The 144,179-nt window shown below is 36.4% G+C and overlaps 4 protein-coding genes across 6 annotated transcripts in view; 3 read left to right on the top strand and 1 right to left on the bottom strand.

The window, feature by feature from the left end:
• Positions 1-38,081, top strand: part of LOC106649152 (protein scarlet) — a 56,521-nt gene extending 18,440 nt beyond the window's left edge. Inside the window, exons 5-10 of the mRNA XM_023462597.1 lie at positions 5,129-5,234; positions 17,996-18,223; positions 18,283-18,418; positions 25,110-25,215; positions 29,673-29,773; positions 37,703-38,081. Of these exons, the coding sequence (XP_023318365.1) occupies positions 5,129-5,234; positions 17,996-18,223; positions 18,283-18,418; positions 25,110-25,215; positions 29,673-29,773; positions 37,703-37,872 (847 nt within the window). The 3' untranslated portion in view covers positions 37,873-38,081. The remainder of the gene's footprint in view (positions 1-5,128; positions 5,235-17,995; positions 18,224-18,282; positions 18,419-25,109; positions 25,216-29,672; positions 29,774-37,702) is intronic.
• A 6,979-nt stretch (positions 38,082-45,060) lies between these two features.
• Positions 45,061-60,317, top strand: LOC106649153 (segmentation protein paired). The gene is made up of 6 exons (XM_023462571.1): positions 45,061-45,129; positions 51,615-51,753; positions 54,865-55,151; positions 57,760-58,089; positions 58,171-58,257; positions 59,701-60,317. The coding sequence occupies exons 1-6, from the start codon at positions 45,069-45,071 to the stop codon at positions 60,315-60,317; spliced, it is 1,521 nt and encodes a 506-aa protein (XP_023318339.1). The 5' UTR covers positions 45,061-45,068.
• Positions 60,318-64,782: 4,465 nt separating this feature from the next.
• On the bottom strand, positions 64,783-83,800 carry LOC106649154. Its single transcript, XM_014366430.2, has 3 exons — positions 83,712-83,800; positions 77,362-77,638; positions 64,783-65,236 (listed from the first exon to the last, which is right to left on the bottom strand). Exons 1-3 carry the CDS (start codon positions 83,758-83,760, stop codon positions 64,783-64,785), a joined length of 780 nt encoding a protein of 259 aa, XP_014221916.2. The 5' UTR covers positions 83,761-83,800.
• Positions 83,801-84,141: 341 nt separating this feature from the next.
• LOC106649824 lies at positions 84,142-121,151 on the top strand. 3 transcript variants are annotated; one of them, XM_023462579.1, is made up of 5 exons: positions 84,142-84,188; positions 94,897-95,060; positions 107,407-107,596; positions 112,819-112,942; positions 120,817-121,151. In XM_023462579.1, exons 2-5 carry the CDS (start codon positions 95,003-95,005, stop codon positions 120,940-120,942), a joined length of 498 nt encoding a protein of 165 aa, XP_023318347.1. In that variant the 5' UTR covers positions 84,142-84,188; positions 94,897-95,002; the 3' UTR covers positions 120,943-121,151. The 3 variants fall into 3 exon arrangements, with proteins under 3 accessions (XP_023318347.1, XP_023318348.1, XP_023318343.1); XM_023462580.1 differs by lacking the exon at positions 84,142-84,188 and adding an exon at positions 84,452-84,706 and having other exon boundaries at positions 94,897-95,057; XM_023462575.1 differs by lacking the exon at positions 84,142-84,188 and adding an exon at positions 84,452-84,706.
• Positions 121,152-144,179: the final 23,028 nt, after the last annotated feature.

Raw genomic sequence — 144,179 nt, 5'->3', positions numbered from 1 at the left:
TTAATTACTCAAGCAAGGAGTAAGTTTAATTGGTACAATGGATGTAGGTATGAGATATTTTAAATTTAAGGAAAATTATTTACTCGATTACTTCGATGCTGATTTTACCAGCTACTTGGAGACAAGACGCTCCACTACAGGCTATATATTTTGTGTGAGTGGTGCTCCGTCACATGGACTTCAAGAAGGCAAACATTGGTAATATTGAGTACGACTGAGTCAGAGTATGTTGCAGTGGCGTCTGCTGCTGAGGAACTTGCGTAAATTGCTTAATTATATTGGATGTACAATGCATATGTGAGTCAGGTCATCCACTGTATATTAATAATCAGAGTGCTATTAGACTGGCGAAAAATCCAGAGTGCCTCAAACGAACAAAGCATATAGACATACGATATCATTTTCTTAGAGAAAAATGTAATCAGGGTGTAATTAAGGTTTACTATGTTCCTTCAGAGAAATAACTAGCCGATATATTAACCAAAGCTCTGCTGAGAGACAGATTTCATTGGCTGTGCGAAAGCTTAGGAATGATGAGCGCGTCACACTTTGAATAATAAGTTACTTTATGTCAAGCACATGCAAGCGGTGGAAGTGTTGAAGCTGTAGCTTTATATGTGCTTTCATATTATGTACGTTATAATATCTATCTCCCTCTTTCGGAGCAACCTGTATTTTACTTATTATGTAAGCGACTGAACAACTATAGTCAGTCGTGTTTCGTACGCAAGCCGAACGTGTAATCTACGTTTTCAAATATATTATTATTTCTATTACACATTACGTTCTTTGTAGTGATTATTACCAAAATTCCAACAAATATAAATCAGGATGGTGTTTGCCCACTTAAAGAGAGAAGAATGGTTGTGCCATCCTTCACTCATATTATTCGTCTTATGAGAGCTGGAGCAAACCGCTTTAAAATGGTTCCATGCATCCATGGGGTAACGAGGTTATACTCTTTTTCTTTTACATCTTGCCGTTATACGTACAATGTAGTATACGAAAAAATAATCTATTATTGGATTAAGTCTGCCCTGAACCTCATCTCAAAGCAAGTGAAAGGAGTGTTAAACGTTTTCAAGAGAAACGAAGGCAAGAGTCAATAGCATATTCATGTGGATTCTGAATTCACGACTATTAAGATCGTTATACAAATCTTGAAGTTTTGAGTCTTGAATTTTTCGATATACAGACTGGCCTAGATGGAAGATGCAGCTTTTCACATTCGAGTTGGGAAAAAGTCGTTTTACAATATTCAGTAATGTCCAATTCGAAATCTGTCATCAAAGTATTTAGTTGTAAAAATGTTGTAATAATTGATTGGATATTTGTTTCTTGGAGTACAATATTTCAAAAAGAAAAAAATATTTCCATAAAAATGTTTGTTTATAACGAATTTTTAGAAAATAAGGAATAAAGGTAGATATCAAATCTAAAAGTTCAAATTTTTCAAATCAAGTACCATAAACCGACCCCCCCCCCCCCCCCCCNCCCCCCCCCTCAAAATCACATTTACGTGCAAACTTGTTTTATACTACCCTTGTGGGCACGCGCGCTCTTAGATGCATACACAAGCACACCATTTTCCCAAAAAGTGAGATGAAATAGTCTTGTTCTATTATGCACGCTCTCAGCTACATTTAGTTGAACCTAAAAATGTAGGACCCAAATATTACATAAATAATTGTTCATGTAGCCCAGACGATTTCACATAGGCAAACTATAATTATCAATAATTATTGATATATTGAAAACACTGGATCTTCAAGCTTAATTTCATTTTTCCAGTTTGGGGTACATATGTCCACATTCTTACAATCCAGCTGATTTTTTTATCTCGACTCTTTTTTCTGATCATTTTAAAATAAGTCCTACAAATAAAACTCAAAGAATATGTGATGCATTTTTATCAAGTCATTTTCATAAGAAATTGGATTTTAAATTGGAACTGAGCATTCATGAAATACAGTCAAAAATGGTATGTAGTTTTTATATTAAGACTTTACTTATCATTAGGGAGTTATTACTAATCATTTCGGCATTATGAATACATAACATATATTTTTTAACGATTCACGAGTTTTCATTCAATCGAGAACCATTGCACAAGTTGAATCTGAAATATAAAAAATAGCACTCGAAAATGCGACCAACTGGAATTTTGAGTATGAAAGATTTTTTCATAAAAACTCTGCTATGTGGTTGTACTATAGGTAACCTTCTTTTGACTAGCACCTAGAACCCATGATCAAAATTTTTATTGTATTAATTAGATTTTTTCACCCTCACAACAGTAATCGTGTATGATAATTTATTACTTGCAAAAATTATGTAGAATAGAGTATCCCTTAGTTCCCAAATTTGAGAATTTTCGTTTCTCTCAACATTTATCGTTGGTTGCCCATGAAAAAATAAATTTTCAATTGTTTCAGCCTTTAGAAAGTGCCTGTAACCCAGTTTCAAAGCCAGTTTGGATTTAATGTGATTTAAATACTGACAATATAAAAAATTTCATACATTGGTTTGAAAGTTGACATTTAGACTTTCAATTTAATAACAGAAAAATTTTTCATCGACCTGAGACCCAAGTATAAATTTTAAACTGGTTGTTATTGCCCAGGTTGTTCCGATCTTTGCTTCAGACGTTGATTCTAGTTTCTAGAGGGTAAAAACTCAGAAAAACACGGATACGAGTCCAGAAGGTTATTGTTAAGGCCGCTACTCAAAAAGCCGAAAATTTTCGAAAACTTTTTTTTGAAAAAGTTTTCAAATAATTCTGTAAATATTTTTTCGTGTTCTTTGCCACTTTTCGATTAAATGCTTCTATCTCGATATAGAAAATCGCAAAGTTTAAAATGTGATGTGAAATTTTTGTTTTTCATGAACCACGTTTTTAAACTTTGCAAATTTCTATATCAAAATAGAAGCATTTAAACGAAAAGTGGCAAAGAACAAGAACGTCTAAAAATTAGTCAAAGAACACGAAAAAAATATTTTTTAACACAATCAAAGTCTGGAGCAAAGATCAGAACAACTTGGAAAATAACAACCAATTCTAAAGTACATGCGCATCACGAATCATTACATTATACATATTTTTATAAAAAAGTATTTTATAAAAGTTTATAATATACAATATGTTTTTTATAAAATTTTATACAATAAAAAAATGATTTAAAAAAATGTATATTATAAAAAAAAATTTTATAAAAAAACTTTATAAACAAAATTTTATAAAAAATGTCCCTCTACCTAATTGTCAGGAGAGAGCATAACGAATATCGTTACAGTATCTTTTACCCGTTAATCGTTCCTAGGTATAACACTGGCACACAAAGCAAAGATAATTTTCATTTCAAGAGACTGGACCTAGTGGACTTTATGTTTTTCCGAAATCCGAATTCGATGCCGGTTTTTATAGATTGGCTTATTATCTAGGTCATTTAAAGGTCAAAATTAGAAAAAATTGTAAAGAATCTGGAAAAATGTATGTTTATGCTCCTCGGAATATGGCTTAGTGAATGACGGTATAAAAAAATGAAAATACCATATTCGACGTATTTTTTCACGAGGAATACACTATAGTGAACTTAGATTGTACTTTCGACACAACCACAGGGCTATATTGAACCAATAATAGATTTTTCAATGAAAACCGAGATTTTTTATTGAAAATTTTAGAAGAGCAAAAAATTTTACGTTTGAATGTACCTTTTTTTTTTTAAGGTCATATCAAAGGTGAATTGTATACGTGATTTTTATAGATTTTTTAATTGAATTCTCTAACAAGAAGACCACTCCACTCCAGGTCATGGATCTGCTCCAAACTTTACTTCTGTAAAATGCTTATGAGATCGAACTAAACCTATTGGGCATGCTTTTTGGGTGTACAAAGTACCCTTAAAAAGGTAACCTGGAGTTAAGACCACTCCTTGTAAATTTGACCTTCAAATGACCTTGAAGAGATCATCTGACTCTGGATTTGGATTCAGCATCCTCAAAAACCCCAGATGAATTTTTTAAGATGTTTTTACCACTTTTCCTTAATCTAACAACCAAATGACCTTATGTCTGTGTTAATTTCCATCACTGAGGAACACCTGTGTGGGTGTAGTGAATAAATTAAAAAACAAATTGTTACAAGTAACGTTTTATTAGCAATAACTTAATGAGAAAAACTGTTTTATAATTTATATTTTACTATTAAAAGTTATTCGATAACTCAATGAAAAATATTTGATTGGATTTCAGATTTCGAATCCATGGAACAAGAAAAAATTAAGGTAAGGATAAAAATAATTATTTACATATCAAGTAGATATGTTTGAGGAGCTTGTTTGATGGCGTGCGTCGCGGCTTCGGTGCTTACTATTTCCATCTGCAAATAAACCGAGACCATATGTGTGAAAAATAATTTTTTTCCATTAGAGTACGTTTTGAGGAACATAGGATACAATTTTTTTATACGAAACATTATAATTTTTTTTAAATGTTACACTGTATACATTTTGATTTTAGTTCGATAACATAAATCTTAATTTCTCAACTCTATTTGGAACTCGTTATTTAAAATTTATTATTAACGTAAGTTTTTTATTGTAAAATTTGGCAAATTAACATTTAGTATTTTATTCTTCCCTAAATAACACATTTTTTAAATTATTCATAGTAAAATTGTAAATTTGTGAAAATACAAACTTCTTTCATGTTCCTTTTTTTCCTAAATAAATGGAGTAGTTTAACTCATCTTGAGTTAAAGGCTCATAACTACCTAAAAAATCGAAAAAATTTTATAATATTTTTGAAAAGTATTTTTTTCCCATTTACACGGCAACTCGTACCGAATGAATTTCCAAACTTCTGTAAGATTAATAGAATCAAACATATTCTATCCACTCAGAATATACAGATGAAAATGCAGCTGAAAATGCGCAAAGATATTTAAATTTGGTTTTACGAAAGCTTCATTAGATTTTGAAAATGATGTAGAACGAATAGAAATTTCGATTTTAATTTTTTACATACAGGGTTACATCTTGATGTGTTTTTTTGCAATTCATAAAATACTTTTATCTCTTTTTTTACATGTAATCAATGAAAAATCTAAGATTTTGATTTAATGCAGGTGTCATACTTTTTCGTGCCATAGGACTCTGTTACTGATTCAACGTGGGTTTTTGCAAATTTACAGGAGTTCTTCTATAAGATGGCTTCAAATATTACAAAAAATTGTAAGTATGTTTCTACTGTTTATATTAGAACAGCTTTTTTACTTGTTGGTGTGTTTTGGAGGAGGGTTTACGGATCTGACCCAAGCCTTCAATTAACATTTCAGCTCTCTAGGACGGTGGGGGACATTTTTTATAAAATTTTGTTTATAATTCTTTTTTTTATAAATTCAAATTTTTATAATCCATTTTTTATAATACCTATTTTTATAATAACATTTATTTATAATAAATTATAAATTTATAAATATAAATTTACACGTATACAACGTATGTATACACCGAGCTCATCGACTTATTTGTCAACATATGTATATACAGCAGAGCTGATCTGATCAGATTTGTGAACAGAATTTAATAACTATACATCATAGCTTCTTCTACTGGCCACAAAGTAACGGTTTTAATAAATAACATGGCCAAGTTGGTAAAGTCCCGAGGTTCCAGTTATCATCTATCCTTAGAAGGTTTTCTGTATTATAAAAACGGCGGAACTATAGGAAAACGAGCGTACTGGCTTTGTAAAAAGACCTCTCAGTGTTGTGCCCGAGCTGTGACTATCGGTGGTACATAGATGATTTACAATTGGTGAAAGGTGCTGCGAGTGACCACATATGTATTCCTGATGTTGACGCAGTTGAAGCAATCAAGGTTGTGTCATTATGATTTTCTAATTCTACGGTTATCATTTAGGTGCCCTACAACACATACTTGAAAGAATCAATTTGCGCAAAGGTATATCACGACTTAGACTGAAGACCATGCCAAGTAATCCTCAGTCGATTGACGAATTACAAGAAATTGTTGAAAAATTTAGACAGACTCTATCTGGTGAGCAATTTGGTATGTATGATTCATTTGAAGACGAAGACGAGGACTATGAAGGAGGTCGAATTGTAACACTGTGCACACTAGAAAACTTACTTCTGACGGAGATCAAAAAAGAGCAAGCAGACATAGAAATTCTTCTAAGACATTTGCAATTAGGACAGAAAGTACGGAAAGAACAAGACCCACACCGCAAAAAGAAAGAAGAAAAATTATTTTCATTAGTTTCACAATATTATGAGTACGTTGAAAATGATGATGTTATGTCATACTTGAAAAATATTAGTACCATTATAAGATTATAAAATTTGGTTTCATAAAAAATCGATTATAAAAAAAAAGATTATAAAAAACGTACGTTATAAAAATGTCATTATAAAAAAAAATTTATAAAAAAAATTTTATGAAAAATGTACTCCAACCCTCTAGGACTCTAGGGCCTAAATCCAGACGGTCGAATTTCTAGGTAAGAAATGTACTTTTCATAAAAAATTACGTGTAGCTCCATAACCACACTCCAACCTTCCTTCCCCTTTATAGGGTGACATTAAAAGGGGATGGAAAGTCGTAAAATTGTGGTTTTTATCATTTTTTACTGTATTATCTGTTTTTTGATTTTGGTTTTCATCATGTACGTAAAAGACAATTGCGATAAGCTATTGACCTTTGTAATATCTTTTTTGAAAGGTATTTTTATTAACTTCAAATTGTTTGGCTCAGATTTCAGATCGGTTAAAAATCGATGAACTATTGATAGATATGCTAATTGCGAAAAGGACAAGTTCGTAAGTAAGTTTTTACAAGATTTTGATAGGCTGTAACTCTGGTCTGGTATAATGAATCTTCACCAAATTTTATGTAAAAGTACTTATTTATTCATACAATAAATTTTGCGACGAACAACTAACGGGCCTCTTATTTGGCCTTGCAGCGAGTTGGAACCCGCCTGAACTTATTTATCTCGCGAGAAAGTGCAGATCTCACACAAAGTTGGACCCGCTGCTGGTGAGTCCTTCACACCCTCCTGGATCTTGCTGAAATTCGGCTTTAGGGATTGGCAAAGAAGCTAAGGAAAAATTCTCAATTAAAAATTGCTTTTTTGCTTAGAACTAATCGTTAATTTACACCTTAGGGTCCATGAAGGCTTACTACACGCGTCGCGTTACGTCTTTGGGTGATCCGCACTCAACTGTGGGCCTATTTCTACCCACGTTTTTCGCGCTGCTTGCAAGCCAACTGACACACTCACTCATATCAACTCAAATCATACACTTGCCCCCGGGTGCACTATCGAATAAACGCCAACCGAATATCTTAGAATTAATCTTAAATCTTCAGCGCTGGATACTAATTCTCGTTGCTGGCCATCCTTATAAGGAGTTCCTCCTTATAAGATCCTGGAAGTCGATCCCGAGTATACTCGGGACATCACAACAACAGGGAAATCACAAGCCCAGTCCAGGCTTCTCGGTCGAAAGCTGCCAGCCCTAGCTCTGGTCAACTTGGTCCTCTCTCGGGCAAATTCCCAAGCTCACATAGGACTGCAGAAACTGCACTTATTTGAATTACTTGGGCGATCACCAGCCCAATCACATCTTGAGTTTTTTGGTCAAGCACACGCCCAGTGAGCCAAGCATCCGGGCACAATGGATAACCGTCGAGTCAAAAGTAATTTTTAATTTTCAGTAATAATATTACCACGAGCTATCCTCCCTAAAATTTCCGCGAAAACTACGTCACCGTCCTGTCAATGTGTTATCGTTAATTCCACAAATATTTCGAACGAATTAAAAGCAATTGCCCCATTTGCAGCCTGGTCGTCTTTTAAATTTATTATTGTATAACGGTAAATTTACAGACGGTAATTGCTTGAAATCGCCAAAAAAGTACACAAATAACCCTGCAAATGGTTCATTGCTTGACGGGAACAAATCATAACTCCTGCTTTCGATTTTATGTAGTAGTCTACTTCCAACCATGGACATCTCGTCAATCATTACGACTTTAACATTCTTATTATTTTGCTGATATTTACGCAGATTTTCACCTTTAATGAGTTCAAATTTGCTGGAAAATAAAGATAATTTAAAAAACGAATGGATAGTTGTACTATTAATATTTAACGCTGTGGCTCTTATAAGGACTAACAGGGCATTATAAATTTCGTTGAAAAATTTAACTATGCCTCTAAAAATCATATTTATTATTGACCTCTTTCCCTAGTCTGCTTTGCCTTGAACAATAATTCTCTTGTAAATATGATCATTCATATTGTTATTATTTTTAGTATTGATTTGGGCCGTGCATAAGTCAATCACTTTTTGTTGATTAGGCGATAATATTATATTTACTACGTTTTAACAATCAAGAAAAGATATGGACTTATGTTTAAATTTACTCAAAAGCTCCATTATCACTAACTTCGATGGATATTTACAATCATCCGACGACCAACACAATAAATAATTGTGTGTCACATCAATTAATCGCTGTCCTAAGGATTGGTCTGGCTTTTTACTAATTGTCAACGATATTAGTTCAAAAGTGTTACATCGTTTTTCATTATCACTCTTTTCAATATCACTATAACAATCTTTTACATTATCAGTAATATCTTATGAATTTGTTGATGTCAACTCGTACTCATAACCACTCATTAAATATACAGCGATTACGACTTCAACCCTCCTTCACCATTAATATGATTATCTAAAGCGTCAACATTACTCCTGTAATAGCTAGACGGGAGCATGCCCGCGAATAAGATAATAATAACCGAACGGCCCACGCATACAAGCATGCAGGCAGCAAGTGCGAGCGCATCCGCTGCCGTATACACGGGCACGGATGCACCAGCACTCATACGAGCGGGGAGCAAGTGCGCGCACACACACATACGCCACCGCAGAGTGAGCTGCGAGGCCGTAAACACTCGCACCAGCACTGATGGAGTTGCGTATGACAACTCGACAACAACGAGGGCCTGAACGAGCAAGCTGTATGTATATATTCCAGCATAGATCGATATGACGCATGGGCAGAAAGGAACGAATGAACGCGCAATCAAAGCTGATACACATGTGACAAAAACCATCACGGAGATGACTACAGGCCGAATCGCGAGGAAGAGCGGAGGTAATAATCGTTAGGTAGCATGTTTACGATCTTAAGTGTAAGACGGCCCAAGCGAAGCTCTTTGCATCCCGTCGATCTATCGATGACGGGCGCGCGCCGAGCAACACGACGAAGATATTTGTGAACACGCGCGTTAAGTGCAAGTGCCGAACATTCGAACGCGTAGTTTTCCACGACTAGCGATAGTCGCCAGTGGTCGCCAAGCAGTCTGAAGCCCACTGCACCGAGTCTGCGAGCCCGCAGCCCAGCAGCTGAACAGCTTAGCAGCCGAACAACCTAGCAGCCACGATCAACTGCGCCATTACCACTTCTGCCACCACCCCCAGTTACGAGTCTCATTATAATTGTAAGTGATTAATTTAATTAGTTGATAAGTCTCGTCGAACTTCTTGTAATAATATTTATAACAGTGATACAATAGAACAGTCTTGTGTGAACCCACACCCCTGTGTTTTCATTTCTTCTACCTCACCCCACCAGAGAGAGACAAACACGAATAGAATCGAGTCATTAGCTTTCAGTCAGCTAACGTATTTTATTAATAAGTAGTAGATGGGCTAAAAACCCGTCATTACAACTTGCTTATCAATATATTTTTACTATTACTTAAAGCTGGATTTATCCTTATTATTTGGGGGAGCATCCCGTTCCTATTTATCTTAAGTCGTATTGGTTTTTTTATTTTTTTTTGTCTTTTTTATTCACTATTTCCTTTACTAATCGTACAAGTTATCCTATACGCTATTTTCTTAGTTTTGTTTTTTTTTTGCATGTCTAGACGGCGGTTTCGCGCATTTCGACGTAATCATATATCGGCTCTTCGGCTTCTGCTCTGCTGTCTACTTGATGATCTGTCTACTTGCGATTGCGACTCGCTAGCATCATTACATAAAACGAAAACCGACAAATGCAGTTACTGCCACAGCCCCGATCACTACTTAGCAAATTTCATGAAATTTACAGTCGACACAAAAGGAAAAGACAAAGAAAGTTGCAGTCATTGTGAAAGCACTGAACACCACGTGAATAATTGCATGAAATTCGCGCAAAGGTATAAAGAATCAGTAATGAAGGAAAAGGAACCGGAAGTTATTACAATCAACTACATAAGTGCGCCAACATGCACAGTATGCTCAAATAAGGGACACACTGTAAGTGCCTGTAACGAATTTTTGAGCATCATGAGGAACCTCATGAATAATAATAATAGTAATAACAATGATAATTGCAATAACGAATTCGAGTTAAACGGGATTTATCTCGCAGGTACCATTACATGTGGGTACTGCTCAAGGAAAGGGCACCCAGCAAGCATTTGCAACGATCTGCTTAATATGATGCAAAGTTTCGCTAACAAAAATAACCAGACCAACAATTATAATAACAGAGGTAATAATAATAACAACTGTAGGGGAGGAAATAACAACAGCGTCTATAATAACAATGGAAATGGGAATAACAACTACAATCAGAACAGCAATCGAGGCAATGGTCCACAAAATGAAGGTAATGACGGACTAAGCAATGAGCCAATTTATCACATAAGCGCCAAAAACCCTTCGCCCACCATAGTAATAACAGCAAATGAACTAAACAATCCAATCGAATTGATGCTAGAAACCGGCGCCGCGTTGAGCGTCATTAAAAATTCGGAAATCTCAAGAGAAGCAATAGTAAACTTCAATAAAACAATCCTTTTACGCGGAATGACGAACAAAACAATAAGAACTATTTGAGAAACAGTCATCTGTCTAAATAACGAAATACCAATAACTTTTCAAGTAGTTGACAGCGACTTTCCCATTCAACAAGGTGGCATACTAGGGACGAAATTTTTTGCCAAAATAAAAGGAATCATTAGCTACGAAACAAATACCCTAAGGTTCGGCGATTATAGCATCCCATTTCATATGCAATACCTTGCCGAAGACGACGAGATAAATACCTTTGAAGCCCACACTCAAATCGAAAAAAAAAGCAAACGACAACGATATACACCAAGTGACGACTAGAAAGCAGTAGCCCGATGAGAAACAACATACAACCCTTGGAGACAGTAGGAGAGCGAAACAACACGAAGGACAGATTGAAACCCCTCATAATGATGAACGATTTCGCACTCAGGATAACGTGCGCCGAGAAACCGCTTATAACGATGAACGATTTCGCTCTCAGGATAACGTGCGCCGAGAAACCGCTTATAACTATGAACGATTTCGCACTCTGGATAACGTGCGCCCAGAAACCGCTGACAACGATGAACAATATCGCACTCATAATAACGTGCGCCGAGAAACTAAGTATAACCTCAGTGAACAGATCGCAACATACGAAGAGCAGAAGTTCACAAGAGACGAGGAGTATTGCGTGAGCACAGAATTAAACGATGGACGGGCAGAGCCGTCACAACAGATCGATGAACGAGAGGAAAATTCTCGCCCGAGTGCAGGAGCGAGCCGTAGAGGCTCGAACATTATGTGAACAAATTAAAGAATGTAATGCATACTTTCGAGCAAACAGGGAAGTGCACTATGATAAGATGGGACGTGATAATAAGAGAATGCCAGAGAGCGCCGAGGAAATAGTCAAAAGCGATAACAGTAAATTTGTCGTCAAAGAAGACGAAGCAACCGATAAAGGTGAGAAAAGAATGTCAAAACGAAGATAATAGCAGCCAAACGGACGGAGTGATTCTCTGCATAGTAGGAAATATACTCGATAACGGTGTAAAACGCGACGAGACCTCCCGAGCAGAAAAGGACGCAACCTACAAACATAACCATGGCGAGCCTCGGCTGCCATCCGACGAAGCATGGGATAAGTATTATGAAATTTTTGGTCAATCCTTGAATAGTTACGAGGCCGATTACGATGATATGAACTATGTATGTGAGTATACGGACAATTATGAGAAAATAAACGGGGAACAAAGCGGGTGCGAATTTATAGGACACTTGGACGAATATGGAGATGAGCTCTTGGAGGATTTCTACGGAAAAGCCAATATCGTTTACGACAGCGAAAGGTTGGATCAACTTTTTAAAATATTGAAGATATATGAAACAAGCGATCAAAGAATAGTTGAGTTAGTAAAGGAGTTCCAAGATGTTTTTCATATAAAGGGGCGAAAATTTAACAGCGATGCACAACGTCGAGCACGCCATCTACACTAAAGATGAGGTGCCAGTAAATGCCAAACCCTATAGGTTTCCACAGTCATTGAAGGAAGAGCTGGAAAGACAGCTAAACGAAATGATTAAATCAGGGATAATAGATCCATCGTGCTCATCGTACAGATCAAATATCTTCCTTGTGCCCAAAGCCCCCGATAGCAAAGGGAATAAAAAGTACCGGCTTGTCGTTGACTTCAGGTAATTAAACGAAAAAACAGAGCCAGATCGATACCCATTACCAAATATATTGGACATAATTGACCATGTCGGGAACGCAAAATACTTCAGCACGCTTGACGTCTCTAGCGGATTTTACCAGTGTATGCTAAAGGAGGAGCACAGGCATAAATAGTATATTTTGCACCTAGGGAGTGAAAAACTGGAAAGTCTCAGAGCACGTGTAATTTATCATCCGAGGCGAAGCCGACATACATAGGTGCAAATACAATTTTTTGTGAGTCCCCCAGCCTGAAGTAACATTTTGGTTTTGCGCAGCGGGAGTAAAATGTTACTTTAGGTTGGGGTGGCACAAAAACGGCATTTTCAACTGCATTTGGGCTCTTTCAGTTTGTAAAAATGCCGATGGGATCATCTTACTCACCAGCAACCTTTCAGAGGGGAATGGACATAGCATTTAAAGGATAACAACAAAAGGACATCTTCTTATACCTCGACGACGCCGCAATTTTTTCAAACACAAAAGAAGAACACTACGTCAAATTACACAATTTTTTAGCCAGGGCAAGGGAAGTAAACCTCAAATTACAACCAGAAAAATGTAATTTTTTAAAAACAGAGGTGGTATATCTAGGACATGTACTGAGTGAGGAAGGAGTAAGATGCGACCCGAGGAAATTAGACGTGGTGAGAAAGTTCCCAACGCCAAAAAATGTCAAACAGGTACGACAATTCCTGGGCCTTGCAGGATACTACAGACGCTTCATTAGAAATTTTGCAAATATTGCCAAACCGCTCACTGAGCTACAAAAGAACAGGGGAGCACTAGACAAACTAAAAGACTTGCTATGCAAAGGTCCGATACTGCAAGTAGTAAATCCAAACCTAGATTATATCGTGACATCGGACGCGTCAAAACTGGAAATCGGAGGTTACCTAGCCCAATTGAAGGACAAGATAGAAATGCCGATAGGTTATGTATCACGCGCACTCTCAGACGTCGAGCAAAAGTACGATACGGACCACAAACCCCTGCTATACTTTAGACAATCTACGGATCCCAATCCTCACGTAAGCCGTTGGCAATTTAAATTAAGTCAATATGAATATGAAATACGTTACAAACCCGGAAAAACGAACGTTGTAGCGGACTGCTTGTCACGAAACCCCACGACGGAAAACATAAATGTGGTCACGAGAGCGCGCACGACTAAAACCGCACCCCCTAACTACAGGGTAACAAAAAAATATGTAAAAAAACGAAAGAAACCCGAAATAGAAACCATCACGCAAGAGCAAGAACAAAAAGACGATACAGAGGAAACGATCGTCCAGTCACCAGCGGAGGCATCCGAACAACCCAAGGAATACGCGATAGACGAGCACCGAATTAACTACGATGAGGACTTCGAAAAATGCGATAACGAAATCGTAATCGAAAAGATACTAATTGAATGTAGAGAAAAACTGTTCATGAGAAAAGATAATTATGCATTTTTTATAGATTGCACGGCAGAGCAACCGATGAAGGAGCAGCACAGCTCCTGAGCCAGAATAGATAAAAAACAGTTAAATCCGATCCCGGAAAAGTCACAATTATAAAAAGAAAGAAGTCGATAGAATTCGCTATCTGCATCGAGAAAAACAACGATAGCACTCCGTGTGTAATCAACAACATAGAGAAGGGGTTACTTGTACTAAAAGCGTTAATAGGAAAACTCGGAATTAATACAATAAGTATCGCGAAAAATCAGGAAATAAGCCATGTACCATGGGTTCGCGTTGCAAACACGCTGAAAACATTATTCGTCGACATTGAAGCCAAAATAATAATATGTAAAGGGGAAATAAAATTGTGACGCTACAAGAAAGACAGCGGGTGTTGAGAGACATGCATGCGAGCGCAATCGGAGGCCATAAGGGAATTTCAAAAACAATGAGACGCATGAAACCCCTCTATTATTGGAAAAACATGAAAAGCGACATAATAAAATTTATACAGCGATGTGACACGTGCCAACTAAAGAAACTAGTGCGCAAAAAGGTGAGACAACCAATGGTGATCAGCGATACCCCTTACGAGTCCATGGAAAAGGTGGCAATAGATATCGTCGGACCACTCCCGAGAACCAAAAAGGGCAATAACAACATACTGACTATACAATGCAACCTCACCAAATTCTGCAGAGCAATAGCATTGCAAGATGCCACCGCAGAGACAGTAAAGGATGCATTCTTGAAGGAATTTATCTGTATATTTAGCTACTCACAAATCATCCTGTCGAACCAAGGTACCAATTTCACATCAAAAGTTTTCGTCAACCTAGCCAAAGCATTTAAAATCAAAACGGTAACGACCACGGCCTACCGACCAAGCTCAAATGGCTCCCTCGAACGTTCACATCACTCGCTCGCGGAGTACCTTAAGAACGTAGCAGGGAAAAATAAAGAATGGGACGACATACTGGAATTGGCAATGTTCAGTTACAATACGTCGGTGCACGAGGCACATCAGTTTCAGCCTTTCCAACTAGTATTTGGCGAACTGCCAACCCTCCCAACAGCAGAGACAATCGAAAAATCTGGGCAGATAGTAACATAAACCGACTATGTCCCATCTCCTGGTCCCGTGCACGACTTGCACATGTTTGTCGGAGGACATTTCAATCTCCGCTAGATCGAGGAGCACTGCAATTTTTCATTCGTTTGGCTCACGCAAGTTTGTTTTATCGGTGAATTGCCTCGCGCGAAATCTACAAATTGCTTTCCCTCCTGGAATTTAGCCGATCCAGGCTTGTCATCGATAGATCGGCGGGATGTAGAAGCTCGCTACGGCCGTCTTATGCTTATGATCGTAAAGATGACATTTAATGGCTATTGCCTCCGCTCTTGCTCGCTACCCAGCCTGTTATCGCTGCTCTTGTTTTTGGGATGTCACGAATAGTTTTTGACTTTGCGAGACTTGGAGTACGCGAGCAAACAACTACGAGTCGCTTCGTCTCCTGGAATTCAGCCGGCGCGGCCTTGTCATCGATAGATCGACGGGATGCAAAGAGCTTCGCTTGGGCCGTCTTACGCTTAAGATCGTAAACATGCTACCTAACGATTATTACCTTCGCTCTTCCTCGCGATTCGGCCTGTAGTCAACTCCGTGATGGTTTTTGTCACATGTGTATCAGCTTTGATTGCGCGTTCATCCGTTCCTTTCTGCCCATGCGTCATATCGATCTATGCTGGAGTATATACATACAGCTTGCTCGTGCGGGCCCTCGTTGTTGTCGAGTTGTCATACGCAACTCCGACCGTGCCGGTGCGAGTGGTTACGGCCTCGCGGCTCTGTATCCGCTAGTGTACTTTTCTGCGTATGATAGTTGCGCCGGCATAGGCGTGTCTGTGTTTGCGGCCCTGCTGTGCCTGCTCGCGGCATTGCTGTGTCTGTGCGCGCGGCCTTGTTGTGTCTGTGTGCGCGGCACTGCTATATCTGTGTACGCGGCCGCTCGTACCATTATGCTCGTTCTGCGTTGACATTCGTGCATGTGCGCACTTACTCTTCGATGTCGGTGCGCCCGTTGTCATTGCGGCGCGTGTGTGTGAGGCCTCTTACGCCTCCGCACACACTCTGCGGTGGCGTATGTGTGTGCGCGCACTTGCTGCCCGCTCGTATGAGTGCTGGTGCACCCGTGCCCGCGTATACGGCAGCGGGTGCGCTCGCACTTGCTGCTTGCATGCTTGTATGCGTGGTCCGTTCGGTTATTATTATCTTATTCGCGGGCATGCTCCCGTCCAGCTATTACACTCCAGAACGGTATTTGTAACATATATTGTTGTAATACAATTCAGTAATCTCAGGATCGCTTCATACTCATTTCGTATAAACAATAACAATTTTTTCTTTATTATTGTTTCTGTGTTGCAATGTTACGGCTGTAATAGTTTTGACAAATTCTAAAACACTTAAATTTTCGTACTTATTAGGCATTGTTATATACTTATCTAGAACTTATAAATTTTTACACATTTGGTCACTATTACACTGCAAAATGTATATATTCATTTCAACGGTATCTGATGGGATAAAAAAAGGAATCAAATTTAAATATATTTCATTTTGAAGTGATATTATTTTATTTCCAATTCAAGTAGTTTTATCCTTCATATCCGATATGAAATGTTATGGGTCAAATCAAAAATTCAATTCATAATGTATCGTTTTATTAATTTATTATGATGATTAAATACATGAATATATATGAGCAGTTTTTTCATATATGTACAACTATTGTGCGGGGGGTTCTCGGATCTGCCCCAAAATTTATTATGTTATTTGGGTATGTGAAAATAGGCTGCAGGTAACAAACTACATGTAATCAACTACTTTCACATAAAATTTCAAAGAGGTTCATGTTACTAGAAAAAAGTTACAGCTCATCGAAATCTCGAAAAAACGCCTTTTTTCATAATGTTCGCACCTTTAAACAGCTCTATCTCTGTCATGTTTTAACCAATCTTAAATCTGGGCACAGCACTTTAAAGGTAATGAAAATACCTTTAAAATCAGACCTTACAAAAGTCAATATGTCAATCCTATCATCTTCTACATTAATTCAAAAAAAGGTAAAAAACGACAATTTTGCGATTTTTCATCCCCCTTCATTGCCCTTCCATAACCGGGGGTGGGGTTATCGAGCTCTACATAATTTTTTTATGAAAAGTACATACCTTGACCTAAAAAATGCGACCGTGAGAGTTAAAAAATATGCTCCAGTGCCTTAGTTACAAATATTTGAATAATACGCAAAAATTGGTAAAAACGGCTATTTTTGGACCTTCGAGGGACCCAAAATTGGGTCCTAAGACCCCTAGAGGGCTAAAAATTTACCTGCAGCCTATTTTTACATACCCAAATAACATACTAAATTTTGGGGCAGATCCGAGAACCCCCCGCACAAAAATTGTACATATATGAAAAAACTGCTCATATATATATATTGGGGGGCGGGGTAAAGGGGGGGGGGTTTAATTTTTTGTTATCACTTTTTTACCTTCCATTTCACCCGAACCATTTTTACCTATTCTTTTCCTGTATTTTTCCTATCCTTTTCTGATCCTTCCATCCATCTATTTTCGCATTTGCCCGGGGTTGTGCCCATGATATGGGGAACAACTCAGTGAGAAAAACCCATACCGGAGTTGGTTGGTGCCTTTATGGCACCTCCCGCTAGCACACAATGACGCTGGCAAACACTGCTGAGCGATGCGTAAGGGCGCTATGGGCTTGACGGAATGGGTTTCCAGACGGTCACCCAGCCACGTACTTAACGCGACTTATAATGCTTTATTTCACACAACGCGATCGAGCCGCGAGTACCTCGCCCCACTAACTGTTTCGGTTTATGATTATCATCTAATAATGATGATTAAATATATAATTATATGCATATTATTTTTTAGATGATTGCTATCATTTCTGGTTTATGTTTCTTCGGCTCTATTAACTTGGATCAGCTGGGTATACAAGCTACACAAGGGGTTATATTTATTTTAGTATCTGAAAATACATTTTTTCCGATGTACAGTACACTGTCTCTAATCCCGCAAGAACTTCCTCTCTTTTTAAGAGAATACAAGACTGGTATGTTTTCTGTAAAAGAATATTACATATCCAAAGTGTTGACATTGGTAAGATATAATATAATTAATTATTTCTTTCCAAAACAAATTCTTCATATTTCCATTAGTTTCCAGGGCTAGTGATTGAATCCGTCATATTTACTTTTATAGTTTGTATACTATCTGGACTTGTTCCTCAGATTATATCATTGCTGGAAACGATCATGATAGTTATTTTGACCATAAATGTTTCAAGTGCATGCGGTATGTAACAAAATTTTGATTAATTATAATCTAATAACCGAACATTTTTTTCAAAGCGCAAAAAGAAACTAGGATATTTCAAGCTGAGATGAAAATAAAACTCGGTTATGATAAAAATTTCACAAAAATTAATTTTGATTCAATATTAGTTCAAAAATGCTTCGGTAATAGTCTATAAACCTCGTATTAATAGCGTCATATCTAGAAGACCATCGAGTAGCGCATAATTTTTTAACTACCGGATTTTTTAATGCATTAGATGACATTATTTCGAATAATATATCCCAACGTTTAAAACTGGCACTAAAAAATGTATATAGCTTTTGAACAGTTTCATAAAAGTTTTGCATAACTGCTAAAGACTTAACAGAATCTTCTAAAAATAAATTTAGGTTGTGAGCTGCGCAATGAACGTACGGTGCTTAAGTTGCATATCGGATATACGTTTTTGCAACCCGGAATCGAAACAACTCATTACACTAGCTCCGTCGTATCCTTGACCACGGCAATTTTCAATTTTTATATTATATTCTTTTAATATATTAAGGGGAGGCTCTCATGAGACTCGATCAAAAAATCGTTCTTTTTTTGCTTACTTAGTTAGCAAATGTCCCGTAGAATACACCCCCGAAACGCTTTTTACCAAAATCGATTTGGTTAAAAAGTTATAGGCAAAAAACCGGAGCTGTCTTTTTACTAGCGAACGATGTATGTATGTAAGTTAGGGTGGTCCACTTTTTCAAAAATTTTTTGTATCTCGGGGGATCCATCGGAATCAGAAAGTTTGAGGTTTAAAATGAATTTTCCCGTAAACTAGAGCTCAAAAAAATGATTTTAGATGGTGTCGATGGATTTTTGAAGTTTAAAAACGTGCTCAAAAAAAGAAGCAAAATCGGGCTTTCATTCGATTTATTTCAAAATCTGTTTAGAGTGTAAAAATAATCTTGACAATACATTTTCTTATGTGTTTTTGTCTGCAGAATCGAATGCCGTAGTCAGTTTTGACCTAGAAGCTGAATTTCATTCAAAAAAATACACTTTTTCGATCGTTCTTTTTCGCAAATTCCGCAAAGTTCATTTTCAAGCGAGTGGCAAATGAACAGAAAAAATCTAGAAAATTTTTTGACACCACCAAAATTTAGGATTTTTTATGACAAATCCAATGGTATAAATTAGTATACACTTTGAAATTATTTTAATGCAGAAAAATACAACTTTATCCCAAAAAACGACATTACGAAAAATTGAAAAATCGAAAAGTGTATTAGTTTCTTCCAGGAAATGGCTAAGTAGAATCAACTATGGAAAAAATTGCATGAAACTATCTGATAGGTTTTTTTCTCACCTTTCCAACGCCGGTTTCAGAAGTTAAAAATTCGCAAGATTCGCTGAGATACAGCTATTTTTGTACGATGCATTTTTTAGGCTTAAAATTCAATAATTCTGAGCTAGCTCTATTCATTAAAAAACCTGCGAAGCAGAATTTAAGCTAAAAAATGCATCGTACAAAAATAGCTGTATCTCAGCGAATCTTGCGAATTTTTAACTTCTGAAACCGGCGTTGGAAAGGTGAGAAAAAAACCTATCAGATAGTTTCATGCAATTTTTTCCATAGTTGATTCTACTTAGCCATTTCCTGGAAGAAACTAATACACTTTTCGATTTTTCAATTTTTCGTAATGTCGTTTTTTGGGATAAAGTTGTATTTTTCTGCATTAAAATAATTTCAAAGTGTATACTAATTTATACCATTGGATTCGTCATAAAAAATCCTAAATTTTGGTGGTGTCAAAAAATTTTCTAGATTTTTTCTGTTCATTTGCCACTCGCTTGAAAATGAACTTTGCGGAATTTGCGAAAAAGAACGATCGAAAAAGTGTATTTTTTTGAATGAAATTCAGCTTCTAGGTCAAAACTGACTACGGCATTCGATTCTGCAGACAAAAACACATAAGAAAATGTATTGTCAAGATTATTTTTACACTCTAAACAGATTTTGAAATAAATCGAATGAAAGCCCGATTTTGCTTCTTTTTTTGAGCACGTTTTTAAACTTCAAAAATCCATCGACACCATCTAAAATCATTTTTTTGAGCTCTAGTTTACGGGAAAATTCATTTTAAACCTCAAACTTTCTGATTCCGATGGATCCCCCGAGATACAAAAAATTTTTGAAAAAGTGGACCACCCTAATGTAAGTACATTCGCTTTCTAAAACTTTAAAGAGTTTTTCTCGAAACCATGTTTTCAGAATCAAGAGCCATGATATCTCAAAAATTACTGCACTTACAGATACTCTTATTTTTTTATTTTAAAGCTAATTAAATTGTCTGGAGCTTGAACCTATAAAATTTTAAATTTTTTCATTATTATTATTTTTTAGAGCCTTTCAAAGAGCCAAAAAAGGGGAAAAAAAATTTCCGAAGTCCGCCATTTTTTCAATTTTTAATTTTTTTGCAATTATTTAGGTTCAAGCTCCAGCAAATGTCATCTAGTTTAAGAGGAACTTCAGATTTTTAGATTCGGACAAAAACTCAAGACGCTAGCATGGCTTCCGTTGAGGTATCTTTTTTTAACACGACCTCCTTCAAACGCTGCTAGGGGATACATAATTCGATGTATTGGTCTGAAAAAATTTGTAAATATAGTTAAATACATACTTCATAAGTACCAAAAAACTTGACTGCATTATTCACTTCCTTCCGTGAAAAAAAATTACGAAAAACAAGTCATTTTAGAGGCACTAGATGAGAGCCTCCCCTTAAGAATTTCTGTTTCTAAACCTTCAGCACTTTGATTTAAAACTTGGAAAAATCCTAAAAAACACTCTTGTACTATGAAAGTACGAAAATTGTTATTACTATCATAATCAATGTTCACAAATCGGATAATAATGCCCAATTGATCTTTTTTAGATATATCTTGAGTCGTATCTAAAATTATCGTAAAGTATTTTCTCTCCTGGATATCTTTGATGATGGTCTTCTTAATATGAAATGAAAGTAATGAAATTAGTTCATTTTGAATTTCAGGACTTGAATAAGTGATTCTCTTGTTTTCTGAAATTCAAACACTGTACAACACGCTATCATATTTTGCTAAAAGTTCAATTACACTTAAAAAATTGCCTCTGTTGTGCACATCAGATTCGCTCATTTTTCTTTCATCATGACCTCGTAGAACCAAATTACAACTAGATAACATTAGTATCACATCAACTACACGTTTGAGTACTTGATCAACCCAGAAATTAATTTGTTGCTTAACATTTACGTCGACTAAATTGTCTATTGTTTTTTTATTTTTCCACATGTCGTATTGAAGAGATGCATCACAATGGTATGCTGCGGCCGCGTGTTTTTTAATTTTTTTCAAAAGTCCTTGCCAATCATTTATACCTTCTACAAGGTGATCTCACAATAAGTTTTTTCGAGTACTTTTGAATAGCACAACCACAATCTTGGTAATTTGAGAAAAGAATCATTTGTTTTTAAATAACCCACTTGTAAAGATTCTCCGATGATTTTTCTTCACCTCTTGCTTTTTTTGCTTTCCGTCTTTGAGCACCACTTGGATGAGAGCGTTTCATTTTTCACTCAAAAATATTCACTTAGTTAATGATATTACAGTTTATAATATTTACTTATTGAACGACTGATTTCTACTGACTATGATTTGACTTAGCGCTGTTTCTATAGTGTGTATCAGTACTGGTTAAGACTTGTATACGTATACGTATTCGCAGCACCAAAACAATACACGCGGTACAACGTCTCGATACTTAACGTAATTATTTTCAATCTTCACGAGCTAGGTCGATCGGGTTACTTGGGATTACTTGGGGTTACTTGGGCTTGCATTTTAATTGTAAAAAAATGACAAGAGTTGGGCTCATTGTAACACTCATATTTTTTTCGCGGTCGCTCCGTGGCCCCCTTTAGGGCTTGGGACCCACCGCACTGCGGGCCCTGCTGACGCTAAGCTACGCCACAGGTAATAGATCCGGTAAGATACCTTTATTTACGTCCAACGACAATTTATTCAATTTTTTAGGGCACTTGAGGCCTTATCTCATGAAAACGGGGTTTTGGACTGATGTTAACTGAGACACGAAAGCTAACTCTCACTACCAAATTCCTGTGTACTTGCTGAAAAAAACGAGTGCTTGGTTCGAATCTTAAGTTTGAAACACAAATTAATCCAAGACGTTCCAATTAAATTGAATAAAAAGCTTTTATTTATTTAAGAACTCAATCAGAGCGTTAGTCCTAAGCAGGGCCGATTTGTAACCCTGGGTTCGAGTCAAGCTCAATCTTTATAGATGTTACGTGTGCATGGCTTATATCACAATGATCTTGATTACCTGAAGCACGTGTGTATGCCAATATATGTACACGATACATACGAAGTGACGTAACTCGTACATGCCAGGCTCTAAACGACCTGTGCACCCACTTTAAACTCACACATAATCTATGACCAAACAACCAATTCAAGAATTCACTAATAAATCCTTCTATTTGATGTCTTCGCACTTCAAGTTCTTGGTATAGCTGATCATAGATAAAGAGGTTAGTGTCAGCCCTTAAACGAGGGAGTTCAGTCTTGCCTCAAATGTGCATGGTTGGGTGGCTAAACCTTTGGATGAATAATTTTTTGTTGCGAGAGGTAGAACGTAACTCATGGACGAGTATGATACACTTCATGATCATTTACGAATCCACCGCTTGCTGCATCAGCCAACTTTTTCATTGAAGCTGTCTTGAGGATATTCAAATAATAATACAGCTCAAGTAAACACATCTTGATTGTTTTAACTCTTATAACAACTCCTGGGACTGTCTGTATCTGTGTGTATAGCATGATGGTGCCTATCTGATGTAACGCGGAATTATAATTCGCACGTTAAGTCGTGAGCGCGGATTTGAATCTACAGAAAGGTAGCTTGCGTGGCTCGTCGTACAGTAAGTACGACGAGCAGACGATAATAAATAATCGAGGGACCTACGATCGATTGTTGTAGCGCGTGAACCCTCACTTCGTGTCCGAGCGTCAAACTGTGTTTGTGAACTTTGTGTGCGAGCGAACCAACGCGGATCCACCTCGAGCGACAACCCTGTGCGAGTGGATCCTGCAGACGACTTTGTCAGCGACGAGTAAGCGACCGAATGTCTATTGTATTCATTGCGAGCGTGCGTGCGGCCCTAATTTAATCGAATTATTACTGATTCATTTGCATGCGAATAAATCGCTTTATTTCATTTTATTAATTCGCGACTGATTATTTATTCATCAAAGTCTCCCATTCAAACTCTAAAACATCTGGAGTTTCAGCAACTTGTACAAATTTTATACATGTTGAACGTACGGAAAAGCAGTTTGGCTGTCGATAAGCAACCTTAATATATGTTTCTTTGTTTAATTTATCAAAAATTGAATATAAAATAGATTACTCTACCCAGAGCATGTAAACTTCCTCTCGATCCCATTGCAGTGTACAGCCATGTATCGTTACTAGTAGGTAAATTTGATTAAGGGCTAACAGGGGGTTTAATTATTTTTCATTTTTCAATTACAGTACTAGGCTGTAAAAGTGAAAAAAAATGTTTTTTTTAAGAACACGCATGATAACCCTTTTCAAAACCCTATTTGAAAGTATTTTGTCCAGTTAGATACTTAGAAACAGTTAAGTACAATAATAATGATGTTATTGACCCTCAACGCAAGTTATACGCATATCTAAGCTACTTGTCGTAGAAATCCAGGAGCAAGTATTAATCGATGGTACCCCAATTGGTTTCATTTTGTTCGATAGCAAATTGGCCATGGTCGCAACCAAAAGCTAGCCATAAGATGAATTGTAGCTACTTGTACATATAGCAAAGTGAAATTAATTTATGGAAAATGATAAAAAATGAATACTAAATTCTAAAAATTTGTACACACAAGTAGATACAGTTCATCTTATGGCTAGCTTTTGATTGCGATCATGGTCAATTGGCTATCGAACAAAATGAAACCAATTGGGGTACCATCGATTTATGCTAGCTCTTGGATTTCTACGACAATTTAGCTTGAGGTTGCGTTGATGGATAATGATCCATCGAAGAAAATGAAATGACCTAGAACTTAGTCGTGTTAAGCCATCACTTAGAATCTTACGACAAACAGCTTAGATATACTCAGTGCTCTTCGCTGAAGGGTCATAGACTGATACAAGTTAATTTATGTGTTTGTAAGTACTTAACTGGACAAAGTACTTTCAAATGGGGTATTGAAAAAGGCTCTTATGCCTGTTTTCTGAAAAAAAATTTTTTTTCACTTTTTCAGCTTAATACAATAAATAGAAATATATAATTATTAAAGCCCCCTTTGAGCCCTTAAGTAGAAACTGCGCAGTGCAACGAGAACATTTAACTACTTTAGGGCCTAATAATTTCGAAAATTTCCGCAAAATTTCTACTTTTTGTCATTTTGACAAATAGTATACTATTTTTTAATGTGCTTATACGATAACAAAAGTTATATACAATATTAAGATACTGTTTTTTGTTGAATTAATATTAAAAAGTAGGCAGATTTACCCATATGAGCCTTTAAAGATAATTGAATAAGAAGCAATACTAATCTAATCGACCACACTACTTTCAGCATTGGTATTTGTATCAATTAATTATTATAATTTTTTTAGGATTTTTTTTTTCAGTCGCATTCAAAAATATTTCATTGGCCATGGCTTATTTAGTTCCATTTGATTACATTTTAATGATAACTATGGGGTCATTCATAAAATTAAGGTAAGATATTTTTACAGTATTATTTTGAATTTTAGATCGAAAGTATTTTTTTTAATTAAAAAAAAAATCAATTTTAACTTAAATTATTATAAAAAACTCATTTTTCGTGTAACTTTTCGATGTCTATTGACAAGAAATGCAGTTTATTTTCAGATGACATAAAGTTCCTATCTTATTCTTGATGTAATACTCTAAATTTATAATACACCCACACACTTTTTTTTATTTTAAATGTTGATAAAATACACGAATACGTCTGGCCAAGAGTATGAAAATTCGCCGAGCTTAATCATTTTGTTGAAATTTAATGTCCAATAGCTGGAGTTTGTATTTTATCTGTATCTTTTTGAAAATTCCAAATTTAACACCGTCCATTCCAGGTGAGGCACTGTCCTTTTTATCCTCTAAAGCCACGTTAAATTCTTCGAAGTCAATTTGCATGTCCAAGAAGCCGTTGGGCTCGCAGGCCGGTTCCTCATCTGACAAAATTTAATTATTAATTCAGATTTTTTTCTAAACTGAACTCTGTGAGTAAAATTATTTGTCTATAATAACATATTAATAAATTTTAAAAATGTTGAACTTAGCAATACAATCAACACACATTATGTCTCTACATGTGTGTGTGTTTTTTTTGTCAGATGTGGACAGAGTAAACTCTGCAGACAGTGGCCCCTGTGAAATCAGGCATCCCACCGGAACCGTCGTTAGACATTATTTCGTAGGCACCCCTATAACAGCGTCACTCTTGCATCTTAATCTGCCTAGTTCATACATCCCCCATTCACCAAGCGGTGATTCGGGGTTCAGGGGCAGTTTTCATTCTTGGATCTTGATTGTTCCATAATTGTCACCCGCCAGTTGATTACCCAGTCCCATGTTTGCAGCATGTCAAACAGGGGCCGGGGGAAGGGCGGGAGTCAACCTCAGAGCCTACGTTCCTCAGCATCAGCCCAAGCTCAATAATCTCTCAGCGCTACATCATCTCGATGTCAGCGATGAGGAACATATATCTTAATTTCACATACCATGTGTTCGTTAATCTTCCTTAGGTTCAGAGCATCCCCCTAACCATCGATATGTCAGAAAACCGCAATAATATCCTCTCTCTGCCTCAGCCGGTGACCGAGACAGAACTGAGAAACAAAACCTTCTTTTAGTTTCATGTAATACTCTCCGCTCTTCTTCGGTTTCAGGGCGCCCCCTTAAGCCATACACTAAGCACATCAAGTGCCACTTAGCACACTTCAAACAGCATGCCTGGCTCTTTCTTGAAGCCTCAGTTGCTTCATTACAGTGGAGACGAATGAACTTACCGCTTCCCAGCCTAAGTTCGAGCTGAGCATGTACGCTACAACCGTTTCCGAGGTTATCGGCTACCCAGCTGCATTCCATAAAGATTCGCGCTCATGCGCAAATCTCGGGCAGCAGAACAGTTCATGCTCTGCATCTTCGTCTTCTGTAGGACAAGAAGAGCAAGTCACCAGGTCGTCATGCCCAAAACGGCACAAGTATCCCCTGAAGCATCCGTGCCCCGACAGCAGCTGAGTGAGATAGTAGTTCATCTCCCCATGCTCCTGCTGAACCCATGGTCTTAGGTCCGGGATTAGCTTTGCTGCCCATCTTCCTTTCTTTGACCCAGCCCATCATCTCTGCCAATCATCTGAAAAGTGCGTTCGCTCAAGTGTTCTATCTCTATCTAAGAGAATGCCTTCTCTATTGCCAATTCTATGAAGCCTTGTTTCTTTCGTCCGCTTCAAGGTCCAAGGGTAGCACACCCGGGAAGACGCATGCCGAATCATTTGAAATCGTGCGAAAGCCAGCAATAACTCGTAAGCAAATTCGTCGCCTTACCGAGCTGATCTGTCTAGAATAGGCCTTGACGTTCAGTGCCCCATGCCAGATGGGAGCCGCGTATAAGATTACAGATCCAACAACTGAAGCGAAGAGCCTTCTTCGGGACTGCCTAGGTCCTCCGACGTTCAGCATGACGCGCAAGAGCGCAGTTATAGGCCAATTGTTTGTAGCCAACCTTGGACAATTCTAATTACTCTGTTTGCTTTCAGTGTGACATCTTCCAAGTGCATCACCGTTACCACAATTGCTATATCGTCAGCATAACCGACAATTTTAGTACCTTGGGGAAACTGGACTCTCAATACACCATCGTACATGATATTCCAAAGAGTTGGTCCCAATACGGATCCTTGAGGGACACCTGCAGTCACTTTATACCTCCTCATGCCTTCATCTGTATCATACAATAGTATTCTTTCACTGAAGTAACTTCTGATAAGCTTCAACACATAGTCTCGGACCCCCAGGTTCATGAACGCTTGCAGTACTCTCGACCATCTAGCCGAGTTGAAAGCATTCTTCACATCCAGCATTATTATCGCACAATAGTTCTTAGTGCCTCGTCTCCAACGTTTGCCGGCAATTGCACTTCTCGCTGTCTCTACCACGATCCGAATGGCGTTGAAATAGCGTCCGCACTGTTTGTGTTGCCAGGGGCAAGTCTGTGAGCGACAGCATGATCTGGTTTTGCAGCTTCTTCATAACGATTTTGTATGGTCGTCCCCATGGGCAGTCGTCAACTGACTGGAGTAGGTCCTTCCAATATTGATGCTTACTATACTTTATCGCTTTTCGCAACTCCGATCTTGCCTCTTTATAACGAGAATGGTAGTGTGCTCTGTCAACTCACACTCGCTGAGCAGTTCTGCGCGCACTGATACAGCGCAGATGAGCGATGTCATCATTCCACCAGTACACTGGGGGCCGGGCTTTCCTAGGTGTAGATCTAGCCATTGATGCATCGTATGCGTATGACACGAAGCCCATTAGCTTTTGAGTCTTCTCGGCTGCTGAACCGGCAATGCTCCTCGTCGAAAGACTTTATGTTCCATTTCCGCAGCCGAGCCAGTGCTTTTTTCCTTTTTTCATCCATGAGCGTAAAAAGTATAGCTGTGTGGTCACTCTCAGTGTGGTCGCCAAGCACTTTCTACTGGTTTACTCTTGCCACAATTTGCGTACGACACTAACAGCGCAAAAATAAAAAATGCGTTTTGTTTGTCATGGCGAGGGCCACATCTTCCCTTAGTTTCATGACCTTGGCTTAATTTATTGCAAAGTTATAAACAATTGAAAAAATTGCCATATTTGGAGGTTTTTTCAACTTAACGGATAAACAAATGAACCGATTTCAACTTTGAATACCTTAAACTGTACGTCTTAAAAGGACCTAAATTTTGCATCTGGATTTTTTTTCCGTACAGTTTATGATGAAAAAACTACAGCTGAAAAACGAATTTTGGTAATTTCAAGGGGCCCAATTGTTTACATTCCCATCAGTTGCATTGTTGCTTTTACACTACTTCAGTTCTAACATCTAACACTAACTTTTCCCGGTGTGAATTTGTAGTTGCGAATTTTTTCACTTTTAAAACTAATTTGACTGGACTATGCCACCCACGTGATTTTATGTCTCTCTCTCTCTCTTTGTTGCGATCAGCTCGTGGTCACGCCGCTGAACCTGTAACAGATCTCATAATAAGTACAAATTATCGTTGTATTGGCTTTATGAGAGACAGAGACAAGGTCTTGTCCAGACTCTCGTCGCACTATATGCTATATCTATATTCCTCTAGGTCCAAACCTCTTGGATCTATGTAGGGCCTTAAAGTTGAATTTTCTTTTTCTGATGTTGTTTTGCTTGGAATACTGATTTTCTGGGGTTAATATGAAAAAATCGTGGTTTTTTATGTAAAATTTGATGTAGATTACTAATTTGTACTTAAAATTCATATTTACAAAATAACTGAAAATAGCATTAATGTCCAAAAATAAATATGTTCATCTTCTTCGATTAGGCCAATTTTGTAATATGTTAATCGACTGATCTATAGCTCACTTTCTATAAATTTTGTTCATCAGCAGACTAACAGACTTCATTATTTATTAAGGAAAATTATAGAAAAACAATGTTTCTTGACTCATATATCTAGCTCCATAATAACTGCCGAACTAAATACAACACGCGAGCATGCATGTGGGCAACCCCGGCGACCATACATGATCATAAATTTCTTGAACAAGGTATCTGCGTTTGTTTTAGAAACACGATTATAAAATTTCTATGAGAACTTTTTTTTGGTAAAAAAAGAACATTTTTCAGTACTGAAGATGAACGAAAATGTTTATTTTCGGACTTGAAGTCATTTTTTCCATTTGTAGAAGGTTCGGAGCATACAAATGGAGTTTTCCAATTCAAATTTGAATTTCTTATCACATTTTACACAAAAAACCAACAGTACCCCACTAGTCAAAGATTGGTACATTTTCAGTAAGCATGAACATAGTTTAAGAATTTATAGAAATAGCTCAATAATTTTTTATGTTATTTATACATTGGGATTGTTTTGTTACTAAGCAGACTCTTTATTAATTTTTTACAGTTCCTTGCCTTTATATATTCAATGGGTGAAGTATTTTTCATGGCTCCTATACTCTACAGAAACAATCTCAATAATACATTGGAAAGATATCAATAATATTTGTAAGTAAATTGAGATTTGTTACATTGACAGTTTTTATATTACAAGGTTCCAATCAATAGTGTCTCAAGTGGGCTATGATATATAAAAAATTGCAAATGATAGTAAACAATAATTGAGTTTATATAAAGAAATAGGGCGAATAATAGTAAAAAGTGCCTTATATAAATGAAAATAGTATCTCACGTCACTATTTTTGAATAAATAAAATAAATAATTCATTCACAGACAAATGACTATCTGGTGAATTTTTTACTCTCTACAATGTGAGTGTTCTAATTATAAAAGGAGAGATAGAACTAGAGAGTATTTACTTTATTTTAATGACGTACGTGTCATCTTAAGGGGGGAAAGGTACCAAAAATCTCAAAAAAAAATTTTTTTTTTATTGACTTTTTTGATAACATTTTTCCTCAGCTTCCCAGTGACATGATCGGAATTTTAAAATTTTAACTGTATCGTGATGTACAGCCTATTAACTACCGTTACTTTCACGATTATTATTTAGAAAAAATGAATGAAACAACTCAAAGGTATATCGTTGCCATTCTCTCATGAATCTCGAGACTTTCATAAGTCGCTAGCGCCATCTATTGATACTCGTTTTATTCTTTGGTTAGAGTACATCTAGCAGAAATTTCTTTGTTTACATGGCTATAGGTGTACAGTAAAGCCACCACTCGCAGCTCGTGGGTTTCGACATATCTGCTGTCTCTCTCTGTTTCGTGCGCGAGCCTGGATCAAATGTCAATAACAGTCTGCTGACTGCATCTTGATTTTCCAATGGCTAAAAATTACATTCTTTTGAAAGTGAAAAAAGTACATGTACAGTGAAGTTGTATCTTTGCAATTGACATAGTGTTTCATAATAAATCTATGAAGATGTTTCAATAGCTTTTTATGAAAATGTGACATATTTAGCAGATCAAATTCAAGAAATACAGCAGTACATATGTAAATTGACATATATACTGGGATGCACTTTTATCGCGTCGCGAGCTTTCTAAGCGTGCGTGAGCATACGCGTATCAAAGTGTTGACGCGAATAAATTAATGTTTTCGCGTCTCCTTTTACTCCGACCCAATAAATTAATACCAAAGTGAGGATGATTTTTAGTATAATGAATTCGTCACGGGGTAGGTGATTGCATGCGAATTAACAGTAAATATCAGTGTAAGTTTAAGAATCAAATAACGATTTATGGCATCATCTATTGACTGAACAGATTTAAATGTGATAAACATTACTCATTTAATAGATCATGACTTTATAGATGGGTAAGGCTCAGAATTTTTTAAATAAACCTGCGCTCGTATGTCACCGATCTTGACGCGCTTATGGTATGTTATATTACATGGTAAAAAGGTCCCAAAACCAAAATTTTAGACCCCCTCCCCCCTCCTACCCCCCTCCATCCCTATAAACGTCCATTTTCTATCTATATTTTTTCTGAAGGCCTGAAGCAATTAAAAAATCTGAAAAATTCACAAAAATACTTTTAATAAACTGAACAACCTCGAATTTTTTCAGATTTTTTGAGTGCTTCAGGCCTTCAGAAAAAATCATTGAACATTTTGAAAATTCATGTACGGCGCTACGATGCAATACAAAGCCTGATCTTTTTTTCACTCATTTTTGACATCAAAATACATAACCTCAAATTTTTTCAGATTTTTTCAGAGAGAACGCTGACGTCTAGAGCCGAAAAACCCTATTTTTTAACGAAAATAATTTTTAGGGACGATACGAAGCCTTGAAAAATCTGGAAAAAATTTTTTCTCGTTTTCTTCATTGAAATACATTACCTTGAATTTTTTCAAATTTTTTAATTGAAGGCGATAGCATCTATGGCTGAAAAACGCTTTTTTTATGAAAAACGGTTCCTGGAACCCAAAGGTTCCGGTAAAAAAATTTGAAAAAATTTTTTTCGAATTCCTTGTCGAATTTTGAAAAACTTTGACCGTCGCAAAATTTCGATTGGAGTTTCCTAGCTCATTATAGAGCATAACAAAGATTCGAGCGAAATTCTGAAGACATTCATCACAGTTACATTATTTTTCAAATTTCTTCAGAATTTCGCTCGAATCTTTGTTATGCTCTATAATGAGCTAGGAAGCTCCAATCGAAATTTTGCAACGGTCAAAGTTTATTAAAATTTGACAAGAAATTCGAAAAAAATTTTTTCAAATTTTTTTTACCGGAACCTGTGGGTTCCAGGAACCGTTTTTTATAAAAAAAGCGTTTTTCAGCCATAGATGCTATCGCCTTCAATTAAAAAATTTGAAAAGATTCAAGGTAATGTATTTCAATGAAGAAAACGAGAAAAAATTTTTTCCAGATTTTTCAAGGCTTCGTATCGTCCTAAAAAAATTATTTTCGTTAAAAAATGGGGTTTTTCGGCTCTAGACGTCAGCGTTCTCTCTGAATAAATCTGAAAAAATTTGTGGTTATGTATTTTGATGCCAAATATGAGTGAAAAAAAAATCGGGCTTTGTATTGCATCGTAGCGCCGTACATGAATTTTCAAAATGTTCAATGATTTTTTCTGAAGGCCTGAAGCACTTAAAAAATCTGAAAAAATTCGAGGTTGTTCAGTTTATTAAAAGTATTTTTGTGAATTTTTTCAGATTTTTAATTGCTTCAGGCCTTCAGAAAAAATATAGATAGAAAATGGACGTTTATAGGGGTGGAGGGGGGTAGGAGGGGGGGAGGGGGTCTAAAATTTTGGTTTTGAGACCTTTTTACCATGTACTATAGCATGCCAAAAGCGCGTCAAGATCGGTGACATACGAGCGCAGGTTTATTTAAAAAATTCTGAGCCTTACGCATAGATATATCTTGAAATATGTGTAGCTAGCTCACTGACTACTTCGGATTACGAAGCTTGGTCAGCCTTGCTTTTCTACAACTAACAGGACTTTACCTTCAGAGTCGGGGTCGACTGATTTACAGCTGCTCCTGGGGCCCCGCTTGCGCTTGGTTTTTGGTCCCTGCACAGGAATTTTGATAGAGAACTCGCGAGTATGGGTTATCCGAAAATGAATGATGTGCGTTCTCTTTGACTCTCCCTTGCATTGAGCAAGGATGAAGTCAAACATAGTTTGAGACAGAGTGAATGGGCGAGAGCTTCTAACGGCGCTTAAATAATTTCTAAGACCTGATAAGGAAGCTCTTGCGATTGATGAGGTGTAGTCTAGTGGAAACGGGCTCCAAGCTAGGCAGGGGGTAGTGGCGTCGCTACTCACATTGGCTTCGGATTCGCGGTACTTTGAATCTGGTCACACGAATTCACGAAAAATGCTTACGTTCTGCTCTTTCACTCGCGCTGCGATATGCACTCACGATTGTTTTGCAGACACAATTTCACGATTGGCCGCGCGATCTCATACACGAAACGGAAACTCTCGTGCCGCGTACTTGATCCCGATCTCGATTCTATGGCAATTCACGCGTCGCGAGAGATTGGTTCACGTGAATCGATAAGTAAGTAAAATAGAATGAACAATCTAAGTTGAGATAACAACAACTAAAAATTGCTAATGCGAATTTGACTATTCGTAATTGAAAAGTTACAATAAACTAAACGTGCTGGGCTTCGAACTCACATTTCTACCTTAAGCGTCAGCCCATGTGAGTGGGGCGCTCTCCTTTTCCCTTTCTTCTCCTTAGGGAGTGATGAGTGAGAGTTGTGACTGCTTGGTCACGTGAGCTACGTCGCGAGAGTGGTGACATCGAGAGCTCATACTATTGCGCGGCTTTCTCTCCTCTGTGTCTCTTTCTCGCTCGCTGCGTCCACGGACTAATCTTGCGAACGAAAATCGTTTGTGTGGTCGCAATACATCAGTGTATATGTATGTCACTATACTTTATATATGTGTACATGACTGTATCATGCATATTATTCATGTATATTGTTACATGTGATAAACAAGATTAGTGATAATTGATCAATTTTGAGTGATTTTTTTTCCAACTATAGATCCAATGTTTTATGAATGTGAGTGAGTAGGTAGAGGACTGAGTTCAAGTTCTAATGTGAGATTGTGTATATTTGTGTGAAAAGTTGATTTGGACATAATCGACTGAGTTACCAGTTTCCCCATAAAACCCATATTAGCGTATACTAACATTGCTTTGTTGCCGTAACTTTCCATGTGAACCGTTTGAGCAAATGAGCTGAAATTTTCAGGGATTGTTATACACGAGAATGGCTACAAACGCAAGCACTTTCAAAGGTATTGGGACAAATGAGCACTTTTTTCAGGCTATATGGTAGCATAATCTGTCATTTTATCATATATATTAATGAATAAATATGTATATGTGGCTGGCAAATTGTGTATAACTAATTAAAAAATCTGAAAGTGCTTGCGTTTGTAACCACACATCTAATGATCAAAATGAGACCCCAATGACCATTATTGAACCATCGGTTCTAGCTGGAACCTACGGCACAGGGGTACCTGGCAGGACTGTGGGCTTGCTTCATCGAGGAGGGTTCTATGGTGACTGGGATTTCAATTTACATTTACCAGAGTAAAAAACTTTTGAAAAAGAGTGAAAAAAACAGAGTTTTCTCTGTTTATTCCAAAAAAATTTTTTTCTTCATTTTTAATAAATTTTTTACAAATGTAGGTTTAAGGTACCTTTCCCCCCTTAAAAGGGATTATCTTAAAGGAAAGGAAAGAATAAAAATCTTTTAGAATAAGTAAAAAAAGTTGTGTGAATTTATCAGATTGTTTGCTAGATTTTTCAAAAGTGTGTTGACATTTTTATTACTGAAACTCCGTAAATCTGTTTTAAATGTTTGTAATTGATTTCATGATGTACTCCGGATGCTGAAGAGGTCTAGAGTCCAATTGAGTTCTTCACGAACGAATAATATTTTTCAATATAATTTCCAAATTTAAAAAATTAGACAAACAATTATACAAGTTCTTAAAAAGATCCTATCGTACATTATTTTCTAGCACTGTGCTAAGTTCACATTTACGCCCCCTTTTCCGAGTCATGAGTCGCACTTATGATTTTGAGTCCTGAAAAAAACTTAGATTCAATTTTTTTTATGAAAGAGACTTAAGGGGGGAAAGGTACCTTAAACCTGGATTTAAAAAAAATTGATTAAAAATTAAGAAAAAATTTTTGTTTTTCACTCTGGAATATGTGAATTGAGGTCACCTGTCACCATAGAACCCTCCTTGAAGAAGCAAGCCCATAGTCCTGACAGGTACACCCTGAGTCGTAGAACCCAGTTAGAACAGATGGTTCAATCATGACCATAGGGGTGATTTTGTTCATTAGATGTGTGGTTTCAAACGTCTTCATTAATCATAAACAATTTGACAGTCATATATGTACATTTATTCATTAATAGAAAACATGATATAATGAAGATACTGCTATAATACAGCCTCAAAAAAGTGCTCATTTGTCCTAATAACTTTGAAAGTGCCTTGCGTTTGTAGTCATTCTCATGTAGAACACTTCCTGAAAATTACAGCCCATTTACTCAAAAGGTTCACATGGAATGTTGATACAGAGCAATTTTAAGATGTAACTTAACTGCCCAAGTGTTGAAAAATACAAAAATACTCCAATATATGTAATAAAATTAGTCTTAAATCAGTGAGGCCGTTTAAAACTTTTTGAGCAATGGAAAAACAGCAATAAAATATACATTTATGCAATAGTATGACGAAAAATGTCTTTTTTTGCACATTTTTTAGTGCGCAAAAAGCGTTTTTGGACACTTGTGTGCGGTAAAATGCCCCATTTTGGACACGGGTGTGCGGTAAAACGCCTCATTTAAGTGAACGTATTTTTCGCCTACTATTGCATAATAGTTATTTATGTAACAAGTGCCCAAAAGGCGTTTTTGGGCACGAGTGGCTGTGGAAAAAGACGCGAGTGCCGGAAAAAGACATGAGTGCCGGCTGTGCCGGCACTAGTGTGTGTTTTTTCCGCACACTGTGCGCAAAAAGCTGGGCACGTGTTGCATACAAAATTTTATGCAATAGTAGGCGAAAAATACGTTCATTTAAATGAGGCGTTTTACCGCACACTCGTGTCCAAAATGAGGCATTTTACCGCACACAAGTGTCCAAAAACGCTTTTTTCGCACAAAAAAATGTGCGAAAAAAAACATTTTTCGTCATACTATTGCATAAAATTTTGTATGCAACACGTGCCCAACTTTTTGCGCACAGTGTGCGGAAAAAACACCCACTCGTGCCGGCATAGCCGGCACTCGTGCCTTTTCCGCACACTCGTGCCCAAAAACGCCTTTTGGGCACTTATTACATAAATAACTATTTCGCACATTTTTTAGTGCGCAAAAAGTATTTTTGGACACTTGTATGCGGTAAAATGCCTCATTTCGACCCTGGTGTGTGGTAAAATGCCTCATTTTGGACACGGCTGTGCGGTAAAATGACTCATTTAAATGAAAGTATTTTTCGCTTACTATTGCATAAAATTTTGTATGCAACACGTGCCCAGCTTTTTGGGCACTTGTTACATTAATAACTATTTTAACATATCAGACCCATGAGGACAATTTTTATTTATTTTAGACAGCCACACATAGTCAAATACGCCAAGTTCATCATAACATTTTTTAAGTTTCACTTAAATGTTAGTACACACTAGTCTTGGTTTCTTGTGGTGACTGGTGACTAAGTTAATTATGTTTAAATCAGTTTTTTATATGAATGTATAAAATTTCACATTAAAACTCCACCTATATTTTATTCGATTCATCTAAGCTGTTTATTTTATATATATCGTTACCACAAAAAGTTTCATTTAAAATTGATCGGTTTATAGATTTTATTTGATTCGGAATTTTGAGAGCCATCAGTGAAAAAACATCTTTTCTCGTTTATCATATCACAAACGCCAAAACAGATATCCCAAATCTTTACAAAAAATCTCAAATAGGGCTTAAAATTGAAATTTTTTTTATTTTCAAGTAGGACTTTTTGACCCCTTTCCAATGCATATTTCGAATCTTCAAAATTTTGATAAATCACTGAGATACAGCTTTTCCGTGAGCTTTTTTTGCCGCGTACATTTCTTTAGAACATCAATGGTCCCAAACAAAACCCCTGGCGAGGTTTTTTCATTTTACTACTTCTTTTTTTTCTTACTTACTTTTTTTCTCTTTTTGTATGAATCTACTGATTGAAAGTGACCTATGAGTTCGATCACCTCGCTCGGGGTTGTGTTTGTGATCATTGATGTTCTACAGAAGTGTTTGCGACCCTGGTACTATAAATTCAACGGTTCGCTCTGAATGTTACGACAATGCGGTGCACTTTTCAAATGCCAGAAAACGAAAAAGGAGAAAAAACTTAACACGCAAAGTATACAAAAAATTCACAGAAATGGCTATATCTCAATAAATGATTAAAATCTTGGTGTTTTGAAAAATGCATTGGAAAGGAGATAAAAATCCCACTGGAAAATAAAATTTTTCCGATTTTAAGCCCCCTTTGAGCCCTTAAGAGATCACTTAAGGGCTTTATGTTTTTTAAGAGCAAATGTACATAGAAAAAAATTTGCTTCAACCCGTGAGGACTCAAAACGAGATCTCTCGCCTTTAGCCATCAAGTATGGGAATAACTTCACTATGTTCAGCGAAACTAAGATGATCATCAGCTTCAGATGATTTCTTATATTATCTTATATTATAACATTGAATCATGCAGTGAAAACACTTAATGAAATAATATTTATAGGTTAAAATATAAATTAATTTCACGAAAGAAAAGTCAAGAGAACTTAAATAATGAAATTTGATTTTCGGTTAGAACTATATTATTAATAATACATATTTATTTTATGGTACTCATCTATTCTATATACAATTAATGTTTTTGTATTTTCAAAAATTGATCTCTAATACATTATAAAATATTTTTTTTTGCAGCTTGTTATCCCAACGACGAAGATTTACCTTGTATCGAAGACGGAAATCAAGTTTTGCAATATTTCGATTTCCAAGAGGATAATTTTACTCAAGATATAATATTCATGATATCTCTTTATTTTATGTTCCATTTCTTAGGTTATATTATTTTGCTGAAAAAAAGTAGTTGATTAAACCATTCCAATTATTGATGATCTGATACTAAATGGAAGACATATAATGCACGATTCTAACCCGCATTAAGTTTATAGTACTTTTTTATTCGATTGTAAAAACTTTCAATTTTAACGAATGAATAAGTATGTAAAATTCAATATAACTTATAATTAATTCATCAGTTTGGTTTTTTTATTGACTAAACAGTAATGAGAATATTAGTTACTATAACCCAGACTTCTTACTAGAAAAAAACTGAAAGCAAATAAAATTTTTTATTCTACCGTAAAAATAAATCGATTATTTAGTAATTATGTTTGGAACAATGATTTTTCCGAAATAAACTGAAAAGTTTTCATAAAATTTCAGTAAGAATATCCGGAAAAAACTATACAACAAAAAAATGTTATTGAAGCTACTATATTATAGCAACTTATTAACTTCAACAAAATAGAAGTCTTAAAGCTTCTCAAGAACTAGTGAACGAAAAAAAAAACAGTCTGTAAACGCTTGTAAAATAAACGAGAGTTGGTTTTGTAAAAACTTTTCTTATGTACACAATATTAATTATTTATTGTGCCACCCCAACCTAAAGCAATATTTTACTCCCGCTGAGCGAAATAAAAATGTTAATTTAAGCCGGGGGATTCACAAAAAATTGTATTTGCATCTATGTAGCGAAAAAAAAGTCTCAGAACACGTGATTATCAGTCTCGGTTTCGCCTTGGATGATAAATTACACGTGCTCTGAGACTTTCTAGTTTTTCACCCCCTAGGCGTGCAAAATAGACTATTTCAGAATATTTCAAATTACCCTTGTTGAAAATAAAGACGTTTTTGATTGTATCTAAAATTGAAACAAACAATTACATCATTTTCAACGATAATGATATTTTGGAAAGTTTATTGGAAATTTCGTGAAATCAATATCTGACATTTTTATCTCGAATAAGATCATATATTTTTTTGGCATGCAATAATAAAAAAAAAGTAGTTTTTACGAAAAATAATGTCAATCATTCCAAAAGACAAATAATGAAAAAAAAACAATTTTAAGTGGAATGAATGTTTGATTTATTAATATCTTAATAATTAAAAATACTTTCAAAAACAAAAATAAAGGTAGGTGAAAAAGTTGAAATATTTATCCTGAGACCTGGACTTGAACCGGTGATCAGACGATTACAAGTCCAGCTCCCTATTAGTTGAGCTGTGCTATATACTGTTTCGGAGTAACGATGATGGCTTAATGAAAAATGTGTATGTGTTTCTTTTTCATGTTCATTTATCTCATTACACTTATACTAATACGAATATAATAACTAATTGAAAAACTTACTTTTGTTAGTCAACGTGAAATGATTTCTTGAAACTCGAGTAGTTTTCACTAAGGCTTGTATAACTTGCCTATGCTATTTTAATTTAGAGTCGACTAAGATTATTTAGATTCGAATTTTAAGTATGTTCTATGAACTCTTGGTCAATTGTCATAAAACATATACATGAAAGCTTTGCTTTTTTCAATTGCATAATCGTTATAAATAGCGAATTAAAGTATGCAAGATATATATACTTTTAAATATTTATTTAAAAGAGGTAAATAATGTAACTTTTTGTTTATATACATGATAGTTATTTGTAATCTATAAAGAGATTTGTGAAAAAATTAATTAAAGTAATTGAAAAATTCAATTATGGAAAATAGATTCATTTAAAAAGTAAAAATAAAATTAGGAATTTTAAAAATCAAATCTACGCATAAGATTATATTAATAAAAACATCTGTTATTTAGAAATAATTCTCTGTTCATTCAAATGTCCAATAATTAGTAAAAAAAAAACCATGAGAAACATTGATGTTTTATTATTTTCAGCGATTTCTTTTAACGGTTTCATGTATCTTTTTCGTTACTCAAGGAATTTTTGTATCTCTTAGTATAGATTCGGTATCTTATTATAAAAATAATTTAGAAAGTATTAGATGACAAAGAAGGATACTTGCCAGGAATATTTTATGACAGAAGTCTGAATCGAAATTTATTAAACTTTGAATCTTATGTTCATCTCTATAATAGTTAATTCTCAATGTGTTCCAACCCTTTGGCAGTTTCTTTCCAGACATTTTAGACAATTTCTGTAATGAAATCAATGTATTAACAAGTTTTTTTAAATTCACTCAGGGGGGGGAGATACAATTTTTTCTAACATTAAAAAAAGGTATAAATTAGGAAAAACGCCAATTTCAGGTCCTAGTGATAAGGAGACTTGAGGTCTTAAAGGGGGTTTAAAATAAGAAGAAAAATTTAATTCAATTTTTGGAAAGGATTTTTCTTTCTTTCAGTAGAATTTTTTTAAATTAGAAAACATTTATTTTTTATTGAGATGCAGACATTTCTGTGAGATTTTATGCATACTTTGTATGTTAAATTTTTTCTTCTTTTTCGTTTTTAAAAATGCACCTCGCTTCTCGTAACTTTCAGAGCGAATTGTTAAAGCTACAGCACCAGGGTCACGTACACTTCTTCAGAACATGAATGGGATTATGGACAAGACCTCAGGCGAGGTGATTGAACCTATAGGTTATTCTTAATCAGTAGATTTATGATGGAGATAACGTGAAAAATATAAAATTAAAAACAATTTGCTTAAGTGTTTGTGCAGTGTAAACTACGGGTCCGATCAACTCGCCTGAGGTCTTGCCCATAAATATTCATGTTCTGAAGAAGCGTATGAAACCCTCGAGCTGTAATTTAAACGCTTGGCTCTGAAAGTTACGAGAACTAAAGTGCATTTTCGGAAATACGTAAAACGCCAAAAAAAGGAATGGAAGAAAAAATTTAAAACGCAAAGTATTTGAAAAAGGCTCACAGAAATAGTTGTATCCCAGTAAAAATTAAACATTAGAAAGTTTCAAGCAATGCTGTAGAAAGGCGAGAAAGTAACTTACTAAAAGATAAAATAAAATTTTTTTCGATTCCAGGTCTCGTTTGAATCCTTAAAAGTTTCCAATAAAAATTAAGAGCAAAATTACATGAGAAATAACTACCTAATTTTTCTACCTAATGTGAGATACATATTTTTAGGATATACTTACTTATATATTTTTGTCCAATTTTTTTTGCTGTTAGTTCAATTAAAAGATTCTTTTATTATTTTTCCGATGCAATGAAAGAAGCTTTTCGTTGTATTTGTTTGTACTGAAGTATAAAACAACTCAGATTTTTGTGGCCTTATCATTTCACTTTATTGATTGATTAAGAAAAGTTATGGTTTTTCATAATAAGTATTAAATATTTTACAATTATTGAAAATAACGATAGTGAACCATTAGCTTCTTAAAAGAATTATACGTTACTGATCAAAATTGAATAAAAATTGGAAAAGTTTATTAAACTTTAGTAAATTTTTCAAACTCTACTACATTTTTGTAAATTTTTTAGCTTTCAATACACACAATATTTTTTCTTATTCTTGTACAAATATATTATCGATACATATTAATGTTGTAATCATCGCGTAATGAAAATTGTTACTCTAGCGTAAAGATAAAACTAGCCTCAAGCTCATTCATTTATTGTAATACTTTTTATAAAGAATTCTCAAATCTCACGTGTAGATAACTGTAGCAAACAGTTACGAGTTTCTCTTAATTTACGCTTTATTCTCATTCGTATATACACTGCCCTACAATCCATGCCTAAATAAAAAGTGAGTAAACTTCAAAGTGTCATATCTCAATCAATGAATGTCGGATCAGGATTTTAAAAATACCATTCGGAAGGTCTTTACAAGCACTTCATAACTACATAAAGTATGATAAGATTCAATTATTTATTTACAAATTGTTTTCAACAAACAAAGAATCTAAAAAATCAGTTTTTCTCGTCGTTGCTATTTCACTCGCAATTTGAGTAGAAGGTCTTGTATAAACATTCGAAGCCCATCAATTCGGAGGTTTTGATAAGACCTTCAAATTTGTTTAATTTAAATTGTCCTACGTGCATTTTTCACAAAAATACGGTGGTTTAACTGTAGAGAAATAATTCATATCATTTTTCAATTTTTTTTTCATTCATACGAGCACGGCTTTGTAAATAAGATGGGAAAAAATCTTATGTGCAAAAAATGTTTGTTTTTGTACATAGAATATGAAGTAATATTTATGGATTCGATTTTTAGAATAATCATGGTTTTGACTCATCAAAATCTTAGAATTTCAAAAAATATCAGGGTCCAGTAAACGCCCGTATTTTCGTGAAAAATGCACGTAGGACAATTTAAGTTAAACAGATTTGAAGGACTTATCAAAACCTACAAATTGATGGGCTTCGAATGTTTCTACAAGATTTTCTACTCATATTGCGAGTGAAATAGCAATGACGAGAAAAACTGATTTTTTCGATTCTTTATTTGTTGAAAACAATTGGTGAATAGATAATTGAACCTTATCATACTTCATATAGTTGTGAATAGCTTGTAAAGACCTTCCGAATGGTATTTTTAAAATCCTGATCTGATCTTTAATGACTGAGATATGACACTTTGAAGTTAACTCACTTTTTACTTAGGTATGGCAAAAGTGATTTTAGGGCAGTGTAATATGATCGACAATATACGCTTCTCGAATTTACTATCTATGATGCAGCTGTCTTTATCATTATTGTATAATCCAAATTTAACCGAAATTATACTTTTCAGTGATATTCAATCGATGAAAATGCTTGATAAATTAGTTTTTTTAATAAGGTTTTTTAAGTTCTTGGTAAATTTTCATAAATTTTTGAATTTCTCATAATATCAAAGTATATAGTATCGAGTTAAATGAATGAATGTCTATGAGGGGTTTTAACTGGTTTTTCAAATAAAATTGTATGTTTTATAATTCATATTCTTTATTATTGGGAAAAAGATTTATTAATGAATATATACATTATTGTTATCATTATTATTATTAAATAAGTCAGTGATATGGATCTTACAGACTTCGTTTTCAAAATGAACATATTTTTATTTGTGCAATTCAATAGTTTTATACATCTGTTCATTAATAACGATATTATAAATATTGAAAGAGTATTTTGAGATTTAAATAACATAAACGTAAATATCGTAAGAAAAGGTTACTAAAATATACTTCAAATTCTTTCTATACCAAATTTGATATACTAAATCCTACCGAAAAATCACTGCTCGTGAGTTTTGATTCAGATAACAGGCTTGAATTTTGCAAAACAAATCAAATAATTCAACAATTATTTCTTCAGTGTAAGTTTATGAAGAGACTCAAATTTTCACTTAAGTAATTTTGTAATTGAATATTTTTACACTCTTATATTGTTAAAAGAATGAGTATCGATCAAACGAAAGTAAATATAATTTATAATTTAAAATCGATTAGATTGGACCAATGTACGTTGTATTTTAAATTAAATAAATCATTTTTCGAGGCATTCACTGTCATTCACTAGCTCCTGACCTGATAAAAAGCAACAACACATAAAAAAATTGGGGCATTATTATGTAGCCACTAAATTATCAATACATGATGATTTTTAAATCAAAATATGACTGCAGCCTTCAAAAAGCTCTATGTATAGAAAAACAAAATCTTTCATTCAAATTTAATCATTGAATTTTTTACATGAACATAATCTTTATGTATCTATCCTATTTGTATTTAACATACAATCGATATAAAATAATTAGTTTTTAAAATAAATAGAGAACACTACGTGGATGCATTTGAAATCCATTTACTTTAGAGTCTTCTTTCTTCATTGTTCGGTATATATTATTCGAAAATCAAAGTTACCAGTATGATTAATGCATGTGCGAGGATTTGAATACTATAAATCGTTACTTATTCAAACAGTTATAAAATATTCAATAAAATTGGTTTTACACAAATTTAACCATTACCATAAAAAATGTACTTCAATTTGATTATACATTTAGTTGTAACTTTTTTGTCAAAATAATTCATAATTTTACGGAACTAAATGTTAAAATTTTTACGTGTTTTCACTTATTCTTTATCATTTGCGTCAAGGATTAGTAAAGTTTTTTCTAATTTTTAAATCTATCTAGATTGCAAAAAAGATTTGAATGAAAATATGAAAAATTTTGCTTTGATGGCATATTATTATTTTTTAAATGAACATTGTACATCTTTTATTAATACTAATGATTACAGAAGATTATGAGTGGTTTAAAAATAAATCTATCTATGTGGTAATGAAAATTCAATAAAAATATATATTTTTAATCTATTGAAAACTAAAGTTGTATAATATTTTAAATTCATTTTAACTTAGAATTCGTATTGAAAGTAATTTAAGAAAATTTAAAATTTAGTACATTAGCATGTTGATGTGTTAAAAGAGTAACTAAGAAAGAAAGAGATGGAGACAAAACGACCGATATGGGAGCAACATCATGAAGCAATGGGTAGGGGAATGAAAAAGCGAGATTTGTAGGCGTGCCCATACCACCAGCGTGGAGCTTGTTGCTATTAGGCCCCTATTGGTTAAATGTTATATTCTTTGACGGGTCTCGTACCTGAGACCGCCACGAGGATCAAAAGTACCGCCAGTTTGAGACGCACGATTTCCAAAGGGCATGAAAAGTGGGGATGACAATTGCCTTCGTTCAGCCCTCATGAACTGCTACTCATAATAGCCTTGCTACCAGGCTACATAAAGTAAAAAGTAGGGATACATCTATTCTTTTCAGAACTAATTCTTTTTTCCCTATTTTTCTCAAGACGCTTTTAGGTACATTCATCTCTTTTTCTTTAACTGGCAGGTAAATAGTGAATTTTGGTCTCTCATCTTCACATTAGCTCATAGAGTGCTAGAAGAACTATCAGCGGCTCTTTTTGAGGTATACAAGTAGGCGCGGTCAAATTTTTGAACTGTCTAAAAGTTAAGCGTGGAAAGACTTTTCGTTCAGTAAAGATCAGGAAGTCAGTGCCGGGGGAGTAAAAAAGCGTGTCAAATTCGAAGGACAAACTAAGTCACAAATGATAAAGTTTTAAACTCAACGAAACCTTGATAATTTCAGTGAGTGATATCGATGAAGAACTAGTTTATTTATTATTAAAAAACGCAAATTATGACTTCGTTTGAAAAAAATGTTCACTCTACTAATGAATATTTATACTAAGTGGTGATGAAAATATTCAAATTATCTCAACTGTATATACTTGGCTATGACAATTACTTCAGATTTTTCAATGATGCGTTCTTGCATATCTACTTACACTCTCCAAGGTAATAATTTTTCATACTCATTTCTATAATAACAAGTCATAATTTTAGATAAAAAATATATGTAACGTTTACATTTTTGTGTTACCATTTTAATTCGACAAAATTTTACGAGGATCTCTCTTATTAATTAAGATGATATGTGATGAAAATCAGATTTAAATGGTTTTTTTAACCGAAGTTTCTTAAATTGTGTAAATTTACGTAAATTTTTGTAAATGTGTGTAAATGAAAAATAATGCTTCTTTTCATGATCACAACAAGGAAAAATGTAACAATAATTATAGATCTAATGAATATCATCAACAGGATTTTACGACTAATTTTTACATTTTTAAGAACTGTATCTTATAAATGGTTATTTCATATTAAAAACGCTTAATTTCTATATGTACGCGTGCATTGAAGATATCTTTGTTTTACTGATAAAAGTTTGATAACTACACTTAATGTGGATTACGTATCTAATACAATTGATTCCTTGAAAATGAATAGTGACCTGTTTGAATGTTGAGATTATGTTCATGGATAATTCTGAATTTAGATGAATATTATTTGTCACTTCATATTCTATATTTAATAAATACATTATTGAAATAAAATTAAAATCGAAGTATTTTAAAGGAATGAAAAATTTTGCATTCAAGCAATATATATCAATACAAGAAATATCTCTTCAATTTTATACAATTTTTTACATTTTTATACTTCACAAAAAATCAAAAAAATTGAAAAAAGTTTTAGATAACTGAACCTTTTTTAGATAAATTTTAAATATATATAATAAAAAACATTTCAAGCGGAGATAAAACAGTAGAATGGAGTAGCTTTTATTTTGGGCCTAGGTTTACAAGACTCTATGACCAAGCGCAATACTTTTAATATTGTACAATAATACGGATGTCAGAGAAAAAAACGGTTTAGATTTTATGGAAAGTTTTTGCAAAAGTAGATTAAAAAGGAATATCGGTTTTAAAAGCACTATGAAAAGGACCAATATTATAAGATACATATTTATAAATATATTTATGGATCTCGTTATTCTCTTATAACATATTTCTTTTCTTGATTTTTGACTCCTTTTGAATGTTTCATTTTATATTCATAAATATGTAGACTTCTATTAGACTTTTTTTAATCCTTGTAATCCTTCATCGTGTAATAATCATTAATTGAAAAACATTTATTGACATTATTATTTGATATCCTTTAAGATTGCTCTTTGAACTTTTGAAGGTGAAGTTATGTTCAAATATCCTTCTTCCAAATGATTATTTCTATTATTTTTATAAAAAAATTCAATGAAAATTCACTTTTCTGTGTTCGGAAAAAAATATATTCCACAAACAACATCAACCCAAGTTACTTGGGTGGCGTAAAGGAGCTCGCGGTCAGCTGCACTTCGTTTTTAGCTGAAAGTCCGACAAACTAAGAGAGGACACACATTTTCACACGCAAATCTAGATATTTATTGATAATTTAATCTTGTTTACAAACATTTAAACCATGTTTATCTACGAGACCTGCTTTAAAAATTCATTTTTGAGCCCATTACAGAGCTTTCTCGTGGATTAAACAATTGATTTCTTTCGATTTTTTAAAATTCAATAAAGCTATAATCGAATTTTTGAAGGTTTATTGCTATGTCAACAATTGAATGATTTTACAATGCTACTGAACTGTATAATATAATTTACTTACTTCAGAAATACCCTCTAGCACATGGAAAAAATTTCGATAATAAGCTCTATTTATTAGGGCTTTTTACGTTTTTCTGTGCGAATTTTGATTAAAAAAAACTTTAACGCGTTCATCTTAAAACAACATGTTTCAAAATCGGTAGTGAAAAATCTCGGAAAATATTGAGGATATTAAGTTATAAATTTTACAAGAGCTTCAAACTAATATTTCTACATAAAGACGTTGCAGTTTTTGATCTGATTATCATTATAATTTTAATAAACGATCTCCCATGAGGGACTTTTGTTACTTTATTACTTTTGGAGTCGACAAAGATTACTGATATTCAAAAAATCAATTCTTTGCATATTTAAGATGTCCAAACTTTACGATTTTGTAAAATAAAATTTATTAAAAATTTTTTTGGAGTACTTCAAGGCATGTACTATATGTGCGAAAAGTTCTGAAATTCGCAAATTATTAGATTTGTCATTACTTGCTCAAATTTTCAAACTTTTAGCATTTTCCAAAACCCTTTAAATTACCTTAAATCAAGGATAAAAATTTATAATTTTACTTTTCATTTTCATGAAACTAACCCTTATGTTTAAATGTCATTATTTTAATTAATATTTTTGTTGGATTTAATAAACTTTTCATAATTTTCATGATTTATAATTCAATTCATCGATTCAAATTTTTTTTTATTGTAATCAATGAACAGAAATGATTTAAAAAGTTATTGTTTAGGTAAATTATATATTCGAGCACTTTTGTTTATATTCTCAAGAAAAATACGTGAACACAAAATGAAGAATTATTAAATTTTTAAATTATGAAAAACATTTTCATTTTGCGGTCAATTATTACATACATTTTCCTTATTTCATACAAATGAAAGTGCATAATGAGTACTATATGTATCTATTTGATTCTTTGCTAAAAACTAAAATGCTTTTTAACAATAAATAATTTACCCTGTACAAAAAATCACTAGATTTTCATGTGAAAATTCCATTTTGACTTGACTCGGAAATCTAGTTCGATGAAAATCAAGCATCTTATATAAAGAATATTTATTTGTCATGAAATTCTGAAAGCACTGATTTATTTTTTAAAATGTAGATCACTATTATTCAATCTTTCCTGACATTAATTTTAAAATCGAATAATATTTCTAGTGAAATCCACAGCTGGTTTTCCATATGGAAATCTAGCGATAATTTTTAAATAGGACAGTCAATCTGAAAACTATCGATTTCAAAATGATTAAATAATTCAATCGTAGCATTTCAATATTGAAAGGGTCATTGAGTAGACTTACGTGATTATTGTTAAAACTATAACCCTTGAACTTTCAACTGTCCTGGTTTTTAGGAACTTTATCACCCATGCAGTGAACTAGTGAAAATTGTATCAAAATTAACTTCAGATCACGTATGAAATCAAATAATCTGTCGTGATCTGGTGCTCGAATTGCCGAAAAATTTTATTGAAAATGGTTATAAATAATTTTTAGCGAAAAATATGTAAAAAACACGAACAATAAACATTTTTCGCTAAAATTTATACTCTCGCGGTTCATACCCATTTATTTAGCATTTACGGCAAGTTGACTTTAGATAAGCATTATTACTATATTAAGATTCGTGACAATTATCATGACTATAGAACTTGATAGATTTTAAGGGTCAAGTGTGATAAAAGCAATGCAGATATTGTATGAAATTTTTAGAAAGGGTTTAAAGAATTGATACAAATAATTTCCGGTAATAAGTTTAAGCTATCAACGACCCAGTGACCACATTTTTGTGCTGACTTTAAGCTTTTTTTTATGTTATTGAACTCATCAAAGTTTCATAAACACATATTGAGGTAGAATTTTAAGCCCTTTCAGAAAATGGACTCAAAATCAATCACATTTTTAACGTGTAATTAAATATTTCTGTTTATATGCCACAAATTAACGAGAAATATTTTTAAAATAATTGATTTTTTTCCTGCAAGAAACTTTGCAATATCTGCAATTTTTCTGAATCCATCGTTGTACATATTGGCTTAAGTTGCAATGGGTACTTTTTATTCATGCAATTTCAAACAAAATCGAGGATTACACGCCAAAACCTTTCAAAATGATGTGTTTCCATTTGTCATTCCATGAAAATTTTCTAAAAACAAAAATGTGTTGAAATTATTAAGAAAAAACTATAAAATTTGTTGAGAACTTTTTGAGAAAAAACTTTGAGAATGTTTCTTGATCAATTCTAAGACTTTTTTTCTATAATATTTTTCTCTAAACTCAATTTTATTCGGGTAAAAGCCAAAAGAAGAATTGTTAAAGCAGAACTTTTTTTTTCACTCATAATAACAAATCAGAATATTATTTCTTTTATCTGCATCATAAATAAGACCTTAATTTTTTTCAGTTTTTTTTATAGAGCTTCAGATCTTTCTCGTTTTAGATCTGGAAATCCATCCCATATTTATAATGAAACTAGGGTTTTTGAGATGAGATTGAAATACGAAAGTTATTAAAAATTGAAAGAATTTTATCTGTAAAATTTCAAGACTCTTTTACTTCGTGCATTTTTATCTTAATAAAAATAGTACTTTTTTACTTAGTTTTTTATTATTTTTTAATTTCGTATTTTTCACTACAAGGCTCAACAAAAAAAAGTAGCTCAATCGATAGAGTTTTGAATGAAATTAAATTCATTACCAATTCAAGTTCAACTTACAAGAGCATCAAAATCCATTTTTGTAATTATAAATTATTTTAAATATACATATTTTAATAAATAGCTAAAAGAAAATATTATATTCCATTATAATATTATATTCCATATTATATTCCAATATTATATTCCAATATAAATCCATTGCTCTTGAACTTTTTTGAATAATACATTATAAACTCCATGCATAAATTGATCTGGTTATCAGTAGTTCGAGTTTTAATGATTCCATGTAATAATGGATCGTAGCAACGCAGAAAATTCAATTAAAACGACTCAAAAACCTAATTATTCCGAATGATATGATTTTTTAAATATTGGTTTTTTATTCAAATCTAAATGTTTATATACTAAAATATTATTTTCAATGTTTTACTTCTACACCATCAAACACATTTACTTAGATTAAAGAAGGTAGATACTTACAAATATAAGTTCAAAGCTTTATCCTAAATTGCCACCGACTTTTTAGTTCTGTTACCACAGAGGTCGACGATGCAAGCGCCAGAAATTTTAAAATAAATTTAAAAAAGCCCTTAGCCGTACTGAGATTTGAACTCGAGTTTTTCAGAATACTGGGCAAGTGTGCTAGCCTCACAGCCAAATGATTATTATTAAACTATAGCGACCTAAGCTGCTTATTTGAATTGTTTTTGGCCCTGATTGTATACAATAGCATACCACTCGAGAGATAATATGCGTAAATAATATAGTAAGGTAAAATATCAAAAATAATAGTAAATTACTGCTGTTTGCTATGAAAAATAATATTTTCAGCGTACGCATAAGGCTGAATAAACACATGCGCTGGGGCTCTCTTTTTTTCATATCAGAGTTAGGTAAATTGTTTTAACATTAATTTTTTTTGTTTATTACAGTGACTATTTCAAGTGGCTAGTAATCAGGTAAAAAATATCCCAAAAAATATAGTATTAGCCACAGATTCTTCGTATTATAGGAAAATTTATTGTATTTTAATTTGCAGTGAAATTTGTTTATGTAACATTTAACTCATTTTTAATTTCGAAAACCATAAGTTCAAGAAGGGTTCATTAGACAAAATAGTCTTGAAAACAAGTCTAGGATATATTCATGAAATTATTAAAAGCACTTGAAATGGTGCATGAAATTTGCTTAGAATTAATTAAGTCAACTGAACCCATACATTTTCAATCAACATTGCGAGTATTGAGAAATGATCATTTTTTCATTATTAAGCCCTATAATACCCTATTGTCTATACTTATTAATTATACATAAATAACTATATGATTGAATTTTTATTGTAAATTAGCGGATTTTTGAATTGTGATGTAGTTTTTTATTGTTGATAAGGCATTAGACAGTAAAAACTTGTGAATTTGTTATCAATTGCTTAAAAGGTAGTGATCCCTTATAAAAATAATTTGTAAGCGAGAAATCAATATTATAATGTTATTATTATTATAATATGCATAAAATCAAAAATAATATTTTTAATTCGCTTAAAGGCCGATCAGATCAAACCTACTATTGGGCACTTGTTTTTTATCTGTTTCCCTCAAAAAGGGGTCTCTGTGTTAGTTTGATCCCATGAGCCTTAGGGCCCTTTTTTAGAAAAATCTTTATGATTATTTATTTCGAGATAGAAGCACTTGAACGAAAAAACACGCTAAAAAAAGTTTTAAAATTATACAAAAAAATCGGCTTGAATTTTTTCAGAATTTTGGGGACCATCCATCACTTAATTCAAGAGGCCTAAATTGAACGTTTTTTTAAATACATTCTAAGACTTCTTGGAAGGGTTGGTAGATGATTCCGAAAATTCCGGAAAAATTCGGAAAGTTTTTTGAAAAATTTCTGCTATTAAATTGCGGAAAAGATGCATTTTTGATTGAGTAAGTGCAGGAAAACGTAAAAAAAATTAAGTCAGTTCTCTTATCTACTATATTATTTATTGGATTAATATGCTTGATTATACTAAAGTAATTTAATCATTAGATATTATGAATGTGCTTAATTACTGAAAAATAATTAAGTTTAAGAATTCTGTATTGGTTGTAATTTACTTTGAAAATCTTAATTTAAATTTAGATTTGAATTCAATACCTGGACAAGGCCGAGTCAATCAATTGGGAGGTATTTTTATTAATGGTCGGCCACTTCCCAACCACATACGATTGAAGATTGTAGAAATGGCAGCTCAAGGTGTTCGTCCATGCGTTATATCAAGGTAATAATATTTTATTTAAAAGGAATCAAATACAAATTATTATTCATTAAATGTACGTGGTATTAGAGTTACAGTTTAATTTTTTCGTTATACTACTTAGCAATTTTAAACACTAATTACAAATGCACTGTATCAATGTGGAAACAACATGTAATTTGGTGCTTTTCCAGCTTCTCAGCATCGTAAAAATAACTCACAGTTTGCTTGGAGAGCATATAGGTTTGCTAAAAATACCACCAAATTCTGTAGTAAGTGTTCGAAAGTATGTAAACCACTAAATATGAAACCGTTCGAACGAAAATCCTAGCTGCTACTTTAGTGAAATGTCCGCTTAAAATGCATTAAATCTTTATAGCCGTTATTTAATATTGCTGTTTTTTTTTAGGTTTGTTCATTTGAAACATATTTAACACACTTTATTACAGATTCATAGTAATTGTATTGCTTCAAAGTGCAGAAAACCACCTTTAATTTGGTTACTTTAAAAACATTTCAAGTTATATAGAACTGGAGATACAGCTATATGACGATTCACGAAAAATTCAAGTATTATATCTGTGAACCGTTGATGAACTAAATTTGATTTATGGATTTTTCATGAAACTTCATATAGATGTATCTCTGGTTCTATGTGACTTAAAATGATTTTGAAATAACCAAATTAATGGTAATTTTCAGCAATTCGAAAACTGTACAATTATGAATATGGATTAAAGTAATTTTATTATGTTTAAAATTAACAAAACTACTAAAAACAACAACTTTTCCTTTTTTCTCGATTTTTTCGTGAAACGTTTCTTCGCTACATCTTCAAACCTGTTGGTCATAAAATTTTCTTAGCATAACAAAATCAAAGGTTATTTTGTACTCTTCAAAGCTAAATAATTTATTATGGAGGAGAAATATTTTTTTAAGGGCATTTTTAGACGCAGGACTTGATATAAATAAAGCGACAATTTTAAATCAAAATTCATGAAAAAAAAAAGATTTTTTCACTATTTTTTCGAGTGGAATTATTCCTCACCATCTTAACTTTCTTTATATATGCAAGCATTATCTAATTGATCACTTTTTCTCAATTCTGTTACTAGAATCACTTGATTTTAACTCTACTGACAAGCTTTTTATACTATGTATTGAAATACGATCGCCAATCTTTTTTTTAGCGCAACCCAGGAACAACGACGTGGACGTAAAAGGTTTCTTTTCCCTTTGGGGTGTTTTTTTTTTCGAATGAGTACCCCTTGCTCTCACTTTGGAGTTTTTTTTTAGTGAGTTCCCCTTGCCTCTCACTCACAACAAATGTTCGAAATGCTGTCCATTCATTTTAGCAGTAGCGAATTCTATTGTAAAAGGATTGTACAGCATTTAAAATAATTTTTCGTGGGATTTCCTCCACCTGTTGAACGATTCTCCGTCTTAACTTTTTAAGACTTTTGGGATTCGTTTTATAAACTTGATCGTATAAGTAACCCTACGAAAAAAGTCTAGAGGCGTTAAGTCCTGGGATCTTGTGGACCATTGTATTGTTCCTCGTCTATCTATCCATATATCGAAAAATGCTTCACATTACGTCCATAACGAGCCGGGGTACCATTTGGTTGGAAACAGGTAAAATTGTAATCTTGGCCTTTTACAGCTTTTATTGCTAGAATGATGTCATCTTGCAACATTTGCTCATAATACTGAACATTCAAATTCCCTTCGATGAAGAATGGTATTATGATTCGATCACTTACGATTCCCGCCCACATTCAATTTTTGTGGATATTGTGTGCGCCCTACTCTCATCCAATGAAGGTGAGTATCCAACCAATAACGACAATTTTGTCCATTGACATTTCCATTTAATTGGAATGTGTTCCAGAAATGCACGTTCAAAAGAATGGTAACGTTATTGAGCGATCTTTTCATGTTTCCCCAATCTCTCATCATTAGCAAGCTAATTCTTTCTTTTTCCGTCAAACGAGACATTTTAAAATTTCAAGGTTTTAGAAAAAAGGTACTAAAATTTTTGTAAGCAACAGATAAGAATATGACATTTATAAGGACAAAATTACACAAGTCTCTTGTCTCGAGAAGTCAGTCGATATCACATGAAGCAGAAGGAGATGGATCCTTTTTTTTTTTTATAAAAACGTTAAGGTGATGCCGAAGCCCCGATTTTGACTGACCGAGCATTAAAAATATAAATTTAAATAGCTATTTTACTATACTGATTTTCGAAAAACAGCTCTGTGCAGCCCTCCGTATTGTTGCTGTGAACAACTGCACCCAACTTCAGCCACTTTCATAGAGTGGTTTTTCCGGAAAACAGGATCGAAATTTTCGACTACTGTTTGCAGGATAAAAATTGATTGGTTAAACGTATCCATGAACTACAGTAATTATTTTATCAAAATCTAACATACACCGTCGCAAAGTACTCTTTTCAACGAGTAATCAAAAAAAAAAAAAAAAAAAGAAAAAAGAACACTCTAAGATCATTTTTGCGCCTTGTAGGTAATTTTGAAGGTACTGTTTGTGTATGTAAAATGCCCAAAAATCGAGTCAATTTTGTCTAAACGAGGGTATGAAAATAGGTGATAGCAAGTATAAAAAAACTGAAAAAATTCAGACGTATTCTTTGACATATTCTAAAACTTGTACATTTTGCAATTTTTGGGTTAAGACGTCCTGTTATGAGTTAAAAAATCACAAAGATTTTTTAATGAACTAGAAAATGATTTTTAAAATGGGCCCTAAGGCTTATTGGATCAAACTAAGCATAGGGGGCTTCATTATTAGGTGCCAGGAAACCAGAAAAAAATTTTCAGGATATTTAGTGACCCGCATCTCATGTGGTTTCCTTGTCAGTCTAATACACAAAAATATAGATCCCACGTTCACTGACGTGATCTAGTTTAATTGTTCTAACATATTTATTTTCATATTAATCAGGTATACGATTTTATCGTGAAAAAGAATAAGAAATTAGATACATGTAATTGAAATCGTCTTTCAAAAAATAATTTCGGCACCTTATCATTTAAAATAGCAAAACTTTTGCACTCCTATTTCATAAATTTCTATGATTCAATAAAAGATTTTATTATATAACAATGATTTCAGAAAACTTCGAGTATCTCATGGGTGTGTTTCAAAAATTTTAAACCGATATCAAGAAACTGGGAGCATAAGGCCTGGAATAATCGGTGGCAGTAAACCAAGAATAGCTGCACCAGAAGTTGAATCAAAGATTGAAAATTATAAAAGACAAAATCCAAGTATATTTTCATGGGAGGTTCGAGATAGATTAATTAAAGAGGGAATTTGTGACAGAACAAACGTCCCAAGTGTTTCAGCTATTTCTCGGCTCATAAGAGATCAAGATTCTAACTTTCATGATCACAATGAAAGTAAGTGCGATAAAATTAGAAAAAACATATGATTATATCAAATATTTTATACTATTTTTAATATCAGTAATTCAAAAAACACTACTGTGTATCAGATTTAAGTGATTGAGTTTTTCCATATAGTTTTTGTGGCTAACTAAAAATCCTCAAAATCTCCTTCAAGGATTTATATTCTTCTTAGTAAAAAAATTGTTAGAATTATACAAAAATGCTAATGGAAGTGAAAACTGGTGGATTGGAAAGATTCTGTTGGTTTTTTTCCAGAAACCTTACTAACATGTCCGAAATTACCCTAAATAGAGCCTAAGTAGAGCAAAATTAACATAAATAGATTATCTAGACTAGGGCTGAGTGAATACTCGAAAAAACTCGACTCGTCGAGTTCGAGTTGTTTTCTCGAGTTCGAGTTGAGTACTCGATTTTTTGAGTACTCGAGTTTTTTTGTGTACTCGCGTTTTTTCGAGTACTCGAGTTTTTTTGGGTACTTAAATTTTTTCGAATAATCGAGTTTTTCGAGTACTCGCAATATATTTAAGTTTTCAGTAAATAACTGATAAATTAAGAGTCTCTAGACCACCTCTTTTTGTGTGTACATGCTTATAAGTTTGATATTCGCAGTGGATTGGATTGGAAGAAGAAAATAAGTTAATAGTACCGCACTTCATCACATTTATAAGCACGTATACACAAAAGGAGGAGTCTAGAGACGGTTAATTCCTCATTTATTTACTCAAAACTTAAATATATTGGGAGTACTCAAAAAACTCAATTACTCGAAAAAATTGGAGTACCCGAAAAAACTCGAGTACTCGAAAAAAACTCGAATACTCGAATGTTTCCGACTCGACTCGCACTCGACTCGCCGAATTCGAGTCGAGTAAAACTCGAAAACTCGGGTACTCGTACAGCCCTAATCTAGACGATTTGATAATCTCAAATAAAGTTATACCTTTTTTCGTCTTAGAGTTTTAGTACAAAATCATTTTTGAAACCCCAGTGTCGTATTATTCTGTTTCTTGGCTACGACTGCCACTGTATGCAAGAATAATAATCAATAAGCCATTCTATGTTTTTAATAGTAAAAACCACTTTTTCGTTTGATTTTTACATTTATTATCATTTTTGGGCTATTTAGCTTCTGGAACACTCTACAGAGCTCTGATCCACTTTCCTATGGTAGCGCCTACACTTACTCATGTATTGACAAAGTTCTTGCGATCTGGACACTATTAATCAATCGATTTTCTTGAAATATTTCTGATCAAAGAGGGAACTTGAATAGAAATACAATTAAATAATCGTTTTTTTATTTTATCTTTCATCTTTGGAGTTTAAGTTGAAAGATAAAATAGGAGAACCGTTATCGACAGAAGAATCAGATAGAATACTAAAACACAATGAAATGCTAATGAATAGAACAAAAATGATTGAAGCAGAGCTAAATGCAGAGCGATCACGGAGTGTAGAGCGCCACCGTAAGTAGTGGCCGGCATCAGCAGCGCAGCTCACTGCAGTCGTGGGATCAGTAAGGTTCCGAGCGTAAGCAGGGGTACACGTCCAAGCCATAGTACCCGTCTCCGAATTGTTCTCCCCTCTTTTCACTCACAATAAAGTTATTTTTTTATTTAATTTGCCTCCGTGGTATTTTTTTTGCCCTGATCCAAGCAAGTCGAACTCGGGACTCTGCCTATGCTAGCCAATGCACTATTGTTATTATTATCGTATTTCTTATTTTCAGCCTACACGCCCGTTTGAGGCTGATTACACACTGTACACGGCGCCCTCACACCAACTTAACATGTCGATAATTCCATTGTGAATTTCTTTTCTATCAACAATAACTAATACACAAGAGCACCTACTTCACTACTTTCACGTTTTTCCCGCGAGTTAGGTTGCGAATATTTGTATTCTGATTTTCCCCTTTTTTAAGTTCTCACTGTCTTTTTAGCTCTAAAAATCTTATAGTTAATACTAGCTCTGCTTCAACGCTGTTAACGAAGAACAACACGATTCTATACATTTTTTTATGTAAAAGGGCCAGTTTTCGTTAATAACGTTGACTTATTCAATCATTTTGACGAAGGCTATGGCGGTACGGAAATACGTACAACAATTTTGCACCACATTGCGTTTTTGAATTCAAATACTGCTTCTTATTTTAAGTATGTCAATTGAATTCCATGCTTAATTGAAGTACGTAAAGACCGACGTGTCAGCAGTCTTGGTATCTCACTACAAAAATGGACTCATCAAAATATTTTCAATTATGCTAATTTATTTGAAAAATAAGGTAGTTTAAGTCGAGGCAACGTTAGCAAAAATTATGATAAGTTAAAAAGTATTTACGAGAGACTAAATAGAAAAATTCATTTACATTAAAATGAAAACATTGATAAATGTAAAATACAAATTCCTTTGAAATACCTGATTGATGTTTTCAAAATAATTATACCATATGAAGTAATTCTATAAAATTTTTTTAAGCGAAATGGGTACTTTAATTGGCAATAGATCTCAACTTATCAACTGCGATTGTTAAAACAGAACTTTTAAACTAGTGAACGCTTTTTTTTTAAATTTGAGTAAACTAACTTATTTGTTTTAGGAAAAGTAAGTTCAGGTTCTGATTGCGAAAGTGAGCCTGGAATACAACTGAAAAGAAAACAACGTAGAAGTAGAACGACATTTACAGCTTCACAGCTTGACGAGCTCGAACGTGCTTTTGAACGAACTCAGTACCCAGATATTTATACACGTGAAGAACTAGCTCAAAGAACTAAATTAACCGAAGCTCGTATTCAAGTTTGGTTTAGCAATAGAAGGGCTCGATTACGTAAGCAGTCTTCATCTAACAGTTTTGGAGGCTCAGTATCTTATCCAACTGCTGCAGTCGCAGCTGCAACAACGTTTTCCATTCACCCTCCTTCACTTACAGGTACGATGCTGTCCTCGCATAAAAGTTCAACATATGATAACAATAATAATGGTTTCAACCTAAAATAACTTTTTATTCCAGTAAATAACGCATCTGGACCAACTGCAGAAATTCATAATTTCAATACCTATTCATTATCAAAATCCCCTGTGCACTCTACAATGCAAGGTAATAAAGGCGATTTTTAGTAACACTTAAGGCATGTAGTGCATGGTGACTCTCGGAAAATTGATAATTCGATTTATTGCTATGTTATTTATTCGACTGTAGTGAGCGTTTACTGCACAAATATGAGCAGCACTGGCAGAAAAATCGAGTAAAATTGTAGAAATGACTTGTTAACTAATGTAAACTATTTGCGATATCAAATCCTTTTTAGCTATCGGAAGATAGGCATTGTCTAACAAACCCCAGTGATATCTGATGAGTTTTTCCCTTATCCGAAAAAGATAAGCTTTAATATCGCACAGTCATGGCGATTACAAAATTACCTTACAGCTATACAAAAGAATGACTTTTTTAGATAGCGATTCCGCTTAACTTTGTAAGTACATCATAAGAAATTCAGACAGTCTCTGCAACACGAAATTAGAGACTAAGTAAGCTCTCAGATCATAACGTATGCTACTTGCAGGTCTAACGTTATAATACTCGTTAATATGAAGTTGTAACTACGTAAAGCATTAAACTTCAAAAAAATAATTTTTAATTTTAAGTAACATTAGTATATTGTTCTTACATTATAAAAAAACGGCATATATAATTGGGTCAAACATCAGTTAAGGGTGCGGTAAACGTTCGCAAGTCTTGATGATATCATAGCTGAGAATCATTTTGATTAAAATCAACTATATAAAAAAGAACTTATTTAAAAGTATGAGCAATTAAATTTCTTAAATAAGTTTTTAGCTGTTTTTCTTGGTTTTTATACTTGGAAAATAAAAAAAAATGTTCACTCATTCAAAACTATCGATTGATTGATAGACGTAAAAAAAATAAAGTAAAGGTTATTTTGAACGACCATTTTTAAAAGTCCAATACAAAATAATTAGGACCCAGATTATACGGAAAGTAGCCACAATTTGGCGACAACTGCAATTTTAAAATCATAAAACGTTTCGTAATTCAGGATCAAGATAGTTCTCACTGCGTTTCGGCAACATAGGAAATGTTCCAAATGACAAACTAACGTTACAGCGACGGTTCCGCCGCTTTCGCATAACGACTTACAAGGACTTGGCAAAGTTTCAGCTACTTTTCTTTATTTTCGTGAAAAATTACTTCAATCGACACGATGTTGTTACATAAATCATGGGATATTTTTTTTAATGAATAGTTTGATCGAGAGTTAACTTAAATCCTAGGGTTTGGCGTTCAAAGTTCGTCACCTTACCGCGTGAACCATGAAATTATTGGTAAATGACTATACCAACATTACTCGTATATGCAGTAAAATTTTTGTATACAACTTTTTTTAATGATTATGTATAACTAACAGATCTCAAGTAAAATACTTGTACGTTAAAACTATTGAAAAACTAAAATAAATTAGAAATATATGACATAAAAGACAAAAAAATTTTAATGCGCAAAATTTTTATCATTTTACAGGAATGTATATAGTTCAGAATGGACCAATGAATCACTGTGTCACACCTCATCTTAAATGCGATTCTTCAAATCAAAAAACGTCAACATCTAATGTTCATTCATCTTCCAGCTTGCAAACTCCAAGTTCATCCACTTTGTGTACTCCGGTCCACAATTTGATTTTAAGCCCAGGATCGGTTGCTTCACCTTCATTGAGCCAACAGTCAAATTTTCCACATAATTTACCACCTACACCCAATTCCCTAGTCACCGTTTTAGGTCCTAATTCAAGTAGTTCTAATTCAACAACAGATCAATTAACAAACTCCGAAGTTATAACAAACTCTGCATCTCCAATACCGCATCAGTATCCGCAATATCAACAACAATTTTCAACTAGTCAAGCGTGGAATCCATTATCTGTCAATTCAGAATATATAACAAGACTCAACTCCCCAAATACATCTCAATCGTTATCAATGTCTACCGTGCCTAATGAAATTCACCAAGCTGCCGTTGCAGCAGCCCATTTACATTCCACCCATCAACATAATCCATTCTCAAATCATCATTATTCTCAAAATTTTCCCCAACCAAGACCTTCCATGCATCAGTCTTTTTACAATTGGTATAGCTAACAAATGTTTTTAAACAAATTTTTATACAAAAAGTTTAAATTTAAAAATTACGTATCATATGTATTTCAAGCTGGCAAATTTTAATTATTGATATGTCGAAACCATTTTTGTTATTTGAGGTGCCCCATGATTTCCTGGTAATATTGGTACAATTAGATAGATAGTAAAAATGAAAAATAATTTTTTTTGCTCTAATACCTGCTTTAAAAATTAAAATCCAAAAACTGAAAACTATTCAAGAAAGAGAGAGTATGGTTTGAAGGGATACACTTATGTTAAATTATATTAATTAAAAAAAATGAAAATGAAATGTTAATATTAAAATATTTTATTTTTGATAAAAAATTACATCTTTTTCACTCTTACCTAAAATGCGCCACTTTGCCGCTAGTTTTAGGCTTTCGTAGAAAAAATCTCGTGCAGATATATTTTTTAACAAAAATTGTTACGGCAGTTGGCTCGTGTTATATCCCACGATTTACTAAAAAATCATAACTGCACTTACACACACTGAAAAATACACTATTTTACAAGTCTTTTTACATCGGAAAATATGCCTTTGTTACTTTTAATAATTAAAGGTAACAACAAAATTATTATTCAAATTAGTCCAGCATTCATATATCATCTGTATTGACTTATGATTTCAAAATCCTGTACCACATGAATCTGAATGCAATTTTTATCAAATTCTGTGTGTGGTCTCAAAAGCTTTTTAATAACATTTTCCTTTGCCCAAGTGGAGAAACTTTTTGATTAAATTATACATTTATTTACCAGTCTCAAAAACTAGCAATAAGCGTTGAAAAACGCTGTTTTAACTTTTTTCGTATTCAAGTACGCAAAAAATTTTCTCACTGCTTTCTTACAATTTTGTTCTACTTGAGTACAATAAATAACAATAATTCTAAATACAAAATAACAATAATTCTAAGATCTCAAGTATCAAGTATAATGGAGATTGCATTTAGATTCACGTAGCACAGGACTATGGATTCGCAACTTATTATAGATCAATCCTGAATTAATTTCAATAAATAAATGTATTACAGACATATTTTCTAATATAAAAAGAATTGTAAAAACATCATTTTAATTTTACATCAAAAACAAAAAAAAATGTGATATTGACATTTAAAATTTATGTTTTGTTAATTTGCAGAATTTAACACAGTTGTGTATTCTTAAGGGGACACATGCACCTTAAAATCCTTTTTATTTCATAACAAAAAAAATACACTTAAAATAAAAAATTGAGTTTGGCCAACTTTGAGGCTTCTCACTAACCTTTTAAACAAAATATTTTCATCACTACATACTGGAAAAGTGTCTCTAAATTTACAGGAGGTCCCTTTGACTAAGAAAATTTCAAATTAAGTTGTATGTTTATGTATCGTAACATTCAAGTTGGACCAATAACTTGTTCAAGTTCCTGGAGGGCTCTGTTTGTTGCAGCAATGCCTACGGCTGATACCTCAGACAAAGTAATAGCACCATCAAAAGTCTTTGTGTAACCATAATTGTGAAAATATTCAAATAAAATGAAATAAAATTGAAAAAATATATAAGTTTTATGCGAATATTATGGTTCTAACTTATTGGATGGTTTTGCTAGAGGTAGCGACTATAGGCATTGTTGCAACAATCATATAGAGACCTCAAAAAACTTGAACAGGTTATTGGTTCAACTTGAATGTTACGATACATAGATATAAGGTTAGTAAGAAGCTTCAAAGTTGACCAATCTCAATTTTTATTTTAGGTTTATTTTTTTTTCATGAAATAGAAAGGATTTTAATGTGTATGTGTCCCCTTAAGTGGGGATTTCCTGGGACCACCAAATTGGATCACACCCTGGCAATTTCTCGGGTCTTGACAACCTTATGCATAAAGTAGCCAATGTAGCGTTAGCTGAAGCTTCTTCAAGAACTTTTTTGTCTTTACTTTGAAGAGCATCAGTATGAGGTACTGAGCGGGTGAAGATCCGATACATTGGTAAGATAGAAACAGCCACCACGCAGCTGTTTTTTTTTCCATTTTTTCTGCTGTACTTATTTGATTGAACTTGGTTCATTACGTAGTACTCACTTAATTCAAGTCGAAAAAACGAATCTCCTAAGAGACATGTCTTTAGGCTCATATCAGCAGCATGATACATCAGATCGTCAAGACCCAAGTTATTGCCAGGAGATGACTTCAACCAAGATAGCAAAATGAAGGTCAACCATTGTAAGATTGATCCCGGTGTTTTAAAAAATTTTTTTTGAGCCATATTTTTTCTCACTAAGATGTTGATCCTATTGAAGAAAAGTCATGATCTCTTTCCTCTAATGAAAAAATTTATTTGTATTTTTTGTTCAGAATTTCACCTGCTATTAAATAATAACAATATTATCAGTGAATTATGGGATACCTTGTAAAGTATAATAATTTTTAACACTTATAAAATTATTCACTTACATATCATAAATATAAAATGTTTATATAACTTCTTTCTCTAAAAAAGCAGGATTTATAAAATAAATGCTAAAATGATTTTTGACTTCAACATTATTTCCTCCAGACAGCCATTCCTCATGCTGTACCCTTATTGTTAAGTTTAAATGGCATCATGTCCTTAATGAAATCGTTCTGTTAAAGATAGCTAAAGATGACTCATGTGCTGTTGATTTTTCCATGGACATGAGACCGAGCTCCAGCGTAGCCTGTACCTAAATATGTGGCTGGTATTCCAAAGTATCAGTTGCTATGTGAGGTTCATGCGACACTGAAAATTTCAAATAGTCCCCAGAACTAATTGTGCTAGTAATAGTTACTAGAGCGCTATCGCCACACGTACGAATATTTACTTGCACCTGTGCACTCCGGTGACCATTGTGCAGGCGTAATCGGAGAAACACATTGCACTCTCTTGCGTAATATTTCACGGACGTGTTGACTCGGGTGGTCCACTTTTTCAAAAATTTTTTGTGTCTCAGGGGATCCATCGGAATCCGAAAGTTTGAGGATTAAAATGAATTTTCCTGTAAACTAGAACTCAAAAATGGATTTTCGATGGATTTTTTCGATGGATTTTTGAAGTTTAAAAACGCGCTCCAAAAAAAAGCAAAAATTCAATAATTCTGAGCTAGCTCTATTCATTAAAAAACCAGCGAAGCAGAATTTAAGCTAAAAAATGCATCGTACAAAAATAGCTGTATCTCAGCGAATCTTGCGAATTTTTAACTTCTGAAGCCGGCGTTGGAAAGGTGAGAAAAAAACCTATCAGATAGTTTCATGCAATTTTTTCCATAGTTGATTCTACATAGCCATTCTTTGGAAGAAACTAATACACTTTTCGATTTTTCAATTTTTCGTAATGTCGTTTTTTGGGATAAAGTTGTATTTTTCTGCATTAAAATAATTTCAAAGTGTATACTAATTCATACCATTGGATTAGTCATAAAAAATGCTAAATTTTGGTGGTGTCAAAAAATTTTCTAGATTTTTTCTGTTCATTTGCCACTGGCTCGAAAATGAACTTTGCGGAATTTGCGAAAAAAAACGATCGAAAAAGTGTATTTTTTTGAATGAAATTGTGCTCCTAGGTCAAAATTGACTACGGCATTCGATTCTGCAGACAAAAACACATAAGAAAATGTATTGTCAAGATTATTTTCACACTCTAAACAGAGTTTGAAATAAATCGAATGATAGCCCGATTTTGCTTTTTTTTGGAGCACGTTTTTAAACTTCAAAAATCCATCGACACCATCTAAAATCATTGTTTTGAGTTCTAGTTTACGGGAAATTTCATTTAAACCTCAAACTTTCTGATTTCGATGGATCCCCCGAGATAAAAAAAAATTTGGAAAAAGTGGACCACCCTAGTGTTGACTCGCATATGATCGTATGATGTGAGAAAGGAAAGGATAAGTCACACTGTTATGATCAGTTGTATTATACTGATGAGGCACTGTTTACATTGATAAAAACTGAACTTAGATTTCCAAAAACATACAACATTGCAAGAGCAGCTCGTATTTTTCCCTATCAAAAGAAAGAGCGTCTATACTTCATTCAGTTGCGCGTAAGTGCAAGTAATACAATTAAGAAATTATAAAGTATCAGTTCTAAATAACAGAAACTAAAATATCATATCCCTCGCATTATTAAAGTATTATTTATCCCCTTCTCAGTATTTTATTGAGATGCTCTTTCAAGTGCGTTTTTGTGTGGCATGTTCTATTGTGTAATTTTTCCCCCGACAATTTTTTTATAGACGATCTTATTTGTATCATTTTTTGATACATAATTTTTTTCCCGAATATTCAGAAACGGTTTTTTTGTGACTCTTTTTTGTTACCGCACCATAAAATTAGTGCGGAATTGTAGCTGATAATAGGAAAAATTATTTGAAGATTAGGTCGGGTTTTAATTTAATACAGTGATTAAAAAAAATTATTTATTTCATATTTTCAATATATTATGCTCGCACTTTTATATTGTATTTATTTTGCGTATCATATTCTGGAATCATAGTACTAAAATCTTCTTTAAAATCTTCAATTTCTCGTTTTTTTTTCTTCATAGTTGTAGAGTCAACTTGGTGGTTACTCATTTGATCATAAGGTCCAATTGTTTGCTCTTCATCTAAATTTTCTTTTGGTAGTAAATTGTGACTGTCAGATCCAATCCTATTCTTTCCATCCATGTTATTGATACTTTCCATTGTTTTAATCCAATCAAAATGCTTATCATCAAGATAGAACGTTCTGCAGTCATACTTTACGAAATTTTGAGAAAAATCAAACAAACTGCAGATTTTAAATTTTAAAAGGCACATATTAATCTTTTTCAAGCTGTTTCGTAAAATTTGATATCTCCCATTTCCGTGAAGCTTCTCTAATGTAGCAAGAGTAAAGTTGAGCGGAAATCTTCTGAAATAAATTACTTCAATTATGACTATAAAATATTTTTATTTTTTTCATAGGTAAAAATAGCGATTTTTAATATAGAGAAATATATTAGTATTCAAGAGGTGCAGTAGCACCAAGCTGGCAAACTTTAACAAAAAATTATGAATATTATTATAACGAAAAATTATAATTAGTATTTACAGGAATTCTCCTGCCGATCCGTTTAGGCAATATGATAGAATAAAAGACAAGGTGATGGTGTCAACCTGGCACAAACCAAGTTAGTCAAATTTATTCTCGTGTTTTATTGAGCGACGTTTCGTCGAGAGTTTTCTCGATCTTATCAGGCTAAGGACACAATTATACATACAACAGTCAATATAAAAAATTGATAAATATAAATTTACATATTAATATACATAGACTATACAGACCTAGTCACGAGGACGGTGAGTATAAAACTGAGACCATCTTACAACACACACTACATGTATCACGCATAAACATAAGAAAGGACAGTTAACGACAATATTCTATTAAATTTTTATAAACAGACTTAAGTTTGTCAGTATCTTCAATTTTATTGATTGAGTGTTTATGTTTCTTAATATATAACATTTCAGCAATCAAGCTCTTATGACGATTGCTTTCCGAATGAATGATCTGTACATTGTCAAAATCAAACTGATGGTCGTGACGAGTTGTATGCAAATTCACTACCGAGTCAGGATTATTATTATTTTTATGTTCATACATCCGTTTTTTTAACGCTCTCTTTGTCTGACCTATATATGTCGCCTCGCAGGACTTACAATCTAACTTATATACAGAGTTGACCCTATCAACTTTGGCGGTTCTATCTTTACCCAAAGATACAATATTATTAATCTTGTTACCGATGGAAGTAACAATCTTCACGCGATGCTTATTCAGCAAGCGAGACGTGAATCTGACAAATTCAGAGTTATAAGGTAAAGTTAAGATGACATGTTTTTGATTACTCGGTGATAAGTCCACGCTATTACAATCAAGACGTCAACGCTTTAAACAATGCATGCGTTTATCAATCATCGCATCCACAAATTGATCAGGGTAATCATTCATTCGCAAAATGTTGCGTATTCTTAATATGTTATGTCGGTGGAATTTTGGGTCAGACAAGAGCAACGCTCTATCTACCAAGTTATAGACAGTGTTGATTTTTAATTGCTCAGGATGATTAGATAAGAAGTTTATAGTTCTCTGTGACGAAATCTCCTTCACATACCAGTCAGTAACGATGTTCATTCCACTACGAGTAAACCTTACGTCTAGAAAATTCAAAGAACCACCAACTTCTACCTCATGAGTGAACTGTATATGTCTATTGTGACCATTAAACACTCCCAGAATGGTATCAATATGCTCAACCCTCACAAAAGCGAAACCGTCGTCAACATATCTATATGAAAATAACGGCTCGATACCAAATTCCTTTTGCAACTTTTTCCAACAATAAGACTCAAGATCCGACAATACAAGGTCCGCAAAAAACGGCGAAATATTCGAACCCATCGGTGAACCCCTGACTTGTTTATAAAATTTTCCATTAAAAGAAAAATAAACATTGTCAAAAAGAAATTTTGTACAGTCAATGACATCCGCAAAGGGAATCTTTGATTTCTTAGCAATCTCGTCATATCTACGATCCAAACTAGATAGAACATCCTCCAACATCACATTAGTGAATAAACTAACCACGTCCATTGATATAAACACGTAATTAGGTGGGATTTTGAGATGTCTTACTTTTTCAATTAAGTCAAAACTATTGTTAATATGGGAAGGTGGGGGATGAACACAAGATTTAAAATAATTGTAAATCGGCAGGAGAATTCCTGTAAATACTAATATATACGGATAATGGCAACTATCGAAATACCGATAGATATTACAAAAAAAAATTATGAATATTTTCATAATCATCGTCGTCGTCTTAGGTACAAATAAAACGTCCATGGGTCCTCGTTTTAAAGTTATGATAATTTCAATTAGTGAAATATGATTTTAGGTACAAAAAGTGGCGACGGGAACACAAAATTATATAAGGAAATTTTTCGAGTTTTTAACTAAAACACGATGGAATCTTAGAATTTATCACAGAACTTATTAAAAATTCCAGAGATTTCCTTATATATTTTACTGTTCCTATCGTCATTGTGTTGCGAGGGTGCTAGTGCCTTGTTAAAAATGGGCTGCTTGAGTTATAAGTATCCTATGCTTTTTTATAGCGCCGTGCTAAATTCACGTTTAGGCCCCCTTTGGCGAGATATAAGGTGCTCATAATAGTGTCGCGGTGCAATAATGAGCAGCTTAAGTCACGGAAAAGCGTACCTTACACGTGAACTTAAACCATGCAGTGCTATCAAATCAATTGTGAATAATAAAAAATGAAAATATTACGTTGTATTGAGAAATAAAAACTTTTTGAAAAATAACAAAGCCACACAAAAAAAATGTTCAAATCCACCGACTGGATCTAGTGGACTTTGTTTTTGGGGTCGCTGAATCCGAATCTGGGGTCGGTTTATTAGGCGAGCGGCTTACCCTCGAAAAGTGCGTTATTTAGCGAGATACCCCTAACTCATTAGCGACCGTGCACATGTGGTATCAAAATGTTTGTTACAACATTCTACATGAGAAATAATTAATATTTTTTCGATTCGAGTGGGGGAACATATAAATAAACGAGGAAAACGACGAAATTTTCATAACTCAAAATTAATAAAATTTTGACTTCAAATCGCTATATCTCAGCTCGGTTTCAATATTTTGCCCTGAAATTTTTACTGAATATTCTACAAGTTATCTAGAAAAAAATGGCGTGACACCGCGAGCGGCATCTTGCCCTCAGTGGCATCGTGGCCCCAGCGGCATATTGCCTTTTTGGCGCCATAGAGACAGAGATACTTGTCTTTTTCGTTACTCGGTGGCTCGCATTCTTAGAGCAGCAGTCCTTAGCAGATAGGCCTAGAGCCAATACATATTCATGCCAAGAGTAGTACATAACCTTTCCGAGTTGAAGGTCCTCGCGACCCACAGGCCCCACGCCAATTTCTTTGTTCTCTCGCGTCACGAAGAATAAAGTTGTTTTCTCGTACTGATTGCTGATGTGTTTTTTTAACAGAGCATGAAAATATGGAGCCGGAGAAGGAAAATAAGGCTTCCAGTGCAAATCAAAAATTGTCAGAGGTGATGCAAGCAGTGCTAGGGTAAGATCCAGGCACGTCGAGCGCAATCAAAGTTGACATTCACGAGAAGCTTCTGGATAACCTAAAATACTACTATCACAACAGTCTGATGTCCGAGGAGAAGGACAAACTTTTTTCAAAATACGAGGTGCCCGAGGAACTCAAAGCTCCGGATCTCAATCGTCAGCTGAGGTCTAAGCGAAAGGAAAAGACGCTGAAGAAAGACAAGTACAAATATGAGACTCAAAAATTAATAGCTTCGGCGCTCACTGCATTGGGTGCAGGCCTCACAATAATCAATGAAGGCATCAATGAGGGCGTCGATATTGACGTTTTTTTGGACCGGATGGCCGACGCAACCAAGCTAATGGCAGAGGCTCATTTCAATCATACGCAGTCAAGAAGGGCCTGCATTATTCCACTCATCGAGACAAAAGGAACTCGAGAATTTTTAAAGCAGACAAGGTCGGATTCCTCCTTGTTCGGCAGTAACCTCGAATACAAACTGAAAAAGTTTAAAGAAACCGAGAGCATCTTCGAAGCACAGAAGCAGTCGGCGCCTACGTCCACGAGGTACCAGGGAAACGGGAAGCCCCCGTTCGACAGAAGGCCGCTGTCGAGCAACCAGGGCAATTTCAATACGCCTACCGACGGACAGACCTGACAAAAGCTGTATTTTGAAGGCTACAACCAGAGATCCAACAACAAGCCGTATCAGAAGCAGAACAACTGGAAGAATCAGAACCATTCGTTCAGAAGCAGGCTTGCGCGACACATGCGGATGAAGCTATTAAACTTTTTCAGAGCTTAGGCTTCGTGGCAAATTTTGAAAAATCAGCCATAGTGCCTAGCAATAAAGTTAAGTTTTTAGGTGTAATTATTGACTCAATTAAAGGTGCATTAGAATTAACAAGTAAAAAGAAAGAAAATTTGCTGTCCTTGCTAAAATGCGTGGTTAATAAATCTAGCTGTACTATTCATGATTTTGCTAAGTTAGTAGGTAATTAGTCACTGCGTGCGTCGCAGTTCAGTACGGTTGACTTTATATCAAAGTGACGGAAAGAGAAATGTTAAGGGCTTTAAAAACAGCAGAAGTGTTATATACCAATAACCTAGCATTAAGTATGGTAAAATTTAAATATAATAATTAAAATAAGACTGTCAAACGAACACGTTAGACGCTTGATCTCGCGAGCGAAGAGGCGGTACAGACTAAATGTACACTACGCTACGTGAGGCTGGTAGGCATACGACAGCGCACATATATGTATCTCGAGTGTGTGTACTCGCACATGTGTGTAAGACAAACACAGAGACAGGCGAGAGCTGTCGCTTGAATGTATGTGTGAGTGTAAGCGGCCAACGCACACCGGCGCATTAGATCGAGCCCGCATATATTGCAACGTATTTAGCAAATTGCGCCTAGTAAACGGCAAAATGCCGTACAAACGTACATGTGCAAATGAGTGCTCGTGGATCGCAGAAGGAGAAGCGATCTCACCGCACTCGCATTTTCCCTTACGCAATGCATTTGCATACGTTGAGGCTGACTCGCGACTCCCCCACGCACACGGCAGGAGAGCCGCGACCGCAAGTACGCAAGGAGAGAGCGATGCTGCGACCCCCACACGGCGGCCGAGGCAGAAGCACAAGAGATGCGACGTCGAATCAGCAAGTTGAGAAGATGATCGCTCTCTTTTGCGCCTATTATACCATAGGCGCGCGCATCGAATTACCGGGATTTAGTGGGAAATTAGCCGGCGCGAAACTCCGATCGAGCGCATGTCGAGCGCTCGCACTTGACCTTTTTATAGGGCTGCACAAGCAAAAAAAAGCATCACATGACAATAGGAATACAAATACCCCAGTATCTTGTATTCTTGTCAAGCTCCTATCACCGACCATCGTGGTGATTGAGACACGAGTCACTTTTTCCTTATACGACAATTTATCGCTGCCACTTCCGAGTGTTCGAGTGTTTGAGTCGTGCGACAAGTCCGTGTAAATAATTTAACTACTGAGAACATACTTCGGTATTCGATCTCGCTCATAGAAAGTTAAACTTACACGGCTGGCGCGGATTATACTTACTTCTAGTAAGATAAATCCATCACGTTTTCCTTACTTCCCGCCTTTTCCCTAGTCGCGATTTACCAGTGCAGTTTTTGTTCGATACCCTTTTGTGCGTGTGTTATTTAGCAGTCCAAGTCACTGAGGGTGACCGAGTAGCCAAGCAGCGAAGTCAACGTCCAAGCAGGTGCTGTAGCACAGCAGAGGTCCACCACCTAACGATCACCGTACTATCGCAGAGTATCTACGCGGACCCATCGCTCCAGGACACAGTAGGAAAGAGTGTCAAGTCCATCAGACACAGTCCGTCAGGAGCCCTGGTAATGCAATTGAATAAAGGCGTCGAAAACGTCTCGGCCCTAAAAACAGAGCTGGAGACGGCGCTCGGTGATACGGCCTCGGCCAGTGCCCTCCGACATACCACATCGATCGAAATCAAAGATCTAGACGAATGTGCCACTAAGGAGGGAGTCCGAGATGCTCTACGCACACAGCTGGGCCGCCCTGACCTCGATCTGGAAGCCGTCAGATCCCTCCGAAATGCCTACGCTGGGACTTTGACGGCCGTGGTTGTGCTGCCTGACGATCTTGCGGCCCAAGCGATAAAGCTAGGCCACATAAGAATCGGCTGGGTAAGCTGCCGCATTTACAGTCGAGTGGAAAGACTGCGCTGCTTTCGATGCTGGAGCCCCGGGCACGTCACCGCCAGATGCAGAGGACCCGACCGTACAGGACTGTGTTACCGCTGCGCCAAAGAGGGCCACCAGGCAAAGGATTGCAAAGCCCGGCCGACGTGCGTATTCTGTCAAGGACAAGGCCCAGACGATCACACGTCCGCCGGCCCGAGCTGCCCACGAACAGGCGAGACACCACAAGCCTGTCGATTATGAAGATAATCCAGCTCAATCTCAATCACGGTATGTCTGCCCAGAGCTCATTGGAGCAGACCGTACTGGAGCACAAGTTCGACCTCGCCATAGTCAGCGATCAGTATCGGAACCTTCAACCACCGGATGAAGGACTTGGATCGACAAACAAGCCGCCATATGGGTGCTCAGAGGTAACCAGGTGCAGGAGAGACCAGTGAGAGCAAGCCCGTTCTACTCATGGGCTCGAGTACGCGGAATTTACATCTTCAGCGTCTACGCTCCACCGAGACTCTCTGACGCCGAGTTCGCGGTCCTTCTGAGCAACATCGCAGATGAGGCTCAGGGCAGAAGACCACTGGTCGTGGCGGGCGACTTCAACGCCTGGTCGACGGAGTGGGGATCGGAAAAAACAACCCGGCGAGGCATTGCCCGAGGTCGGCAGCGTCATGGCGGGCGTGCCTCAAGGGTCAGTTCTAGGGCCAACACTGTAGAACGTGATGTATGACGCCATCCTGCGCCTCAACCTACAGCTCAGTGTCAACATCGTAGGCTTCGCAGACGACATCGCGTTGGTCGCGGTGGACAAGTACCTCTGGCGGATCGAAAACCACCTGAACGCTGCTGTCGGTCGGGTCCGAGAGGCGCTCCTTCGGCTCGGCTTGGAAACCGCCGATCAAAAGACAGAAGTCCTGTTGCTCACCAGCAGAAAGAAGATGGAGTCAATCACCATCACAGTGGGGAACTGCCACATAAAATCGGCTCTCCACATCCGCTATTTGGGACTACACATCGACGCCAGACTGCGGTTCGACGTGCACCTTGCAAAGGCCAGCGAGAAGGCGCGTGGCCGGAGCTCTGGCAAGTATCCCCTATGGCCCGAGTATCGAACAACATTTTATAGTACTGTGCAAAGTTCACATTTATGCCCCCTTTTCCGAGTCATGAGTCATGAGTCTTACTGGCGCCAGAATGTGCGACTTATGCCACAGAAAAGCGTGCCGTAAATGTGAACTTATGCCATACAGTGCTTTAAATAATCTTTTTACCCGTGGAAATCTATCTAAATCCGATATATTGTCGTTTGGTGGCTCTGCCAAATTTACTTTGAATTCCAAATTCCAGTACAAAAAAGATTTTGAATGAAAGATCAAAATCATTCCTGATTACAATTAATGTGTAATGAAACAAAAATTCGATTCTGAACCACAAGTAATGAGAATGAAACAATCATTTTAATTCCCACTACAATTAATTGAGAATGAAAAATAATTTCTATTACAATTTTCTTCCATAATGGACTTTGTAATGCTGAAATTAAAAATTCTGCAACCCTGAAACACAGACAGATGCGCGATATCGATGATATCGAAGGGTCAGATCGGTAAAGACAAACTTATTGCGAGATTTATGCGAGGTAGTATTATAATCTTTACCACATTCGCAGTTTGAATCTTGAACGATATTTTTGCGCAAAAGACTAGATTTTAATGAGGAGTGATTACTCCTTAATCTATTAATACGAACAATAGTCTTCCTCGACAGACCGAGACCAGCAAACCATGACTTATTCTGTTTTATATAAAAGTATTCAAAATAAAATGATCCTTTGAAATTACTTAATTCAAGACACATATCATTACTTTCATTTAAACACACTTGTTTAAAGTTACTGACCAGGTCAGTCACTGCTATCGGTCTGTCGAGCAAAGAACCGTCTCTAGCTGCTGTTTTGGCTAGTAGATCAGCTTCTTCATTGCCATGAATCCCCATATGTGAAGGAATCCACGCAAGGGATATTTTTATATTAAGTCTAAAAGCTAAAGCTAGTTTATGTCTTAACATATATATTAATACAGATTCCGAAAAAAAAGGCTAACTGCTTTTAACACACTTTCTGAATCAGAAAAAATAGTATAGTTGCCTTGTTTCTTTTCGATAATTTTTTCTATAACTAAAATTAAAGCATAACACTCTGCAGTAAAGATCGAAGCTGAGTATGCTAATTTACATACGAAATTCTTGAGAGAAGCTCCAAGATGCAAGGCCTACACACGCTTGATTATTGACAAACATTTTAGATCCATCAGTGAATATATACGTGTTGTTTACTTTGTCTGGAGGATAAATATCGTTAAATTTTTTGTCTGGTTTAGTATCTTTTGAAATTTGTTTACCAACTGTTAACGTGACTATAGATGTTGTTTTCATAGTTATTGATATATTTAATATGTTTGTTTGAATGAAAAATTAAATCTTAAAGGAACCAGATATTTAAGTAACATTCCATTGTCAAAGGTGGAGAAAAATTATGAGAGTATCTAAAATTTTCACTTAATTCAACTAATTTTTCGAGATTGTTCAATAAAAGCGATTGGTCATTAGCCAAGCATCTTAAGAGAAATTTGTAGCAGACCAGCTTCAATCTACACTTTAAGTATGGGATTTTTGATTCAGTAGTCATGACATTGATGGGAGTGCTATTCCTATAACCCATAGCAAGTCTTATTCCAATGTTCTGTACCTTCTGAAGTTTATCAATAATTTTAGAATCACTAGGAAACATTAAAAATCCGCCATACTCAATTTTAGACCGGATTAATGATTTGTACAATGTTAGTAGTGTCTCGGGGTTCGCTCCCCACTACGTAGATCTTAGAAAACTTGGAATTTTTAAACTATTTTTACATCTTACAACTAGATTATCGGTGTGATGGTTCCACTTCAAGTGGGAATCAAGTATCATTCCCAAAAACCTAGTTTTGACAGAAGGCTCAATTAACTTGTCATTGACTTGAATAGATACATTTTTGGAAAAATTTGCCTTATCAAAAATAATGAGTACATACTTCTCCGGAGCGACCTCCAAACCTCTTTTCTTCAAGTGGACTAGAAGTTTTGAATTCTCTTCTTTGAGCTGCTTTACTTGCTCCTCATATATCACTGGTTTACTATTATATATCACAATGTCATCACCAAACTGAAGCATAGATACTGAATTGTTAAGATCTCTGTCGATGTTCCTTGTATAAATAGAGTAAAGAATCGGACTCAAAACGCTTCCTTGAGGTAGCCCTTTATCGACTTTTTTCTCTAAAATTTCTGTCAAAGTACAAAATGTAACTTTCCTTTCGTATATTACATTTTTGATAAATGTTATAATTTTTTTAGGGAGGTTCAGTTCAATTAAGTCATCGATCAAGATATCAGGTACCACGTTATCGAAGGCTCCCTTGATATCGAGAAATAATGCTGATACTGTGTCCTTAGTATAAAAATTTTTCTGGATGTCTGATACTAAAATATTAAGATTGTCAATGCAGGACTTATTTTTCCGAAATCCAAATTGCGTTTCTGATAGAATGTCATTCTTTTCGAGCCACCGTTGTAATCTTCCTTTTATTAGCTTTTCTAAAATTTTTAAGATGCACGAGGCAAACGGTATTGGACGAACCTTGTCAGAATTGCCTTTAGGTATAAAGAGAACTAAATAGTTATTCCAATCTGGAGGAAAGTACTGACTGTTATAAATGTCGGTGAGTAGATCCAGTAAGACTCTTTGAAAAAATTCAGGTAGCATGCATATAATTTCGTAGCTGATTCCGTCGAGGCCCGGAGACGATTTCAGGTTAATATTGCTCAGAACAAATTGGAACTCTTCATATGAGAATAAATCACACAATACTTCATGATCGTGTGTATTATTATGATTGCCATCCATAATACTTAAGCTATGCAGAGCATTCGTGGAAATGGATTTTGGAGAAGTGAGTTTGGTAATAGTTTCCTGCATATTTTTATCTAGTTTTGTTGCGTTTGAGTCAGTTTCTCTAAAACTATTGTTGAACCTTTTGATTGTTTTCCAAACTCCACTGGTTTTAGTTCTAGGAAATATTTTGCTACAAAAGGATTGGAACGATGCTTTTCTTCACGCAATGTTCTGGTGACACACGCATCAAGTCTTTTGACTTCAATAAACTTCTCAATTGTGAATCTATATTTAATAAATTTAAATGCTGCTTTCCTCTAGCGAACGACTTTATCACAGGATTCATTCCACCAAATACAATTGGATTTGTTGTTTCTGCACATGCCTTTTAACTTGATTTTTGAGTTATGTTGAACATTGTTGTTGATTCGTAGAGTATCAGTAATTGCTTCGTGGAGAAAGTTGACAAATAGTTCATATTTGAGAGGTAAAATCTGATTTGTATATTGAAGACTGTTGAAAAAAGCTTTGTTTTGATCAAGAATCTGATAGAATTGGTCCCAATTCATTTTGCGCAAATTATATCTATATTGTACTCTATGTTGAAATTGGAGCTTATCATTCATTTCAATTACAATGGGATAATGGTCACTCTTCCAGCTATCATCCAAGGTCTTCCATGCACATTTAGAAAAAAGATTTGGAGAGCAAAAAGTCAAATCGATACATGATTCGGAGAAACCCTGGTAAGATAAGCTAAAGTGCGTTGGACTTCTGTCGTTGAGTAAAATGATGTTATCCGGATCCAAATTGTCTGAGATGATGTTACCATTTTCACAGGCCTTGTCGCTACCCCATAAAGGGTGATGAGCATTGAAGTCGCCACCTAATATAAAATATTTAGTGTCATGATTAACAATTGCTCTTATTAAATTGTTCCATGTATTTATAGTAAGATTGTAATCTTGGTTATTTATGCGTTGTGTTCTGTAGCATGCTTTTAATAAGAGTTTGTCAGAACTTAGATGAATAACAACCGAACCTATTTCCAAAATAGGACTTGAGAAGTTGATTTTCGTATTTTCATAGAAAAGGTTGTTCCTGATGCAAATAGCCAAACCGCCTCCATTGCCAGTTTAACGGTCAAACCTAACAACATTAAAGCCTTTTAAATTGAAGGATTTAGTGTCCTGTAGCCAAGTTTCAATTAGTACAACAACATCATAATTATCAGCTTCCTTGTGTAGAATCAACTTTTGCTGCTGTTGCTGCTGTTGCAGCTGTTGTTGTTGATGATGCTGCAGTTGTTGCTGCTTTTGTTGTTTCTGTTGCAGAGTCATATTTATTTCTGTCAAATTGTTTTTGGCAGGAGAGACTGAATCTTTCAAGATATTACTGTAACTAACAGTAGGTCTATAAGCTGATCTAGAATTGTTTATACATGGAAAGTGTTCTATGGTAGGTGCAGGACTAGATTTGCTGCCAAATATTTTTTGTTTGGCTTCAAAATATGATAAGTTTTCATATGCCATTAAGTAATTAACGGCCTCATGTTTCTTAAAAATGGGGCAATCTTTACTGGTTGCTTTGTGATTGCCTTTACAGTTGAGACATCTAGGACAAGTAACTTGACATATGTGATCCGTATGCTTTTCCTCATCACACTCAGGGCAGTGTGGTTTGCCACGACAGAACTTGGCGATGTGAGCAAATTTATAACACTTCAAGCACTGCACTGTTTTCTTAAAAAATGGACTAACATTTGTTAAAACATGGTATAGAGAAACAGCATTAGGCAGAGTGTCACCTTCAAAATACACAAGTACAGAGGTAGTAGGTATCCATTGACTATTTCCTTGTAAGTTGTCCTTTTCATTACTCTTTTTATTTAATCTGGTTACGTGGCTGATAGCTATATCACTTTTTAAGGAACTTTTAAGTTCCACCTCAGACAGGTCTGTAGGTATGTTCCTGATGACACCTCTACGGGACTGTTTGTTACTGGGTATTAGACCGGGTCGTTTTTGCAAAAATTTTTTGTATCGCCTGGGCTCATGGCTGAGCTAAAAGTTCAAGGTTTCTCTTTACTAACAGGTAAGTTCGTACGATCTTAAATCGCCTGTTATATCTTAACATCATGACTGCTCTGGGACGATGATTAATTTACTATTTCACTTTATGGAAAGAGATTCATCATTGTTACGATATTGCAATTTAAAATATGATGCGAGCATTTTCAGCGACAAATTAAATTATTTTGGATAAGCATACCTTTTATTAATGTTCGTGGCCATTCTGTGAGATTCTGATGATAATTGATTTATTGAAAACTCATTCAAGTTGTAAAGTTGATTATTATGAATATCTTCTTGAAAAGGTTCGCTTATTAATAAATAATTACACTTTTTCAAAATTAAAAGTTTGATTGAAGTTTGACCATCACCATTGAGCGTTTTACCCAAATCACTTTTTGATTTTGAATAATTTGAATTAATATTGTGTTCAGAACTCGGGAATTCATCTAATTGCTCCATTAAGATTTTTTTATCTGCAAAAAATTCATCTTGTTATATGTGAAATTATGATTGTGTTTTTAATTACTAATGACTAATGACTAATGACTAATGACCAAATTTTTTGCTTTGTGCACTATTAAGTTTAAATTTGGGTTGAGTTGCAATTATCATCTTAAAAGGACAAGATGGTACGTCAAACTGATATTTGAAAATGTCCATATAAATCGAAGTAATCTAAAATATTTTCTCTTGATAGTAGAATTTGATCATATTACACCTGATCAACCAAAAAAAGAACTCCTACCAAAGCTTGGAAATCCTTATTACATTACTTTTTTATAATATTAAATATTGTAATTGGATTCACTAGCCACGCGATTCTGACATTAGTTTATAATCAAGATAAATCTATAGGGTTTCAAAATCTTTAAAAAGTACCCTCTTCCACTTAGCTACAATTTGGCGTTTAGGGTTGATAAAATATTGATTTTCTTGAAATTTGTCGTATTTTGACGAGTACACTATCCGTGGACTAATTTTGTCCATTGGAACACGATCTCGGTCGGTGCAGAACATGTATGAACATACGACATTCCGTGATTCAGTGGACAAAACTAGTCCACGGACAGTGAACATAAAGTTGTAGACAAATGTTCATAATTCTGCTCCACTAAGGTGAAAAAGGGTATCATTCTGATAATTTGGAGGTTACATTGGATTAAATTGATGACGAACTCATTTTAAGATCGGGTTGCAAGTGATAACATAGTTCATCGGGTGTAGTATGAAAATATTTTACTATAAAAGAAATGAATTTAAACTATCTCAATCGATATGGCCGCTCATATGAGGTCTATGAACTCTAAACACCGTATCGTTTCCTTAAATACTCACGAAAAATGTTTACATTCGTTTAGAAATAATTTCAAAAAATGCTGCATATAATGCGATGTTTGTTTTGAAAATTTACTGTATTGTTATATCCGAAAAACGAGTCGCATCGCGCTGTTTCTCGACCACAAATTTTTCGATGTAACGTTTCTGTAGACATAGTAATATGACAATTCCCTTGCGACAAAAAGAGTAATAAAAAGAATGATGTAATTTAAGGGTTATCATACCACGCGCTAGTCACGGGATAGCTAACGCGAATTTGGGTATTCTTCCAATATCGCTCAACTGTAATTTGGGATTCAAAAATTATTATATTTATAGTGCGCATCTTTGTAATATTTAGCTTTCTCTGATAGACGCACTAACATCTTGCAGTCTTCACGGGCTAACACCTTATTGTAGTTTTTGTAACTGAGCTATTGCTAATCAAATCGCGTAGTACATTATAACTAAAAGTGTAAGAAAAATATAATATCCATTTCATATGTGCAAACTCTATAATAAAAGTCTTGTATCAAACCTTAAACGTGTCTTTGAGAATTTTTGGGCAGTTAGAATAAGATAAGTGCATGGTTATTATCTAACAAATAGTCACAACGTAACAGTATTACGATTTCTATTAAGGACAGTCCTAAAGCCATTCTCGACTTGATTTGATTCGAATCTTTTCAATTTCAATTTTTTTACAATTTGACAAGCTGACATCTAGACCTTGAATTTGATCACTAAAGTTCAGAGGCGTTCTACATAGCTTCACGGCTAAACAAGCTGCCACACTCGGTCTTGACCTGTACAGCAAGCTATACTCCTCTAAAGTGACTTGTATTTTCTCTTTTATTAATAAAACCTATTATAGAACTAAGTTCTATTGCACATTCGTAATCCTAAGACATGAAAAATTGGTGACAAAGATAAATCAGTTTTGGCTCCCAAACGCCGGCCAATTACAGCGCACGAAACAAACAGACACTACTGAGACTTTTAAGTACTTTCGTAGTGCGTACGTTTGGACGATTTTTATGATATTATTCCTTGCATCTTTTGATCTCATAAAGTGATACGTCAAACTGTCCGCCATATTGCAAAAAATGTTTCAGAAGCGGAAATCAACTAAAAGCGTGGTATTTGAAATTGAAAAATAAAACGACTTGATTTCTTTTTGAACAAAAATGAATTTTCACAATTCAACTTTTTTAAAATATATTTTAAAGGGTTTTGAACAGTCAGATTGAATATAATTCAATGCAATTTATTATAATTATTATTAAATGCTCGAAGATGAATTTTTAAACTAAAAATAATACATGTATTATAAATTCCCGGAGTGATTCCGAAAAAAATGACTTAATATCAGTTTTTAGATGGAAAATTTTGTGAGAATGTATATTCTGAATTTTTGAAAGATGAAAAACTTCATATCTTGGTTGGCTGGCTCCATGTCCTATGTCACATAATGTACTTTAAGTCTAATATTTTCTACTTTAAAAATGATTTCGTCACTAATTGTTTTAAAGACACGCCTGTCGACAGAACCAAGAGTGAAATCGAATCATATTATTTACTTTCATGGGGCTTCGAGGCCATCCAACATTATGACAAGTGCATGAGTTGAAGTTTGATTTTGGTTGTGTTCTGGCAAAGTAACAAAAACAATACTCCAAAAATATAAAACAATACTACAAAACAATAGTAATACTCATCTCTAAAACAAGTACAATTCATATGAAAATTTTAAAAAATATTTCAAGAATGACACATCCTGGATTGAAGTTTAAATTCTCCATTTTTCTTACAAATGTCCTAAAACAAGAAAAGGGGCAATTCAATTTCAAATTCTTCTCATATCCAGACACACACTGGATATGAAAAGCACATAGATTTGCATCACAAGCAAATCTCAATTTTTAAGCTTTCAATAAAGTATCAAAGCCCCATTTAGGAACTTTCTTGTAGCCTCTCATTTGGAAATATCTCATTTGGTCCTCTTGAAAAATTTTCTTAAGCGATGATTCCTATAGATCTAGTGTACTTACTTCAAGTTTTTCTAAAAGTCTTCGTACTTGCTGTTTGGTAAAATTAAAATTTTTCTGCATTGTGTGAAAATAGTGTTCGCTATGCAGATACTGTTTGTTCTTTTTTTTCAAATAAATTTGCTAATGCTTTAATTTTTTTTTCAATGCTCAGATTTTTTTCACAGTTCTGTTTTATAACAGGTAAAGTTGTTGGTGAGTTGGTGACATATTTTTGAGAAGTGCCTTTAGACAAATGTACAGAAGTAGGCGAACGACGCAGAATCATCTTACAAAGATCTTGAACCAACTGATTATTTTTTTGATTCCAAATTCGGTAAATTTGATCAATGTTAAAAGTATTCTATACAAAGAGTGAAAAAATGATCAGTCCGACCAACATAAAAGGCAACAATTTCTAAGTTATGACAAAACATTAGAAAAATTGCTAAGATCTGCTAAGAATAGATACGAAAGGAATAAAATAAGGAAAAGAATAAATAATAATAATGAAGACTTAAAATTAATGTGGCAGTTTGGCACTCGGTTCACCAGAGTCACCAAGACCCAAGCGACGTGTGCTTTTCTCGGATTACCGGAGAACACGCACGTCTCTTGGACTTCCAGAGAGATTTGAAAACTCTACGAGTTGTTGACAGATTGTTGGATTGGTTAGGAACTTCCTTGACTTAACAAAGAACTTATGTTCAACCAGCTAACAATTTATTTTTATTTTCCATCACCTTCCTAAACTTTTCACTTCGGCCGCTAGGTGGCCACGGAGCGAGGATTATGCCCCCTCAAGCGATAGGACTGCGCCAGCGCTTAAGATTCAGACAGATCTACCTATTCGAGATTCCCCTCTCACCCGAGAGGAGCTGACAGCCAAGCTTGGAACTTCAATTCGGCTCGAACCCCGAAACTTGGAAACCCAGCCTCGCTTGGAAGCGCTCTCGAGTCAGACGATGTGCCGCGCTAAAGTTGCCTTCTTCAAAGCTACTGACAATGGTATTTTTAACGCTCCATCACTTAGGCCACAAACATATCAATTCGCGGCCCAACGTGTGGCCTTTAAGTACGAAGACTCGTACTATGAATCTGCTCTAATGCAATGCCAGTCGAGCGAACTACTCCACCTCGAGCTCGCTAGAACTCGAATATCTCCACTTCTAAGAGTGGAAAATCACCCAGTGGCATCCATACCCCCATGAAGACGAAGGAAACCCCCCACTAACACAAATAAATGAAAGGGAAGATTCCTCACCATTACCAGTTGTCAGTTTATTGCCGTGATCATGAATCGCTTTGAAATGAGGTGGTTTTGCCATCAGATTGACGGTTAATGTATGGATTCGCTCAGGAAAAAAATCCATGTAACGAATTTCGTTATCCTGTTTTAGTGTTTTTATATAGTGTATATAGTCCCCGATGCTGCTGCCCTGTATGACAATTGATGTGCCAGATCGGCTGACTAGCCAGGCCTCATCTGTTTTGGTTTAAATGTGTGAGTGTGTATTAATAAATCGTTCAATTTATACTATACGAGTGATTCATTATTTCCAGCGCTTTTTCTCTAGTCCTTTTTTTTCACGCAGCTAGTCCAAGACCTCGGAGAAGTCCACCTTTGGATATGACACAGACAGTCCATTTATTGGGTCCGACCATGTCTCGCGTGTGTTACGTGGGATGTTACATATACGCACGGTGGGCATGTCATGCATAAGCATGACCGAACTTGCTCAGATCTATTTGCACCTGGGACATCGGTCCATTATAATTCGATCATAACAGCAGTACGGGTATTAGAAGGGACTGTTATCATATGCTCTCGAAGTGGAGGAGCAGCTCATACAATTGAAATCGAACTTTACTGGAGTTTATTTAATTGTTCAATTCTTAGAATTGTTCGAAGGGTGCCATCACATTTTTTTAGAATTTAATAACGAGACAATTTTTCAATTTCCGAAAAATATGGAAAATTAGGTTTCCTAAAATCACTTCCGAAAATTCTGTAAACTTTTAAGCATGTTCCTTAATCAATTCTCAGACTTTCATGTCAAAACTTTTTCTTTAAGCTTAATATTTGCCAGGAAAAATAAGTACCAATAATTCTTTCAATGTTTTGTGTAATTATAAACAACGCCATTGGTAAGAACATCTTTGAAAATATAAGTTTTCATAATTTTTCTCATTTCGATTGAGATATGGTAAAAACGGAAATTTAAATGTAAATATCGCGTCCTTTGTACACAAGTTAGTTAAGATGTCCGGAAAAATTGATTGACTTGCTTATGTCAGTAAATTTTTTTTTAAAATTAAGTTAGAACTAACTTGAAAGCATTCAAATTGAAAATGTTTTTCGTTGATGTATTAGGAGTGGAAGATAAATTATAGTTTTAAGTAAATTGATTATATTTTTAAATAGTTATATATAGGAACATGCCCAATGATAGGAACATATTCTTCATTTATATGGTCAATTGTATATGAAATTCCAATGAAAACTTTCTGATTCATCTGTCGATTCAGCGTCGGTTCATTTATAGATCTATTTAACTGATGTATAAACATTTGAATATACAAATGCTAAAGATTAAAAAATAGGAATATGTACATAGAATTCAGATATTTAAGAATCTTAATAAATCATTTACATTCAATTATTGTGTAATTTAGTAGAAAATTGTATATTTTTTAGTTCTTTTTATTTTCAAATAACAATCAAGTATAAAAAACAATCTTAACGTTTATTCTTATGTTGATATTGTATTGAGAAATTTTTGCTTTCAAACCTAGGTTATCTTGATTTTCTCTAGTCTTCTTTCATCTTTTCTTATTTTTATAGAAATTAAAATTATGATCCCAGGACGGCATGGATACTTATAATTTTTATAATATTTAACATGATTATTAATATGATCTTAATCGACTTCATAATAAGTTTAAAAAATATTTTAAGCATACAATAATGAACGAGAATTGAATTTTTTATTTCTAGCAACAAAAAAGAACTTTAACGTTCAACTAATTTATTAATCTTATTTAATAAGCAACATGATTTCAATTTGTTTTTGAAATTATAAAATGTGTTTTTCAATCGTTTCCATTCGTGTAAAAATATCTGTATTCAAAATGTTTTTCTATTCACTGAAAACTGCTTGTGTAAATGTTTCATTGCTTTTTTATAATTCTTATTACTAACCTAATGTAGATAAAGCAATAAAGAAGAGCAAATTAAAATAATTTCGCATTTTTTTGGCAAAGTATCAAGTATCACTTAATTTCAAAGAAGAACGTCACGACTTTGTTAACAGTTGTGTTCATAAACTGAGTAGAATGAAAATAAACCCTAAAGGATAAGTATTTCTGTCGAAAATACTATTTTGATTCAACTTGTAATTGTTATAAAACATAGCAAAATTACGAAAATTTTAAAGATGAATCAGGAGCATAAAATAAATACGTCTTATTTATATGTAGTTTATATTTTTGAACAACTTTAAATTGTCCAGTAAAAAAGATTGGACATATCCTAAAAAAATTAAATTTAACTGTTACCACAAATAAAAATATTATTGCTCGTCTATCGATGAAAATTAAAATTATGAAGTACATGAGCAATGTCCAATGGAATAATTTACTACTACTTAGTCATTTCGATAAAACACTTTAAACAAATGTAATTAATCAACAAATACTCTTTTTACATGTTTGGTTACTTTTATTCTTCTTTTTTCTAAAATGTGTAATACAATTACAAACTGAAGGAAGAACTTCTACTTCACATTTAATAGAATTTTAGCCATAATAATGGTGTTTTACAAATCATATATACTTGAAACTGTTATAATGTGAAAAGTTATTGAAAATTTTTTCCCTAAAACCTAAAAATTTAATTTATTTAATGAAAAATCTGAAAACGTGGGTACTTATTTATTTGCCTACAGCCCTGAAACGTCGATAAAGAGACAAGTCAGTTCATGGATAGCTCTGCTACGAAGTCGTTTACTTGATAGAGTTTTCATCAATTTTCTCAAATTTAAAAAATTTCATACTAGTGACTGAAAAATGATTTCAAGATTAATGGTTAAATGCTAGATATAATTTTATTTATTTTTACGATCTAATGTTTCAAGAAAGAAAATTTAAAAATTTTAAATTACATTTTACTTATAGGAATAATATGTACTCCAAATGGTATGATTATATATTTGCTTAAAATTTAATAAGTGCATAGAATTTAAGTTTAATATTATCAAAATAATCATTTTTGAATTTTAATATTTCTATAATTGTAATCATCACAAGATTAATAATGGCTAATACCATGCTATTTTGACTTGAAGTTGATTAAAAATCTATTTATGCATATACACATATACGTTGATAAACAATTTATAAATAAAAAATTCAGATGTCTTAATTGACAATTAGGAATATGAAATTTCCAATTTGTTGATCTTATTTGTTAGAATTTCATGTTTTTCATGTTTATTTCTGTTTTAGTAATTTAGTTTTCTAGTATAGATTTTTTTTTCATCATGTCTACGTCAAACTTGTATAATTTTGCAAAAAATTTGTAAACAAATTTTCTATTTTTTGGATAAATTTATACCATTTTACGTGAATTTTAAGAAAACATTAATTAGTGTGAATGGTGTATTTCATAAATGTTTCAATACATATATCACGTGCGCCATATTATATATAAAAAAAGACTATAATTTTATTAAATTTTTAGATGATAAATCGTTGTGTTCAATTTTGGTTTGAACCAGATTCTCAATATTATTATTCCAACACTCGATCATTTAATCAATGGAATAAATGTAGGAAAAAGCATTTCATCAACTAGTTATAAATTTAATGAATTGGTTTTTGTGATATATTTTTTTCATATGATTAATTATTAATTAATGGAGTTTTTATCTAAAAAATTAGATAAATCATTCAGAATAAATAATCGCCAAATAATAATTACTTGGTTAAAGTGGTACACTCGTTTGTCGTTTTTTGTTATCGAAATGAGTTGAAATTCACAATTGGTATTCCTAAATGATGTGCTCACATAATAAGGTTTTTATTATGATATAGAATATTGCTATTAATCCAGTAAATATGGGCAATCGTTACATATTGGGATGCACTTTTATCGCGTCGCGAGCTTTCTAAGCGAGCGTGCGTCAGCATACGCGTTTCAAAGTGTTGACGCGAATGAATTAATGATTCACGTGTCCCTCTACTCCAACCCAATAAATTAATACCGAAGCGAGAGTGATTTTTTTAGTCTAATGAATTCGTCACGGGATAGGTGATTGCATGCGAATTAACAGTGAATATAAGTGTAGTTTTAAGAATCAAATAACGGTTTATTGCATCATCTATGGACTGAACAAATTTAAATGCGATAAACAGTACTCATTTAATAGATCATGACTTTATAGATATTTCTTGAAATAGTAGTAGCTAGCTTACTTACTACTTCGGATTACGAAGCTTGGTCAGCCTTGCTTTTCTACTACTAACAGGACTTTATCTTCAGAGTCGGAGTCGACTGGTTTACAGCTGCTCCTGGGGACCCGGTTGCGCTTGGTTTTTGGTCCCTGCACAGGAATTTTGATAGAGAACTCGCGAGTATGGGTTACCCGAAAATGAATGATGTGCGTTCACTCTGACTCTCCCTTGCATTGAGCAGGGATGAAGTCAAACATAGTTTGAGACAGAGTGAATGTGCGAGAGCTTCTAACGGCGCTTAAATAATTTCTAAGACCTGATAAGGAAGCTCTTGCGATTGATGAGGTGCAGTCTAGTGGAAACGGGCTCCAAGCTAGGCAGGGAGTAGTGGCGTCGCTACTCACATTGGCTTCGGATTCTCGGTACTTTGAATCTGGTCACACGAATCCACGAACAATGCTTAAGCTCTGCTCGTTCACTCGCGCTGCGATATGCACTCACGATTGTTTTGCAGACACAAATTCACGATTCACGATTGGCTGTTCGATCTCATACACGAAACGGAAACTCTCATGCCGCGTACTCGATCCCGATCTCGATTCTATGGCAATTCACACGTCGCGAGTGAATATTGGTTCACGTGAATCGATAAGTAATCGATAAGTAAGTAAAATAGAATGAACAATCTAAGTTGAGATAACAACAACTAAAAATTGCTAAGGCGAATTTGACTATTCGTAATTGAAAGGTTACAATAAAACTAAACGCGCTGGGCTTCGAACTCACATTTCTACCTTACGCGTCAGCCAATGTGAGGGAGTGATGAGTGAGAGTTGTGACTGCTTTGTCACATGAGCTACGTCGCGAGAGTGGTGACATCGAGAGCTCACACTATTGCGCGGCTTTCTCTCCTTTGTGTCTCTCTTTCTCGCTCGCTGCGTCCACGGACTAATCTTGCGAACGAAAATTGTTTGTGTGGTTGCAATATTTTATCCTCATACGCGGCGACGAGCTCTTGAGAGTTGCAACCTAGTGAATTATTTCAATAGCGAACTTGGTCAAATTTACAAAAAAACTACTGGCCTTATCATTTCACTACCTTTCCCCACTTTTGACTTTTCAAGCTTCCGACTCGGCTGCCAGGTGGCGAGGCGCCACTAAAAAGTCGTGCCCGCAAGAGAAAAGGTCGAGTTTAGAGTACTAGTATAAGTGCCTTTTGACCTAAATCAATCAGCTTTTGACTGTTGGACTTGTTGCAAGTGAGAATAGAAAAGTGATTGGACTTTTGTCTACTCAACTTTTGACTGTTTGACTTATTACAAGTGAGAATAGAAAAGTGATTGGACTTTTGTCTACTTGACTTTTGACTGTTTAATTTTCACAAGTTGAAACAGAAAAGTGAGTGAACTCTTTTCATCCCACTTTTGACTGTTTGACTATACCAAAGTCAAAACAGAAAAGTGGCTGGACTCTAGCTCGAGTCTTTTTTTCTCCACCGATTGTCTCGGCCCAAGAAGGGGAATCGATCACGGCGCCAATCCAAAAGCAAAAGAGGGAGGTCGTACCTACGCAAGGACCACCATCTCGTGTCGGGCGTTATGAAACAACTCTGCATCGTACAGGCCGTGCCTGCCAACGAAAACCTCGTCAAGAGTCGTCCACGGGCCATTGAACGGGTCAAGAGTTTTTGTCACCGCTAGGTTTTCCCGCCAGGGTCAACCTACACCAACAGCTCGTGCAAGTCTCTGCGCACTTGGCCTTATCTACCTTTTCCAGTGCCTTGCCCACATCAGTGGCAGAGAACTATTGCACGAAGAGAGGCCAACGCAGATCCTGAGCCCGTGGCCGTTCTTACGACCGCGCCTCTACCACTCCAACTCACGACATCTCCTAACCTCACTCATCCGACCGTCACTGAGCCACTGTCATCTAACGAGAGAACGTGTCAGAGGCAACACCAACTGACCAAGGTCAAGGTACCTTCGGTCCGGCCGTCACAGTGGGAAGTATCGGTCTCTAAGAAACCGGTCCAAAACGCGCCACCACGCCCAGCCAACGCTCTCGTGGATTACGTCGCCTCTCATCCACGAAACTACCAACTATGGGTAAAACGGAAGTCTACGGATAGATCCTTATATCCATACGGAAGTCTACGGACAAAACGGAAGTCTACGGATAGACCCTCATACCCATACGGAAGTATACGGGTAAGAACAGCCTTCGTTGGTTTAGTGGGTGAAGGCGTTGGGCCATCTATCTGCTAAACCAACGCTGTGCTGAGGGAGCGGGTTCGATCCCCACTGAGGGAAATTTCATTCGTGATTTTTCGCTCGGTGAGATCGAGCCCGAGCCCGAAGTGGTTCGGATTCCACTATAAACTGTAGGTCCACGGCTGTAGGCAGCCTCCTGGAGGGTGAAATATCCCCCAATCATCCTGCGGCCCAAGTTGAGAAGAATTCCCGCAAGATGGAGCCCGAAAGCCAGAACTCCTAGTGCTGATGTTGCCCAAAGGAGTGCATCATTCAGGAGGAAAAGCGCTGACACAAGGAAGAGCACCGACCCCTCGGCTCCAAGTTTGAATCCTTAGGGATGGAGCCCGATATCAGAACTTCTAGTGCTGGCGCTGACCGGCGGAGTTTACACTCATCATGGAGGAAGCCAAAAAAAGCGAGAGGTGCTCGCAAGAAGCGGAGATGCTGGACGGTGTCGGGCGTGGGACCGGGTCCTCTCTCGCAAGGACGGCACTAGTCCACCTTACGGCGAAGTTCTGACGAACGTACCGAAGAAGAAACATCAGCACAAGGGAGAGCACCGACAAAGACGGCTCCGGAAGGCGGGAATGACGCTGGATGAGAGCTCCGCGGGGCGAGCGGGGGATCACCAACGAGTTGACACGGTTCCTGAACCCCTGATCACCGTGCCTTGGCGTGCGGTGGATGGGGGATGTAGGGAAATGACCAAACACATCGATGCAGCAGCACTGCTAAAAGGCACCCACCGAAGTAATGTCTAACGATGGTTCCGGTGGGAATCATGCCGGAGTTCGGAAGGGCCANAAAAAAAAAAAAAAAAAAACGTATACGGGTAAAACGGAAGTCTACGGGTAGTCTTTCATACCCTGTACGGAATTTAACGGGCAAGTTGAAAAGCTCAGAGCTTTTTACAGAATAATACAGGCAATCATCTTTGCATTTTTCAAGATTATCTTTAAGATAAACGGAAGAAAACGGAAAACGGAATATTTCCCTCAAATTTTCGTTTTTTGGCCTTCCGTTTTTACACGGCCTGGGTGTGAATAGGCGTGGGGTACTGCGCGCCGAAACAGCTGCCGCGCAGGCCGAAAAGTCGCGTTCTTACACGTTCGTCGCTGTATTTCACTAAGAAATAATCAATACCACTCTTTGAAAACTTGCATATGGATAGGAAATTTCGTCAGCTTTCGATTGAGACTAGTTAGAAAAATCTTAAAAATGCCCTTTTTGAGATGTTTGACTTTGAAGGTTTTCCGGCTATTTTCTGGAGGAAAATGGAAAATTTTTGGAAATTTGACCTAACCATCGGAAAGCTGAGGTAATTTCCAATCGAAATCATGTGGCTCATATTTTTTCTAGGTGCATTTAGATGCTTTTCTGACGAGTTACAAATTGAGCAATTTGGCTTAATCAGGCCGCTCGCGCGCACCGTTGGAGACTTGACGTGAAATGCCCCATATGTTAATTCTACACCAGATTGACCAAAAAAAACTTCTACCTAAGCTCTGAAATACTAATTACATCACTTTTTTCATAAGACGAAATATTGTGTTATAAATCTCTTGCCGCATGACCTTGAAAAGAGTTTTTCATCAATATTGATCAATGGGATCTCAAAATCTTCAGAAAAGTACTCTCATCCATCTAAGCGGAGCAGAATTTTGAAAAATTGCGTACACCTTTATATACACATCAAAATGTGCCAATTTTTAAGAAAATTAGTATTTTATAAACACTAGAAGCCATATTTAAGCTCTTGAAAAAAAAATAAACGTTTTTTTTCAAACTCTGCTCCGCTTAGGGGGGGAAAGGTACCTTAAACCTACATTTGTAACAAATTTATTAAATATGAAGAAAAAAATTTTTTTGGAATAAACAGAGAAAACTCTGTTTTTTTCACTCTTTTTCAAAAATTTTTTACTCTGGTAAATGTAAATTGAGGTCCCAGTCACCATAGAACCCTCCTCGATGAAGCAAGCCCACAGTCCTCACAGGTATCCCTGTGCCGTATGTTCCAGCTAGAACCGATGGTTCAATCATGGTCATTGGGGTCTCATTTTGATCATTAGATGTGTGGTGACAAACGCAAGCACTTTCAGATTTTTTAAATTAGTTATACACATTTATTCATTAATATACATTCGGCAACAAAATTATCGCAACAAAAAAATTCATCGGAATTTCGTCGATTTTCAAATGCTTCTATCTTGGGCTAGATTTATCGTATCGACACGCTTTTTTTTTAATTTCTTGGAAATTTTGTCCTCTTTAAATCCATATAAATTAAGATAAGATTCAAGTAATTGTTGAGTTACCAGTAGTATTTGAGCGCGACACTAAAAATTACTGAAAAAAAAGACTGTTTGAACGTGTACCACAGTAATTTTTCTATGGAAATTTAACATACACTATCGTAAAGTGCTCTTTTCAACGAGTAATTTAAAAAAAAAAGGACCTCTCTACGATTTTTTTAACGCCCTCTAGGTCGTTTTGAAGGTACGGTTTGTGTACGCAAAATGCCCAGAAAATCGTCTTGATTTCAGCTAAATGGGGGATTTTACGTACCTTAAATGGTATCTTCAAAACGACCTACAGGGCATTGAAAAAATCGTAGAGAGGTCCTTTTTTCTTAAATTACTCGTTGAAAAGAGCACTTTGCGATGGTGTGTGTTAAATTTCCATAGAAAAATTACTGTGGTACTGGTACACGTTCAAACAGTCATTTTTTTTCAGTAATTTTTAGTGTCGCGCTAAAATACTACTGGTAACTCAACATTAACTTGAATCTTATCTTAATTTATATGGATTTAAAGAGGACAAAATTTCCAAGAAATTAAAAAAAAGCGTGTCGATACGATAAATCTAGCCCAGGATAGAAGCATTTGAAAATCGACGAAATTTCGATGAATTTTTTTGTTGCGATAATTTTGTTGCCGAGTGTATATGATAAAATGACAGATTATGATACCACATAGCCTGAAAAAAGTGCTCATTTGTCCCAATACCTTTGAAAGTGCTTGCGTTTGTAGCCATTCTCATGTAGAACAATCCCTGAAAATTTCAGCTCATTTGCTCAAACGGTTCACATGGAAAGTTACAGCAACAAAGCAATTTTGAGATGAAACGTAACTGCCCAAGAGTTAAAAAAAAACAAAATACACCAATTTACGTCATAATGATACTCTCATGTCACTGAGGCTGTTTTGAACTTTTTGGACAATAAAAAAAACTAATTCAACTTGAATTTTCAACATATTAGACCCACAAGGACAATGTTCAATTATTCCAGAGAGACACACAAAGCCAAATGCGACAATTTTATCACTATAATATATAAGTTGTACTAGAATGTTAGTATACGCTAATATGGGTTTTATGGGGAAACTGGTAACTAAGTTGATTGTGTCCAAATCAACTTTTCACACAAATATACACAATCTCACATTAGAACTTGAACTCAGTCCTCTACCTATTCACTCACATTCATAAAACATTAATCATTGGATCTATAGTTGGAAATAAAATCACTCAAAATTGATCAATTATTACTAATCTTGTTTATCACATGCAACATACAATAATATACATGATACAGTCATATACACACACATAAAGTACAGTGACATACATATACACTGATGTATTGATGCGATTCCGGCTAGACGAGAGCGCTCAAAGAAGCTGGCGTACGTTGTTCTATCTCGTTGGCAGCGGTGGCGTCTGCGCTCCGTTTACTAGCGCTCTGAAGTGACGAGGGTCGGAGCCGGGTCGAGGCGCGGGATCCGCGCAGGTAACTCCGCAGTCTCCGGTCCACGAGGTGTAGCAGGATCCGCCGGTGCAGATGCAGCTCCTTGGCGGCGGCGATGTACTCCTGGAGGTGTAATGTCGCTACGACAATCAATAAAAGAACAATATATGCAACCTAAAACCCTGCCTATTCCAATCATCGTAAGATGATCTGTAATCTGGAATTAAATAAATTAATAAAATTATAACAGCCAATAATATTTGAACCATTAAATCGAACGATTAAATCGAACCAATAATTGAACCATTAAATAGAATTGTAACAGCCAATCATTTTTGAACCATTAAATTAATAAATAAATCAAATTGTAAATAAATCAATAATGAAATCTTTCGGTTAGAATAATAGTTAATAATATTCGCCATTAACAATAAATTATAAAATTGTAAGATAAAACAGTAACTGTTTTATCATGAGAACCTAAATCTGTACGAACACTTGACACAGAGAAATGTAGTGGCGCTTTGAGCATCAGTAAGAAAGCCTTTCTCTTTTTCAAAAATAAGATGATTGAGCTGATGATGATGGATCACTTCCTTCTCTCGTTCTCCGACTCTCAGTGTGAAAGGTGCTCTGTGTAAAAGTTCTCTCTCTGTGTCAATCAAGTTCGAGGTTCACAATGTAAGTCTAACTTAAAATAAATATCATAATTATAATTATAATAATCTTAACTCATTCTTTCTATTTCTTTTTAATATTATAATACTTTTCACCTATCATTTAAATATAACAAACATGTCTTCCTAATAATAAGTCATGGTCATAGAGACAATTAACGTTATCGTTTTGCCTCTGTGGAATTGATTGCCCCTTTCCCAAATAATTTATTAATAACCAAGCAACAGAGAGAATGTCGAACAGCGCAACAATACCCTGAGTTATTGTACGTTCGTTCGGCAGACTCGAAAATCGGAATACTTAGGCCAAACAACGAATTAACTGTCTCAGGATAATTAATTACGTTACAAGGTGGTGGTCGGCGGCGGCGGCTCCGGTCTTGCGTCCTTGTGCTCTGTAAGCAGAGGTGACTTGGAAGGAGTGGGTAGAGGACAGCTCACCGAATAAACAACAAAAGATTTACTCGGATCCAAAAGTTCGATTTTTATTTACACTCCTTTTCGAATCGGAGCGAGCTCGATTCTGCTCGTCCGATGTGCCTCTATATAAGGCTACAACTCGTGTTTCTTGATTGCGGGTTTCAACCTCGCCTTCTAGCGACGCAACTTAATATTAACATCATTCTATTTACAATTCTCCGGAGAGTGACATCTGCAGAAGTCAAATCTTAATTTATATCAGTATATATGTCAATTTACATATGTACTGCTGTATTTCTTGGATTTGAACTGCTAAAAATGTCACCTTTTCATAAAAAACTATTGAAACATCTTCATAGATTTATTATGAAACACTATGTCAATTTGCAAAGATATAACTTCACTGTACATGTACTTTTTCCACTTTCAAAAAAATGTAATTTTTAGCCATTGGAAAATCAAGATGCAGTCAGCAGACTGTTATTGACATTTGATCCGGGCTCGCGCACGAAACAGAGAGAGACAGAAGATATGCCAAAACCAACGTGCTGCGAGTGGTGCCGTTACTGTGCACCTATAGCCATGTAAACAAACAAATTTCTGCTAGATGTACTCTAACCAAAGAATAAAACGAGTATCAATAGATGGCGCTACCGTCTTATGAAAGTCTCGAGATTCATGAGAGAATGGCAACGATATATCTTTGAGTTGTTTCATTCATTTTTTCTAAAAAATCGTAAAAGTAACGGTACTAAATAGGCTGTACCTCACGATACAGTTAAAATTTTAAAATTCCGATCACGGCACTGGAAAGCTGAGGAAAAACCCTATCAATAAAGTCAATAGAAAAAAATTTTTTTTTTGAGATTTTAGTTACCTTTCCCCCCTTAAGTGGATGAGGGTACTTTTATGAAGATTTTGAGACCCCATAGGTTAATATTGATGAGGAGCTCACGTCAGAATCGTGTGGCAAGTGAATCCTATTATAATATTTAGTATTAGGAAAAAAAGGCGTAATTGGCATTTCAGAGCTTGGGTAGAAGTTTCTTTTGGTCAATCAGGTGTCTAATGAACACATTTTACTATCACAAAAAAAATTTCCACTATTTCGATTCATATAGCTATTTTTTGAATTTAAGCTTTTAACACAGGTCAGACCCATTCAGGTGGCCTGTCAGCAATCATAACAATAGTACAGCAACGCTGTCTATCTCTTTCTCGCATTAGGCAGGCAACCGCTCGCACTATTCGAAATCAATGATTTTACGCACATTTTGTTCAATTACTTATTAGTTAGTTCGGTAAGGGGTAATTTTCAACATACCAATCGAAAGGTAGTGACTTGAAGCATAAAATATTCGTTTGTGGTTAAGATCTGTTGTTTAATAAAAAAGTTATGGCGTCAAATGTATTAAATTATGATTGACTACCGTAAGAGCCCATATTAAATTTGCTATTTTCAACGGCTTCGTTCTCAAAAATTAGTAAGGTAACCCAAGCTGAAATTGTTACAGCATATCAAGGACACTTTAAATGACATTTCCGCAAAGTTTCATAAACATCTGTTGTCGATCCATTTAACTGATGAGCCACTTTAAGGTGGAGATGGGGAAAACCTACGTCACACTTATAAGAAAATTAAAATTTTTCAAAAAAAAAAAAAAAAAAAAAAAAAACAATCATCTAGAGTAAATCATGTTCAATAATGTAAAATTTATCTTCAACAGTCAGATTCACTATTTAAATTTGCACTGCATACATTTATATGTTTTATACATACTAATATATTTTATACTTATTTTTACATTGTATTTATATGAAAATTCCATTTTTCAGCTCTTTTGGACTCTCTTCTGGACTGTTTGATAGTACTGAAATTGTTCTAATATAATCTTAATTATACTTGAATGAGGCTGAGAAAGATTGAGGTTTTCAAATCAATATGGACAAACCTATGAAGACGATTCAAATTATTGTGCGAAACCTTGATGTTAATGGTAGTGAGTTAATCTATTTTATTCTATATCTAGCTAAAATAGTCCGGATAATACCTCTATCAAGATGATTAAAATGGCTATGCAGGTGATATTACAGCCTCTATAAATCATACATTATAAATCGCTCTGTCAAGACTGGCATCTTTCCCTCGGTATGGCTGCGAACATTTCTGCTGTCTCTGGCAAAGAAACGTACCATCACCGATATCTCGCAAACCAGGCCTATTGCAAAATTGTGTGAGGTCTCGAAGCTCTGTGAACGTCTCCTTCATGACCAACTGTCGCCCTACCCTGAAACTAACCACCTTTTAAATCCACGCGGGCTTCAGAAGAGGCCATAGCACTCATACGGCGCTGTTGGCGGTCCTGGGCGATGTGCGAATGTCAATTGAGGAGGGAAAGATTACTGTACTTGTCTTAATTGACTTCACTAAGGCATTTGACATGGTGCCGCATCGCACTCTGCTTGCTAAGCTGCGTAAATCAAATTTCTCGGACCGGTCTGTCCGGTGGATTGCGTCGTACTTGTGTGAGCATACGCAGGCTGTACTTGGCTCTGATGACTTGTGCTCTGAGTGGCTGCCAACGACCTCGGGTGTTCCGCAAGGCAGCGTCCTTGGACCCCTTCTATTGTCCACTAAAAGCATATGTTGTTCGCGGACGATCTCTAGGTCTATTACTCATTCTTCCCGCACGATCTCGAGATCGGTATCCACCGTCTTAACAGGGACATAGTGGCCGTTGCGGTTTGGGCGACAGGTAATGGACTCAGTCTGAACGTGAGGAAGACGAAGGCAATCATACTCGCAAGCTACCCTTACTACCGTCAACTGGACCTGCAGCGTATCCCTCGTGTTACCCTGAACTCCATACTCGGCCGAGGTCCAGTGCTTGGGCTTGTGGTTTCAGACGGGCCTGCGCTGGTCTAGGCAGGTCGGCTCGGCGTCTGGGCGAATTTATGGGGTCCTTCGACGCCATCGTTGACTGCTTTCCAGGCAGAACAGGAAGGAGCTCTTTGAGGCTTTGGTTTTCCCCCACCTGGATTATGCGTGTGCAGCTTACGATGACCTACTCGACTACCACAATATCCAACTCCATCGTGCTCTCAACGCGTGTGTGTACTTCGTAGTCGCTTCTATTGGTCGACGTGAGCGTGTAACACCGTACCGTCTTGGACTGGGCTGGCTGTTGGTGAATCTGAGGCGCCGATACTTCATCGCTTCCATCGCGTACACCTGCCTTGCGCAGGGTACCCCCTCGTACCTGGTGAAGAACTTTAAACTGGCTGTAAACAGTGGAATTGAGCTATTCTCTTCTCGTCTACCCCGACGAACGCTTTACTATCGGCCTGTGGATACTGCTGCACTTTGTTAAGACTTTGTCCTTACGTCTCAGAGGTATGGTAGCCCTGAAAAGGGATGTTTGCTTTCTTCTGTTCACAGGCCGCTGTGTTCTTGTCAAGTTTGGAGTTATTGCTGAAGTGCAACCGCTCGCCTGACGTTGCGCCGTCGGTCGGACGGGGCCTTCGACTGCTTGCCTCGTTTGGGATGCTGTTTGGTGACGATGATGGGCTCTTGAAAGCGCTCGCCGAAGAGTCGCCGCGAAGAGATTGACGCTTTCTTCGCAGGTGACGACGTTCGTTGCCTTGTCGGTCGGCGGGCGGGAAATTCTACCGGTGCTTCAATCCACACCTTGATAGGTTTGAGAAGGTGAGGCGACTCGAACTCGGGGACGAGCCTCGGGCACGCAGAGAGTTGGGCGAGTTTGCTGTCGAATGCAGGCGGGGTTGTCCAGGAGGCTGGTAGGTCGCAAGACTGTGTTCCGTGGCGGCACGATGACAACAGAGGCCAGCTAGTGTTCCTTGGCGAAACGGGAGTAACGTGGCTGCCGCGTTTTATATCCATTTCGGATAGCGCTGTAGTGTAATAGTGGAGGGAAGCTTCGAAAGGGCGAGAAAACTCCCGGCCGGTAGTGAAGTGGCTGAGTTCGAGGGTGGCCCTGAAAAGGATGGCCGAGTCTCGTTAGGCTCCACTTTTTAGATGAGAACTTGAGTCAATTCGTGAAGAGTTTATCAGCCAAGTAGCAAACTACTTGGCTGATTTCAGCGTTCGGATTTTTTAGTCTTTAGGGAAAGACTTTTTTGACCCTCTCTTGACTAATCCAGCCAGAGAGATGATCTTACCTTTCATGGACCGGAGCGGTCCTGAAAAGGTTCGTTCGACCTCGATCGGCTCCGCTTCTCGAATAGAAATTCGATTTGTACGAGCACAGAGTTGCAGCGAAGTACTGCTACTTTGGCTGGTGTTGCGTTCGAGTTTTTAGTCTTTAATAAAGACTAATCTAATCTTTCCTGGCCAAGCCGGCCAGGAAGTTGATCAGATTTTAGCTGAGCAAGTGTAGCCCTGAGAAGGTCCGTTTCGATTGAATTTCTTAAAGTCTTGAGGAGACTTCAGAAATTCAATCGCCGGTTCGATCGTAGCCCTGAGAAGAGCAACTTTACGTTGTTTTGAAAAGTCCGAAGGGGACTTGTTATGTTTTGCAAACGAAAAAAATGATAGTCCTGAAAAGGACAGTTCGTTGTGTTGTAGAGGCCTCGTCGAAATCTGAAAGGTAGTGGAGTAGAGAAACCGATCCCAGCTTGTCGTTGGAGTTTCTGTGGTCGTCCTTGAGAGGGTAGGTGGAAGAAAGACAACTCAAAGATTTTAAGTTTAGAAAAAAAAGTAATCTTTATTTGTCAATGTCCCTATCCGAGTGACCCTCTGGGAAGGCAGTAGCTCCTTGGATTGCCAAGGGGCTTGCTGCCGATGTGTCGCGGTCGAGAGCTCGACCGCATGTGAACTCCGCCGGCCGGGCGCGCTGTACTTATACCAGGGCGCAGCGGCGGCGCGCCATTGGCCGGCGGAACTGGGGTGGGGAGCGCACGCAGCTGTTTCTCGTTGGGAAACGGAGAACAGGCGCCGATCCGAACTCGGCGAGCCAAGTGTTCAAGGAGTTCGGAAGTGGCGTGATCCGACTGTGATGTCGAAGAAATGGCGCGGATCCGACTTTAAGGTCGGGCCGCGTATATCAACTTCAAAACTCATTTACCTACATAGCTACGGACCTCTTCCCTGAAACCATCCTTTTCGACCCTCACATCATTTTATGAACTAAACAGACCATATTTTTCGAACTGCTCGCCATCGACAACGATAATTGACAAATTCAAACTTAACTCAACCCCAGCTTGCAAATCTCACTCGCCTTTCCATCCAACTCAGCTTTTCATTTGTTGATTAAATTTGTAAATAATTTTTGTTAAATACATGTATCTCTAAAGTGCACACAGGGTTCGCCCTAAGCCCAATAAAGAATCTATCTATCTACAGTAGACCCTCCGTATTCGCGGTCTCCGTATTCGCGGAATTCGCATATTCGCGGTTTTCCTATATACACCCTCGTTTTCTATTCGCGGTTCGATTATTCGCGGTTTTTCATATGGATCCATAGCCTAGTTCATTGTTTTGCAATGTATATTGTTAATAGGTTATTAAAATCAAAATTATAAACTCTTTAATTTTATCGTGGCCTGCTTGTTCGTCTAAAATCGACCATCTCGTAATGGCTCCTAGCAATAAAAATCCAATCAAAAAAAGGGAGAAAAAAGTAATGACATTGGCTAAAAAGTTAAAAATTTTGAACGCGTTGAAAGCTGGTGATAAAATCGCCGTTGTTCAACAAACGATGGAGATTGGAGCAGAAATTGGTGGTGTAGGATTTGCCGATATCAATGCTCCAGAAATAATGAGTCTTATTTTACTGAGCGAACAAAATTCCTCGGCTCGTGCTGCGTCGGTGAGGGTGATCGGCGTCGGCGAGATCGGCGTCGAGGAGATCGGCGTCGACGAGGGTGTCCTCGGTGTCGATGAGGGTGTTCTCAGTGTCGTTGAAGCCGGCACGGTGTCAGCGTGCTGGGCGGCGTCGGTGGTTGCAGCTGGACGGGCTCGCGTACTTTTCGTATAACTAACTCGCACTGATTTTATCTCATCGGAGCCGAGCAATAGGCTGGCTTGCAAGTAAACTGCGAACTTTGACTCGAGAAGTAAAGATGTACGTGAAGACCGAGCGTCGCCGTGCACGCTTCGAACCGAGAATGAACACTGAGCCGACGAGCGTCGATGTATACGCTTTGAACCGAGAACGATAACTGGCCCCGAGACTCTCTGAGTCTCGGTTTATATACTGTTTGTTGCTGCCGTACCCTCTTTGTTTGAGCTAGGGTCACCGTGAACTTTATGTGTCCTCTAGAGCTTGCGGGTTGCGCGTTTTTTCCCATCCGTCGTGTCTGGGATTTTTAGCGGATGCTTGAGCCGTTTCCTTAGTTTCTTTGCTCGCAAGTTGTGACCTGATTTTTGCCAACATCCCGTTTCCTGCCCGAGCCGCTTATCCCATCGCCTTTTTGGCGACGGAGGCATCATAAATTTCGACTTGTAGCTTGCAAGCGCGAGCTATGCTTCCCACAAGCTCTTGCCGCTCCACGCGTCTGCGCACTCACACCAGTGCGTACCGCGGCGTACGTGAGTGGGCGCACACTAACGTTTGCTGCTCTATCCGTGTACGCACTCACACCAGTGCGTGCTGCGGTGTACGTGTGCCGTCGCACACTAGCGTTCACGGCTCTGTCCGTGTGCGCACTCACACCAGAGCGTGCTGCGGTGTACGTGTGCAGTCGCACACTAGTGTTCACGGCTCTGTCCGTGTGCGCACTTACATCGGTGCGCGCCGTGGTGTACGTGTGCAGGCGCGCACTGANGTACGTGTGCAGTCGCACACTAGCGTTCACGGCTCTGTCCGTGTGCGCACTCACACCAGTGCGCGCTGCGGTGTACGTGTGCAGTCGCACACTAGCGTTCACGGCTCTGTCCGTGTGCGCACTTACATCGGTGCGCGCTGTGGTGTACGTGTGCAGGCGCGCACTGACGTTCGTTGTACTTATCTGTATGCGCGCTCACACAATTACGTGCCGCGATGTATATGTGCGGCCGTACACTAGCATGCCCGTTCGGGACTTGGTGTTGCACCGGGCTGGTTTGCTGCCCCGGTGTTTTATCTACTCGTAGGGATGCTATGACCCTTGTGACTGGGTCATTACACTATTAAACTGCAATACATAAAAATATTTCGACGATTCTTTCTCCTCACCTCCAAACTGTTCACTGCAATATATTCATGTCAACATCTATTCATCACTTCAGCATTCAATCATTTTTTTCAACGTCAAATTTAAGTCTAATATAAGTCTTGTAATGTCAATCAAATGCGTTTCAACTGTTAATTCCAATGTTGTACATGTACATTCCAATTTTTATATCGAAAATGTTGCTAAATTTTGTAAATAATTTTTTATGATGTTTTGTAAGATAATTGTATTTATGTATCTACAACACAATAAAGTTATGTATCTATCTATCTCGGTGAGTTGCTACAAACGTTTCTCGTATGTGCTCCTACATTTTTACTGTTTTTGCCTAAGTTTTCGCCCACGGGCACTTTTGATTTTCAGATCACTCTTGCTCGCTATTTTTTGTAAGGTCGCTGCCACATTCTCACTGCCGTATGGCCTTGCATATTCTCTTTTTCAGATAAAAGAGTCCTGCTATCTTCAATCCGAAGTTAGGAAATTTTCATTGATCGGCTGCCTATCTCAAAATCTGCGCAGAATTTTCATCTCTATACCACGTCGATAGGCGCAGCTCCCACCACGCTATCCACATAAACATCAACAAGATTTTGCTTGGCGCTGCCTGTGATGGTTAACATCAATCTGTGTGAGGACTGCCAAAGTGAAAGTGATGGTGGGGGAGTGGGGGGGGCCTGTGTGAAGTGTGCCGACTGCGATAATCTAATACATAGATATTCACTGCGTGTAAATGCCATCACTCTCTGCTCGCAGTGCAAGCGATGGTTGCCAGCATCCGAGGATCGATTATCTCTCATATCACTGCGACACTGTTTCTCGGTGCAGAGTCGTAGGGAGGAAATTTTCATTTTTCCTATCTAATGTGAAAGGCCCTTTCCTTGTTCCAATGGTCGTGGGCTTCATCTGCCGGGACAGGGTCGTGAAAATGATCGGGAAAAAAACTTATACGGCTAAAAACAATGACTATTTCATTTATCTCAATGTTACAACAAAAATGGATTTTCTCGCTCTACAACTTCCTCCTTTAACACTCGTCGCAGCGTCTTTCACACTCATGATTTACAGCTCAAATCATTCAAAATCATATGTAGCTCTCACGTACACACTCAATCATTTTTCTGTACATATCTGCTCAATTACTTCTTAACTAGGCTTTTTGGCTCGAAACTCAGGCTCAAAATCAGGCTCGCATCTTACGCATCGGTATTCTCGGTTTCTTTCCAACTCCGATTCTTCTGCGTCCGTACGCCTCGGCAGCTCCGCCACAAGAGAGCAAGAGCTTCTTTTTCCTTCTCCTTCCTACCATATTCGCGCCTCGGCTCCCCACTTCGGCTCCACGACCAACGCGTGCTCTGTGCAATGTTCTATAGTGTCACATACCTCCCCCCTAGGCATGACTTACTGGCTCAATAATTATGACGATCATTACATACACTTGGCTCAAGTTTTCATACATAATTAATGATAAAGCGGCTAGATATTACAATGATTCCCGTCAATTTTATTACGCAACTTAATATTACGTCTTCGAGTCTTCTTAGTGCTCCTCTGGTGGTGGCGGTGGCGGCCCAATCCCGTAGACACTCCTGAAGATAGCTTCTCTGGCTTCCAAAGACAAGTTCCGAGTCCCTTCGATTAGCGTTACGGCAAAACACGCTGCTTCACCAGCGAACGGAGAGACTTCCTGGATTGGTGCGGCTTCAATTGGCAAGGGTGCAACAACATGACTGGAGGGCCGATTATTACCGGCTGACGGATTCTCTTTTGATTGGTGTCGCTCCTCCACGGTGATGGTACGACTAAATGTATCGTACTGCCTGGATGCGATACCCTCATGCCTATACAAACGTCTTGGGCTATATCCAGCTGGTGCTACCCTCGGCATCTGACGTTGTCTGGCTTGATGAGCTTCGCTATACCGTGGACAATTTGTGACATAGACGCCACGTCTGCCACAGTTGTTACAATATTGCACTCGGGGTCGCGGGCAAGCAATGGCGTTGTGGCCCTCGAGCCAGCAATTGAAGCACGCAAAGTCAGGATGTACACTAAGTAATCGGTACGAATCGGCGTGAGCCCTCCAAACTTTACTCCTCGAAGTCGTACGACAGAACCATCGGTGTGTCGGATGCGAGAAGGCTGGGTGTCTTAATAGCCATTTGATCCTTGTTGGAGGCTTCTTCTTGATGGCATTTTTTCGGGCTTTGGCAGCAGCGGCGCATAATTGGCGGGCTGTAATGTCCGTCTCTGGCGTAGATGGCTCATCTCTTCGTCATACGCTGCAATGCTGAGTGACGTTGGTTGATGAAACGGGCTCAATTTGCTCCGAGGAATCGGTGACGGCTGCCGGCTGAAGCTTTTGATGCATCTCGTTTCTTCGACACATCGCTGCGCCTTCGTACAATTCCGCCAGTCTTAAGAAAATTGACGGAGCTCCTGGCTTCATCGACTCACGGACAACTGCATTTTTGAGATAGAATTGTTCTCGAGCGTTGAACGGTGGCACGTAGGTGGGGTCCTCAGCCATGCGCAGCAGTTCGGTCTCCAGCTTGGAGGGCTTCTCCTCGGTTGTTGTTGGGTCAGGTTCGACCCCCTGCAACGCCATATCCGCCTCCATCTCTTGTAGTATACCGGCCAGCGTCTCCTCTTGCGTAGCGTTCGGTGTGGCCTCGATCGGCTCCATTGGCTTGACTGGCTCGATAGGATGGTTCTCTTCTGAGACCTCCTGGTTCGACTCTATATTGGTGGGCTGCATCTCGTACCTGTATTAAAAAAAAAACAATTCTATATGTCGCTTCAACTCCGACACATGTACTTTTGGCAGTTTACGGCTCGCACTGTCAAATGAGAGTAAATTATATACCGTCGGCGATAATTTTTCCGTTATTACGAATGGACCTTCGTATTTTCGATTTAGTTTATGTGCGAATGTCTTTGAGGCGTTAGATAACGCGTGAGTATGGCGCCACACTGTATCGCCCACGAAAAATTGCACGTCTCGACGACCGGCGTTATAAATTTTTGCTTGTTTAGCTTGAGCTTTATCGATATATCGCGCGACTAAATCTTTGAGAGCGTCCAAGCGACGTAATCTATCGGCCCAAGCTTCTGGCTTGATACTAATAATTTCTTGCTTGTTCTCTATTTCTCTACGCAAGCTTTTTACCGGGGTTGGGTGACGGTCGTAATTAAGAAATGCAGGAGATACTTTCGTGGAGGCTTGAACGGCGGTATTGACCGCGTGACGGAATTCATGTATATGTATGTCCCAATCACGATGGTCTTGGCCAACGAATGCTGCAATCATCGTTTTTAGAGTTCTGTTACTCCTTTCAACGACGTTGCTTTTGGGTGATACGGCGGAAAAGTGACATGTTTCATCCCGTAAACTTGCAAAGTTTCGACTAAAAGTTTATTTACGAATTCTTTACCATTATCCGATATGAAGTACAACGCCGCTTCCCATCGGAAAAGGATTAAATCCTCAAAGGCTCGAGCTACCGACTTGCCGTCGGCACGGCGTAGCTGCTTTACTTCTATCCACCGAGTGAACAGATCCTCAAACACAACGAGATATTTATTCTGCGAACGGCTAGGCGGAAATTCCATTAGATCGGAGGCTACAATTATCCACGGTCTTTCTGCTATTCGACTACCAATCAGCCCTTGTGACCCTTGTTGAATAGTCTTGTATTGTTGACATATTTGACACTGTTGAATGTGTTTCAACGTGTCATAATAAAAAACTTTCCAATAGTACTCTCTGGCTATACGGTCGTAAGTTTTGTCTACGCCGAGATGTCCACTGGACGTACCACGAGCTTCCATCGCTCTTCTTTATTATATTTATAGGATCGAGCAACGGGTCTCGGCGAAAACGGTACAGACGGCCTTCGCAATAACTTGCCGATTTTGAAATTTCTTAGGCGATTCTTGTACATCGGCTAACATTTTCAGATACCACGGGTCTTTGACGTCCGAGAACACTTCAGTCAAGGCGGCAAGGCTATCGATCGGCTCAAACATGCGAGAGAGTGCATCCGGTCAATGCATCAACGCACCTTTACGATGGACAACTTTAAAATCCCACTGTTGTAGTTCTAAGGCCTAACGAGTTAAACGGCCGGTAGGATCTTTCAAATTTCTGAGCCACGTCAACGCGCTGTGATCAGTAATTACGGTAAACTTATACCCCTCAATATACAGCCTGAGTTTTTTTATAGACCACAATATGGCGAGGGACTCTTTCTCCGATGTACAATAATTCTGCTTGGTAGTTGATAAGACTCGTCTCAAACACACGATAGGATGTTCATTCTCGTCATCGTCGGTTTGTACCAACACGGCTCCAAGCGCGGTCGCGCTGGTATCCCATTGAATTATAAAAGGCTCGTCAAAATTCGGCGGGGCTAATACAGAAGCACAAGTTAATGCATTTTTCAATGAAATAAACGCTTCTTGCTGCTCCTCCCCCCACGTCCATAATTGGTCTCCGCGCAATAATCTAAGCAACGGTATTTTTAATTCCGAATCCTGTGATATACATCACGAGTACCAGCCTATAATTCCTAAAAAACGACGAAATTGTTTAACAGTTCTCGACTCTGGGTAATTGACTATTGGCTCGAGTTTTTCTGGATCGACGCGTAATCCGTTTTCATCCAAAATATATCCCAAATAAGTCACTCTGCAACAACAAAACTCGCATTTACTCTGGTTAATTGCTAGTCCAGCTGGGACTAAAGGGGCTCAATACGCGCTCGATCGAGTCCAAAAGGCATTCGACAAAACTGCCACAAGCCCTACCCCGCGACGGCGAGCGCGGTGAATCGTTGGCTCGACTTTTCCATGGGAATTTGATTATATGCGGCTTTAAGATCTATCTTCGATTGTACCGTGCGTTTCGCAATTTATCGAGGACTGAATCGAGGCTTGGCATAGTATACGTGTCCTTTATCGTCTTCTTATTGACCTCTCGAAAATCAATGCACATACGATATTCGGCTGAATTTGGTTTTTTACAAGTACCGGCACGCTACTATAATCGCTCTCTGATCGCTCGACAATACCTTCCTTTTCCCCTTTTACGACGATGTCTTTGGCAATCTGCCACATTCGCGAAGACATGCGACGTAGTTTCAACTTAACTGGCTCGTCATCCACGACTCGAATATGATGTTCGATCAACAGTGTTTCACCGGCTGCGGGGGCATTGTCTAAAATACGGCGCACTGCTTTTCCCACAATAACTTGTTGTTCCGGCTGGAGAATGCTTGGCCCAGCGCACTCCGAGATAACATGCGAGTGATTATCATCATCATTATACGAAAAGCTGTGCCACGAGCTTTCGTTCGCGCGCCATAACCGACGTTTATAACGTTCGTTGCGAGGGTGCCAAGCGAGCCATCTGGATAGGCTGACAGCTGATTGTAAGTACTTGCTCAAATTGAAAGTAATCTCTTTCTCTTCGTACGCTGAGTGGAGCAGCGGCTTGCGGAGATCATAGTCGTGCGCGCAAATTTAATATTCGACAGAAGCCGACCTAATTAGTTGTTCTCTTATCATCACAGGCCATTGCCTAATTAAATCTAAACTATTTTTGTGTTAACTATGTCTTTAATATCTAATTAATCGATTTATGTTAAAACTGAAAACACGACTATCTCTCAGATGGACCTTACTCTGCTCCTACGTCCCACGGATCTATATGATGAAATCCCGTTATAATGCTTTTTTTCTGTTTGAACTGCTGTTGGGCCTCATGTAGTTATACCTCAAGGCCCCAATAAAACTCTCAATCAATTAATCAATCTCTCTCTCTCTTTTGTTCAAGATCAGATATTATCGAACCGTCGTCACGGACGGACTATGATTTGTTCATCTGAATAAAGAAATTTAAACAGAACTTAAATAAGTGTTTTTCATTCACTTTTCAACTTAACAACGGTTGAATTGATATGCTAGAGGTCCATAGTGGTTTTTTACATTCAAAATGAAGCAAAAGAAACATGTATGATTTCTATATTTGTTGAAACTTGTTTAATGTATTATTTTACACCTATTAATTATTTCCGGTTTAAACAATGGTGTGTCCCCTTAAGTCATTCACAGGTTTTAAGTAACGGACGTGCGAGGCCGTAGATGTGTGAACAAACGCACAGCTTGCCCTTACTGGGTATGGGGCCGAATATCCTGTTTGAGACTGGAATCTGGCACAGCGGGTCTAACCCCTAAATAAAAGTAGAACGTCTGTTGAGCTAAATTACCCTTTTAGGGTGGGCTACCCATCGCAATTCAATTTTTGATTACAGTGCTAAAAAGTATAGAAAAAATCCTTTTAAAAACCCTAATATATAATAAAAATCAATTTTTTGAAAATTGAAGGTACCTTCCTCATCTTACGTAATGCAAGCGGTTTAAAGTCATGAATTGATTTTCGTGCCGAATTTCGCTGCAATTTATTGTAAAATCTAAACAATAAAGGGCAGGCAACGTTAGTTGAAGACGAGCACTTGGTGAGAAATCGTGTCATTCCAGCATGACGTGAAAGTAATAAATAAAAGTCAACTAAAATAAATCAGTGATTTTATATTTCTTCACCTAACCTTGTTTCTAAAAACTTTTTTATTCGATGATATTAAATTCTATCATGATTGAAACTTTAATAATCTTGGGAGTGGGAGGAGGTGATGGAGGACTTATGACTAACGTGAATATTTATGAAGTACTTGTATCTACTTTTCATGTATAAAATGATTTTGGTAACTTTACACAATTCAATCGTTCATTAATTTTCTAGGCTAACAAGGAGACCACCCCAACTTCGGGTCATGGATCTGCTACAAACTTTTTGAGGGTACTTTGTAAACCTAGAAAACATGCCTAGTAAGTTTAGTTTGATCTCATAGGCCCTTGGAAGAAATACAACCCACATGCAATATTTTAATATTAAATATATGTCAAAAACCCCCTTTATTATCTTTCAGGGCCCTATGAGATCAAACTAAACTTACTAGGCATGTTTTCTAGGTTTACAAAGTACCCTCAAAAAGTTTGTAGCATATCCATGACCCGAACTGGGGTGGCCTCCTTGTAAGTTTATCAATGATATTATTTTTTGCACATTTCATTATCCACGAATGAGACTCATTTAAATTTTTTTTCTTTCAGGTGCTTGTCAAAAAGAAAGCGAAATAAATCAAGTACAAATTCCTTTCAACATAAATACAGAGGAAATAAAAAATATCATATGTCACTCTTTATGCATCAAAAACTATAATATGAAAATAATAAAAATGAGAACATCTGATCATGAAATAATTCCGTTCAAAACTGTACTGCGGAATTTTCCAATTGAGAAGTAAGTTATCCGAACAAAATTAATGTAATAAAATTTGATTTTAAAAAATACTATTAATACTGTCCTGTGAAGTATAACGCAAATAATGTCCGAGTTAACAATTCATTCTTTCAGCCGACCTTGATATTTTCGATGATTTCGGGTCAGCCAAATTAACATACAATGAACCAAGAATTTTTATTTATCTCTGTGTTACGTCTTTATGGTATGACTTTATCCAACCTGTCTTTCTAGCAAACATCCTATCTTACTACACGACACGTCACCTCTCTCTCTCTCTTTCTCTCTCTCTCTCTCTCTTTCCGAGCCACTATTCAACACCTCTGGTATACCGCAAGGAAGCAGTCTTGGGCTGCTGTTTGCCGTGTTCATAAACGACCTCCATACTGCACTACGCCACTCTTAGCATATCATCTATGCCGACGACACGGCCATTTTTCAGCACCACTTTCCATCCAGGATTCACGAGCTCATAGCTGAATTGAACTCAGACGTCAACGCCGTCGCAGCCTGGGCTGCCGAGAACAAGCTCCACTTGAACCCGACTAAAACCACAGTCATGATTCTCGGCAGTCTCGCTTATGTCTCTTCCATCGACAAAGCTGCTCTGCCCAAGATCACGCTGAATGGTACAGGCATTGCGTACTCGTCAAGCATCAAATGCCTCGGCGTCACTATCAGTCCCACGCTGCTGTGGACGAGACACATTAACTAACTCAGGTCAAAATGCCACTTTGCTCTGTACTTTTTGCGCTTTTACAGGCACGCGCTGAATCGTCAGCTAAGAGCGAGACTCGCAGTGGCCCTGGTTTTGCTTCATCTTGACTACGCGGCCGCTGTCTACAATGACATATCGGTCACGTCCGATTTCAAATTGCAGCGTCTTCAAAATGCGTGTGTTCGCTTTGTTTTTGTCTCCATACCAGCTCGTGAACACGTGACACCTTATCGCTTGGCCCTTGGTTGGCTATCGGTGGAAAGACGTCGCCAATACCTGCTCGTCCTGCTCGCACTCAACATACTGCAGAGCGGTGAACCTAGCCCGCTTCGCAATCTCTTCAAGCTCTCCTCTGATCGTCAGGTTCGCCATTCATCGCGTCGGCAGGCGCCGCTACTATCTTACAAAACCCCTCGCACATCATCGCTTCATAACTAATTTTTCATCACAGCCTCACGCATTATCAATTCACTACCATTTCGAATCAACCTCACCAACACATCGATTGATTATCGGGCGCTTCTCTACAACCACTTGTATTGTCTTGACAAGGCGGACTGGATTACTCGCTGCCACTTCGAGAACATTGCCCCGATTCCACCTCCGCTAGTGAACGAGCTAGTTCTTTGGCCATAGAGAGAGTGTGCTCTGTACGGCCATCATGCAATGAATCAATTGTATCTCCTAAGCCTGGTTCACTGTTATTTGCTATCGTATTTAGTACATTCACAACTTATGTAAGTGCTATTATACTACACTCTGCTCACTACTGTATTTTTAATTGTAAATATTTTTAAAAACATTGATATATGTATACTATGCTCTACCTGGGCCTCATTGTGTGCTACCCCGCGGTCCAAATAAATTTAAATTTCAAACTCAAACTCAAACTCTTGCTCAAAAAAGCCCATCCCCGCTCACGTACGTAATTGGCGGTACTTTGTCAGTACTATGCTCGCGTCTCATCTGCCTCACCACAGCTTACAATCGAGTCTATCAAAAATGCTCAAAGCATACCTTTGCCTCATACTACACCCACGTTCTCTTTCGGGCATGTCACAGCGTCGGACGTGATTGCAGCAATGGCCAGGTGCAGCTCCTCCAGCACCGGGCCCGACGGCTTACCACTGTCTGTGCTCAAGCTCGCCTCTTCCACCCTGGCCGAGCACATCGCACATCTGGCCAATTCATCGTTTGCGACAGGAGTCTTTCCATCTGCTTGGAAGCTGTCGTCGGTTATTGCTCTTTCCAAATGCCCCACGCCACAGTCTGCATCTGATACTCGGCCCATATCGCTCTTGGCCGAGCTCTCCACAATCATCGAGAGACTTGCTCACGCACAGCTCTCAACTCATCTGGCTCAGCATAATCTACTTGACCCCCGGCAACACGGTTTTAGATCTGGTCATTCAACGCAGACGGCATTGCTTGATCTCACCGAGGCGGTCCGGGCGGCCGTAGATAAGAGAAAGGTCACTATCTTGGTGTCTTTTGACTTCTCAAAGGCTTTTGATACCATCGACCACGGCGTATTGATCTCTAAGCTGCGTCGTATTAGTGCTGTGGAGTGGTTTGCCAGCTACCTCAGCGATCGCACGATTGCAGTCAGAGGCGACGACGGCACTCTTAGAACCGCTGCCGATCTCTTCGGGTGTCCCGCAAGGCTCTGTTCTTGGGCCCCTACCTTTTGTCATTTACATAAATGACCTTCGTGAAGCTTTGGTGTCCTCTTAGCACATCATCTACGCCGACGACACTGCCATTTTACAGCATCATGTTGTGCAATGGGTTGTGGAGGGGACGATTTCGAGAGAGTCTGCGAGTTTTTGCAGAGTTTCGCCGACATCGCAAGCGTTCAGTAAGTCAGAGCGGAAATACGCTTGACAGTCACCAGACTGATGTATAACAAGTGACCCTGAAGATGGTCGATGTTATTTGTTGCCTCTTAGTTTACAAATTTTGCAAACTCTACGTTTAGTCCTGAGAAGGACTAGTTTTAATGCAGGCTGTTGATTTGTGCAGAAGGACTGGCTGTGATTAGCGGTGACCAGCTATGACCGATGTTGAGCGGCTGTGACCGATGTTGACCGTCATGGAGGGGATGGTCGGATGGACGATGACGTCGTTGTCGGCTCGGGCTGCTTGGCTGTCCCATGACTAGTGAGAGTGGAGTGACACAAATGCCGATCACTTTTCTGTCCAACTTGTATAGTGGAACAGTCAAAAGTCAAAAGACAAAAGTCCAATCGCTTTTCTATTCTCACTTGTAACAAGTCAAACAGTCAAAAACTGATTGAATTGAGTCGAGAGGCACTTATACTAGTACTCTGAACTCGACCTTTTCTCTTGCAGGCACGACTTTTCAATGGCGACGAGCCACCTGGCGGCCGAGTCGGAAGTTTGAAAAGTCAAAAGGTGGGAAAGGTGTTGAAATAATGAGGCGAGTATTTTGTAATTTAACCAAGTTCATTATTGAGAAGTGGCCCTAGGTCAAAATTCTCAAGTGCTCGTCGACGCGAACGCGAAGACGAGAGTCGATGTGCTCTGGCTGGCTGCCGAGAGACGACTTCCGTTTGCGTGGGCAGGCGCCTCGCTTATATAGGAAGTGAGTGCGCGCTGATTGGCTGATGCCGCGAGGTGGGGACGAATGCAGCAGTGCACGACGTTGGAAGTCTACGGACAAAACGGAAGTCTACGGATAGACTCCTATACCCATATGTACGTATACGGCTAAAACGGAAGTCTACGGGTAGACCCTTATACCCATACGGAAGTGTACGGACAAAACGGAAGTCTACGGATAGACCCTTATACCCATACGGACGTATACGGGTAAAACGGAAGTCTACGGATAGTCTCTTCTTCCCATACGGAAGTGTACGGTCGAAACATAAGTCTACGGTTCGATCCTTATACCCATACGGAAGGGTACGGATGAAACGGAAGTGTACGTTGAATTTCGATAATGTAACTATTGGACTTTTATGTCTACACCCCATAGCCGAAAAAAATATGTATTAGACCCACGGATCAAGTCTCTATTGATTCGAAAATTTAGGTCGAATCAAAATTATTTTCTAAAAAATCGTGATTTTTGTTGTTTAATTGTTCATAACTTTTGTTCCTCAACTTTTTTGACGATTTTTGACGATTTGAGATATTTTTTTCACAAAGTTTATAGCACCGGAAAAAATGTGGAAAATTTCGTTCGTTTGGCCCGAAACGGGTTAAGCTTGAACGATAAAGATTGTCTCATCTTCGTTACCGTTGCTGCTCCTCCTCTCTTGTAACCGAGGAGATATTTTTTTTGAATTGATTTATTTTTTTGCTTCGTATTGAATAAAATAGGAACGTATTATGATTTAAAAATTCACTCTTTGAGCTGTCTTTGTCTATTTATCTAAATTATCAATGATGTAACAGCGTACCATGAGCCCCTTTATATTCATTTTCATGCACATAGCTGCATCATTTTACTGAGCACGTCTAGTTAGCCGCTGGGCTGAGACGCCGCTTGCCTGACAATTATAAGTGACACATAGCACGCGGGATTAATATCAATTATTTAAGGAAAGTTTGAGTGTCTGAAAATAGAATTTAAAGACTGCGATTTGATTCAAATGTGTCCTGATATTCTATATGACCCGTATAATTTTTCATTCTTATATTGATGGTGCCCACGAGGAGTAACATGTTTTTATTTGAGGTAGTTCCCTCAAAAAAATGACTATCAATAAAGGGTCTTGAAATTTTAACAACATATTATTGACAGTACTTTTCATAATGTGTGAGAAATTTCAGGCACTTTAACCAAACCATTTCCGGAATATAATAAATCAAAGTTCGGTATTTTAACATGGGATCCCTATACTTGTGTGTCGAAAAGAGGCTATTCTGTGTGATTATAAAAAAACGCATCGATAAAATCTTTTTAAAAACTAATGGAGATGATTGTTTAGTACGTACTGAAACATAGCACAAAAACTGGAAAAACTTAAGCATACAGTTTTGGAGAAAAGTTAATGTAAAATCATTGCAAAAATAAAATTTTAAACTTTTTGACCTGAAACCCAATTTTTAAGGGTTTTAGGGTTATTTTAAACAAAAAATTATTCTTCCTATTTTTCACGAGCTATAAACAATTCAAATTTAAACAATTTCAAGCAATCAATCTTTGCGATGTTTTATCTCAATACATATGAACTCTACGAAAAATTTAAAAAGAACAAAAAAGTCTTAGAATTTGTCAAGGAAAGCGTATGAATTTTTTCAGAGTTTTTCTAGACATATACCCGAATTTGTAGATCAGGTTCTGAGGGAACTACCTTAATTCTCTTGGGCAATATCAGCCCTGCCAGGTCTTTCGTTTGTTGAACCTTTCGGTGAGGACTATGAAAAATAGAAATGTAGTAAAAATAAAATTTTATTGACAAACAAAAAAATAAAAACAATTTTTTCAAAAGTTTCTTCTGAGATATACATTACATATAAGTATAATTTTCAGAGTATTTGTTCTCGAAATAAAAGATGACGTAGGTTGTAAAAATTTAGGAAAGTTTGAGACGAGTGGTGCTACGAGTCATCATCATCCAATTATCGATTTGGAATTAATGGAACTTGAAAAAAAAGTAAGTGTAAAGCAGTTTATTTGATTTAATGCTTGAAGTATTTGATATTCATTAATGAAAAATTATGCACAAAATTGTAATTTTTGGTATAATTACATGTTCGGTTGAATGCATTTTAATTACTGAGGCCTTACACACCTACTGTAATGTCGCCTACAAATATGCTACAGAATTCGAAAATTCAAAAACGTACAAAGTACCTACGCTTACACTAGCCACCAACATACGCATACAGTCACTTAATTTTAAGCGCACTTATCAAATAGTCTTGGCCATTGTCCCATGAGACATTTCATAAATTTTTACGTCCGTCTAAACATTAACAGTTACTTCTGGTTTTCAAGGAACTTCTCAAACCTCCATCAAACTATTTCTTAAATATTCGAGAGTGTACTAAATCACGTATTGAAATATTTATTTTTAATACTAATAGTGTGAGAACTGGCACGTGAGTGAGCCATTACTTGAGAAGAAGGGGGGAAATGTAATAATTGTACAAGAATTGACTGCTAGTTAATTTTAGGAGATCGAAAAAAAGTAAGAGTACATTGGACCTCCGAAATGACTCGGGTGACACGCAAGTGTCACTTGGTAGTCAAATAACTATGCAAAAGCATAACATGATAAAAATTTCGACTGATACACACTCATAGACACGTATACATACATGCAATAATAAATATCAGATTTGACAACGTGCATGATAGTGCGTAGTCTCGCGACGTATATGTGTTACCGGCAAAACCCGCTTTTAGGCAAAAGTTACTTTTGCCTAGGCAAAAACAGAAATGCCTAAAATTTTAGGCAAAAACCGCAGAAATATATGAACTTCCTAAATCTTAGGCATTGCCCGCAATGCCTACAATTTTTTAGGCAAAACCCGCAATGCCTAAAAAATTTTAGGCATTACTGCGAGCTAATAATTTTAAGTAAAAAATTAATGTAAAGTCAAAAAATACGCATTTATTTGAATACAAAAGTTTTGTTTTTAATGCATTCAGAACTACAAATTTCATCAAATGGTCATGGTATACCATTATCAACTAAAACCCATGGACACTTAATGATTGAAAGTCAATTAAGTCCATCTGGCATCTACTATTCATTTCTGAATAGAAAATTGGTTTGGATACCAACCCCCTTCTCTTTATTTTTTTCTGGTGACCGACTTCACACATTTTTAAGTATAACTCAATCAATTTTCTTGTAAAGTTGGAATACTTGATCGATGTTTCTTTCAAAAGCCTATTGCGCCTACCATGTCCGGTCGCAATATGCACGGCTTGATTGATATCAAAGACATCTTCAAGTGGTACATAGTATTTAATGCTACTACCTGTTTTGATATTGACGATGAGTCGGTATTTATAACATTTATAATATTCATTTTCGTTAGCCCCGGCGACAAACTGATTTTTCCAATTATCGATTTCAATTTCCATTTTTACTTTATTTTAAGTTAAGTAACTAGTGAGAGTATAAGCTGTATCCATATTGGGTTATAAACACAACTAACAAATAAGTTCGACTTAGATGCTGACTAATCGTATACTAACGTGTTAATGTATACAGTAAAGCCTAAAATTTTTTAGGCATTGCGGGTTTTGCCTAAAATTGCTTAGGCATTGCGGGCTTTGCCTAAAAAATTTAGGAATTTCCTATACTTTTTTAGGCATTGCGGTTTTTGCCTAAAATTTTAGGCATTTTTGTTTTTGCCTAGGCAAAAGTCACTTTTGCCTAAAAGCGGGTTTTGCCGGTAACATATGCATAGACAGCACATACGATATTCTATGTAGCTGGCGCGACAGCCAATCACAGTGGGTAGGGCAAACTGACGCTGTATAGGCACTTATACTACCAAAGTTGCGCTCGATCGGACGGACGGATGGACGCTCGGTTTTCACGGGTTTACCCTTATACAAAACGCGAATATAGGTGTTTCACATAAAAAATATCTTTCAAATAAAAAAACAATAATGGTCACAGGAAAGTACCTTGGGGAATCCCCATTTCAATTCCCTCAGATAAACTATTGGTGCTACAAATTTTAACTTTTTGGGTCTTATTTGACTGATGTTGCTTAATAAGATTGTATGCAGCTCTTTTTATGCCTTCATACTCTAGTTTTTTAAACAGTATTGTGTGGCTGACCGTATCAAAAGCTTTATTGAGATCAATAAAGGTGGCAATAACAGCATTGTTAATATTCACAGAACTTGGTAGGATGGGAACAGGCGGGTGAGCGATGAAATCAGTCCACGGTTCATTTGAGGCAAGGCCAAAAAGATACTGACTTTATTCGACGGCCTCTCTTCGACCAACTGACTCTCCATACATATCAACAATCAACATTAAACGGTTGCATTTCACTTGTGATTACTTGTGTGCCACTTGATAGCAGCAACAAAAGAAACTAACACGTACATCTCACTAACACAAGCTTCAGCAATGCACGTTTCACGTTTCAGCTCCAGTACGCGCCTTAAACCGACGATCTGCAGCACATATCAACCTTTTGAATAAGATCGTACATCACTACACCACACACAACACTGTACACTGGTTGAGTCACGTAACAGGCATGAACACGGTAGTTGGTAACCCTGAAAGGGGACCCTCATAAGGCGCTCACATCCAAGTCAGATGTGCCTTGGTTTATTAACGAAGTCTGCTCCTCGGGATCTTCAACGTGAACCTACATTAGTGACATGGCGCCACCCGTCAAAAATCACTGCTCAATCCATCGGGGCTATGGATCTGTTGCACGCGTTTCCATGCATTACTCAAAATCTTAACAAGCATTATTTTTATCAATTTTATCATAGATAATATGCAAAATTTTCTCTAGTGTCTCAGTTATACCAGATTTTTAAATAAAGCAATACTGTTTTTTATTAATTCTTTTATATTTAGTTTAAAAGTTATATATTCTGGTATGCAGTATCAGTTTATCTGATGCAAGTGGTTCATGGTATGCAAGTTTTTATAATATCAGTAGAGTAAACAAGGCTGATGGTTTAATACTATATATCAGGAATAATCTGTCTTATAATGTAACTAATGTGTCAGCGTAATCACACGCGTACACATAAAATATATGACATACGTGTAAATAATAATTCCTACTAAAGGTTCTTTTATAACAATTGACCGGGCGAACTTTCGAGTGAATGGTAGTAAAAATAAAGGACAAGCCGACATAAACTTTGCTTTACATATGGCCGATTCTCCATATTGTTGAATGGCCAAAAAATATTTTTTTCTGCGAATATCCGAAACTTGTTATTTCCAATGTCAGATTTGTCCCAAAAAAATTTTAGGAAAATTAAAGCCTTCTGTGATACTTTTTCAGAGGCCCAAAGTTGGCCGTTTAAGCATTTTTCCGAAATTCATTAAAAATTGCAAATATTTAAATGATTTCTAGATCAGTGTAGAATGACTCAAACAAAAAGTGAAAATGAAATTTTTTTTAGAAATTGTCCAAATGTTCAGAAAAAATGTATTCCTAAGTGATTGGAGCAATCTGAGAACACTTCCAGATCCTGCGAAACAAGTACAAAATTATCAAAGATTTCTCAAAAAAGAATCGTGGATTATTCAAAATACCACGTTGATTCACTAACAATGCCTCGTAGGTACTTTAAGCAGGCTCACAAAACAAGTCCAAGATCCCCGAAGAGTTGGAGAAATTAAAATCCACCAAGTTAGAATTTTTTTAAAACCATGCCTGATCCGGGTAGTTTCTACCTCTGATCCACGCAAAATTGTTGTCCGATCTACATAGTATCTATGTCTAATACTCGTGGATAGCTAATCCACCTGGGTAATCCACGAGAATATCCATGCAATTTTTTTCAACTGGGACTGGTAATACAGATCACTGCCCAGTTGTAATGATAAAAAACTAAAACTCTCAAAGTGCCTCAGAATGTACCCTAAATTACCCTAATAACTATACCAATTCACATCACTAATCCATTTGGTCTTATTACACGGAAAAGAGATTGACCCTTTAAGGGGAGGCTCTCATGAGACTCAATCAAAAAATCGATTTTTTTTTTGCTTGCTTAGTTAGCAAATGTCTCGTAGAATACACCCCCGAGCCCTTTTTACCAAAATCGATTTGGTTAAAAAGTTATAGGTAAAAAACTGGAGCTGTCTTTTTACGAGCGAACGATGTATGTATGTATGCACATTCGCTTTCTAAAACTTTAAACTCGTTTTTCTCGAAACCATGTTTTCTGAATCGGGCGCCAAGATATCTCAAAAAGTACTGCACTTAGAGATACGCTTTTTTTTTATTTTAAAGCTAATTAAATTGCCTGGATGTTGAACCTATAAAAGTTTTCATTTTTTCATTATTATTATTTTCTAGAGCCCTTAAAAGAGCCAAAAAAGGGCAAAAAAAAAGTTCCGAAGTCCGCCATTTTATCAATTTTTAATTTTTTTGCAATTATTTAGGTTCAACCTCCAGCAAATGTCATCTAGTTTAAGAGGAACTTCAGATTTTTAAATTCGGGCAAAAACTGAAGGCGCTAGCTTAGCGCCCGTTGAGGTATCTTTTTTTACCACGACCTCCATAAAACGCTGCTAGGGGATACATAATTCGATATTTTGGTCTGAAAAAATTTGTAAATATAGTTAAATACATACTTTATAAGTATCAAAAATCTTGACTGCATTATTCACTTTCTTCCGTGAAAAAAAAATTATGAAGAACACGTCATTTTTGAGGCGCTAGATGAGAGCCTCCCCTTAAAGATAAAGAAGTGTTAACTATCAGACACGATGCAGACTTACCCTACAGGAAGGCGCGTCGCTTAACCTTTTCCGAAGCTACTTTGAGAAACGTGATGCAGATTTGTACTGTGTTTCGCACTGTACGGTGACATAGTGTAAAAACCTCAATACACGTATATTTACTTAAGGTATAATCGAGGTGTAACGGCTGTCGAGCCGCTACTTATTTTAAATAATATGAGATCTTAATCTGGCGGGGAGAATGTACAGGTAATAAATAAAAGGTCGTCTGCCTTCTACGAAGTACAACAATTATTTATTACGCTACCCTTAGATACTAATTACAAAGAATATCTTAGACTACTTAACATACAGCTACGGACGATTCTCGGCGTAGATGGTGGCTCACTCTGCAACTGGTTGGCTGGCGTTCCTGGTTGGCTGCACTGCACTAACTGCACTAGTCTCGATTACAAATTACACTCCGCCTTAGACTCGCGGGACAATTTAATACAATACAAATACAATAATACGATACAAGTTTGAATGATATAAAATCGCGGTATAAACTGACGTGAGCTCTGCACACCGAATAAGTTGATAGTCGAATCGCGCAGAGGCCTCCGTGGGTCCTCAATATATACTACTAAATTTCGCATGCAAAATTAAGAGAAAGTACCTGTCAGCACCTGCTCATCCGTGAGAACCTGACGACAGCTTTTTTGCTAATTTTTACGAGTTCATTGATCTTCCTGCTAAACTGACATCGCCTCACATTTAATCAATGCTTGATATGGCGTGTCTATTTCACACCTTTGTAAGAGGTGTGGATTTCGATGTTCTTTTCATAGAACTCGATGTTTTTACCAATTTTATAGCTTTGTTTTCTACTTAGCTTGTTGTCGTCAGATCCCGTAGATCGAGGCTAGCGCGTTCGCTCGCAGAGTGAAATCTCATGAATATCGCTAATTGTTTATAATAATTGAGTGGAACGTGACAGAGGGTTAAAGTATTTTAGATATCTTCAAAAGTAAGCACGATGCGAGAAAATGAGTTACATCAATTACGCCAACACAGTCGATGGTTGACGAAAGAGTCATTACATAATGCAATATTTTTCTGCTTCATGTTTCACGAATCAATCCCTTTGCCGTGTAATTATATTCTTACAGCTATCATCCACGTGTCCTCTTATAGGAGCGCGTCCAGCATAAGTCGGCCACCCCGCGCGATTACGGCATTTTTGGCCGAAAGTATCGTATGTTTAGCTCGCTCGGAAACGTTTACCAAGGGTCAGAAAAAAAATCCAATTTCATGGATCGATAGGTTTTTTCCTCCTCTTTCTAGTGGTGTAGCTTGAAAAATTCTTAAAAATTGATTTTGAGGTTAAAACTCGACTTGAATGTTTAAGTCGATTTATCCAAAAAATGTATCCTCCGATTTCAAAATAAACTGCACCAATCAAAAGAGGAGGCAAAAATCTATTGAAAACGATGTTTTCCAGGATGGAGAAATGATAACAACTATTAAAGATATCGAGAAAAATAGCGTGGGTCAGCGTGCGCGGACCTGTTTTCCTGTCTTTCTCTGTTCGACTAGCTCCAAAAATGCTCGAGAAATAATTTTAACACAGAAATCGATAGATTTTTTCCTGATCTTTCGATTGGTAATGTTAATTTTCAGGTCAAAATTGAAATATTTTGTGATGTATCGTGTACACGGCGATGAGGAAGAACGGCGATACTAGATGCCCCCACCATCGCACTGTACACTGGCGATTACTATGTACCACGCTGGTATACGATGTGTGTCAGTCGCTCTGTGGAGCTCGTCACGGACATAATAATAAATCATTCATAATACTATAACGTAGTAATTATTTCAAATCCTGGTAATTCCGAGATATAACATACTTGAAAAATATTGACTTAAAAATTCAAATCAAGTTTCGACTATGAAAAAAATTTTTGGGAATTTTTTCAACAACGCCATTAGAAAGAGGAGAAAAAAATCTATCGAATTACGTATTAACATTATTTTTCCAGCATTTTTTAACGATTATGAGCGAGTCGAAAAGACAAAGACACGGCGTCGCGCGTGTGTCATCGCTGGCGCCCGGAAAACAGGTCCGCGCACGCTGACCCGCGCTATTCTTCTCGATATCTTTAATAGTTGTTATCATTTCTCCATCCTAGAAAAGATCGTTTTCAATAGATTTTTGCCTCCTCTTTTGATTGGTGCAGTTTATTTTGAAATCGGAGGATACATTTTTTTGATAAATCGACTTAAACATTCAAGTCGAGTTTTAACCTCAAAATCAATTTTTGAGAATTTTTTGAGTTACACCACTAGAAAGAGGAGGGAAAAATCTATCGATTCATCGGTTTGGATTTTTTTTCTGACTCTTGGTAAACATTTCCGAGCGAGCTAAACATACGACACTTTCGGCCAAAAATGCCGTAATCGCGCGGAGTGGCCGACTTTTGCTGAACGCGCTCATAGATCGACGCACACCCTCGTTTTCATTTTGTGACGTAGTCGTAATTAGCTCACCTACATCAAGCCACACTTACTTATACGGATGTGCACTCACATTACACCGCTCTCGACTATACATATGAGCATATACACCATTATACATGTGCTTGACGGTGTGAGATGCTTATATTTTTATACGTTACTCATGACTCACTGCCGACGCGTTTGATTTCGGGGCGGTTAATTAATAAATGATCTATAGATCATTACACTAAGAATCGAAAACTAAAAATGGATAGATCGGTCATATTTTGTGTACATCTCCCTTCAAATCATTACTTATCATCAAATCTTAATCGATTTCATAATCGTAAAAAAAAGAAAAAACTGAAAATCAAAGTAAAAAGTAAAGACAACCACAGAGTATTTTAAATGAAGGTGAACGAAGTTGAGAAGGATCTGAGAGAGAAATTTAAGGTCCCAACTAGTTTGTAGAATAATGGTATGACAGCATAAATAATTTTTTTCAAAAATTTTTTTATTTATAAATTATTTTATTTAAGACTTTAATGAATTATTATGCAATTATTGTAAAGAAGATTTTTCTGAAATTTAAATTGACTTCATGACAAAACATTGTTATCTTATTATTACAGATAATAGCAATTGAAAATGATCTTCCTGAACTAGTATTAAATGAATACAAAATAATGGAAAGGACTTCAAGAAAAATCACTAATTGTGCTGAGCATTTAGAACGTATAGTACAAGAATACAGCTAGAGCAATTAAATTTATTGATTTTTAAATAACTATAAATATAATGTTCCATGAAATTTGACACAATTTTATGAACAAATCCAAAATACTTCATTTTCTGATGCTTTAGAGTAAAGTTAGCGCATAAACGCAGCAAGCAAGATGTGAATGATGAAAAGGAGGCATAAATATGAATTTACAACAAGGCTCTAAAATGGCGTACAATACTCATGCTATGGGGTACACTTTTGAATAGTTAATTATTATTTTAATACTGTATTGCCAGATAATAAATGTGATTAAGAAGTTAAAAATATCTATTGATGTTTTTTTAATTTTAAGTATACATATAGAACCTTTCTTATAAATAAAGGAAGCTTATACCCATAATTTGTGATGGGAGCCGTCCAGAGTTCAAGCAAAAGTTTTATTATCATAACTACGTAACGCTACTATGTTGCATATATTGCATATTTTGTGTAATGATTGCCACTCCGAGCAAGCTGTGGCCCATTCCGATTTCGTAAAGGCTGGAAAAAGAGTCAAGGATTGTAAAAATAATTATGCGTATTTTAGTTAACAATTAAAGAACAATAAAGTAATTTATTACAGCACCAGTCACGGAAGTGACGCCTTATCGAAAGCCAAACTACACGCAGCTCCTCATCATCTTTGGTATTAGGCTCGCTAGCACGGAACGGTCTCGATCACGTGACGCTCAGTTCGGTATCGTGCTCTCCTCGCCCTATACATCTCTCTTTTGCGTTCGCTTCACGCACACATCGACTGGCGTAATAAGTATGTCACGATGGATTTCAGGGTGAAGGAAAGGACAAGGGAATATCGCGCACCCACCGGACTCTGCTCTGGACAAGGTGACGCATAACACATCACCGTGTTACAATTTATAAATTATTATTAATTATGGCAAGTTGAGCTATTGTTATGACTTGAATTACATAGAACATTTTTTATTTTTGCGCAAGTTTTGTCCTTCAGAAAGTGATTGCTAAAAAAATATTTTATTAATATTTATCAAAAATAATCATTAATGAATAAAATATTTTATTAAATTGTATGTGGAAGTAGTCAAAATTAATTTTATGCTTAGCTTGAGGTTGCGTTGATAGATAATGATCCATCAAAGAAAATGAAATAACATACAACTTAGTCGTGTCATGCAAACACTTGGAATCTTACGGCAAACAGCTTAGATATCCCAAATACTTATCGCTGAAGGTTCATAGACTTATACCAGTTGATTTAAGTGTTTGTAAGTATTTAACTGGACTTTCAAATGGGGTATTGAAAAAGGCTCTTATGCCTGTTTTCTGAAAAATTTTTTTTTCACTTTTTCAGCTTAATACTATAAATAGAAATATATAATTATTTAAGCTCCCTTTGGTCCCTTAAATGGCTCTGTTTTAAGCAATTGAAATGAGGTTTTTCGTAGAGATCCCCAGAGATCAGCTGGATAAATTTACTCCAAACTTTTCACGCTTCTTCAGTAACCACTATCTAAGTTATTGGAGTAATCTAAGTTGTTAATATCTCACTATTTTAGTACGTTTACTAAAAATAGTTTGTTTTCTGCATGGTGCACATACTTTTTATCGATTTTCTTAATGATCGAATCTATGTTCTTGGTATAAATCGTAACATGAAAATTTGCCTTTATGCATTTTGAGAATGTTGCGGATTTTCTAAATAATCAAAATTACTCAAACGCATATCTCACGTTAAAATCTGAAAAGTTTTTGTTATGAAAACTAAAAATATCTTTTTTATTCGAAAAGTTTAGAGAAAAATTTTATACATAAAAAAAGTCTTGGAATTCATCAAGGAATATCCTCAAATTTTTTCAGAATTTTCGGATATCATAAGGGAAAATCTGATTTCTCTTAGTTTCGAAAAATTAAAAAATAAACTCCAAATAGAGAAGCTTTAATACGTGTTGCATCATTTTGAACGTCATGCAAGAGTTAGCATCACCCATGCCTAAAAAAACTATTTCCTATTTCCAAATACTAATATTTTAACATTTTTTTAAATCTTCAAAGAATTGAAGTTTATTTTATGGTTCTTTTTTCGAAAATTTTTTTTTGGATTCTCACGTGAGATCTCACATAGAAATTTGCGATAGGAACAGCTCTGAAAATTGTTGATAAGACTTTGAGGGATAAGTTTAATAATGAGAACGCCCCTTTTAGCAATAAAATGGTAATTTGACGTGAAAATTTTCGACAGATATTACCAGTAATAAATTAAGGTACAAAATTAATTGTAGAAGATACTAATTAATATTTTTCTTTATAGACTTAAATTAAATATTAATTTACGCAATGAAGATAAAACTTTTACTGAATTTTCATTATCAATTTGTAACGGATTTATAAAATCTTTCAAAATTCTTGATGAATGGAATGTTATTCGTATTAATGATACAATTTTGAAAAAATTTCCGACCAAAAAAAACTAGTTCAAATAAAGATTACGCAAAACATAAGAAATAGATCAAACTTATACTGATATTGAGGACCCTACTTATTACTTGAATTTGTTATTTTCTGGTACACAAATTAAAGTTAAAAGTAAGAGTTCTTTTGCTGTCAATGAGAAACTTAAATATTCATGACGGACTTCAAAATAGCAAACGTGTGAAAATTAATTAATAATATAAACAAAATATAAAAACTTTTATAATGACAGGCCACTAAAATAATATTTTCATTCTAAAAATACTTTTAAGTAAAGAATAGTACTCATCATTTCCATGTGTATTATTTTAAAAACAATTCCAAGTTGTATTAGCATTTACAGTGACGAAAAATTCATCTTAGAGACAAAGTTTTGATAAAATAGGAATTTATTTTACTTTACAAAATTGTATAGTTAAACATGAAAAAATAAAAATAATAGTTATTTTGCCAAAAAATTATTTTTTCATGGTCAATCAGATGTAGCTTTATGTCGCACTTAAAGTAAAAATCAAATTTTTGTACAGAGCGTAATAGAATCTTGAAAAAATAGAAAATATTCTTTGACCAGAAGGTTTTTTCCATAACTGTAAAATGTGTTATGTTTTAATTATTATTATTTTCATACCGTTTATATATAGATTTTTATATATTATTTCTATATATGTAATATATAAAAAAATATTTTCATTAATTTATAGAAAATATAGAAATTAATATTCTTGAATACTTTTTGACAGAAAAAAAAATTTTTCTTCGAAAGTCAAAAACAAAAAAAAAGTAGAAAAACAAAGGAAAAATATACGACTTTTCTGAACAAATGGCTCAAGTGGCGATATATTTTTATAACATACACATTTTATATTAGAGAATTTAACACTAAATTCAACAAATAATAGACGTACATACTTTCCTACTGATCATACAAAATCACCTCTAGTTTGACGATGCCCGTTTAAGTAAGTCCCCATAACAGATGTGACCGAAATCGGCGAGGGCGAGATAGATTCCTCCATTACCGACCACTTACCTGTTATCGACAACTGCCTCGATGAATTATCGAGTGCAGCACCGATCGAGATCCAGTGGTAAGATTAAAGTGGCATTTAAAACAGTGGCATAAAGGTAAGTCCATAATGGTGGTTTTTAGTGAAGCACGTAGAAATACCTAATTACAATACTTAGATCTCTTCTCCGTGAAAGCATACCAAAAATTACACGAGTAGGTATACCGAATTGGGTTTTACGATTACTAATTAATGGAGTATTTTTATAAAATAAAAACTGAATGATAATTTGAAACTTTTAAGACGAAAGATTGAATGGAAACTGATCGATGTTTATATTCCTAAAATCGAATCAGCAGTAATTGATGCAATATTTTTATAATAATTTTAAAACAATACTCTTGCTAAAATTATTTGAATACTTTTTTCTCAACAATTTATTTGTTCTAAATTAACATATTAATTTATTATTATTTTATTTTTTTTGTTGGAAAAATAAATACGACCGCTTTTGGATTAATTCAACCCCGACGGAAATTTTTCTTATGAAAAAGTTTTATAAAGTCTATAAAAGTCTTAAAAAGTCTTACAAATGTTCGACTTTCGTACACCTGATTAATGATTTTAAAGAGTTTAAAAGAGTTTTTAAAAATTCATAAAACCTTGTGGAGACTCAAAAAGCAAAAATGTTAAGTTTTTTTTCATTTTTAAAATTTTTTTTATATTGTTTATATGTTTGCTCGTATACTTTTTTCATCATGACTTTTGACGAGCGTGGACACCGATCAAAAAAGTCTTTAAAAATATTGAAAACTTTTATAAACACTTAATAACTCTTAATAACTTTTAATAACTCTTTATAACAATTATTGTCAATTGTTAACATTTTTTAAAATTAAATAAGCGATTCCTTACCCGTCTGAATAATTCGGAAATAAAATATCAGCTTTCAAATAAATTTATTTATATCATTTAAAACTCTTATAAAGTTTTATTAACTGTTCAAAATCATAGTACGAAATCCGAACATTTATAAGAATTTTTAAGACTTATTCAGATTTTTAAAGAGTTTTTAAGAGTTTTTAAGAATTAGAGGGTCGATGAAGTTTCCGTAAGATTAATATGATATACAGGGTGCGGCAAAAGTATGGAGACACTTGAAAATTTCGCATAATAAGCGTAGAAAAAAAATTAAAAACCTCATAACCGACTTATTTTCCGACGAGGAATCCAATGGTGACCTTGAATTTGACCTTAAACATAACCTTCAAGTTCTAGCGACCCAAAAATCGATTTTTCAAATGGAACCCTCATTTTTTATTGCAGATTTAAAAGGAGCACAAAATTTTACGTTGAAACATGTATTTTGTTTTTTTTTCGAGGTCATTTTTAGGGCGTTACAGATGCAAATAAAACCCCAATTTGACCTAAAATGAAATTCAAGTAAGGGCTTTTTTTCTCATTGTACCGACTCCTTAAAACTGCCTATAAATCATGTAAATGATACTTAAATACAGTTCAATTTTGCTCAATGTTACCATCCACTTGACGTCTGCTCATCCCGTCCTTAGATTGTCTTATATCATAAAAATCAGTAGGATGACTATTAAACAAATGATATTTCGGATTTTTTTGTGGCTTTAAGCAGTCAACGTCAACGAAATTTAACGAGCAAAAAATTAATCAATCAAACGAACTTAGTGAAGTTCTATCGAAATTATATGATGTCTTTGCTTGAAGTACATTACCTGATTCCAACAGTAGATGTCGCTAGACACGCTGTTCCACACACATTTTCAAAGCTTCCAAATCGAAGACGGTCGAAGGGGAGTACACGAGTCTGACGGAGCTAAAAAACTTCTCTTAATTGTTCGCAATTAAAAAATTTTAGTGATTGATACTTTTAATAAGTACACAGTATTGTATTTCGATCAACTCTAAGTAAGTTTTTGGCAACTTTCACGCAGAGGATCCGCGAGAGACTCTACTAGTTGCTGTGTGATAGATAATATATGCAATACCAAAAATAATGTTAAACCCAGGTGCATATGGTGGAACGAAGAGTGTGATAGAGTAATTAGGCTAAGAAAGGCCAAATTGGCATCTCTCAAATATAGATGCGACTTACAAACATATATTGATTATAAAAAAATCTGCGCTATTGCTAGACGTACCCTTAAAGTAGAAAAAAAATTCTTTTATAAAATTTTGCAGTAGTATCAACAGAAACACTAATATTTCAAGCGTTTGGTCTAAAATTAAAATGTTTAAAAACGGTTGTAATCGTCCACAATCTACGGATGGTAATACAAAATTACACGATAAAGTTAAAGAAACACTAGACGGCTTGTGTACCCCGAAAAACGCGACACTTTGTTCTCCTATAAATATCGATACCGACTCAAATCAATCAGCTCTAACAAAAGATCATTTTCTAGCAGAGCTTTTCTCTTATGAAGAAATTACACTTGCTATTAATTCATCTAATCTAAAATCCAGTCCAGGCGTTGACAAGATATCATATGAAATTTTGTCATTCCTACCAGAATTTTACATTAGGGTTCTTCTTGATATCCTTAATGATATCTATCATACGGGAATATTCCCCGAGACTTGGCATACTTACTTAATAATATTTATTCCTATGAATAATGGACAAAAAGTTCGACCAATTTTTATGGCTTCTTGTTTACTAAAAACTTTAGAACGTATGATAAATACCCGTCTTAACCATTGGGTCGAAAAAAATGATATTCTTTCTGGTACACAATTCGGCTTTAGAAAAGGTAAATCCTGCGCGGATAATGTATCAATATTGACTAATGACATACATCAAGCTTTTTACAAGAAAGAGAGCTTAACCGATCTCTTCCTTGATGTAAAAGGAGCTTTTGATAATATTATACCTGACATTCTAATACAAGACCTACAAACTTTAGGTTTACCTAAAGTATTTGTTAAATTTATCTACAATTTAATCTATAGCAGATCACTTCTCTCTGTGGATACGTCCTTGGGTGCCGCACGTACGGTGAACAAAGGCCTAGCACAGGGTAGCGTTTTAAGTCCCATCTTATACTCGTTATATACCCGCTACAACGACAAGTTTATCAATAAATCAGTCAAAATCCTGCAATTTGCGGATGACATTGTAATTTATTCCACCCATAAGAACACGAATAGTGCACTAGTGCAACTTGAATATTCAGCAAATAATCTTAGCAATCACCTCAAATCGAGAGGACTAGAAATCGCACCCGAAAAGAGCCAATTGGTTATCTTTAATAAACATAACTCTAGAATCGAATACCACACACTCGATCTGAATGATTGTACGTTACTCCCTTCAAATACAGCCAAATTTTTAGGAATGACATTAGATAAAAAACTGAACTGGAAAACTCATATTGACCAAACCGTTATGAAATGTTACAAAGCAATAAATATTCTAAGTTGCCTGAGAGGCACATGGTGGGGGGGGGGGGGGGNGGGGGGGGGGGGGGGGGGGGGGTGACCCACTCACGCTTCTCATGTTGTATAAATCCTTGATAAGGTCAAAACTAGTATACTGTGGTTTCTTGATTCATCCGTGTGCCAAATCTGACTTAGATAAACTTGATAAAGTCCAGAACAAAGGTCTTCGTATAGCTATGGGCTATCGCAATAGCACCCCACTAAGTGTCATTGCAGCCGAAACAAATGTACCCTCTTTAAACGGTAGATTCAAAATCTTAGGCTACAAATATTTACTCAAGCATTTTTCCTATCATAACAGCATACTACTTGACCAACTCGAGACGCTTAAAGAACTCAATGATTACCTTGTATATGCTCATAATCACAGCAAATCTCTTTAAACGGAATGCTACGAAAATATATGGTTCTATAATTTATCAATAATTAGACATAGTTTATTTTACAAATATAATTATAGTTACCATTCATCACTCTTCGTTCCATCTGTTGACTTGCGGTCTAATAAAATATTAAAAGATTCTGAAGATTCACTATGTGCTTTCAGTAGTAAATTTTTAGATAGCGAACATACACATATATTTACCCTTGGGTCAAAAATATCTCTAACTCGAGAAAATGAAAGAGACTCCGCAAGCTCGGTAGGATTTGCATCCTGGTCCGAAGACGATGATTTTAAAATATCTTACAAAATCCATGATTCGGCCTCAATCTTCACCGCGGAATCGCTAGCTATACATGCAGTTGTCGATACAATTCTTACCTCTACTAAAGAAAAGTTTAAAATATATACAGTTTCTGAATCTGTTTTAAAATCACTCCAGAACCTTAATTCTAATAAAACAGAATCGGTTCTTATCGTCATGTTGAGAGACAAATTGTACAAAGCTAATCAAATGCACAAAGACATTGAGCTCATATAGGTACCTTCCCATATAGGTATCACAGGCAACGAAAATGCAGATACTGCGGCGAAGGCAGCGGCCGAATCAGGATTAATAAATCAAGCAGAAATACCGTACTCTGACATTTTTTCTGTAATTAAACAAAAATGTATTTTGGAAGATCAAGAAAAAATTGTTAACATGGCCCAAAATAAAGGGCAACTATATTTCAATATTTTCTATAAAAAAAATGCTCAACCGTGGTTCTCTGAATTTAAATATCTGAATAGAAGAGCTATAGTATCTATCAACCGCATAAGGTGTAATCACACCTCATTGAAAGCTGATCTACACAGATTCAAAATAATCGAAAGTAGTTGGTGCGATTGCGACGGTCAATCCGAACAAAACATTGAACATATTTTTTGGCAATGTAAAAAATGTACAAAGGAAAGAAAAGAGTTAGTATCTCAACTTAACTCACTTAATTACTTTGAGCCTTTTAACCTAAGAGCGATACTTGCGAAAAATGATACTAACATTATCTATGCTATATCCTCATTTATAAATCAGATAAAAATTAAAATTTAAAAGAGAGTAAAAAAAAAAAAAAAAAGTTTAATCTATGTTCATAAAGATAAGTTAAGTAGTGTCTAAGTTCTTACTGTTTATTAAAATTGTTTTTCGCGCTGAAGTGCCATACTTCAGCTCCATCTCTGTATTACTAATTGTATCTCATGCCTAAGTGCCATCTAGAATGTGTTCTGGCAATGTAACTCCAAGTTTTGCCAATAAAATTTCTACAAACTCAAAAACTCACATTTTTAGAGTATATTTTTTCGCCGCCTTGGCGCGCTCCGGCTCGCCGGGGCCCGCAGTCCCTTCGGTTGTCTCAAAGTATAAAAATTTTGTTTCGCTGATATAAAGAGTGAGTTTGCATATACATTGTATTTAAATGCTATTGGGTAGGGAGTGTTAAATATTATAATGTTTATTGAATAAATAAGGCTTTATTTAAACGTAACTCGTTTCACTAATACAAATAAGTGCTTAAAACAGATGAAAGAAGTATATTTTAGAACGGAAGTTTTTCTATATCTGGGCAAGAATATCAGCTAGAAGAAGTATACTTAAGCGCCCTCACTCTTAAAATAGACTTGATCGATAACGACATTGACTGGATTTCTTTAATATCAACAGGGAGGTAATGTACTTCGAGCGACGACATCATATAATTTTGATTGAACTTCACTAAGTTCGTTTGATCGATTAATTATACTACGTCTTCGCTCTCATACATTACCTGATACCAACATTAGTTGTTTAGAGGATGAAACAAAATTTTGAACAATTTTTTTTTTTACTTTATTTGTTTAACAAAATACAAGTAGCGAACTCGAAGCCACCTGACCTGATAGGTCGTTTATAACATTTGGCAAACATTTGCGACCGTTGCGACCAACCAGCGGTTCTTCTTATCGTATCTAAGTCTATACCACAAGAATTTGCCTTTGAACTGGCCGAGTGTTGAGTAGAGTGTCCAGAGAAAATATTAATATTTATACCACTTAATTCTAGGCACTCTTTTATCCTCCTAGATATAGTCTCAGAACCTACGGCTTTTCGTGGTTCATTTAAACTTAAAAATAGTCTATCTATTAGGGATGTTCCGATATGAATACGATATACAACGTATCGATACTTTAGTTGAAAAATATCGATATTTTGAGTCGATACTTAAACATTCTCTGTATCAGAGTATCGATACACAACGAACTGATAGACAGTCCTGAGCTCCACGGCACGGTGGTCAACGGACAATGAAAGTTCAAAAAATAACCGCAAGGCGCAAAACAGTGCTACTATGCACTGAACTGTATGTCCGACTGTCAATCTTGTTGTGTAGCGTCGTATATCCATATGTATATGTTGTGTTACGCGCCACGCGCGTCGCGAACAAGCAAGTCTCAACACGACCATCGGTAACGACACGCACTGCACGCTACACAGTGTATAACCCGAGAACTATGAACAATAGAGCGGGCAATTGGGTAGCCGAACATTTCAATAACGGACAAAGAATCGATCAACCTGTACAAGTGGCTGTTGTAACTGACGGAGAAGGACATATTGCGCTATCGGACGATACGATTATATGCAGTACAAGTTCAAGTGAATCTTCAATACCCGAAGCAGAACCAATAATTCAAGAGAGTACAGTTTCGTCCACAACGACGACAAGTTAATATCCTCGTTACCGTCCAATGTGGAAGATCGAGTCGCTGTCAAAAGTTTCCTATTATAACATTTGTAAGTATGGCAGTTAATTTGAGCTTGAAGTCCACTTGTGAACAAAAAAAATTCATACTAGTCTGGTCCGGTAAAAATTAAAAAGTAAGTTTTTTCAAACATTATAAATTCGTTATAGATAGCACGTATTCATTTATTACCACGAATTCACAATCGAACGTTTCTCGATGTTTACATTTTAGTGCCTGAAAAAAGCTCCGCGTGGGGGCATTTTGAAGAACTGGACGGGGGCCGAGCCAAATGTATCAAATGCAATACCATAATACAAGTTCGGAAATACATCGAATATGCGCATGCACCTGAGCAGGCACCATGGTATTAACTTGCCAGCCGCTGTGAAAAGAAAGTGTGAAGAGGTTAGTATAGCGTAGCTTATAAATAATGTTTTACATTGGTCTGCTTTCATATATTTTTATATGCGTATGTAATTGACATGCATAAGATATATGTATTGTATTCATTTGTATTTGCTTTTTTACTCTATGTATCTTGTATCTCCGGAGTCAAGAAGTGCTGTCACCGAAGTAAACGCAAACTCCAATTCTTCAACTTATCGAATGCCTACCGTAGCAAAGCAGCCGAAATTGGACCAAACATTTCAGAGACAAGCCATGTTTTAGAAAGGTATTTATAGTGCATTATTCAAAAAAATATATATCTATGCATGTGTTACTTATTAGTTCATAATACGCGAGGGATGCGGTGATATCGACTTGGGCTTTAAGACTTATTTTTTGTTGGATTTTTTTTCGTGCATGTCTTTAGCTCTTACTTGAGAATTCTTTGTCGAAATTATCACATGCATTGCACGATGCATAATGATGTATTGTATCAATGTTAGTTTTGAGATTTCTCTTTTTTTATACATTTTTTCCGCTTCTATCACCTACATAGGTGCGTATCCTGTATGGTTTTCGAAATTATCTTTTCGTTCCAATGTCTTCTCGCATGTATCACCTGTATATATAGGTAATGCTTTTATGCAACGAATAAATATGAACTTTGAGAGTTTTCTTGTATGCAAATATTTTTTTTATTATTACAAATATTTATATGAAGAATGAAATGTTCTGTTATAGATTGATCTAAGGCTAATGAATGTAATCAACGACTAATGCGTATGATTGCGGATTGTAATCTTCCAGTATCCATAGTAGAGAAGGAAAGCTTTAAAGATTATTCAAGATTATTAAATTCACATTATGTGCCACCTGGAAGGAAGAAGATGATGGAACTCATTGAAGAAAAGTACAAATATTTTACAGGAAAATTCAAAAAATGTTCGCCAAAACTGAAGGAATGTCATTAACTACAGATATTTGGACAGATCCTCTCAACACAAAAAGTTACCTAGGACTCACCGCTCATTTCATTGAAGGAAACAACTTTAAAACAGTAGTAATTGGAGTTCATGAATTAGATAACAATCATACTTCGGAAAACTTACAGCATTGGATTCAAGAAATTTTAAAAGAGTGGGATATACCTGTGACAAAAGTTTTGGCTGTTATTGCTGACGGTGCATCGAATATATAATCTGCTTTAACGAAAATTTTTGGTGAGACAAAGGTTTTGCATTGTTTTGCTCACATGCTAAATTTGCCAGTTACAAAAGCCCTAGAAAAAGATACAACAATATCAGACCTTCTAAAAAAATTGAAATCAATTGTAACATTTTTTAAACACTCAGTGAATGCAGCTGATGCGTTAAAAAAGAAAGCAGTTCTCAAACTTAAACGAAGCTGTGAAACCAGATTGCACGAGCATGTTACTAACATTTTATGCAGCATGAAATCTGCACCAGCAGTTGTATCTGGCGATGAATTAAAAATATTACATGAGATGCTGGTTCTACTTAAACCCTTTGAGAAGGCAACAGTGATGATATCGGGGGAAAAATATATAACTAGCAGTAAAGTTATACCCACCTTTTTTGAAATTAGATCAAATTTAAATATAATCTCTCCTGCAACTTTAGAAGGTAGGAATTTGAAAAAATATTTAGCCAGCCAACTCGATTCTCATTTTAAAGCAACGGGAAGTGTGTCATTACTAGCTCAAGCAACACTGCTCGACCCACGATTCAAAAAAGCTCTATTCACAGATCATGTTGCGTGTGCTAGAGCTGTGCAAAAAATTTCATATTCTCTTTACATTGAGAATGCTATCAATTCCACAGACTCTCAATGAATTCCTATTGAGGAATTATCTGCAGAAGACACGAAGAAAGTCTTTTCGAAAAATTGCAAAAGCCAAGTTCAATGTTATAACCAACAGAAAACCTCTCAAGAAACTGCCTCTGCTCAGTTAAATTATTACCTCAATCAGCCAGTAGAAGATAAGGGACCAATGTCATCCGCTAGATTATTGGAATCAACATAGTAACTCTCCATTAGCTTATTTTGCTAAAAACAGTTTAAGCATTGTTGCTTCGTCAGTTCCACGTGAGAGATTGTTTTCCAAGGCTGGTCGTATTTTAAATGCGGATATAAATTGATTGAGCCCAAAGCATTTTAAAAACTACTTGTTTTTGGCATCCATTAGCAAACTTGATTGGAATTTTTGACGTGTAATGTCTTATGTTTTTAAATATTTTCTTTATTTATAGGGTATTCAAGCCATCAGATAGATGGATTACTATTCGTTTTAATAACTATTTATACAATTATATAATAATGTATTGATTGTAGCTGTATTCTAAAATTACATTTAATTATCTTGAGTTTTGAGTTAAGGTTGCATTCGAAATACGTTGCAAGCGTTTGCTTTGTTCATTAAATTTCGAGGGATCTTTAATATAATTTCTTATATAAATTTTATTTAAACTAACGGAGGAAACGCGTAAATATACCAATTTGACTATTCTACAGTAAAAGCGTCTATTAACAAAGCACCCTTAGATGGTTTCCAAGATATGAGTCTGCACTTTTTATTGTGTTCTGTAGCAAATAAATCGATGCGAGGGCTACCAAAGGTCGCCGCGATCTTGTGGAAATATTTATGATTTAGTTCCTATTCAAGATCATCTACCGAAATTCGCAAGAGCTTTCTGCTGTAACATTTTCTTCGGAAGCAATGTATGAGGCAAACATGAAAATGCATCTTTCCTAAGCCCACTGCCAAATTTGTCCAGCTAATCGTCCGAGATTATCAATCCTTACACCGCTTATTTTATTGATGAATGAAATTGCGGTCGTATTATCCAATCTGAGTAATATTTTAATATCACGACGCGATGAGATGAAGGCTTAAATTTTTAATAGCTAGCAACTCGAGGAAATTCATGTGCATTTTCTTTTCCACGTGTGACTAATGTCCGAATGCTTGTGAAGTACCATCGGTAGCTCCCCATCCTGATAAGGATGCATCCGTATGAATCTCTACATGAAATCGTGAATCGCTGATTTTTCTAGAGTGACTACTATCTAGCTTAGCCGACCACCAATCTAGCTCGCTCTGTGTCGATCTATTTATTTTTATGCGCCCTTCCTACCGACCACCGTCAGCTGAATAACTTTTTCTCGCTCTAACTCTTTATTATATAAAGTTGCATAGTCAAGAGCCGGACAGCTAGCCACAAACTTCCTTATAAGTCTGGCGAAATCTTGACTTGAGCATATCTCTTTACTTCGAAAGTACTTTATAAGCCTAACTATGTAACGTTTTTTATCGTCTGGAAGGCGAATACAAAAGAAAGGTGTATCTATGATCATGACCAAAAAACGACACCTCTGAGAAGGAACCAGCTCTGAATTTATAAAATTTATAATAAAACCTAGACTCTGCAGGAGCATTATAGTTTTTGTAGCACTGTATGTCATGAATCCGCACTTTTGACACGCTCATGCGTTGCATAAGCGTCACATTCCGGCACGATTGTAAGGCGTGACTTAAGATTTATGTTTACTTCTGCTGTCTGCATGATGACAGTTTTTTACCCTCGTACGCATTACCACACCACTGCGTGCGTCCCCACTCGAGCGACGTGCACGGCTGCGTGCGTCCCCACTCTGGCGACGTACACAGCAGCACTCGTCCCCACCTTTGTGCCGATGGACAATCAGCGCGCACTCGCTTCCTATATAAGCGAGGTGCCCGGCCACGCAAAGATAAGTCGTCTCTCGGCTGCCAGCCAGAGCACATCGACTCTCGTCCTCGCGTTCGTGGCGACGAGCTCTTAAGAGTTGCGACCTAGGAACTTCATTCAATAGGGAACTTGGTCTAATTTGCAAAAAACATATTCGCCTTGTCATTTCACAACCTTTCCCCACTTTTTACTTTTGCAAGTTTCCGACTCGGCCGCCAGGTGGCGCGGCGCCAGAAAAAAGTCGTATCCGCATGAGAAAAGGTCGAGTTTAGAGTACTAGTATAAGTGCCTTTCGACCTTATTCAATCAGCTTTTGACTGTTTAACTTGTTGCAAGTGAGAATAGAAAAGTGATTGGACTTTTGTCTTATTAACTTTTGACTGTTCAACTTGTACGAGTGGAAACAGAAAAGTGAGTAAACAGTTGTCAGGCTACTTTCGACTGTTTGACTTTGCAAAAAGTCAAAACAGAAAAGTAGTTGGACTCGTACTCGAGTCTTTTTGTCGCCCCCGATTGTCTCGACCCGAAGAGGGAAATCGATCATGGCGCCAATCCAAAGAAAAAAGAGAGGAAGGGCCGTAGTTCTACAACGAGGCCACCCTCTCGTGTCAGGCATCTCGGAACAACGCTGCGTTGTACGGGCGGTGCCGGCCGGCGAAAATATCGTCAAGACTCGTCAACGAGCCATTGAAGAAGTCAAGAACATCTGTAGTCTGATTTCATTGCCCGGGACCACCTACACCAGCCGCTCGTGCGCATTGCTGCGCACGTGGCCTTATCCCCCTCTGCCAGTGCCTTGCCCACATCTGTGGAAGAGGACTGTAGCACGAAGAGAAGTTGACCCTGAGCCAGTGGTCGATCTCACGGCCGCGCCACTTCAATACACAGCATCTGCTAATCGCACTCTCCCGACTGTCACTGAGCCAAGGTCGTCTGACGAGCAAACGTGCCAGCGACAACACCAACTGACCAGAGTCACGGTACCACCGGTCCGACCGCCACTGGGGGAAGTGTCGGTAGCGAAGAAGACGACTCAGGACAGAACGTCACGATCCTCCAACGCTCTTGACGAATACGTTGCCTCTCATCCGCAACTACACAAACTACCAAGGCCAGCTATCTCGCTCTGCCCGGCTAAACGTGCTCCTAAGCCAAAAGCTGAGCCACGCTCTCCTCGCAACTCTCGTTCCTCACCCTCCAGGAGGCCCTCCACTAGAAGAGAAGCAGAGCTGAGAAGAGAGCGGAGAAGGCGCTTCTAGGCGACTACAACAGACAATCGGTCCTTTTCAGGGCCACACAAAAAGCTTTTAACGTAGTCTCTTTCTAAGATCCTCGTCATCAGAACGTGGGTCAGCAAACGGTCATCCCTTGACCACTCTGACCATCAGCCTAGCTTGGCATCCGTCCTTCTCAGGACTTTTCATCTACGACAATGTGACATTGTACAGCAAGTTTGGTTAGGATACGAAAGAAATGCTAGTTTATTGAGCAGAGTCAGAAATGTTTTTGTGCGCTAAAGTATTCTAATATACATAATAAATTATGTGATGTGAAATAAAGAATGCTCTAATGGGAATAATTATTTGCAATATACTGATTGTTTAATATGAATTATTATTTTTATTATATTTCAAAATGTGCAACCTTTTATTTAACTCAAATAATACAATAAAATTATTCAAGTCAAATATTTAAGTCAACTAACCAGTCAATTCAAAAAACATTAAACTTTTACATGCTAAAACACTTAATCTAAAATCTGATAATTTTGTAGTATAATCAAGTTGTGTGATCCACTCTCAATTTTTATAGAATATTTTTTTAAATGAAAGTTTTATCTTTTTTTTTACAATGTATAAAGTCCTACATCTGTATCATAATAAACCCCAATATTTACAGGGGCTTCACTTTGCTTTTTAGGATCTTTTTCTTAACTTTGTTCTTGTTATGTGTAATTGTGCTTGATGACTTCAAAGTTTTCCTCGGTACTTGCTGAGTAAGCGTCAGTTTTGGTGTTTTTATGCTTTCAGATATATTTGATTCATTTTGATGAAATTGCTGAACTGTCTGGGCTGGTATTAGAGGTATTGGTTGGTATTCAGGTGCTGATGTTGCTCACATTGAGTATGTTGCTGATATGGATGGAGATGCTATAAAATTTTCTTGAAAATATACTGTTTCATATGTTGTGGGTATCATCTGCTGTGAAGTCAAGTCTTTTTCTGGGTGTGTGCCCTTTTTGGAAATCTGAATACCTTCGCTAATTTGGTTTTGGATTTTTCTCGTTATTTATAGATTCACTAGAGACCCTCAGCCACATAATTGGACTTCCAGGCTCCATGCCGTTTTAAGACAGTTATGTCAGCACCAGCATCAACCAATAATGTGGCAGATGTACGCCTAAAACTATGTCCTGTATACATTGTAACGGTTCACGTGACCGCTACTTAATTTCGTAAGGTGAACCCAGGCGATGCGCGTCCTCGCGCTGGTCACCGGCTGGCTCAGTACTCGGTGCGATGATTCGCACCGACCGCAGCGGCGTCGTGGTCCAACCTAGGATGAAATAACGGGAAGGTTTTGCCGAAATAATAGAAAGTACTTTCTGCTACTCTTATGCAGAGGGATAAGATGGAAGGCATCCTTGAGGTCTATCGATGCAAGGTAGTAACCAGGTCTTACCAAACTTATCGCCGATCGCAAACCCTCCATCTTAAAGTGATCGTTATCAATGCAAGAATTAATTTTCTTTAGATTTAAAATAAACCTGTCAGAGCCATCGGGGTTTTTGACTAGGAAAAAATGAGATAAAATTTGAGAGTCACATGGCTCGCAGACCTCAACTATGCCTTTATTTAAAAGTTTGTCAATGGCTTTATCAACTTGAGAATCTTCGGCAATTTCCTGGTCGTAGCTACGTATATTTTTAACATTTTCATTAAGTGGATTTTATATGCCGAGATAACGCTGATAACGACCTTATAATCTGTTATGGTCCTCCAAGCTTTTTTAAAGAAGCTCAACCTACCACCTATTTGGTGAACGTTTACTTGTTTGCAGGTGTCTGATTACGAGGTACAAGCGGTACTCGATATTGCTGTCTGCTGGATGATTGGCCTCTGCTGTATTGTTGTCTTCCTCTGAAGGGTAATTTTTGCGGTTGACTTCCGCGAGATTACGTATTCCCCCAGCTCTTGGAACGTTCTCTGAACTGGGATTTTGAGTTTAAAGTTTTCAAAGCTGGCACCGATGGTTGTCTTGACTAAGCCTTCTCCTTCCTTAAAAATCGCTCTTGCTTCCTTTATTCTATCGGCCAGCCCATTACCGAATAAAAATTCTTCAATTTTGGACTCTTTGACAATGTCATGGCCCTCCTTTGTCATAACAGGCTCGATGAAGACTTTCCGATTGAGTGACTGCTTGTAAATGAGCAGTACCAGCAGCTTTCCAGTGTCTCGTAAAGGCTCGAGGAGCTCGATGGTATCCATACCTTCTTTACGAGAATGATAGATTTTTGTCATTAATGTGCCAAGAATGGTCATAGACAAAGTAGCCAATTTTTGAATAGCTAGCATGTGCCCATCACGAGCTCTTGCGATCGATGATATTTTAGCTGCCACCTGAGGGTTGAGTTCTGGCGCCTTCAATTCCTGAGTACATTCGTACGTTTGCAGCAGTGTCTCCTCTTGTCTTTTATGAGGCCTTCTCGAGAATAAGTTTTCCAGACGTTGACCAATTCTTCTTTAATAGTTACTGCCGAGGCCTTCGACTTCGAAGGGTCATCGCCCACCTGATAAGACAAGGTGAAAAGTAATTAAAATTTTCCTCGAGACCACCAACTAATTATTGCATACGAGATGTGGAGACACTAGAAAACATCAACTCGTCACCCGTGCGGTCACATGCTTCTTTACTCATGGTTATGTTTTTATCCCGTCACTCGTACAGGCATAAACCTAGCAGCCACTCTAGCGCGACTCAAGCCTGAGCTTCTTGGAATCGGCCTGCCTATTTTTCGTGCAGATGCAGAGTCCCGTCACTCGTACTGGGTACTCTGCAGCTCGTATTACATTTCACAAAAAATATCGAGCACGATATATGTCGAATGCCACCAGTCACCCGTACAGGCAAGTTCAAAAACTACTTAGAGTTGCAGTAACGCTAGATACGTAGAGAGACTACTCGAAGTAGTGAGGAGCCTGCGTGCTCGATCTGTCGAGTAACGCACACTCGACTCATCGAGGGAATTTTACTCGATGAAAAGCAAGCGCGGTCACGTGTTCAGTCACCTCGCGCAATGCGCGCTCGCTTACTCGGCGTGCGCATCTACGTTTGCTTTCTGTATAATATATATTATAATATTTATATGTATATAAATGATTTTATATATAAAAAAAAACTTTACTTTGGTTTTAAAAAATGTATTAATAGGCTAAATAAATACAATTAGTTCAGATAGAGGATGCAAAGCATACAAACATTTTTTTCTCTTTAATATTCGGTACATATTTTTCTCTCATAATACCCGAAGTTTTTGAGCGTAAATCTTTAGAAGAAATGATTACATCGTGATTTTTGTCTTTTTTAACAGCGTATGAGTGGAAGTGAGAGTTGAACATGAAAGCTCTGCCGCTGACATTTTCAAATTTGAGCGAGTTTGGAAATGATGAGGCAATATTTGGGGGGGTTCGTTACAATCAGTGAGATTATAGTCAAAGATTCTATAAGCTCAGTAAGGTCATCCAAAGTAAAAAGTTTTTTATCGTAAATGAGACTCTTCAAAATTGCGTGAAGGTCGTACGAACAAACGCCTTCCAAGTAATCATGACAAACATCAACACTACTGTTTTCTGTGATGTGAAAATTGTATACATTATGGAAAAAACAGGGCTCTTCTAAACCACTTTCATCAACTTGGTAAGTTATTGCGTCTTAATCATATTGAATATATTTATATATGAAGGTTTAACGGCAGAGAACACTTGAGTACTGGTTTCGGCACGCGCGATGAAATAATACTCGAAACTTCTCACGTGTAGCGTTCTTCGATTTTATGAGGGCGCTACTACGCTACATCGACGTGCTATTGCTCGATCATCGAGGGAATTTCCCTCGATGGCTGAGAGCACTAGCGTTTCTGCGTATTGAGGCTCTGCGCTGCAGCTTCGAGTGGTAGCAGCTCGAACATTTTTTCTGTGCTATAACGAGTTTGAACGGGAGTGAGGCAACGTGCGTCCAGTGGGGAAGAAGGAGAGACGGTTCGTGCGCTCGGGTCGTCGCCACATCCACGACATCTCTCTTCGCTTCTCACGCACACGGCGACACTCCCTACAAAGCCGGGTGCGGTTGACTCTTCATCAATACTTACAATAAAGGCAAAAAAAAAACAAACACACAAAAAATAATATTAAAATGATATCTATGAATGGAATTTCATTAGGAACTTGAATTTGCTATTTTATCTCTTAAATATTTATGACTAATGAGAGGCAGGGATTTTGTCATTATGTTGGCTAAATTTTCTTTCGAAGCTACCCAAACCACTTTTACTCTGTTATCTTTAACGCATTGTGTGATGAATCCATGTGTCTTGGACATCTCCATATGTTTTGAACATGGAAGTTTTCATTCCAGTTCTTTCTCTCTCTTCAATGACTTTCTGAACTTTAGAAACGGGCAAATGAAAACGTTTTAGTTTATTACTACCTTCCATTTCAATACAACTTTTAGCTGATCTATTATCACACTCAAGAGTAACAGGGTTAAAGGTTACATCCCTCAGTGCTTTATCAAGTGCTATAATCTCTTGACATGATTCACTAGCTGCATAGTACTCTGCTCCGCATGTAGATTTTGTAACCAGACTCTGTTTTTCGCTTCTCCAAGATACTGTATCACCGAAAACTTTGATTATGTATACACTTGTTAAAGCTCTATAAATCAGTCCCTCGTTTATGGTTCCTCTGAGATATCTGAAAATCCTTTTAACTTCCACCCAGTCTCCTGCAGTAGGCGCGATCTGTTTTCTTGACAACAAGTTCACTGCATAAGCAATGTCCGGGCGAGTGACTCCAGCTAAATAAAGAAGGCTACCAATAGCTTCTCTGTAAGGTCCATTGAACGGTGTTTGCAGTTCGTTTAACTTTTGTTGATTTTTCTTCTCGTTCTTTGTGACTTGTCTAGTGACCATTGGAGTGTCTTGAGGCTTGCAATCTTCCATCTTGAATTTTTCGAGGAGTCTCTGTATATTTTGATTGTTTCAGTGTTATTGTTCGCTATTTTCTGTTTTTCTTAATTTTCATACCAAGATACACTTTCGGTTTACCCACGTCCTTCATTTTAAATTCTCTGCATAATTTTTCTCGTATTTCAAATCTGTGACTTTTTTTGGGACTCATGTATCGATCCCTTCTCTCGGTAAATTTTCCCTCCCAAACTCTGAACTAAGCGAGTTTTCAGCAGCTTGTTCGAGATCGATATCTGTTAAACGCACTTTAAATTAGTAAGTTAATACTTTATTTTCGTGTAGATCCGATGAGTTTATTGTAACGATCCAGTTTGGTTTTCGATAAACGGCTTTAATATAAATCTCAACGTTTGATTGATCAAAAATGTTGAGCTCGGTATTACCCGAGTATACCCCGTATCCTGCATCCGCGAATTTTCTAAGGGCGAATAAATTTTCGACAATACTATTGGCAGCTAAAGCATTCCAGAGTACTGTTTCATTTCCGTTCTCTGTAGTAAAAGTAAGTTTATCCAAACCATTGATTTTAATGTTTGTTTATTTATTTTTGTTGGCGCATTTACTTTCTCCGGAATTCCTTTGTACAAAGTCATTCAGAATTTCTTTATTTTTGACTGTATGTTCGGTTGGGCCTGAATCCGCAATAAAGAATATATCTGCATTATTATTACTATTATTATAAGTATTATTTAATATCATTGACTCACTTGCTATTCTTGCTTGTGGTTATCTATTATAAGGATTATATCTATTTTGACCTCTGAATGAACCTTTACCCCTATCTCTTTCTCTACCTCTCATAGTGCTACTATTTTGTTTATTATTATTTAATTTTTCATTTGATACGTACTGTTCGTTGGTATTTGGGCATTGTTCCGAAGTTTGCCTTGCGTTGCAAGGGTAGCGAAACCATAAATCAAAAGCTTTGAGGGGGAAGTCAGAACGGTAGTGGCCCCTCTTTGTGCACCTGTGACACTTAATCGCGGCTATATCAACCGGTTGAGATAAGTGAGCAAAAGCTTCCTTTTTCTCTAGTCGGTTCGATCTGTAACAATAAATTTTTCATCTCATCATACGTGAGGGGATTACTCGTTCTTTGTCTCGCTTAGTAACTTGCTTTGAATTCTGGACAAGCCTCTCTGATATTATGAAAAAATAGTTCTTCTATCTCCTCTTCGGACATCTTGACGGTGTGGCCAATGTCGTATTCATTAACCAGTCCATGAAAACGATCGACAAAGGATTTGGAGCTTTCCTTAGTAGTTTTCTGAGTAACATATAATTTTTAGCGTATAATTTATCCTGTGACATTGCACTTAATCCTCTTGATTTCATTTAATTTTTCAATTAGAGCTTTAGGTTCATGAATGTTTAAGATTTTCTTATCGTAGTAAAGATCAAGGCGATTGGTTACAATGTCACGAACTTTTCGTTTACATTCATCAATTTCCTAAGAATTTAAATTTTCAAAACCGTCTCTTTCAATGAATTTAAGTAGATTATAGTCCTAGAGTTTGCTTTTGAGAAGATCTAACCAAATATCCATTTGAGTTTTTGGAATTAAGTAATTTCTTTCAATAAAAATTCTATTTGTTCCATTGGGATCATGAGTTTTATTTATTATACTCGGAACCTTAGTACCTAATTTTTCGGAATCCTAGACAAATCCGACTCTTCATGACGCTGTCTGTCCTTCAACAGTAGTGTAGTCAGGGTCCTGCTCAAGGTATCAAATTTTCTCTACGTCTCGCATTGTACCTTGAGTAGGTCTTCTAGGGACTTGCCTATAATTATTCGTAATTTTATGAACTCGCTCATTAGAGTAGTACCAGTTGTCCTCCGATTTATTCTACTTCGTTTCTAAAGTTTGAAAGAGAAAGAGAAAAAAAGGGACTCAGTAGATATAACACACACTAAAAAAATACTCCTAAAGTTTAATATAGTAGTAAGATTTTTTGATACCACAATCGGAAATGGCGACAGGGGCGGCCGCTTGCTGAGCTAAGGTGTGGTCAAGAAAATCCGTTGGTTTGAGCTGGTCTACCAAAACTCTCACAAACTTGTTGTCAATACGGATCTTTATATGATGGACTTACTTGATGAGTCAAGAGAAATTTATTGATAAGGGCCCATGTACGGCCTCTGCAGACTATTTATGAGACTTAACTACCCTGAAAACATGGGTACATATATCTAAATTGTCATAATGAAAAGGCCTTGTACTAGTTTTATGCCTCACGGGTAAAGGTTTGACGTCCATCATATAATGTAAGAAAGTTTCTCTAATGGAACTCGAATCAAAATCGTCATCATCGTATTCACAGAAAATACCAGAATACCTAAAGCTCTCTTAAGAGGCATCTCTGCAGGGCTCAAATTAGTTTCGAAATCGGTTGAGTTCTAAAACCGAGCAAAACAGTCGGCAGCGAGTCAAGCCAATCGCCGGTTTTACCTCTACACATAAAAGTCGCCTTAATGTGTCTGTAGAACCGTTCGATCGTCCCATTTACTTGGGGTGGTATGGAAACTAGGATAGTTCTCACTCATTGAGATAGCGTGTATTTTTTCAATGCTCAAGGCGCGAGAAACCTCTTCGAACAAACCCGACTCAAATTGGGTACATTGTTCAGTGGTTAGAATCGAGGGACAACCGAAACGCGAGACCCAATGCTTAACGAATGCCCGTGCGACAATTTCAAGCGTCTAAGGGTTGGGAAAGAATCGACAACAAAGGTCGGTGATCTGTGCAGACGGTAAAAGATACACCTTCGAAGT

The sequence above is a fragment of the Trichogramma pretiosum genome, unplaced genomic scaffold, assembly GCF_000599845.2.
Source record: "Trichogramma pretiosum strain Unisexual culture from Peru unplaced genomic scaffold, Tpre_2.0 scaffold128, whole genome shotgun sequence".
NCBI lineage: Eukaryota > Metazoa > Arthropoda > Insecta > Hymenoptera > Trichogrammatidae > Trichogramma > Trichogramma pretiosum.
This window is presented reverse-complemented; position numbering and strand designations above follow the sequence as displayed.

Excerpts from the sequence above, each read along its gene's own strand:
- LOC106649153 (XM_023462571.1), top strand. The coding sequence starts at position 45,069 with ATGACAATTACTTCAGATTTTTCAATGATGCGTTCTTGCATATCTACT. Across the intron at positions 45,130-51,614 it reads ATCTACTTACACTCTCCAAG|ATTTGAATTCAATACCTGGA; the intron begins GTAATAATTTTT and ends ATTTAAATTTAG. Across the intron at positions 58,090-58,170 it reads TCACCCTCCTTCACTTACAG|TAAATAACGCATCTGGACCA; the intron begins GTACGATGCTGT and ends TTTTTATTCCAG.
- LOC106649154 (XM_014366430.2), bottom strand. The coding sequence starts at position 83,760 with ATGCGAAATTATTTTAATTTGCTCTTCTTTATTGCTTTATCTACATTA. Across the intron at positions 77,639-83,711 it reads TATTGCTTTATCTACATTAG|ATAAAAAAATCTTAATGGAG; the intron begins GTTAGTAATAAG and ends AATTTTTTGCAG. Across the intron at positions 65,237-77,361 it reads GCCACGAACATTAATAAAAG|AAGATTTCCGCTCAACTTTA; the intron begins GTATGCTTATCC and ends AATTTATTTCAG.
- LOC106649824 (XM_023462579.1), top strand. The coding sequence starts at position 95,003 with ATGGACAAACCTATGAAGACGATTCAAATTATTGTGCGAAACCTTGAT. Across the intron at positions 107,597-112,818 it reads CGGAATTTTCCAATTGAGAA|AGTATTTGTTCTCGAAATAA; the intron begins GTAAGTTATCCG and ends TATAATTTTCAG. Across the intron at positions 112,943-120,816 it reads TAATGGAACTTGAAAAAAAA|ATAATAGCAATTGAAAATGA; the intron begins GTAAGTGTAAAG and ends TTATTATTACAG.